The sequence below is a fragment of the Schistocerca americana genome, chromosome 2, assembly GCF_021461395.2.
Source record: "Schistocerca americana isolate TAMUIC-IGC-003095 chromosome 2, iqSchAmer2.1, whole genome shotgun sequence".
Lineage (NCBI taxonomy): Eukaryota > Metazoa > Arthropoda > Insecta > Orthoptera > Acrididae > Schistocerca > Schistocerca americana.
In genome coordinates this window covers 865,243-997,879 of record NC_060120.1, presented here as the reverse complement: position 1 = coordinate 997,879, position 132,637 = coordinate 865,243, and the positions used below count along the sequence as shown (strand labels likewise).

Here is a 132,637-nt window from a genome sequence, read left to right as displayed (position 1 = left end):
GACGCAGTCGTACATTACCCCCAAATAAACTACCATATAGTTATATATATATGCAATTTATTCATTACATTTTTGGTTAACAACAACGCTTTGTAGTCTAAAGGTTTCATAGCACTTCTACCAAACTGTTGCTGATTCATGTAGCTATTTACGTCAAGGACATTTATCTGACATCTTATTTTCGTTTTAATATCTTAAAAGTGAAAAAAAAAATCGGATATTTAAAGGTGACCAGGAAATTAAGACCATCATAAGGAAGGGAAAGAACAGTCTACTAACATACTATTTTTATTTTTAGTGTAGCTTACCGGAGTGAAAGAAGACACATACAACAAGATTTGAAGACCGTGCGTTACTGGGTAAGGTCATATTGGAGGTGGTTATATTTCCACCATCGGAAGACTTGTCCTTTCAATAATTGGGGAAGTTACATTTTAAAGTGGACTTCGGGACGCGACGTATCTTGTCATTATTCACATATGTAAGTCGTAACCGTAAGTGACAGAAGCGATAAGCGACAGGAAAGAAATCCCATGACTTGCTGAGGTTTGAACAGTGAACCACTGGATTTTTTACTATCGTCTGCAAAAGTCGAATAAAAATGCTCCAAACACTAAAGAGTATGCTGTTAAGCATTTTATGGTAGGGGAGGGGGGGCGAGGGGAGAAAGCACCACTTACTTTGCCATAGACACATCATAGTTGGCTTAGTCTTGTCAGTGAAGATCTTACTTATCTCGTCAATCGACCGAAGTGGACGTCGTTCCATGACGAATGCTACACATGACTTTGCATGTTAGCAAACGAGGAATCTGGCTGTGGAGACATCGGCAAGGAGGGTGTCATGGAATAAATGAGGAACTTCCAGCCCAGGAGTAACCCACCTCCGTACAGATGGAGGGTAAATGTCGTATTGAGATGTACAGGGGGTTGACAAAGATATGAGAACACCAAGAACACAAGATGTTACCGTGCCTAATAGGGTGTGGGAAAACCGTTGCCATTCGAAATAGCCTCCAGCGGTCTCGGATTGGATGAAACAGGCCATGAATGTTTTTCTTTCCGAAGTATTCCATAAAATTTCAATGATCTCGTAACTGTAGAGGCCAGAGGATCATCTCTGTGTTCACAAAACTGGTCCTGGACGATGAGAACTGTGCGAACAGGTACCTTGTCGTCTTGTAACAAAGCACACCATTAGACAAAAACCCTGTACCATGGGATGCACCTGATCAGCCAGAACGGTCACGTAATGCTTGACAGTATTGCGACCTTGTTGACGAGCCACGGGGCTAATCGAATACCACGATGCGATTGCCTCAATCATCACCGAACCCCTGCCACGCTTCACTCCTCGGACACAAACTCGACCACAAATTGGGAACTGTGGAATACAGGACTCATCCAACCAAATGACGTTCTTCTATTGTTCCATAGTGCAGGTTTCGTAACTTCAGCACAAAGTTTTCCTGTCATGGGCATTTTCACGACTGATGTGTGGTTTCGCGATTCCAGCGCGTCCTGCAATTCGCAGCTCATGGAGCTCCCTCCGTGTTGTGTTGATGCTGACAGGGCTCGCGAATATGACATTCAGCTATGAAGTGACTTTTGCAACACTAGTTCTCATTACTTATCGCCTCAATCCTCTTCAGTAACCGTCCGTCGTGGTGACGCTACAAACTGCACCAATGCTCTTGATCGTTATCCAAGTTTTATCTTCTTTTCTACTTTCTGGACTGCTTGGTCATCAACTGTGCTGCACAATCTGCTTCATCAATGTGAACCTTGTCCATCCGTTCAAGTTCTCTGATGCAGTTTGCTCCAGAATTAATTCCCATATGCTGTAGCACTTTCACCCTACCAATGTTGCCATCACTAAAAGTAATAACACAGCATTACTGACCCCCCACTTTAGTGTCTTCATTCCAACAAAAAAATTTTTGGTAAGCGAGTCGATATAAGATTATTGAACGACTCACTGGGATTTTGAGTGTGACCATGCAGACACTTCTTCAGTAATTCAGCATTTGCCAGGTCTTTGTAAATAGGTTTTATCATATCCATTAATTCTGCTGGGATGGAATGTTTATGGCTGTACGAACTGTTTGAGTACTGGACAGTGAGGTAATTACAATATGAATCAGGTCCAGGAGGGCAAAGGTGATGTACTGGTTTTTCATCAGTTGACAGTCTGTGGAACAAGGTAGCCCATACTGCCTGCTTCAGTTTGAACAAATCCTCAGTATTATTTCTAATGGCCATCCCATAATACTGCTGTGGTTGATCAATCATTTTGTCTGTTAGCCTGTCTCTTATGGTTTTACAATCAGAAAGTTTCTTGTCTCTCAAACTTTGTTTCAACTTTCTCAACCTGGTGCCCATCCTCTTGTGGACATAACCTTTATAACACAGCAACCCACAGCCTTCTATATACAAAAATTACCGGTTTTATTAGATCTTGAAGTAATGCACGTAAGAATTTTTAACATTTTTAACCGGTGTAGACTATATTTAAAAAAATTAAATAAAATACTTCCCACGTGAGTTTATAAGTGATATATATATCATTTTATTCAGAAAACTTCAAACGTCATAATAAGATAAAAATCCGGAAATATGAAAAAATTTCCGTTCTAAATCCCCTTAAAGGGCTCGTAGTTGGTCACTATTTGACCTGCTAGTCGAGTAGCGCAATGTCTGGATTTGTGGGACATTCGAATGTGGCGGCGACCCGATGTCGGACTGGCTGGGGACGTGAGGGCTAGGCGTGCTCGTCGTCGACAACGCCTCACCACTGCAATGGAGGACCGGCGTACAGTGTGCCAACCACATCGAAACCCTCCATGTCTGCGCCTGTCATCCGAGAACAAGTAGTGGACTCCCTACGACATTCTTTATCAAACTCCACCATTGTTCAGAGACTAGCTGCAGACGAACTACGGAATTTCCGACACGTCCTTAGGCTGCCGGTAACACCACAACGCAATCGGCTGCGTTTGGAGTGCTGCCGAGTGTGTGGGAAACGTGGCTGCTAATAAAGCACGTCCCACTGTACTCAGCGGCGCACCGCGGTTCCGCACTGCCTGCAACACACATCAACGACGAATATGGAGCGCGAGCTGCGAAGAGGTCCATCCCTTTCCTGAAACGTTTCAGAGAGCCACAGCGACGTTACTCCCGGCGTCACGGTGTGAGGGTCCATCGGGCGTGACTCCAGGTCACGGATGGCAGTGGCTGAGGGAACTGTGACGGCGCAGTGGTACGTCACGGATATTCCGCGACCCCACGTGTTACCTCCAATGTGGAAGTATCGTGGTACCACCTTTCAATAGGAGAATTCTCATCGAAAACATGCACGTGTATCGATGTACCGTTGTACGACGTTGAACTACACCTTTCGCTAATAAGATGCCTACATCTGTCCCGGATAGTGTACGTACGGAGCCAGGCCGGACGTCAACTGCCATTCCAGTACCAGTATCCGTGTTATGATGGAACAGTTACAACAGCCGTGGAGCAGCTTGCTACAGGGCAGGATGCGACGGCTTTACGACACCCTCCCCCACCGAATCGGTGTTGCATTAAGGCCAAAGATGGAACAACATTATAACGACAAATGTGCTTATACTGCCAAGTTCTTTGTACACATGACCAGATAATGTAATCACTGAAATAACGCAGCACAGCCTATCCAACCCGTTCTGGGTGCTTTACTATTATTGTCAACCAGTGTATTCTGAATGATGATTGAAAAACTAAATAAGCATTTCAAATGTTCAAATGTGTGTGAAATCTTATGGGACTTGGCTGCTAAGGTCATCAGACCCTAAACTTACACACTACTTAACCTAAATTATCCTAAGGACAGACACACACACTTATGCCCGAGGGAAGACTCGAACCTCCGCCGGAACCAGCCGCACAGTCCATGAGTGCAGCGCCACAGACCGCTCGGCTAATCCCGCGCGCCAATAAGAATTTCAGCACCACCACCAGAATAAGAACACACGACTGAAACAGCTGAACCATTCGTGCTTTTGGGTTGCATAGTTAAAAGGTCCCTATACAAGGCAGCTCATAATGTTTCACTCAAGTTAAGTTTCACGCCTCTAGCTTTCGGGTGCATCTGGTAAATCATAACGGGATAAAGAGTGAGCAACTGAGTATGTCCTTATCAGCCACACTCTCACACATTTATTTTCAGTCATGTCTGTTTCGTATCTATTTTATATGTACAAGCATTAAGAACATGTGTTCCTTTTACTTTCCACACCTTAATGTTGTATTCCTGTGTTTCTTTCCCATTCCTGCCCTCTTTGAATGACAAAGTGAGTTAAGGGAACATTGTATGTCCCATGCCACCAATCTTCAATTACCGAATTTTGTGATCCATTATCTTGGAAAGTTAATAAGACGCCAACTTACAATTTTCCATAATTATTGAATGCACCTTTCTAGATACACTGAACTAGAATTATTACTAAAATTGTGTTGTGGGATATGTTATCTTTTTTTTCTTCAAACACTTAATTTTTTACAGAATTTTGTAAATAAATGAACATAAAAACAAAACAACTCACGATATTTTAATTATTCTAGTTCCATATGTATTGAATCTCACATTTGGCCTACTATGAAAATTTCATGTCTCTACCATCAGTACTTTTTTAGAAAACACTTCATTTATTGGAAAAAATGAAGTTGAGACATATTGAGGTTTAAAACTTTTTAATTACAAACTTTTATACAGACTTACATCTCTGCCTCTTTTATGCACTAGAATTACCCTAGCCCATACTCTGTGTCTTCTTCAGTGTCACAACTGCCCTCTGCTTGCCTCCTCCTTTTCTTTCTTGCTTCTTTTGTCATTTGCTGAGCAGCTAACTCTGCTTCATGTACGCGAAGCTCAACCAGTTCCTGCAGTCCTGTAGCTCCGTTCTGTCCACATCTTACCCCTAACTTCTCCAGAACCTGAAGCCTTTCATAGTTCCCACCATTAAAAGTTATTACAGCATCAGACACTGCTAACTTTAGAGTCATAAGGCCAAAAGATACATTTTTAGGCACACAGCACCACACATTACTGAAGGAGTCATTCACATTCTAGGTCTTCTCATGTAAACACTTCTTTAGTAGCTCAGGATTTGTTAAATCTCTGTAAATAGGTTTGATTGCCTCCATTACTGCCAAAGGTAGAGAATGTTTATGTGTGTAAATTCATGCAGGGTGTCAGAAAATTCAGCTTACCTATATTTACCCCAATTGTTTGGTGGAGGTGGACACAAAGCATGATATGGCTTTTCATTGGTTGATATTCGACGAAAGAAAGCGCCCCACACAGTTCTTTTCATCTTCTCTAAATTGTCACAGTTACACTCCTGGAAATGGAAAAAAGAACACATTGACACCGGTGTGTCAGACCCACCATACTTGCTCCGGACACTGCGAGAGGGCTGTACAAGCAATGATCACACGCACGGCACAGCGGACACACCAGGAACCGCGGTGTTGGCCGTCGAATGGCGCTAGCTGCGCAGCATTTGTGCACCGCCGCCGTCAGTGTCAGCCAGTTTGCCGTGGCATACGGAGCGCCATCGCAGTCTTTAACACTGGTAGCATGCCGCGACAGCGTGGACGTGAACCGTATGTGCAGTTGACGGACTTTGAGCGAGGGCGTATAGTGGGCATGCGGGAGGCCGGGTGGACGTACCGCCGAATTGCTCAACACGTGGGGCGTGAGGTCTCCACAGCACATCGATGTTGTCGCCAATGGTCGGCGGAAGGTGCACGTGCCCGTCGACCTGGGACCGGACCGCAGCGACGCACGGATGCACGCCAAGACCATAGGATCCTACGCAGTGCCGTAGGGGACCGCACCGCCACTTCCCAGCAAATTAGGGACACTGTTGCTCCTGGGGTATCGGCGAGGACCATTCGCAACCGTCTCCATGAAGCTGGGCTACGGTCCCGCACACCGTTAGGCCGTCTTCCGCTCACGCCCCAACATCGTGCAGCTCGCCTCCAGTGGTGTCGCGACAGGCGTGAATGGAGGGACGAATGGAGACGTGTCGTCTTCAGCGATGAGAGTCGCTTCTGCCTTGGTGCCAATGATGGTCGTATGCGTGTTTGGTGCCGTGCAGGTGAGCGCCACAATCAGGACTGCATACGACCGAGGCACACAGGGCCAACACCCGGCATCATGGTGTGGGGAGCGATCTCCTACACTGGCCGTACACCACTGGTGATCGTCGAGGGGACACTGAATAGTGCACGGTACATCCAAACCGTCATCGAACCCATCGTTCTACCATTCCTAGACCGGCAAGGGAACTTGCTGTTCCAACAGGACAATGCACGTCCGCATGTATCCCGTGCCACCCAACGTGCTCTAGAAGGTGTAAGTCAACTACCCTGGCCAGCAAGATCTCCGGATCTGTCCCCCATTGAGCATGTTTGGGACTGGATGAAGCGTCGTCTCACGCGGTCTGCACGTCCAGCACGAACGCTGGTCCAACTGAGGCGCCAGGTGAAAATGGCATGGCAAGCTGTTCCACAGGACTACATCCAGCATCTCTACGATCGTCTCCATGGGAGAATAGCAGCCTGCATTGCTGCGAAAGGTGGATATACACTGTACTAGTGCAGACATTGTGCATGCTCTGTTGCCTGTGTCTATGTGCCTGTGGTTCTGTCAGTGTGATCATGTGATGTATCTGACCCCAGGAATGTGTCAATAAAGTTTCCCCTTCCTGGGACAATGAATTCAGGGTGTTCTTATTTCAATTTCCAGGAGTGTATCTCTAACAGCATTCCCATAATATTCCTGTAATTCATCAATTACTTTGTCTGTTAGTCAAATGTTTCAAATGGCTCTGAGCACTATGGGACTTAACATCTGTGATCATCAGTCCCCTAGAACTTAGAACTAATTAAACCTAACTAACCTAGTGACATCACACACATCAATGCCCGAGGCAGGATTCGAACCTGCGACCGCAGCGGTAACGCGGTTCCAGACTGAAACGCCTAGAACCGCACGGCCACACTGGCCGGCTCTGTTAGTCTTCCAGCACATTTATTGTCTTCTCATGAGACAGTTTTGTATTACCCAGCTTGGTTTTTAGGGTACACAGACGTGTTCCCAGCCTTTTCGTGACATGTCCTGCACGCTCAAGTTTTTCTACGGGAACATCATGTGGCTTACTGTTTCGTACTGCAATGAAAGCCTTGCTTTCTCCATCATCTACGTAATTCACGTATCTGACACCTCTCGCCTTCTGCAAACGCTGGAAAATGTTAACTGCTCCTTTTATCTCCATTTCTCCACTTGTGCCATCACAATTTTTTTATTCACTGCTGCTTATGCAGTAATCTGTTCTTCTGGTTCACTGTACAATCTTGGCAGTACTTACTGAGAACTTCAAAAACCAATAGAAGTCAGCTAACTACAAAAATAGCCGATAATCACACTACTTTCAACGGAAACTAGTATCAGTAACAAATGTCTGATTTGTTTCTTCGTAATGCCAACTTCTGAGACGTAGCAGTAGGCACAAAACAAAGCAATCCACAGCCTTCTAGACTGTGTAGTTTCCAGGATAGGACTGCTCAAATGTCGCAGAATATGCATAGATACGAAATTTGACAGTCACACATCAACATTCAAAATATTATTTGAAGGTATCACAATTGTCTGATGTTAATGTATTATATATCAAAATGTTCAGGAACGTCCAGAGTATATTATGGAGTAGAAAACAAAAAATGTCAAATTTGAACGAATTTCACGTGCAATCTCCCCTCAATGTGCCTCTGTATTACATTTTTATAGTGCTTGGTTGTTAGTGTACTTCCCATCTGCAGTTGAGGCAGTTTATCCGACTCTTCGATAGACTTAGACAAAGACGTTTGGTCTTGTCGTTCGAAGGACTATTGTGCTCAAGTTGGCATGGTACGAACAGGGTTTTCTCTAATCACTTCCGCTACCTGTGTAGACCCCAATTTTGCTAGGGTACTGATCTAGTTCCTGCGATCTTGGTGAGCAAAGTAGCTTGTGGGAACTCGTCTATGGTAGTCTTACTACGGTGATAGAGTTCGCGTAAGATAGAGCCTGACTAAAGCATTAATCCATTGCTTTTACAGCTTTAGGTCTTGGTAATCATGCGGTACAGTTGACGCAACATAGGGACTGCAAGGATTTTTGCAATTTTGCGATTTTTATAAGTAGTTGCTTTATTCAGCCAGAACTTAGGAATGTGAAAGCTTGGCGTACGAGCTATGCTGGGTTTCAGCTAGTGTTGGTGTTCCTCAGAATGAATGTGCGTTTGCTTGCGTTTCTTGCATTCTCAATTCTTCCTTTACATTAGTCTCATTTCATTCTGCAGCTTCTATCCGTTTCGAACGTGTGCTTCTAACTGTCAAACCCACGTGTTCGTATATCCCTTAGATACCCTTCACTTCTCTGAATGTGTTTTATTTTGTGTTTAAGTTTCGGTAATATGCTGATGAGAATAAATCGTTCTCCAGAATAATAAATTCCTAGGATTTTCATGTTTTTTCTTGGTCTTACTTTGTGAAACTTGGACCACGTGTTTGAAAAACGAATGAACCTTCAGCTCCTCATTTCTTCACCTTTCTCCATTATCGGTAGCCTTTAAGTTCAGTTCCATTCTCGAGTGTCTGGCCTATGACCTGTATTTCTGACGGCTCGTAATCATTCGTTATTCTTTCTTGTTATGGGTGCTTTGTGTCATTTTATCACCGATTTGGTTAGCCTATGCTTGAAGTTCTGATTGTTTCTGTAGTGTAGTTTTAGCCTATGTTTACTATTTTCTTGCATATTGTTTTTATTACTTTCGAAATTGCGAAACTTTCGTGGTTTATCCTGCGTGATAACTTGTTCGTCCAGGTGGTTCTTTTCTGATCCATTTGGATAAACCCGTACTACTGGTATTGTTGAGTCACTATTTGTGATCTAAAATGAATTTCTTACCCTAACATTTCATTCAATTCTATGGTATGAATTTTCTGTGTTCATGATATGTGCCTTATATTGGCGGGAACGTACCTTTTTGCCGATTGTAAGTTTTTGTGGTGCGTGTTGTAATTCTTCAGGTGTGCTTTCTTTCTCTATGTGGTGGTAGAGTGAGTATCAAGTGCGGGTGTGAGACCTGCCCATCAAACTATCCGTATTTCACGAATTGTCGATGGTTCATAAGCCCAAGAGGCAAGGTAGGTGGTTAATTTTTGTGTTCAGTTGCTCGCAAACCAGGCTCCAGCAAATTCTGTGTCCCAATGTATATGTTTAGTGTTTTTCTAACTAAATTTCTGCACGCAACATATGTTCAGTCCAATTTTAATTGCATTTCACCTAGCAGTTTATTCCAAGCATTCCAATACCTATTTCTTAGCGTACATCCTACAGCGCTTTCCCTTGCTTAAATATGTGCAGGACTATTGATTTTTCTCATTAAGTGCAGGTTCCTTTTTGAAAATTGGAAGCCTAGAAGCAGGCTTTTGACTCTGCAGCGCAGTGGGCGCTGATATGGAACTTCCTGCCAGATTAAAACCGAGTGCCGGCCCGACATCCGAGCTCACGGCCTGAGCCTTTGGCCGGCAAGTGCTCTGCCGACTGACTGTGAGCCACTCAGGCACGACTCAAGATCCCTCCGCAAAGCTTTACTTCCGCCAGTAAACTGTTTTTCTGGTTTATGATATGTTTAAACTGTTATTCGTCTAGCTTCAGCCTTCCATACCCCTAAAGAAAAGTGTTTAAATATGGATTATTCTCAATGATAGAGGCTCATCCTCTGCGCATTACACATAGACCATTTACTGGCGTACTAAGAGTGCCACGTGCTGCTGGAGATATTTTCAACTGATCCTTAGGATTTAATCAGTAATTACACCACTCGTTCAGTCTGATTTGTTACTTTTAGCTGAATCAAGTGATTAGACAATCATCTTGCAAATCAAAACTGTATACCAACAACTATCTTTCACTGCGAGATAATAACGGATTGCTGTCCTCAGCGAAAGTGAAGAAGCACTACAGTATCTGCTAAATGTAAATGTCGTGTGACTAGGGCCTCCCGTCGGGTAGACCGTTCGCCGGAGGCAAGTCTTTCGATTTGACGCCACTTCGGCGACTTGCGCGTCGATAGGTATGCAATGATGGTGATTGGGACAACGAGCGGAGAAAATCTAAGATCCAGCCGGGAATCGAACTCGGGCCCTGAGAATTGACATTCTGTCGCACTGACCACTCAGCTATCGGGGGCGGACTACATGAACTGCTGAACGGAAAGAACAGTCTAATGAGTAGAGAAATTGACTAAGAGTAAATCGAAGAAAGACGAAAGTAATAAGAAGTAGCAGGAATGAGAACAGCGGGAAACTTAACATCAGGACTAGTGATCACGAAGTAGATGATGTTAAGGGTCTCTTCTACCTAGGCAGCAAACTAACCCGTGACGGACGGAGCAAAGACGACAAAAAGGGCATTCCTGGCCAAGAGAACTCTAGCAATACAAAATCGTAGGCCGTGGTTTGAGGAAGAAATGCCTCAGAATATACGTTTTTGGTGCGCAGCATTCTATGGTTGTGAAATTGTGAAACATTGACTGTTGGGAAACCGGAGCAGAAAACAATCGAAGCTTTTGACATGTGGTGCTACAGAAGAATGTTGAAAATTAGGTAAGAAACGAGGTGGTGCTCAGCAGAATCGGCGACGAAAGAAACTTGTGGATAATATTGACAATAAGAAGAGATAGGATGGTAGGACGTCTATTTAGACATCAATGAATAACTTCCACGATACAGAGGCAACTGTAGAGTGTAAAAGTATAGCGGAAGACAAAGATTGGAATACGAAATATCGTATTCATGATCCATGGAACTAGTATTAATCTAATCTAATCTAATCTAATCTAACATCCAGCAAATAGTTGAGGACGTCGGTAAAGTGCTACTCTGAGGTGAAGGGGCTGGCAGAGGAGAGGAGTTCGTGGTGGGGCTCACGAAACAAATAAGAAGACTGATGCCCACCAAAAAAAACAAATCGGATATAAAAAGAATAATCATAACGACGAAATAAATCTTCAGGAATAAAATTAAATTTTTGAAAATCTTAAACGTGGCTGCGAATCAGCAACTGTGTAAATCTGAAGAGGTTTTGCAACTGGTTGGCTGATTTTTTCTACCTCTTCAAAAATGTTTGATTAGCAGTTACCTCTTTACGTGAACAAAGAAACAATTTACCAAGTTATTTATCTGGAATGATTTAAGCTATGGCGGTGAATAGTAAACTCTTGCGACACAGAAAAGAAACAAATTAAAAGCAGTAGTCATGTGCTACGGAGAAGAACAGGAGGCTTACAACAATCATTTTTCCCACGCACCATTCGCGTTTAGAACAGAAAACGTTGGAATTTAAAGTTCCAAGAAATACCCTTGGCCACACTCCGTAAGATGGCTTGCGATGTGTATACGTAGATGTGAAAGCCAATGAGGCAGTTAAACAAATGAAAAAAGGCGTCGATTAGCATCATATAAAAGGAAACACCTAACTGATTGGGAATCCAATACGGTGCATTCTGTTGAGTGGATTCACGTAAACACATTGACATTAGCCCTGAACGTGACTGATAACGAAGAATCAAAACTTGAGATGTATCACACCGGATTAGTTCACTTGACGATATCAGGATCCGGGTGCTGGCCTCCAGCTTATCAGGTTATCACTAGTCTGAAATAGAGGACGTTTCGCGTCTGACAAATACTTCAGAGAGGTAATACACTACCCTGTAAGATGTTTTTATGATTCCCGAGAACATTACGGTTGTTTCCTGAAGCAATAACTGGACCCGGATTTCTACCTCTATGCGCAACGTACTAGGAATTTCAGCTTTGAGTTCGTAATTCATCGCGTGTAGATTTTTTGCCATCTGTCGTCCCAGAGTGCTATGCTACGAATGCGTTATACTGTAGATTAGTGAAACGAGGTAAATATCATCACCTCCAAACTTTTGTTTATACAATGTCACATTGTACTTTAGAGGTCATGCTCTTTATTCTACAGATTTTTGACGTAACCAGACTCTGATATCACATCATTAGTAAAATGCTGTGGAGACGGGTAACATGGAATACACTTAGAGCTACTTAGCTAGCAAATCTATCTTCGCATGGTATTTGGTGCAGACATCAGCCTTTATCGTACCGTCGTTTTGCTTTTTCTAACTCGTTTGTGGCGGTTCGATATGAGCACTAAAGATGTTTGATATTTCCCTTACGTCTGACGTTGTGGCAGAGAGCGAGCGAACCGAGCACAAAAAAAAGATGCTTCCCTATTCCCATGCAGTTTGATGACGGCCTGAAACCAGATAAACGAGAAGCATACAATCTCTAACGCTAAAACCAGCTCTCCTAAAAGCTTTTTTGTAACGCCACCTGTTATGGTTGTAAAATGGAGCATTGCGTCCAGTACAAAGAAATTAATGGAGATGTGAAATTAAATTGTGCGAGAAAGGAAAGAAGAGACGAATCATGAACTAGTGGAATAATGATTGGGAAGAAAATCAACCGCATTGTTTTCAAAGAACCATCCCGGAATTTGCCTTAATCGAGTTAGGGAAACCACAGAAAACCTACAGCAGGACGGCCGTCGGGGATTTAATCCTCTGTCCTGCAGAAGGGGATTCCAGTGTCTTAACACATCCTCAAAAAAAAAAAAAAAAATAAATAAATAAATAAATAAATAAATAAATAAAAATCTTTGTAGTGAATAATAAAAGTCTATAAACAATCGAGTCCCATAGCTGATGGAAGAAAATATTTTGCTCAAGTTAGCTCCCAAGTACCAACTGGAAGGGTGAAGAATTATGGCCGAGCGGGATTAGCCGAGCGGTCTAAGGCGGTGCAGTCATGGACTGTGCGGCTGGTCCCGGTGGAGGTTCGAGTCCTCCCTCGGGCATGGCCATGTGTGTTTGTCCTTAGGATAATTTAGGTTAAGTAGTGTGTAAGCTTAGGGACTGACACCGAGCGAGGTGGCGCAGTGGTTAGCACACTGGACTCGCATTCGGGAGGACGACGGTTCAATCCCGTCTCCGGCCATCCTGATTTAGGTTTTCCGTGATTTCCCCAAATCGCTTCAGGCAAATGCCGGGATGGTTCCTTAGAAAGGGCACGGCCGATTTCCTTCCCCATCCTTCCCTCACCCGAGCTTGCGCTCCGTCTCTAATGACCTCGTTGTCGACGGGACGTTAAACACTAATCTCCTCCTCCTCCTTAGGGACTGACGACCTTAGCAGTTAAGTTCCATAAGATTTCACACACAGTTTTGAAGAATTATGCGAATGTGTATACGGGAACAGAGTTTAACTCCGCCTTCTTTCATCTTCATCATCATCATACAACACAAACATAATAATATATTACGCACACATCCATTACAATCATCTACACTCTAAAAATACAAATGCGCTTCACTCTCACATATCCGCAAGGAATGGGACCAGTGTGTGTGTGAGGAGGAATAACACCCTTTCCGACAGGCGGCTGTTCTCACCCGATGGGATGCTCCGGCCAACTATGCCGTACGGCATTTGCTTTTTGTTATGGATATAAGATAACATCCATTGTTCCGCTGTGTTGTTTTGCACTGGTACTCACATGTAACTACATCGTGTGACTAGTGAAAATTGTAGCTGTCGGGGGTGTCATGAGATGTCAACTACAGATTGAAAAGTCGACACCGGTGTAGCCAATAAATAAATATTGTTGACGCATTGGCTAATGCAGACTTTAGAGACAGTTTATGATGTTACTGTAGGTAGGGTTGGCGTAATTTCTGTCTTACTAACCGGGGCAAACCGGGACACTTCTCTTGATCTTAAAACAAGTGAATTAATGAAATACGAGGCTTCGAACTTTAATAGTAACAACTATATTTACAGCTCGTACAAAATAGATACGTGATTCAAAGTTTTACTAAACTTCAAAGTAGTCACCGGCATTGTGTATAACCTGTTTCCAGCGATGTGGAAGTCGTAGGATACTCTTAGCAGTGCCAGTTGTGTTGAGAGTTCGAAAAGCGCGGTCTATTGCCCGACGAATTTGTAGCAGTTCTGAAGCGAATGCCGTGAAGTTCATTTTTGGAACACAACCTACGACCAGCTTAAAGACAGAAGTAATGACATTTTCTGCAGTACCTGACCATCATTTTGCAGGACAATGCTCAAGTATGTACAGTGCAAGCTGTTACTGATTTGTTTGACTGATAAGGCTGCTAAGTGCTAAACCATCCCTGACAAGCCCTCTCAAGTTCAACTCGATTTCTAAACTGGAGGAAACAGGTCACGGCATTCGCTTCAGAACTGTTACAAATTTGTCGGGCAATAGACCGCACAACTCGAACTGACAACACAACTGGCAGTGCTAAGAGCATCCTACAACTTCAACATGGCTGGCAACGGGTTATACACAATGCTGGTGACTACTTTGAAGGTCAGTGAAACTTTGAAACACGTATCTATTTTGTACGAGCTGTAAATAAATAGTTGCCACTATTAAAGTTCCAACCCTCGTATTTTCTCGGTTTTGTGATTACTGCTGTCTGTAGCTACACCAAAATAACAGGCCTTAGAAAATCATCACGCATTTGATAGATACCGTCGCGCGCTGACACTGATACGGCAATTGCTATTGATTTTGTTCTGCCCAATGTCTCATTTTTTGCTGCTTCGGAATAATTAGAAAGTTTGGAGCTTAGACTAGATATTCAGTCCACTGATTTCCAAGACATATGAGATTTAACGGTATGATAGCACATTACTAATTCTCCTGCCATTACTGGTTTGCGATGTTGAAATGAATCTGAAACAAAACGGATGTCTTTTTTAACTGCTTGCAGGGTACGTGTTTGGTTTATGCTTCACACTACCTTAGTGAGCCTTACTACCTGATCTTTCTTCATGTGCAATGGAAACATAACACAGATTACATATTCTGCTTATAGACACGTCATCGTTTTATGATCATGCGAATTATCCGCGATGCGACTCAGAAAAACAGAGAACCACTTGCTGCAAAGCCTAAAGTGAACTAAAGGAAAATAATGGAAACTCAGCAACGTTACCAGGCGATACTTCTCCTTAAGACTGAGTCAGGTGCGAGAACAGTAACTTCCGTTATTTACCTGAACAGCTGGAGTTGAAATGTAGGTACACTTAAGAATTAGGAGAAAAAATAGTCAGTACGAGAAAATTTTTCTCAAATCCGAAATACGGGACAAATTGAATTGCAGTCGCTGAGGTATTTTTCGGGATTCCGAATTCTTTAATCTGAAACCAATACTGTCCCTGGAAATCGGAACATCTGGCAACCCCAGTTAATAGGTGTGGCAGACGGCACTGTGCACCACGGCTGTTAATGTTGGTTTTTCAAACCCGAGCGGCCACTGGTTTACATAGCTGCCACGACGTCCTCAGGAGGCTAAGTGCACGACTTTCCACCAGCTCTTTGAGGAAAAATCATGAGTGGAAGCAGGGGTCGTACCCAAGTCATATATCGATAGTAGGTAACGAAAACCTGTAATCCCATTTTGTTAAATTTTGCAGGTGAAGCAAAAACGGTTTCTTAAAAATTAATATAAAGTGATACAGAAAGTAGCTGCATGTCTAACTGTGTAGTAGAAGCCTACTTATTGACATATAAGAGAAATCTATGATGCAGCGACTCTAGTAATCTTGATATTTTTTGAGTAGTTGGTATTGGTTAGTCGTTATCAACATTAGTTTCTTTCTGATCTCAGGGCGTGGTACTTGTTCATTTTCTTTGCGAGCAGACACCACAATTTACTGTCTTTAAAATTTGTCGTCAAAAAGGGTTCGTGTTGGAACGGAATATTTCGTAGTATCTTTGTAGCATCGCATTCTGTCCCCGGAAACGCAAGTATACAGTAATATATAAACATTCCATATGACTATTTTGTTATTATATTTAGTCTTTGACGTGAGTGATATAGACGATTCACCGGCCGGTGTGGCCGTGCGGTTCTAGGTGCTTCAGTCTGGAACCGCGTGACCGCTACGGTCGCAGGTTCGAATCCTGCCTCCGGCATGGATGTGTGTGATGTCCTTAGGTTAGTTAGGTTTAAGTAGTTGTAAGTTCTAGGGGACTGATGACCACAGCTGTTAAGTCCCATAGTGCTCAGGGCCATTTGAACCGTTTTTATAGACGATTCCATCCCTCTCTTAACAGTTAATTGTTCAGCCTTCCACGCTTGCAAGATATCCTGCGTGGACGTGTTTTTTATGGAAATAAATGTTCAATTCTACCAGACACCGCATATTTGCTGACCCCGACGATAACACAACAACACGACCGCGTCGTCTTCGGCGTTCTGCACCGCATCGTAGTGTGGACGTCCCCCATTTCCGTGTCAGCCGCGCCGCGCTCCCTCTCCCACGAAAACGGACAAACCGCCAGTCCACCAGCGCAGAGCCAACTGTAGGCAGCACAGTTGACAGGTTTGCATTGAAACCCCCGCCGTTCTAGCAACATAATCCGGTGTTGTGGGTTGCGCAGCTTGAAATCCATTTCGTGCTTGCACAGACATCGCGGACGAAACGAAGTATAGCTATGTAGGCGCAGCACTAACAGAAGACTTAGCTGCCGAGGTACGAGATATCTTTGCTGCACCACCCAACGCCGAACGGTATGCGTCAACTACGAACACACTTGCGACGCGCCTCTCACGATCAGAAGCGAAGCGACTAGAGAAGCTTTTACGGACTGTGGAGCTCAGCGATCGAACCCCGTCACAACTTTCACACCGTTTGCGCACACTGGCAAGCAACGCAGGAATATTTGGTTGTGCCGACTACCCTCTGACACTCAAAAATTTCTGACAATGTGCGCGGGTGATTTAAATCCTCTAGCGCGAAAAGCGGACAGAGAATACGTCTGCAGTGACACCAGCGTCCCTCCAGTCGGAATTAGAGGAGCTTACCACGCAAGTAGCCGCATCACAAACGACGCACACACGTCATAGACCGCGCCACAGGTCGTCAAGAAGTCGTAACCGCTCGCAATCGGCACAAAATTTGTGTTTGTACCACAAGTAATTCGGCAACGACGGGCGAAAGTGAACACCACCATGCAAGTAGAAACACGAAGCGGAAAACGTAGAAGCAACAACCATTCATACCGGTAATGCATGTCGACGTTTTGTCACAGACGGCAACACGAAAGTACAATACCTAGTGGACAGAGGGACAGAAGAGCCCGTGTTCCCGGTAACTCGTGCACCACGCCTGAGCTGCGACGATTCTTGTCTGTTTGCGACTGACAACTCCGAGGTTAAAACACACGGGCAGGTCACATGGTTGCTTAACCCAGGACTACGCCGCACATTTGAGTGGCGCTTCACAGTAGCGGATATATCGCAGTCTATCGTAGGAGCTGATTTTTTTCCATCCTTTTATGATCTGATACCTGACCTCCGACGCAAGCAGCTGATCGATTCCACTACAGACATGCATACTCCAGGGGACGTGTGTTGCATCACTCCGATGACAGTGCGTACGGTAGCAGGAGATACGCCGTACACACCAAGATGTTTCACAAGTAGATTGGTCAAACAAAGTTTCGTCTGGCCTGGAATGCACGCTGACTGCAAACATTTGTCAAGCAAAGCGTTGCGTGTCAGAGGAACAAGATTACGCAGTATGTCAGAGCGCCGCTAGGCGCAATTCTGCCACCGAATCAACGTTTCGAACATGTGCACGTCGATATCCTAACCCGGCTCACAGTCTCAGAAGGCCATAATTATTGTCTTACAGTTGTGGACCGATTTACCAAACGGTCTGAAGCATTCCCCATGAAGGATATCACAGCCGAAACCGTGGCGCAGACATTTTTTCGCGGTTGGATCACCCGACTGGGCGTACAACTACGGATTACCACAGACCTGGGATGACAGTTCGAAGCATACCTTCCCAGTGCGTTAGCTACATTATTAGGCATGAAGCTTATACGCACCACGGCCTCTCATCCTGCATCAAATGGTATAATTGAACGTCTGCATCGCCAACTGAAAGCAGCTCTGCGATGTCACACGATGCAAAATTGGTTGGAGACATTACCTATTGTACACCTCGGACTACGGGCGTCATTCAATAGACATCTAAAAGCTACGGCAGCAGAGCTAATGTAGGGGCAAACGCTACGTCTGCCAGGAGAGTTCTTGCACAGCATGGCAGACGATACAGTGGATGCACCAGAATTTGCTGCTGGATCACGAGAGGACAAACGCCAGCTTAGACCGACGGTGCCCAGAAGTCAGGCTGGGAGACACTCGTGCGTGTTAGCAGATCTTGAGAACTGCACACACGTTTTCTTACGCAATGATGCAGTACGAAACGTCATTGCAGCCACCGTACAACGGACCACATCCGATAATTAGCAGAGGTGGCCACACATTCCACATCAGAGTAAATGCTATGCCCACCACTGTCGTACTAGACCGACTCGAGCCCGCATTTTTCGACGCCTGGATACAGTAAGGACTGCAGGAGGTGAACGAGAAGATAGAAATGTAGCACCAGAAAACGTCCCCGCACACCACAGCCACTACGAGACGCTACAGATGCCAGGCGCCTCGGAGAAGAAAACGACGCCGAAGACTGGTACCTCACAGCCTGCTGGAACAACTGCCTCCAGTGGTACAGTGCCAGGTTTCAAGAAAGCAGTGGTAACGCATGCAGGGCGATGTGTGAAATTTAACCTCCGATGGGGGGGAGTCATGTAGCATCGCATTCTGTTCCCGCAAACGCGAGTGTACAGTAGTATATAAACATTCCATGTGGCTAGTGTTTGTTATATAGTTACTCTTTGACGTGAGTGATATAGACGATTCCATGCCTCTGTTAACAGTTAATTGTTCAGTCTTCCGCGCTTGCAAGCTATCCTGTATAGACGTGTTTTGTGTGGAAATAAATGTTCAATTTTGCCAGATACCACGTCTTTGTATCTGTAACTTTTATGGATGAATCAATGAATAAAGACGATAATCTTTATGCAAGTCCTGTCCAAATTACTTTTAGACCCTTGCAAGTACGTTAAATTCACGTCAGAAGTTTTTTTGTGAGTTATTATAAAGTCAGTGTTCATTAATGTTGGCAGTCAAAGATCCTATGGCTATGTCAACTTTCGTTCGATTTGATGATAAAATGACGGTCGTTGTGCTGCGTTGTGTAATGTAGCCATCGAAAATAATTAAAGTTCTCACAGTTTAAGCTTTGAATTAATTTCTGTGCACTGATATTCCCTATCTCACTTTCGTGAATTCACTTATAAAAAATAGTCATCTCTTTTTAACAGTAGACTTTTTCTCTCTCACAAAGATAATTACTTTCAGATGAAGTGGAAGGTACTTCTGAAATTAAAAAGCACTCACACGAGCTAACACAATACTGACAAGGTGAGAGAAGATGTACCGAGATCAAATGATAAAATAAATGCGAGACACTATTGTCTCGACTATGTATAGACCTGTTCAAAACAAAAGCTGACGTGACTATAACTTCTTACGCCTAGATTTTCTGTAAACACGAATTATTCTTTTGAAATGTCTTACGGCCATTTAAGAGTGGTTTCAATTCACTTACAAATCGATCTCTGATTATGGAGCTATTGGCAACTGGAATTAAAGAGTTTTCACACACAGATGAAAATACTAGGTTTTTTTGTCATCGATATAATCTTACATTAAGTCTGTCTGATGCAGGGGCGGATAATGAAAGGAGGGCAGTGGAAAGCTGACACTTCATTCTGCCCAGATCTGTCGAAAATCAGAAGGGAGCCACCAGACAAGCTGGTCGGTACTGCGATGCACTTGTCTGCGGTTATCCGGGACGATGACGTGGCGCTCGCTCTTCCCCTGCCTCAGGCCCCCACCACGGAACCGCCTGCGTCGTGGCCGTCTGCGTATCAACGCGAGTCCGCTAGAGGCGCTGGTATCCCGCAGCGTAACGCGCAGTCTGCTGTTCCGAGTGCTGCCAGAGGTGAGTGATGGCCCGTCTGTCAAACGGGGCGTTAGCGAAGTAAGGTGTGCGTAGTGCTACTACAAAGCTACTGGTTATTTACTCGTTCAGTGAACGACTGCTTCAGAAGAATCTCAAAGCTAAGAAAAGTGCTCGTACAAACATGTTAAATACGCGGAATCTCGTAATCTGAAGAATTCACAGTGGCATTTGAAAGTTGCCAGCTGAACGTCTGTCGGTCATTTGATGTCGTGAAACTTTTGCCGTACATAAAAGTTTCCTGTCGTTAAAAATAAAATATGCAAAGAGAGGCCTAAAGCAGTGAACAACAAACTTTCTGCTCAGAGTCATTACTGACATTCTGAGGCGTCATCTCGGGCCGCATATATACCGGTCTTATAATTGATTGGTAACTATGTAAATCGGCATGTTATGACGTCCTAACAAACAAGCTATAGGAAGGGTGCGGTAAGTTGGCCGCCAGTCCGCAAGTACTGATCGTTAGAAGTCCGTAACATTCGGAAGAGTACCTATCAGTTGCTTGTTCTCTGCGTGCAGTCATTCTCGGCGAACCCAAAATTGTGACGCTATAATTATAGCCTGACGAGGTGTTGTGTTGTCGTTTGTATGGGCAGATGATTGATTAATAACAGTAATCGTACTTAGTTTAAATACCTTATGCTATAAGACACAAGATCACGAACGCTTACTTAAAGTTTTGACTTTCAGTTTTGTTCTACTCATTGTGTTGTATTAAGACAGCCTTAATCTAATTTCATGTTTCTTACAACTTATATGTATGTTGTTGTTGCTGTTGTGGTCTTCAGTCCAGAGACTGGTTTGATGCAGCTCTCCATGCTACTCTGTCTTGTGCAAGCTACTTCATCTCCCAGTACCTCGCATTCGGGAGGACGACGGTTCAATCCCGTCTCCGGCCATCCTGATTTAGGTTTTCCGTGATTTCCCTAAATCGCTTCAGGCAAATGCCGGGATGGTTCCTTTGAAAGGGCACGGCCGATTTCCTTCCCCATCCTTCCCTCACCCGAGCTTGCGCTCCGTCTCTAATGACCTCGTTGTCGACGGGACGTTAAACACTAATGCCCTCCTCCTCCTCCCAGTACCTACTGCAACCTACATCCTTGCCGCGCCGGATTAGCCGAGCGGTCCAGGCGCTGCAGTCCTGGATTGCGCGGCAGGACCCGGCGGAGGTACGAGTCCTCCCTCGGGCATGGGTGTGTGTGTTTGTCCTTAGGATAATTTAGGTTAAGTAGTGTGTAAGCTTAGGGACTGATGACCTTAGCAGTTAAGTCCCATAAGATTTCACACACATTCCGAACCTACATCCTTCTGAATCTGTTTAGTGTATTGATCTCTTGGTCTCCCTCTATGATTTTTACTCTCCACGCTGCCCTCCAATACTGATTTGGTGATCTCTTGATGCCTCAGAATATGTCCCTTCTTCTAGTCAAGTTGTGCCACAACTTTCTCTTCTCCCTAATTCTACTCAATACCTGCCCATTAGTTATGTGATCTACTCATCTAATCTTAAGCATTCTTCTGTAGCACCACATTTCGAAAGCTTCTATTCTCTTCTTGTCTAACCTATTTATCGTCCACGTTTCACTTAAATACATGGCTACACTCCCTACAAATACTTTCAGAAACGACTTCCTGACACATAAATCTATAATCGATGTTAACCAATTTCTCTTCTTCAGAAACGCTTTCCTTGGCATTGCCAGTCTACGTTTTATATCCTCGCTTCATGAGTTACTTTGCTCCCTGAATAGCAAAACTCATTTACTACTTTAAGCGTCTCATTTCCTAATCTCATTCCCTCAGCATCACCCGATTTAATTCGACTACTTTCCATTACCCTCGTTTTGTTTTTATTGATGTTCATCTTATATCCTCCTTTCAAGACACTGTCCATTCCGTTCAGCTGCTCTTCCAGGTCCTTTGCTCTCTTTGAGAGAATTACAATGTCATCAGCGAACTTCAAAGTTTTTATTTCTTCTCCATGGATTTTAATTCCTACTCCGAAATTTTCTTTTGTTTCCTTCACTGCTTGCTCAATATACAGATTGAATAACGTCGGGGATAGGCTGCAACCCTGTCTCACTTCCTTCCCAACCACTGCTTCTCTTTCATGCCCCTCGACTCTTATAACTGCCATCTGGTTTCTGTACAAATTGTAAATAGCCTTTTGCTCCCTGTATTTTACCCCTGCGACATTCAGAATTTGAAAGAGAGTATTCCAGTCAACATTGTCAAAACTTTAGTCTACAAATGCTAGAAACGTAGGTTTGCCTTTCCTTAATCTATTTTCTAAGATAAATCGAAGGGTCAGTATTGCCTCTCGTGTTCCAACATCTCTACAGAATCCAAACTGATCTTCTCTGAGGTCGCCTTCTACCATTTTTTCCATTCGTCTGTAAAGAATTCGTGTTAGTATTTTGCAGCCGTGGCTTATTAAACTGATAGTTCGGTAATTTTCACAATTTACTAATGTGTAATGCATTTTAATATGATCGTGTGTATAATGTATACTCATGAATATATGTTATCTCTGTGTAAAAATTTATACCATAGCAGCTGATCAGTAAGTCGCGAGTGACTGTGCGTTATCATTACTGGAAAACAAACAGCAGGACATTGCCCTTCTCACATTATAACGCTACCGCGGAAAGTAAAATGTCAAGTATGATCTTAACATGCAGCAAGGATTACTCTCTGGGAGGAATTTTGAAACGTTTGACCATAAATTAACCTAATGGACAAAGGGAATCGAAAGTGAATTTCGTAAGGGTGGTAATTAATAGAAAGCAGGAAGACTACAATTTAGAAAATAATGAAAGTAGAGAAAATTTACATAAATGAAACAAAAAGCACTCGCCAGCCTAATTAGGCATAATCATGTGCAAACATTATTCTCAATGGATTTACCGTCTCTAATGACCTATTTGTCGACGGGACGTGAAACACCAATATCCTCCTCCTCAATGGATTTATATATACTCTTGCAAAAGAAAACATCCATAAATTCTTTCTTAGTAAAGTGCAATGAACACCTACAACAACCAGACCAACTGCACGGTGGGTAGCAGTAGTTATCAACAGCATGGGTTGTCAATCCCAGAAATGTAGAAGAATCCTTAGCCCTGTTAACTACAATCATCACTTCAACCTTTGACTAATTCAGCACAAAGAATTGTTCCCAAAGACAACACGACACCAAGTAGTACCTGACAAGAGTTCGAGTTTAACTAACATACGTACACACATCACAAATGCAGTAATATGACACTGAAATAACACATTTAATATTCGTACCACTGTGGTAGTGTCTCAGATTTATTTGCAAAACCCAAATTCAACTTGACTTTCCCCTGCTAGTAAAGATTAAAGTGGGTGTCCTTAAACTGTCCCTTTCTTTATAAGTAACTATGTTCACATTTCAGAAACACTTTGCATCACATAAATGCTGAACTACAACTCCACTTAAGATTATTTAGCTGTCAATGGTTTAAAACAATTTACGTTAGCAATATCCTTATTAAGCTTTGGAAACAAATTCAAGTTCAAGTTAGGTTTCAAACAGGATGAAATTTAAGTGCCTCATAACACCACTTGTGAAGTAAGTGATTTCAACTAACCACATTTACGTTCAATAGTACTAAAACTTTGGCACTTTCAAATTAAGGCAGTTCATAGCGTATTAAAATGTTTCATCACTTAAATATTATGTGCCTCTCCTTTTATCTGTGAAACAGATGATTTAACTAGAAACGTTCATTTGCTTTAAAACTGAACTTAGGCACATTTAAATGGAAACAAATTAGCATTTCTTCATAATTAGGATACTCGGTTTTTAGCACTATTAGGATAGGACCCTACTTGGTATCATAAAGAGGGCAGTTCAAAGTTTAAAAACGTATTTTGCAACACTGATTGTTGCTGCAAAAGCACACACAAACACAGTGACATACATACCTGTTTTCTAAAGCTGTCGAAACAGTTGCACAATGGAGGTGGCAAGCACTTGGTGGCTATCAGGTCTCCCTCTGGCGGTTTGAAGCTCTTTTTAATTCTTTTTGGCGGCGTATTCTTCATCTTTAGAGCTTTTCCAAATACGAGAGCACCCTTTTTACAGCCGGAACCACATCCGAGGCCATACCATCATAGACTTGGTTAGAGAACGCCTCCCTCTCCACCTGCGGTGTTGGCTGTACGACTGCTGGCCGCTGACTGCCTAATCTGCCCTTTCTCTTGCCGCCCAGATCGACCGCCACCTCCACCTTTTCTTGCGCGCCAAGCCCCTTCCGTAGTGGAGGGGGTTCCCTACACCTTTTAAGTTACATCATACAATTTCTCTAAGTATGAACCAGTTATTTACATGCAATTTTGTTTTTTCAAACACGCATATTTTATAAAATTCCATTATTTAAGCACACTATTAAGTTAAACAAATTATACATCATAAAGTTCCATTCTTCTACAACAATGCAAAGATCTTACTCATACAGAATAAGCACTTCATTACAACATTCTCTATCCACGCAGCGGCCGCGTCACTCTCCCCTCTCACTTAGCTTATGGCTGAATTCATCAACGTCAATTAATATCAAGCTCATCTTAAAATATTACCGTGCATGTAGTTTTGTTTCTTAGTGAGCAGGAAAACTACCCTCTTAAGAATTTCTTAACGTTAGTTACCGTTTTTGAACTCGGCTTTTAGCTGCTAGAAGCATTTTATTACACGAGGTCCGTCGGAAAAAGTTTGGTGAATTATCTAAGAAAATAAAGGAAACAGGAGTTACGTACAAAATACCTTAACTGGCCTTCAAAGCAATCACCATTAGGTAGATCAAACATCCAACGTCCATTGTAATGCTGTTGGAACTGTCCGAAAACGCTTCTTGTGGGAGTAACCCATTCAATTACACATCCATATCACTGACCTCAATTTGTAGTCGGATTTTGGAGCAGGTAGTGGACTCGAACATTATGAATCACCTTGAAGAAAATGACTTATTGATACATAACCAACACGGGTTTAGAAAATATCGTTCTTGTGCAACACAGATAGCCCATTATTCCCATGAAGTAATGAGTGCTGTCGACAAGGGATCTCATATCGATTCAGTATTCCTAGATTTACAGAAGGCTTTTGATACTGTTCCTCACAAGCGACTATTACTCATCGAGTAGAAGTGATATCAGGCGTTCTGCAAGGTAATGTCATAGGCCCTCTGCTGTTTCTGATTTATATAAATGATGTAGGTAATAATGTGAGCAGGTGATGTAGGTAATAATGTGAGCAGCCCCCTTACAATGTTTGCAGATGACACTGTAAGTTACCATCTAGTAAAATCATCAGACGATCAATTGCAATTACAAAGTGATCTAGAGAGAATTTCTGTATGGCGCTAAAAGTGGCAATTGGCACTAAACAAAGAAAAGTGCGAGGTCATCCACATGGGTACTAAAAGAAATCCGATAAATTTTGGGTATACGATAAATCGCACAAATCTAAGGGCTATCAATTCGACTAAATACCTAGGAACTACAATTTCGAGGATCTTAAATTGGAAAGACCACATAGATAATATTGTGGGGAAAGCGAAACAAAGACTGCGCTTTGTTGGCAGAACACTTAGAAGATGCGACAAACCCACTAAAGAGACAGCTTATATAACACCTGTCCGTCCTCTGCTGGAATATTGCTGCGCGGTATGGGATCCTTACCAGGTAGGATTGACAGAGGACATCGAAAAAGTGCGAAGAAGGGCAGCTCGTTTCGTGTTATCGAGCAATAGGGGCATTGCGGCGAGATCTATTTACGAAATTTCAATTACCAACTTTCTCTTCCGAATGCGTAAATATTTTGTTGACACCCACCTACGTAGGGAGAAATGATCATCTTAATAAGAGAAACCAGAGCTCGAACGGAAAGATTTAGGTGTTCCTTTTTCCTACTCGCCATTCGAGAGTAGGATGGTAGAGAAGTAGTATGAAAATGGTTTGATGAACCTTCTGCCAGGCACTTAAGTGTGAATTGCAGAGTAACCATGTAGATGTAGATGTAGATGTAGATCGCTCGAAGCAGCGTGGTCGAGCGCTGTTGGATACCCGCAACGTGTGCATGTGTAACGCAAGGTGTCTGATCATATGTACATGTTTCTTATTCTATATATTTGGCGCCGGCTGATCTCCTTTAGTTTCCCCGCCTTAAATTATCTCTGCAATACTGACGGTTCACAGACTTTGCGTTTGACCAGGGTGATGCGAGCTATTCGGTAAGAAGAGAAGGATGACAGCTTGGAAGGTTAGAAGCCGTCTAGCTTGCCTTCTTCCATTTGTACTAAACTTGTCTGCCCGTTTTCACGACTGGCACGAGGCAGGACACTGTAGTTGCGTCTACTTAAAGTGTCGTTACGTTGATTTATTTTATAAAATTTCGGTGGTCGCCGCTTTAGGGGCTGTTAGTTCCAGTCTGTGAGTACGTGGGAAATGGACAAGCTGCACACTGTTCTAAACGTGACAGGTGTGCCGTGGGCAGTCCAAGTTTTGAGCTTGCCTGCGCGTGTCGCTGACGCTGACGCTGTAGTGACGGGCCTTATCCTTGCCCCGAGGTTGGTGCAGTTCTGGCTTGTTACAGCCTCGCCCCCCTGTTCCTTGCGGGGTGTGTGAAGGTGTTTCCTGTCTCGTAGGTCTGTCCTGGCGCGGTCCGTCTACTACTCCTGGCTGCTGGCATGCGGGCACGCTAGCGGTGGACTTCGTTGTTTTTGGGTTTTCCTCCCCTCGCGCGTGACTCGTTGAATTGCTGCCTCGAGTTCTGCTGTCGGCTGCCTCTCGCCGTCGCGAACCTCCTTCGTCAGCCGCACGGCTGCGTCTTGCAGGATGTAGTCCCAGTCGCACGGCGTGAAGGCGGGGTTGGCACTCATGACGTTCAGATCCTTCCTTGTGGCGAATTCGAGCATTATTGCCCGGTGTCCAGCACGGAGGTCTAGCGGCGAAGAGGTGTGGGTTTTTGTGCTCGTTGAAGCGCCCATCTCGCAGCACGGTGGCGGTCTTCTTCAGCACTGCCGGGACGTTGCTGCTGTCGGGGAGTGGGATGACATCGGTGCGCAGTTTCCCACCCTCTTCTTCGTGTTTCCCCTGGTGTTGTACTTCCCTGCCGGGAGTTGGGGAAGGTGAAGACGGTGCCACGTCCGTGGGCGTCTCCCCGGTCTCCCCTGTACTGCTGCAGTCGCCGCGTCCGTTCGCGGCGGAACACCTGTCCGGGTCGCCGCGTCCACCCCTGCTGGTCGACCCGCCGCGAAGGTGGCGTCGGGGGCGGCTGTCGGCTGTCTTCTTCGTCGCCATGCCCAGTTCCTCTCGCAGCTGTCGGAGCTGCCGGTGAACGGCGACGACCTGCTTCTGCCTCCACTGCGGCTTTGAGAGCGGCCACTGCGTCGTCGGTGGCGGCGCTCGGCGTGACACCAGCCTCGCCGACTTCTGGTTGGCGACGTCCTTCTCCCCCTGTAAGGGGGGGGGGGGGTCGTGGGGCCGCGCCCTCTTCCTCATGTGTCGCTTTTCTCGTGGCGGCCTGTGTCCTCTTCTCTAAGTACGCGCAGCTGCGCGAGTTTGCAGCGTGCGCGCCACCGCAGTTCAAGCACGTTGGCGTGACGCGTTGCGGTGTGCTGCAGTCACGCCTCGGCGCACTCCAGACACGCGACTGCGCCCTCGCGCGTCCCGGCGACGTGCCCCACCTCCTGGCAGCGGCGGCCCACTGCCTCTCGTGCTGCCGTCTGCTTCGCCTCTCCTTCTCCTTGCCCCGGCCATCTCCCGCCAGCGTGAGCAGGAGCTCGGCCACGGCAGGCAGCTTGCCTCCCTCTCCGCGTCCCGACACGGCGTCGGACTAGTGGCGTCGGCGTGCGCGAGCGACGCTAGCGAAGTGGGCCGCGGCGAGTCGAGCAGCGGAGTCGAGTCGCGACGCGTGCGTGCGCGGCCCGCGCGTGTCCTGCGGCCACCGACTCCCAGCTCGTGCGATCTGCCGGTTCTGTCCACTGAGTCGGGGCTAGCGAACTGCGGCACGAACCGCCTCTTGACATGTCCGAGGACACCGCAGTTTATGTCAGAACTGTGCAAGTTTTGGATTGTTGAGGCAAATTCACGGTGAGGACAGAGACCTCCGAAAATTCAGAAGTGTTAAACAACGCTCTGATTCGGACATCGCCGGCTGAGACGGGAACTTCTGGGACAAATTAGCGAGAAAGATATCCTCTGATGGGCCCCTTACTGACGACATTCCGGGGTCGGGATCCGTAAAGGTGGCATTGGCACGCTATCGCCAGGAAACAGTAACGTATTTCTTGATTGGCGCAAATTGCCGAATCGGGAGCTGGTGGAAGAAAAAGGAACACTCGTGCTTTGATTGTGTATGGAGACGTGTCGCTGATGAGCGAGATTCTGACTCTCCACTACGACCACCGTCTTCCCACTTAGCGCCACAGCAGACTGGTAAGGACTATACAGCAGCGCGGCCCGTTACATGGGGATTAATATTTAGACAGGGAGCATACTGATGCCACAGCTCCACTAAACTCGATTCGTGCCTCAGCATCGTTTGATGTTGTATTCAGTCGACCAGAGGTGTTACTAAATTAATCGTTGGGTTGTATTGGGTTAATGACTTGACGTGCAGCTAGCATAGTGTACCCACCCCTCCGCTTGCCTGTTTCGTAAATTGTCATCATCAACTAACTTTGTTTTTCGTAGAATGTTGATGCCAATGCTTTGTGATTGTTTAACACAATAAGTAATCGGTTCATGTTTCCTTCGCATTTTTATTTGAAGGAGCAAGTAGTTCCCTTCGATTCACTGATATACTGTATTGATTAAACAAGTAGTTATATGGTAGGATTATTTCAATTTCCCACCTTAAAACTCTATGCTATGGCTTGTCAAGATGGCGATTCCGTTGCGCAATTTACACTTAACATTGATTCTTAAGGGGAGTGTGGTGGAGTCTGAGTAGATCCATGATAGGTTTCACAGCGTCACACACCGCTGGATATTGCAAGTTTCCAATTGCTTTACTATCGGCGTAAGAAGTGTATGGTAGGTAATCGTGATTACGTTCAAGGCCAATAAAGGTACTTTTTTTGCAGGTTTTGTCCCCCTATTTTTGGCGATAATTCACCCAACTGTTCCAATGTGCCTTCTAAAATATGGCTGAGCACCGTGGGCCGCACTTGTAACTGATTCGGGACGCGTGCGGCCTGACGACCACTGTTTGACGACCACCGGCCTGAAACGTTGACTGTGCAGAGTTGTCTTGTGAAGTCCATTTAACGTTACTATTGTCTTCGAGTTTTCTTTTGCGCCAAGTAAATGCATTTGTTGAAAACTGACCGAACTGCAATACAAACTCTTAAAACTTCAGATACCAAAGAAATTTAGAATTATTTATCGCAGTACACAACTAACTATGACTTTTAAATAATAATGTTGTTATCACAGTATTATTTTATATAAATACACACATCTGGTTCCCAGAACTCCTGATGGTAGACGTTGACTGTGGCTATTGTATCACAGACACAGTCCCTTTGACTGTTCACAGATGTCACTAAATCCGGCCAGAGATATAAACAACCATGCATGAGCAGCGCCTGTTAGTCGGAGGGGATCCAACAGCCGATCAGTTCCAGTCATTCCACCAGCAAGGAGGTACACGGCTCGTGTTGTCTGTATTTCAACCATGTCTAGACGGTCAGTATCGCGGTTCGATCGCGTTCGCATAGTTACTTTATGCCAGGAAGGGCTCTCGACAGGGGAAGTGTACAGGGGTCTCGTGGTGAACCAAAGTGATGTTGTTCGCACATGGAGGAGACACAGAGGGACAGGAACTGTCGATGACATGCCTCGATCAGGCCGCCCAAGACCTACTACCGCAGTGCATGACCGCTACAGATTATGGCTCGGAGGAACCCTGACAGCAACGCCACCATGTGAATAATGATTTTTGTGCAGCCACAGGACGTCGTGTTACAACCCAAACTGTGCACAATAGGCTGCATGATCCGCAACGTCACTCCCGACGTCCCTAGCGAGGTCCATCTTTGCAACCACACCATATAGCTCGGTACATATTGGCCCAACAACATGCCGAATGGACCGCTCAGATTGGCACCACGTTCTCTTCACCGATCAGTGTCACATATTCCTTCAACCAGACAATCGTCAGAGACGTGTCTGGAGGCAGCCGAGTCAGGCTGTACACCTCAGACACACTGTCCAATGAGTGCAGCAAGGTGGACGTTTCCTGATGTTTTGGGGTGGCACTATGTGGGGCGAACGTACGCCGCTGGTGGTCATGGAAGGCGCCGTAACGCCTGTGCAAACGTGAATGCCATCCTCCGACTGATGGTACAACCATATCAGCAGCATACTGGCGAGGCATTCGTCTTCATGGACGACAATTCGCGCCCCCATCGTGCACATCTTGTGAATGACTTTCTTCAGGATAACGACATCGCTCGACTAGAGTGGCCAGCATCTTCTCCAGACATGAACCCTATCGAACACGCCTGGGATAGACTGAAAAGGGCCCTTTATGGATGACGTGACCCACCAACCACTCTGAGGGACCTACGCCGAATCGCCGTTGAGGAGTAGGACAATCTGGACCAACAGTGCCTTGATGAACTTTTAGATAGTATCCCACGCGAATACAGGCATGCATCAATGCAAGAGGACGTGCTAGTGGGTATTAGAGGTACCGACGTCTACAGCAGTCTGGACCATCACCTTTGAAGGTCTCGCTGTATCGCGGTAGAACAAGGAATGTGTGGTTTTCATGAGTAATAAAAAGGGCAGAAATGCTGTTTATGTTGATCTCTATTCCAATTTTCTGTACAGGTTCCGGAACTCTCGGAACCGGGGTGATGGAAAAACTTTTTTTGATGTGTGTAATTCATTTTGTAACTAAGGAAAGCACTAAATATACAGGGTGAGGCAAATGAAAGTGTCCCAGACCGTCTGTGGCAGCTTTGACAGAGGAGGGAAGGACCTGCAGTTATTTCCAACAGGACTGAGTAACAGCCCATACAGTCGTCCGGACCTTGGAGCACATTTACACAATCTTCACGCCTGACGGAGTTATTAGCAGATGTCAGTCCGGAAGGAGCCCTGGCTGGCCATCCAGGTCACCTGCTCTGTCAATGTGCGTTTACTTTGCGTGGGGAGTCCTCAAGTCTAAGGTGTACGCAACAACCCTCATAGTCTTCAAGAACTGCAGCAGAACATTTCGGATTTCTTCAACAGGGATTATAAAATAAACGTCAACAAAAGTAGAACAAGGGTAAAGGAATGCAATCGAACAAAATCAAATGATTTTGAAGGAACTGGAATCGGAAATGAGACACTGAAAATAGTACGTTAGCTTAGCTACCTGGCAGCAAATAACTGATGATATCCAGAGTAAACAAGATATAAAATGTGTACTGGTCCTCTTTTCAGAAAAGAGGAATTTTTTTAAATCAAATATAATTTAATTTTTAAAATGTCTTTTCTGGATGTTATTGTCTAGAGTGTAGCCTTGTAAGGAAGTAAAACGTTGATGGAAAGCATTCAGAGAAAAAGTCAGTAGAAGCTTACGAAGTGTTGTGCTACAGAAGGATGTCGAAGATTAGATGGGTAGATCAAGTATGTAATTAGGAGGCACTGACCGAATTGGCAATGCCTGTGGGAAGCCACCACTATTGACGTCCACACTGCCGTGCAGTCCTGATGCACCCGACACAATCAGAGATTTTGGCGTGCGCATGCCCTAAGGCTTGAGCAGCGTCAGTCCAGACCTCTACAGCCTGGATGGCAGTGACGGTGAGGGCGGGAAGTAAGCAGGCCCAGGCTCGAACAGGCAGAGTGGTGGCCAGCAGTGGAAGGTAGTCTCCCAACCAGTGGAGCAGGAGAGTGGGTGCGGCCGATGGCAGCAGAGTCCATGGACAGCAGATGTCTGCGTCATCCTGTGCCACGGGTGGTCTACATCTCACAGTGGTTGGCATACCACACGCACCCGGATACTGCTCCGTATAAAGAACCCATGCCAGAGGCGGAGTCTTTATACATGTGCTGGATGGTTAGTATTTCTCGAATGGCAACACTCCCGCCCCAGAGATTCTAGCAGACTGGAGCAGCAGGATGTCGAAAATGGGCGGTGATGCCTTCATTTGCTATGGTTTTCTCATTTGGCCATTTCCTCCAGGGCGTTGCTCGAGTTGCAAGATTTCCCAGCTCTGCCTTTCAGAAGCGCTGATCTGCGCCTTCTGTGTTGTCACCATCCTGAATGAGTACTCCTGAACTCTAAATTCGCCTTCCTCCATAACAGCGTTTGGACTGTCTTTACACTGACGACTTCTTCCTCTTCAATGACGTCATTCTACTGATTGATACAGGACAGGCCATTCCTTCCTTCTTTAAAGAATGTGGTCCCTGCATTGTGTACCGTTTACATTTTACGACAAAAGGATCTCAATACACGTTTCACAGGTTGACATAAGAGATACCACATTCTCCACGTTTCCTTACTCTAATTTAACAGAAGCCACGTGGTCCAATGGCTGCATATTAATATAATGGCTATTTGGAATCATCACACAACAGACTAGTGAAATAAAATTATGAGTTTCTCTGTTCTTAATAAATTTCTTATCAGTCATCCAACAGCAGATGATTCCACACAACTAATTTATCATGCTTGGTATTCTTCATTTTTTATCAGGTAGTTTCTTAACTCGCTGTTTTCGTACAACATCCGGAATTTTGTCTTTGCCACAAAAGCTACCCTTGCGTTTTCCCGTAAGACACATTTTCTGTACACACACACACAGTAACTACCTACTGTACTTCTACATACAAGCTGTTGATGATTAGTGCAACTTATTCGCTTTAGTTTAAAGCTGAATAAAGATTGACCGCTTCTTAAAGTTAACATAGTCAAAAATGGCTCTGAGCACTATGGGACTCAACTGCTGAGGTCATCAGTCGCCTTGAACTTAGAACTAATTAAACCTAACTAACCTAAGGACAGCACACAACACCCAGCCATCACGAGGCAGAGAAAATCCCTGACCCCGCCGGGAATCGAGCCCGGGAACCCGGGCGTGGGAAGCGAGAACGCTACCGCACGACCACGAGATGCGGGCTAACATAGTCCGTGAGGCGATGGTGAATGGAAGCTGAACTGGTCAAGCAGTTTTCCTTCTAAAGTAGATATATATTGCACAAAGTAAGATCGGAACCACAATGGCATCATAAATTGAGACGCTCGTGGTCATGATGTTATCATGCTGCCGTACATGATGGAGCATTTAAACAGCGGTGATACGACCTTTCTGTGTGGCAATATGTTCATCCAGCGTTTGAAGGAGGCCTGTTTTTAGATAGGTCAGGTTCTGGGTTAGCAACACGTGTAGTGGTTTTGCAGGCCAATACAGCGAGGGCTGTGTCACATTCGTTATAGTGGTCGCAGTGATAGTGGCTCAGAGGCAGACGACAGTTCCTCGTATATCACAGGCAGTACCATTAACCAGTAATCCACTACCTTGCAGTTCTAGCCTCGTCATTCCTTTGGGATGATCCTGCTCCTAAGAATTTAAATTACTACTTCTCGTGTGAACACAGAGAGGATCCAATGCCTACCGACACTTTGGAAGTAAGCGTTCAGCGCCAGAACCTTGCTTTGCCGTCCTTCTGCATTGATTTCACCTAAAAACAAGTGTAACTCGCACGATTTCGTGTCAGTCTCCACCATCCCGGTTGGGCGTATAGTAACTCTTGCCCTTTGGTATTGACGGGTTCCCTGTTCTGAACAGGGAAGCCAACGAAACCTCTCACGTTCTCACTTGCACATACACCCCTGAAAATTGAAATAAGAACACCGTGAATTCATTGTCCCAGGAAGGGGAAACTTTATTGACACATTCCTGGGGTCAGATACATCACATGATCACACTGACAGAACCACAGGCACATAGACACAGGCAACAGAGCATGCACAATGTCGGCACTAGTACAGTGTATATCCACCTTTCGCAGCAATGCAGGCTGCTATTCTCCCATGGAGACGATCGTAGAGATGCTGGATGTAGTCCTGTGGAACGGCTTGCCATGCCATTTCCACCTGGCGCCTCAGTTGGACCAGCGTTCGTGCTGGACGTGCAGACCGCGTGAGACGACGCTTCATCCAGTCCCAAACATGCTCAATGGGGGACAGATCTGGAGATCTTGCTGGCCAGGGTAGTTGACTCACACCTTCTAGAGCATGTTGGGTGGCACAGGATACATGCGGACGCGCATTGTCCTGTTGGAACAGCAAGTTCCCTTGCCGGTCTAGGAATGGTAGAACGATGGGTTCGATGACGGTTTGGATGTACCGTGCACTATTCAGTGTCCCCTCGACGATCACCAGTGGTGTACGGCCAGTGTAGGAGATCGCTCCCCACACCATGATGCCGGGTGTTGGCCCTGTGTGCCTCGGTCGTATGCAGTCCTGATTGTGGCGCTCACCTGCACGGCGCCAAACACGCATACGACCATCATTGGCACCAAGGCAGAAGCGACTCTCATCGTTGACGACGACACGTCTCCATTCGTCCCTCCATTCACGCCTGTCGCGACACCACTGGAGGCGAGCTGCACGATGTTGGGGCGTGAGCGGAAGACGGCCTAACGGTGTGCGGGACCGTAGCCCAGCTTCATGGAGACGGTTGCGAATGGTCCTCGCCGATACCCCAGGAGCAACAGTGTCCCTAATTTCCTGGGAAGTGGCGGTGTGGTCCCCTACGGCACTGCGTAGGATCCTACGGTCTTGGCGTGCATCCGTGCGTCGCTGCGGTCCGGTCCCAGGTCGACGGGCACGTGCACCTTCCGCCGACCACTGGCGACAACATCGATGTACTGTGGAGACCTCACGCCCCACGTGTTGAGCAATTCGTCGGTACGTCCACCCGGCCTCCCGCATGCCCACTATACGCTCTCGCTCAAAGTCCGTCAACTGCACATACAGTTCACGTCCATGCTGTCGCGGCATGCTACCAGTGTTAAAGACTGCGATAGAGCTCCGTATGCCACGGCAAACTGGCTGACACTGACGGCGGCGGTGCACAAATGCTGCGCAGCTAGCGCCATTCGACGGCCAACACCGCGGTTCCTGGTGTGTCCGCTGTGCCGTGCGTGTGATCATTGCTTGTACAGCCCTCTCGCAGTGTCCGGAGCAAGTATGGTCGGTCTGACACACCGGTGTCAATGTGTTCATTTTTCCATTTCCAGGAGTGTATTTGCCCAGAGCTTTCTGTCTCACCAGATAGGGGTGGACTGTGAAACACTTGTAATGTGCACCAGTGCTCGCTACCTGGAACTGGACGGGTATCCGGAGTTAGGCTGTGTCGGGGCCGATTTATACCATTGTCATTCGATATCTGCTCTTCAGTTTGACCGTATGCCGTAGTTTAACTGTTAGCTCTTGCTGGACCTTCTATTATCCAGCTAGGGACTATCCTGGTGATATCAGTGTATTACGTAAGTGTCCGTATATGTACGGCCAGTTGATACCTGTGAAGCTGTCAACTTCAATCTTGCATCTCCTATGCTATCCGTTATGGATTGCAGATGTCTCGCTACTGGTACTCTAACATCCAACAAATTCAGTCGGATTTATGTAACGTTTTAACCACGATTCACTGCACCCATGATTGTTTTCAGGTATTCTGTTAGTTCTGTGGTTAATTCTCGTATTGCCCGAGTATTATTTAACACTCCTTGTTGTTCGTCAGTTGCGTGGTTTGACAATCTGTAGCTGGTCTGTTGCTATTCGCTATTTCCTGCACCTGCCCCAACTTGTTTTTTAGATCCTGGATATCTTCGGTATCTGCCTTTCAAATTCTCTTTTCAATCATTTTCCATTTGCGAATAGCCATTCCCTTTCTTGACACCGCAATTTGTAAGATGCTGGATCCGTTACTTGGCGAAATTGTTGTCATAACCATTCATACGACAGGCTTACACCTGGTACTCTTCTCGTATCTCTTCCTGGTATTCTCTTCCTTTTAGCCGTGAGATTAAGTCCAGTGAATGTCTCTTCCAGTATATGTACCTCAATTTTCGCTTCCCACATATTGTTGGTCAATCTCAATGTCGCTACGAAGGCTTTCCCGGAGTAATAATTGATAATGTTCTTCTGAGGTGTGCAGCCGGATCATAACGTCACCTTGACACAATATTTCAACGGTCCACCTGGCCGCCATCTTCAGGTGAGAGTGCTGGTGCACGATCTCGCCGGAACCTGGCCACATCCTGGGGGATGTTTCCAGAATGAGATTTTAACTCTGCAGCGGAGTATGCACTGATATGAATCTTCCTGGCAGATTAAAGCTGTGTGCCGGACCGAGACTCGAAGTCGGGACCTTTGCCTTTCGCGGGCAAGTGCTCTACCATCTGAGCTACCCAAGCACGACAGTTGGTTCCCTGGTACGACTAAATCGTGCGCGGCTTGTTATTTCGCCAGTTACGGCTGCAGTTAGCTTGTTCTAGAAAGACGTTGCATATTTTTGTCCTTTTCATCCATCTGTTGAAAATCGATGCAAGAACATAAATGTAAAAGATGAAGTAAGTTACAAATTTCGACTTCAGAGGCTGACAACTGCCAGATGATGATATAAATTGTCGAAACTAGTCACATCATAGTAGGAGCCCTAACTACGGTTTTTAACAGGGTGAACGTTTGTGACTTCGCTGACATTCCCAGCGTGTTAACCGACGATAGGCTTGTCGGGATGCAGCCGAACCATACATTTATCTAGACGCAATCTTTCAACATTCCCTCTGCCCGCCATCTTCACGTGGGACCGCTGTTTGCTATTCTCGCCGCCGGCCGAAGTGGACGAGTGGTTCTAGGCGCTACAGTCTGGACCCGTGCGACCGCTACGGTCGCAGGTTCGAATCCTGCCTCGGGCATGGATGTGTGTGATGTCCTTAGGTTAGTTAGGTTTAAGTAGTTCTAAGTTCTAGGGGACTGATGACCTCTGAAATGAAGTCCCATAGTGCTCAGAGCCATTTGAACCATTTTTTGCTATTCTTGCCGGAACTGCTTCATACATTAAACGGCGGCTGTTAAATAAACAGTGAAAAACAAACAGCGCGCGTGACTCTGCCAGCGTTTACCACTTCTGACTCAATAGCGACTCCTGGTACACTGATACTACGCACCAGGCCTCCATCCTTATACCACAACACTCCTACCCTCTTCAACGATCAATCTTTTCCTCTTCAACAAGCGAGTCTCTATATCAGGGCAGGTACTCCCACTTTTAGTGTGAAGAAAGTGCTTGTTTTAAATATCAGTCTTTGGGTATCAAGTTTTAAATGTTTTTAATGTGCTCTTATTTGTTTCGTTTTACCTTTTATTATTACTGTTTTAGCTTATAATTCAAGAAGTCATATATCTTGTATATATAAAAACTTCCATTTTATTTTCATCTTTACAAAGTTTTGAATTCATTATAAATACCCAACCTTTCTGTTTCATGTTTCTTTCGTCTCCTTTAGTTTTTGTTGCCAACTGGCTGAAGAGCGGGTTTGTCCGTATCACTGACAGCCGGCCTACCCGCCCATATGATACGCGGCGGGATGAAATAACAGTAAGGAAAAAGATAAGCTATGAAGCAGTTTCGATAAGATAACAAAACAGCTGTCTCACCTGAAGATGACGGGCACATGAGACCTGAAGATGACAGTCATATGGACCACTGAAATACTGTGTCTAGATGAGTGTATGATTGAGCTGCATACCCGACAAGAAAATCTTTGTGAACATTTTATGATGATTACAGAAGTCGAAACTACCTGTACGTATGCAAGAAACAACAATTTCGACTCCATTCTAAGAAAAAGTACTTTTAGTCCTCTTGTTCCTATAGACACTGATCGTAAATAAATCGTAGTACAAAATTTAGAAAAGAGTGAAAAAAATTTACGTTTACCATAAGATGATAAAAATTCGTAAGTCGGACTAAACGTGTCGTCGGAACAGGACAGTAAATAAACAGAAGTTTTAATGTCTTTCGTATAAAACCGGCTAACAAGCCCGTTAAATATACGTGCACAAACACACTAATAGCCTTTAAATACTCCTTCAAACGTAAATATATACATGCATAAACACTGGTTCTCAACATATATAGAGTATGATGCACTGTGTCTCGCACGTCTGGTCCTCAACATCCCCTCCGACCACCTCAATTACATTTTACATGGGTCCCGTCAATCGTTTATTGCTGATTACGGGTCAGTTCCTTTGAATATGACCGATGTCCTTTTAGACTATGTAAGTGCCCCATTTTTGGTGACCACGAAGTGTTTTAGTTGAACGAGAGTCAGCAGCCAAACCAAAATTTCTGAATTACAGCAATCTGCAGCACTGGCTGCCGTTAGTTGTAATAAAATATCCTTTCATATCGGATTGACCACTGCTGCATGGTTTCGGCTGTGTACAGCCATTTTCTACGGGCTCTGAAATAAATACAAGTGTGAGATAGTTGAAATACAAAATAAAACAACCATTGGGTGTTTGATCGGAAGTATAATCAATTAAAAAGAAAAGAGGATTTACGAGACATGACACGTCAAATAGACGTATTTGAGTTACAATCAAGACACTAGTCTAGTCTTAGCTTGCTACCACTTTTTCGACTGGTCTAGCAGTGAAATTGAACGCAAATGCTTCTGCAGACAATGGCTCCAGACTGGTGGAAGCTCTCGGCGTCGGCGGCGCTGGTGGCGGTGACTCTGGTGCTCCTGTGGTGGCGCCGCTACGCCACCAAGTTCTCCAGGGCCGGCGTGCCGTCCCTGCCGCCGCTGCCCGTGGTGGGGAACATGCTGGACGTGGTGCTCAGCAGGAAGGCCATGCCCGAGGTCGTGGTGGACATGTACAGGCACTTCCAGAAACACCCCTACGCTGGATTCTACACGTTCGCAAAGTCTCTGGTCTTGGTGAGGGATCCTGATCTCATCAGGTCCATCACTGTCAAGGACTTTGACCACTTCACTGACCACGTCGACTTTCTGAACACCGACAAGGGCCATCCAGTCCAACAGCGGATGCTGATTTTCATGAAAGGTGAGACTCTTGTTTCCATTGCTTCATACCATTGTACGACGTTTTATTTTCAAGCAGCTCCGTGGCAGACGTTATTAGAAACCTATATTCTAAGCTGCGCCTCTGTTTCAGTGATTTGGTACGTGGCTGTAAAATGAAAACTCGTGTCGGATTGTTTCCCGCGCACTAGAAATTTAATATAAAAATTACGCTTTGAACTACTTTCTAATCAGCGTGGTTTTGGCAAGCACCGCTCGTGCGAGACCAAACTTGCCTTCTTCTCAAATAATGTACTGCGAACTATGAAGAAAGGCAACAGGTAGATTCCACATTTCTAGATTTCCGGAAAGCATTTGACACGGTGCCCCATGTAAGGTTGTTAACGAAGATACGAGCACACGGAATAGTTTCACAGATATGTGACTGGCTCGAACACTTCTTGGGTTTTAGAACCCAGCGTGCTGTCCTCGACGGCGCGTGTTCATCAGAAACAAGGGTATCGTCAGGAGTGCCCCATGGAAGTGTGGCAGGACCGCTGTTGCTCTCTATGTACGTAAATGATTTAGCGGATAGAGTGGGCAGAAATCTGCGGTTGTTTGTTGATAATGCTGTCGTGTACGGCAACGTGTCGAAGTTGAGTGACTCTACGAGGGTACAAGACGACATAGACAAAGTTTGTAGTTGGTGTGGTCAAATGGCATCCGCCTCTAAATCTGGACAAATGTAAGTTACTGCCGATGAGCAGAAAAACAAATCCATGATGTTCGGATACAGCATTAGCCGTGGCCTGCTTGATACACGTACGTCGTTTGAGTATCTGGGCACAAGGCTGCAAAGCGATATGAAATGGAACTGCGGTAGCGACGGCGAATGGTCGACTTCGGTTTATTGGGAGAATTTTATGAAAGTGTGGATCATCTGTGGAAGAGACCTCGTATAGGACGCTAGTCTGACCAGTTCTTGAGTACTGCTCGAGTGTTTGGGATCCGTACCAGGTCTGATTAAAGAAAGACAGCTAAGCAATTCGAAGGCGGACTGCTAAGTTTGTTACCGTAGGTTCGAACAACACGCAAGTGTTTCGAAGATGATTTGAGAACTCAAGTGGGAATCTCTGGAGGGAAGACGACATTCTCTCCGAGAAATGCAATCGCAAAAATTTAGAGAACCAGCGTTTGAAGCTTTCTGCGGAAGGATTCTGCTGCCGCCAGTATACATTGCGCGTAAGGATCACGAAACTAAGATGCGAGAAATTACAGCTCATACGAAGGCGTATAGCCCTTTCTTTACCGAATTTCGAAGTTTTGAGAAAAAAAAATCTGCATTCGTTTTTACACTTATTTAGGTGCATAAATGAAAAATATGATATAATCTTTTTTTTATTCCAAAAATTTTTGAATGTTACTTTTAAGCAACAGTGGTTCTTACAGGTAGTGACATTATAGAAACAAAATTCAATAAACATGGGTTCACTTAAGCAAAATATTGGTTTATACATCACATTTTACAGCTTAGAAGTCTATGCACAGCATTTTTATTATTGACAATGTGGTGATGACTAATTTTCCTTTGAGTAATTAACAAATTCAACTCTGTGTATTAGTAAAAATTTGAAATTTTTGTACTGCAAACATTTCACTGTTTTACTTTCACGTATCTTGTCAGGCATCAGTGTGTGTTGTATCTTCTTCTTATGAAGTTATTATATTCCATGAAAGATGTGGAAACACTTCTTATTTACTGTGAGACACAGATGCACTTTACACATGGTGCAAAAAATTTGTGTAGTAGATTTAATCCAAACTTTACATCGACCTTCCTTCTCTACCATATCTGCAAAGTGTTCGAACCCATCAAAAGGCACATCCATAACTGGAGCTGCACATACAGACCTTTTTGCTGCAGGAGTCCTTGTCAACATTTCAGAACTTGGTCTTCCTCTCTTCTTTTGGGAAGCTGATTTCCCCGCAAGCAGTACACCTGCAGCAATATTAGCTTGGAACTGCAGGAGTGACATCTTTGAGGTTTTGCCACGTTGGACCATATGTCGTCGGTGGAGTAGCCATCCATTGACAACTGCTGCAGACAAACACCAGTACACAATGCGCATATACCACTTCCGTGACCTCAAGTTGATACGGTATAGTTCTATCAACATGTCACCAACGTCCACGCCCCCCATGTGTTTGTTGTACTTTTCCACTATGTAAGGTCTAGGTACATCATTGAATTTCTTTTCAGTTGCAGAATAGCGTCTACATGTTGCCATGGGCTCATCACAAGCATACGTTGACACGAAATTCATGCATTTTCTGTCAAACCAGCGTACTAAAGCTTCATTGTTTATTGTCTCCGCTCTCCAGTCACAGGAGCCACGTCCAGTTTTCTTGAGCTCCATTTTAGTTTTCAAGGGACATTTTCCCATCCTGTCTGTCCTGATAGTGCCACAGAATTCAATGCCCCTTTCTTTCAGGGCAATTGCTAATGGTATAGACGAAAACCAACTATCAGCAAACACTTTGAAATGCTGTTTCTCTGGCAATGTTTCCGTCAATGCCAAAACAATATCCCCAGACAAACCTAATCCTTTACCACTGCAGGTGTTTCTGACAGCATAAATTTCAAAATCATACATCATGCCTGAAGCACCAGCTGTCGTAAAAGATTTGTAGCCCCACTTGTGAGGCTTATTTCTTACGTAGTGTTTCAAACCGCTTCTACCCTTGAATGGTATTATCTGTTCATCAACAGCTTGGTACTCTTCTGCAGGGAGTGTCTTCAATCATGACTGCAATGCAGATAAAAGTGGGCGAATCTTGAAGAGTTTGTCACGATTACTATTAGCTTCAGGCAAGTCTTGATTATTGACAACATGAAAATACCACAGTAGCTGGAAGAAGCGAGTTCTGCTCATCACAACAGCTATTGGTGAATACCTACACTCATTCGACCAGTATAAATGAATGGAAGGCATTTTGATTATGCCCATGTGCAGTAAAATACCAACAAACTGCTCCATTTCGTTTTTGCTCGTCTGCAAAGAAACTGTATCTTTCTGCAAAGCATACATATTGGACTGCTCAACAATGAGTTCAAATACGTCATCATTCATAAATATTTTATAATATTGCAAAGGTGTCATTTCCTCTACTGGTGGTGGTGGAAGTGATCCTTTCCATTCTGTGTCTTGTACCACAAAATCAGTTTTTCTAAATTTATAATCACTACGCTTACATTTATGTTTTACTTGCTGCTGCTGGTGCTGCTCACGTGTAGATGCTGCCCCTTCAGATGTATTGTTGTCGCCTGCACCTGATTTTGGCTGAGAACCAATAACTTTACCACTCCTGACAGCATCAGCCCGAAATTTGAAGATATTGACGTCTAAAATACGTAATTATACTTATGTACTTTCTCAATATTGTTACTTCTGTTAGTGATCCTTACCTTGGGAAATTCATATTCTGTCTCTTGCTCCTCTCTAATTGCCGAAATTTCAGCTCCATTATCCTTTTCCACCATCTGAATGAAATTCATGACAGCTGCTTCGGAAAAAGCTTGAGAATTTTCATCAATTTCGACAGTTTCATCTTTATCTTCGTCCCCATCATCTGATATATCCCCATCAGGGACATCAATGTATGCATTGAGCTCATTATCGGGTAAATTCGTAATACACTCCTGGAAATGGAAAAAAGAACACATTGACACCGGTGTGTCAGACCCACCATACTTGCTCCGGACACTGCGAGAGGGCTGTACAAGCAATGATCATACGCACGGCACAGCGGACACACCAGGAACCGCGGTGTTGGCCGTCGAATGGCGCTAGCTGCGCAGCATTTGTGCACCGCCGCCGTCAGTGTCAGCCAGTTTGCCGTGGCATACGGAGCTCCATCGCAGTCTTTAACACTGGTAGCATGCCGCGACAGCGTGGACGTGAACCGTATGTGCAGTTGACGGACTTTGAGCGAGGGCGTATAGTGGGCATGCGGGAGGCCGGGTGGACGTACCGCCGAATTGCTCAACACGTGGGGCGTGAGGTCTCCACAGTACATCGATGTTGTCGCCAGTGGTCGGCGGAAGGCGCACGTGCCCGTCGACCTGGGACCGGACCGCAGCGACACACGGATGCAAGCCAAGACCGTAGGATCCTACGCAGTGCCGTAGGGGACCGCACCGCCACTTCCCAGCAAATTAGGGACACTGTTGCTCCTGGGGTATCGGCGAGGACCATTCGCAACCGTCTCCATGAAGCTGGGCTACGGTCCCGCACACCGTTAGGGCGTCTTCCGCTCACGCCCCAACATCGTGCAGCCCGCCTCCAGTGGTGTCGCGACAGGCGTGAATGGAGGGACGAATGGAGACGTGTCGTCTTCAGCGATGAGAGTCGCTTCTGCCTTGGTGCCAATGATGGTCGTATGCGTGTTTGGCGCCGTGCAGGTGAGCGCCTCAATCAGGACTGCATACGACCGAGGCACACAGGGCCAACACCCGGCATCATGGTGTGGGGAGCGATCTCCTACACTGGCCGTACACCACTGGTGATCGTCGAGGGGACACTGAATAGTGTACGGTACATCCAAACCGTCATCGAACCCATCGTTCTACCATTCCTAGACCGGCAAGGGAACTTGCTGTTCCAACAGGACAATGCACTTCCGCATGTATCCCGTGCCACCCAACGTGCTCTAGAAGGTGTAAGTCAACTACCCTGGCCAGCAAGATCTCCGGATCTGTCCCCCATTGAGCATGTTTGGGACTGGATGAAGCGTCGTCTCACGCGGTCTGCACGTCCAGCACGAACGCTGGTCCAACTGAGGCGCCAGGTGGAAATGGCATGGCAAGCCGTTCCACAGGACTACATCCAGCATCTCTACGATCGTCTCCATGGGAGAATAGCAGCCTGCATTGCTGCGAAAGGTGGATATACACTGTACTAGTGCCGACATTGTGCATGCTATGTTGCCTGTGTCTATGTGCCTGTGGTTCTGTCAGTGTGATCATGTGATGTATCTGACCCCAGGAATGTGTCAATAGAGTTTCCCCTTCCTGGGACAATGAATTCACGGTGTTCTTATTTCAATTTCCAGGAGTGTATATTCTAGGTCAGCATCAGTCAAAAAGCCAGACATAGTGACGCAATATTTAAAAAGTGTCTACAATGTGATTTTATACCTGCAAAGCAAAATTTCGAACACATATATCAATAGATTTGTAAAGCGAGGCATTATATTACGGAATTTCCACTCAATTCTACTGTTGCTTGAAGCAACATAAAGTTTTTCGCAGTTTATCTTATCTGGAAATCATTATGCAAGTCAAATGTTTGATGTACTTACGCAGGAAGGATTGTCACAACAAATTATAATTATTTCACTATAAACGAAAGTGCAAAACTTACATATTTTACGCGTTTTTTTATCATCAATTCTTCACAATGAAGACTGCAGCAACTAGTCACGCTCAACAATTGTTATTTCTTCCCGCGCGTTAGTTCCTGCCATTTGTTGTCAGGAACAGTCACTACTGGCATGGAACTTCAAAAATGTTCAAAAAATGTTCAAATGTGTGTGAAATCTTACGGGACTGAACTGCTAAGGTCATCAGTGCCTAAGCTTACACACTACTTAACCTAAATTATCCTAAGGACAAACACACACACACGCATGCCCGAGGGAGGACTCGAACCTCTGCCGGGATCAGCCGCACAGTCCATGACTGCAGCGCCTTAGACCGCTTGGCTAATCGCACGCGGCCATGGAGCTTCAAATAAACAGTGGCAAAGAGTAGTTAAAATCGGTTTGATGCAAAATACATCAATAGAAAGACGATGTTTCTTATAAGCTACGCTCGTAAAGAAAGGGATAGACAGTCTCTTTTCCCTTGTTCTATTTGCAAGTGGAACAAGAAAGATAATAACCTGGGTACCCTCCGCCATGCACCATACGGTGGCTGTAAATGAAAATGTAATGTTGCTTGAGGCAGTTAGTTCTTACGTGTAAGTAACTTTTTCCACAAATATGAGTGTACACTTTAATCACAAATATTATAACTGGCTAAGAGGAAACTAATCAGTTAAAGTTGACCGAAGAATACGAGAAAATAATGAAGTCGAAATTATAGCCCAACATAGCATAGACTCGCTTTCTAAAAGCATTCTCGTAGCCATGTTCCATGGAGAATAGCACAACAAGTTTTTTTATATTTCTAGAGACGCAAGATAGAGCGTTGTTGGTGGTAACTGGTTGGTCGAGAAACTCCGAGCTGATCTTTTTTGTTTAGTGTTCCTAAATTTGTGTGACCTACTTAGTCTACGTTCGCATCAATATAAGGATGTCAGAAATACGAATTTTATAGCCATATACCATTCAGAGCCAGCCAATCCCCTTTATTTTGGGGCTAAACACTAAATTCCCGAACATACCAGTTATCTCATGAACAAAATGTCCGTGATCCTGAATTTCTAATTAAAAATCACACTTTTGCTTTCCTTAAGAACATAGTTGTCCGTTACGAGGGAAGTATACTTTTTCACATTCATACTTGTAACACGAACTAACAAATCATACTAAACAAACAAATAGATTGGGCACACAGATTCGTAAAGTAGTGAGGGGTGCTTGACAGGAAGGGCACATTGTTCACATTGTTTTATTCTTGCAGGAAAAGAATGGCACGACATGCGGGCGACACTAAGTCCTGCATTCACGTCGAAGAAAATGAGAAACATGTTCCTGCTGATAGCAGAGATAGGGCAGCAGGTGGTAGATTACATAACAAAGGAATGTGCCAAGGTCGAAGGTGAGTACCTGTCGCAGCATCCACATTTTGTCAAATTTATCTCTATAGTTTCTGTCGCCTTCAACCACCATAAGCCCTGTTCGTGTTTTGGCATCATTTGTCTTTTCTGTTGCTACAGATACTCATTCTGAGAGAAAGAAAGCTAATGACAATAAATGAATGTTATCCTCCCAAAATGGGTAATGGAAATTTAATCAAACTTGCTTTTGTGTGGAGGTTATTTGAATTAGTTCTAAACCACTATTAGGCAACTGAGTTAATGTTTAGCACGTAAGCTGCTACCACGTCAACAGAATCGTCAGTCAGTATTTGGATATGGTCACAGATTTGGTGCTGGAAGCAAAGCTCAAATAGAACTGAACTGGTTATGTGATACGACCGTTATTATTCAATAAATACATAAAGAAGAATTAACGATACTAGTTAAATGTTAAAACTATGATTCTGACGGGACTGTAAGCCATCCTCAAAAATTAAAATTTATTTGTGCATCTGGCCAGTCCAACTAGCTTACAGCCTGAGCAGAATCAAAAATTCACTGCGGCTGTGAAAGTGAAAGTAACTGGTAGTGCTACTGCATCGTGGCCACTCTTAGCGAACACCACAGTTGTCTGCAAGAAGTTAATGAATAATGTAAACCGCCTCAGGTCAACTATTATACATTTACAATAAGGAAGCATCATTAAAGGTTCGTTAAAAGTGCAAAAGTATCTATAGGTGTTCAGTTATTGGTACACTATTAAATAGTGCTCAAGTGACGCCAGTTTACAACAATATCCATAATCAGACGGAAAGATTCGATTGTTTTCACCACAGCACTACCGATGAATCACCGGCAGTTCTGCGGCATCAGATATCACACAGAGAGTCAGTGAAACAATTCCAGTGAACTCTGATTCATCAGTGAAGTTAAATCTCCTACCAAAATCTCGTCTGATCTATAGTTGAGGTATGTTCGTCAGAATGGGAAACTTAACCAGTACTGACTAATGAGAGGCGTGTAGGAGATACAAAGAACAGCTGCACGCGCTACCGCGGATTCGCCTAGACAACTATTCTATTGAAAATATGTGTCATATTTTTGTTTTCTGACATGTTCTAGGTTTTCGAGAATCACTATTGATCTACGGAATGAAATTGTACGTAGTTATCAATATATCTAAGAATATCAGGGGCATACTCAGCTAATTGTAGATGAGACTGGGGGACGCTACAAAAAAGATGTTGTGCGTCGCTGATAGCCCATGATCTGGTGTACATGTTTTCTCGTAGGCAAACAGATATGCACACGGACCTCAGGCAAAAGTAACCGAAGGAAATCCGTGTAGCTATTTTGAAGAAGGGTTCATGTTGTTGTCTCTTTCACTCGTTCTACGTAATCAGTATTTCACTAATTTCATGATAAGTGAAACGAGAAGAGTCGAGAAGTCGTTGTGTTGATAGTACGCGCTAACTCCATTGAGGAAGTCTATGACCGTGGAGAGCCGATGTTCATCGGTGCAGTATCGTTTAGTGGCCAGTGCCTCCTGGACTCGACATCTCTCCATGCACAGAATTCACTGTTGACGTTTGCTCATTAACCTGAAAATTGCTTTGGTGTGGCTACCGTTTCCTATTGCTTGCCAGCTATTTAGTTCAGCGTAACTGGTGCATCTTCTATCGTCGACGATTCGCCATGTATACTCATATCTAGAGCTGCAGCAGTGATTCTTCCCATATTTTCAATTATTGTTTTTCAGCAATGATATGTAATTTGTACCCAGTATCTCTTCGTTTCATAACGTTCTTCATTAGACTTTTTTTCTCGTCGATTCTTCGTAGGACGTCTTCATTCTTACTCGGTCAACCCTTCAATCTACAGGCACCTCTGACATCACATTTCAAAGACCTCAAATCATTCCATTTCTGTCACCTCAACTGCCCTTGTTTTGCAGCCACACAAAGCTGTGCTCCAAATCGTTACAGTTGGCGGAGCGGCAGTGTTGCAGGATCGCCACTTCTAGTCCAAAGCTGGATGCTCAGGAAGCTGTGATATAGGATGACCAGTGGCGTGGCGAACACAGAGTCAAGAATGCTTGCTCAACGACGAAATCCTTTTGTTATTGGGTGCTTCCATACAGAAGGCTGAGAGCTGTGGCCGAAATGCTAAGCTAGCAGCTCAGCCAACATTCAAGTGATGACTGGCGTAAAGAACGTGCCAGTCGAATGCACAGCTATGCTGGAATCGCGCAACCGCTGACCTGAGAGCATACATACTCCCCCCATCTACACGTGTTACGTCAGGTACCAGGTTGCCATCATGTAGTCGGCTGTGGAAACGCTACGTTGTGCTGCAGCAAATAGCAACCCAGCCACTCAGTGATGACAAAACGCCATGTTGAAGGTTACTGTACAAGCACTGTTGTCGTGGACAGCTGGGGTTTACGTCGGTGGATGGCCCACATACTCCTCGGCTGGCTGCGAGGTTCTGCCTGACGTTGCTGCCGTAACAAAACACAGCTTTTCTTTAAATTCTTCTGGTCTCAGGTCTTACATTTTGGGTATGATTGTAGCTTTTTCTTATTAGAGAAAGCTGTTTTGTCTTATGCAATCTTTGCTTTTTCCTTCTTTACTTGTTCTACATCCGAGACAGCAAAAGCCGCACGCCTCTTCCAAAGCATCGTGTCCAAGTTTAACACTTATCCATTCTGGTTGTAGACCTGCTGCCCATACGTCTACAAAATTTTACTTTGTGTTTGTGTGCATTTTACAGCCTTCAGCTAGTAGATTTCCCATATCGTTAAGCCCGAGCGGTTCTAGGCACTACAGTCTCGAACCGCGCGACCGTTACGGTCGCAGGTTTGAATTCTGCCTCGGGCATGGATCTGTGTGATGTCCTTAGGTTAGTTACGTTTAAGTAGTTCTAAGTTCTAGGGGACTGATGACGTCAGAAGTTAAGTCCCATAGTGCTCAGAGCATATCGTTAAGTGGCCAGAATGAGATTTTCACTCTGCAGCGGAGTATGCGCTGATATGAAACTTCCTGACAGATTAAAACTGTGTACCAGGCCGAGACTCGAACTCGGGACCTTTGCCTTTCGCGGGCAAGTGCTCCCCCAGGCTGTGGCTAAGTCATGTCTCCGCAATATCCTTTCTTTCAGGAGTGCTAGTTCTGCAAGGTCCGCAGGAGAGCTTCTGTAAAGTTTGGAAGGTAGGAGACGGGGTACTGGCAGAAGTAGAGCTGTGAGGACGGGGCGTGAGTCGTGCTTGGGTAGCTCAGTTGGTAGAGCACTTGCCCGCGAAAGGCAAAGGTCCCGAGTTCGAGTCTCGGCCTGGCACACAGTTTTAATCTGTCAGGAAGTTTCATATCGTTAAGTGTTCGGCTCAGTTCTTATTAATTTAAGTAACTACTTCTACTTCTCCTGATTTTCTGTACGTGACACACAGCTCTAAAATCGAGACAGTCATTTACTTCCCTCATTCCAATAAAGATAAAAAATCAATCGTCAGCTGCACAAGGAAACATTTGTTTCGTTCACGTTTAAACTGTCATCTTCAGAAGTAAAATAGGCTCAAACCATTAGCGAACCAACGTCAAAATAAGAATTGGACGCCGTGCGGCGTAGCTGCGTGGTCTATGGCGCCTCGGAGGTTCGACTCCTCACTCGGGCCTAGGTGTGTGTGTTGTCTTTAGCGTACGTTAGTTTAAGTAGTGTGTCAGCCTAGGGACCGATGACCTCAGCAGTATCGTCCCACTTAAAAAGAGAGAGAGAGAGAGAGAGAGAGAGAGAGAAGAAGAAGAAGAAGAAGAAGAAGAAGAAGAATTGGACGATAGTGTTCTACAAAGGATTAGCCAAAAATACATATATAAAGCTAGTATATTAAAAGCGAATGTACAAAGATTGAACAGTAGAAGTAAAACAGGTTTGTTAAAACAGCTGTAAAACAGTTAAGCTTAAGAGCCACGTCATGCCTGTGCTACAGGACCAAAAAAACAGAGTGACATCGCTAAAGATATATGTTACGTGCGATTAATGGCAAACAATTAACTACCAAATTCCACATCGTTCATAGTACGTGTGACAGAAATCAACCACCAGACTCATGACATCAACGGCGTCGAAGACACCTACAGGGTGGGAGCGCTATCGTACATGCAAACTGTAATAAATTCTGTAAGTGAACTGCAGTCCCGACATCGACAGCAGGCTGTGGGCGCCGCCGAGTCGAGGCGTGCTGGACGTGTCTGGAAGTTCATAAACCTCGGTAGGCGTTTAAGAAGTTAAGCGCCTGACGGTTCCACACTAAAAATAAGTATTAGTTCCTGGTTATACCAAGAAGACATCGTCAGAACAGAAAAATCTGTGTCACATAAACGCCATTAGTACATATTAGACAGTGAAGATAACATAAAATTACTTTAAACTCTGTAAGCAAGCCGGCTTCCACCGTGTAATCAGGTATAACAAAAGTTGGACATGAAGGAGGTCAGTGTAAGTCATTTAACAGAAAAGCTACACAGTCAAAAACATTCTATTTTTCAGTGAGAGATGATCATGCAGCAAATCCGTAGCGTTAAGGTGGGAATGTTTATAAATTTCAATTTCTTCTGAAAGATTTATTTTTCACCGTTTGTCGCCTATAAGCAAAATTTCCATATTAGGGAAAGAGTGTTTTACAGTTTTAAGATGTTTTCCGAAAGTTAACTTGTAAGAATTCCCACCATTTTTGTTGAGTAAGTGCTCTCGAATACGGATTTTAAAAGCCCTCCATGCTTGCCCTATGTAAAAGCTCGAGCACACACTGCACTGAATTTTGTATATCCCAGATTTGTCGGTCGTAGTTCTCTTGTTATACTTATAAACAAGAACTTAGTGACATTATTAGTGGAAAACGCCCCATTGAGGTCACACTTTCTTAACAACTTGGTAATCCGATACGACATGTCACCTAGGGAAGGAACTGTAAAATATTTCTTTCCAGTAACACCTTCTGTGTTAAGTAAAGAAGAATTGGTGTGCTTACTAGTTTTAACCTTATAAATTATTTGCACAAGACCAGCCGGATACCCGTTGTTGATATCACTGTACTTGAGGTTGTTAAACTCTGTGGCAACAGCAGAGGGAGTAAGAGGAAATTCAAATACGCGGTCAATGACAGGAAGAAGCATGGATGATGCTATCTGTCGTATTAGATTTCCTATGAATGTACAACTTTTTCCGTCTACCAGCCGCAATTTCAAGTCGAGGAAACTAAGTTCATGGAACTGACTTTCTGTTTCGTACGTAAATTTGGTTTCCGGGTGGTAGCTGTTGAGAGAGTCACTAAGAGATATGAAATACGTAATTCACATTACCTTTAAATATGGAGATGCTATCATCCACATATCGTCTGTAAAATGTAATATTACTAGCCAAAGTAGGGTAAGATTTGAAAAGGCTTAGCCCGAAATGATTAATAAAAGCGTCAGCTTTAAAACCTGCGAGGCAGTTCCCCATAGCCAGGCCTCCATCTTGTTGAAATATCTGATCATTCAAGCTGAAATTATTATACTTGAGAATAATATCCAAAAATGTTATCATACTGTTAATTTCGTCAGAAGTCAATGTCTTGTACTTTGTTAAGTTTTCTCTAATAATGAGAATCGTTTCATTTGTCGGAATGCTGGTGTACAGGTTTGTGATATCAAGTGATGTAAAAAGATAGCGTCACTGGGAAAACATATTTTACAATTCCTTTGCTAGAGGACGTGTTGTAACTGATTGCCAAGTTGTGAAGGAAGTGTGACGTGAATGTGCTATTTTCCACTAATAATATGAATAAGTTCCTGTTTATGCGTAACGAGAGACGTACAACTGACAAATATTTCAAATCTGAGATTTACAAAATTTAATGCAGTGCGTGCTCAAGCTTTTACATAGGACAAGTAGGAAGGGCTTTTAAAATTCGTTTTCGCGAGCGCTTACTCAACAAAATGTTGAGATTTCTAACAAGTCAGCTTTCGCAGAACATCTTAAAACTGAAAACACACTTACTCCCGGCTGTCTTTGCTTGATATAGAAATTTTGCATATGGTCGACAAGGGTGCAAAGTGAATCTTTTAGAAGAAATTGAAATTTATAAACATTCCCACCTTAACGCTAAAGATTTGCTGAAAGATCATCTCGCATTGAAAAATAGATTAATGTAAGTTAATTCTTACAGAGAAGAAAACAGCAACCAGCCACTATTAATGCTGCTATTTATTTACGTAAATAGCGCCGTTACCGGTTTCGAACTGGAAAGTTCATCATCAGACGGCTGTTCACATGATTTTCAAGATACACTTTACATTATCGTCCGTTTTCGATTTTTTATTATTCCACTGTGGGGAAGTATTTTTGGTGTGTTGTTGCCATCGAAAATTCCGCGCAATTTTGTTGCGAAGTTGCAGGATTGTATTTTTCGCATATTCCTTAATATATCCAGCATTTATGTAACTTGTACAGGACCATATTGTGCAAAGCACCACACAACACACACACACACACACCAAAAAGAATTTGCCACATGTGAAGTTATCACAGAGATTAGAGATTTACAAACTCAACAGTGTTAGAGACATTCTCTCCCAGAGACATGACAATATACATTGTTTTTTGATTGTATAGCTTCTCTGTTAAATGACTTCCACTGACCTTCATGTGCAACTTGTGTTGTATCCCATTACACAGTTGAAGCTGGCTTGGTCGCAGATTTTAAAGTAATTTTATTTTATCTTTACCATCTAACACAGTATGCACTAACGGTGTTTCTGTAAAATTGAATTTTCCATTCTGACGATGTCTTCTTGGTACAACCACGAACTACTACATATGTTTGATGTGTAACCGTCACGCGCTTACCTTTTTAAAAGCCTACCAAGATTTATTAGCTTCCACACACCCAGTTTTAGCATCTAGGTACTGTAATACGCTGCCAAGGTCTGTGGGGACAGTCAGTATAGCAGAAGACGCGAAATTCCGCGGGACAAACCTGATACCTGTGCTCTCTGTGGGCAGGCTCACCCAGCGAGCTAAGAGGCTGTGTGTATCACAAAAATGTAAGCCGCCACCAGCGACACCTCTCGCTGCTTTCCGACAAACCTACGCCTACTGGAGGCCTTGCGACAACTTGTGGTGGACCGGAACGCGTTTCAGCAGTCCCTGGTGCTGCTCCTACCCGCCAGCCCGCGCAGCAACGCGCCAGCACTCCTCGCCACGGGTCACCTGCCGTACAGTCTCCTCTGGTGTCGCCGGCGGCACGGCGGTCGGACGCAACCGCAGCTGCGGGCCTGCTGCCGCAGAGGCACCGTCGCCTAGCGCCAGTGCCTTCGAAGCAGCAGCCAGCACGCCCTACCCTCCCACTTGCCCCTCAGATGGTCGACATCACGGTCTCACCCTGCGCAGTGGTGGAAGCGGTTACCATCGTCGACGAGGCACGGAGGCAGCTTCTGCCCGCTACCTCTGCCACAGTCGCTGCAGCCTTCATACGTGATATCACGATCCACCCAGAGCCACTACCGCCTGTTAATGGACTGGCCTGGAAAAATCCGTGAACTCAGTGCTGCTACGTTGAATGCAAATGGTGGTTTTCCATTTCTGTCGGAATTAATGCAATTTCTTCACGAGAAAAGCGTAGACATTCCAGGATGCTACTCCAGGCGGGTGTAAAATAAATGTGCTCAACGCAAAATACTGAACGCTAAATGAATATTTGGCCCTGTCTAACTACCCCCCGAAGAAAATCTTACGATCCTTAATGATGATATCTCCTCCTTCTTTCCCCTTACATATAAATTACAACATAAACATTAATGAATGATTAAGGGAACTAGTAACTATAAAATGCTAAATACTGTTTCTGCATGTACATTTATTGTAGATTAATACTCCTTTACATATTACAAATGTTTATATATCAATGTGGGACATAAAGAGGCACAAATGAATTTCCTAAGTAATATCAGTGAGCAGTTGCCCAAATCTGCCCCATTTTGTGGCTACGCGGTTGAATGTAAATAACGCGAGATGACTGACATCATCTACGTACCAAACACTAGAAGACGCTGCTTTCAAAGATGATCTACAGTGGTGTGCAACCTCAGTGGAAATAAAACTTACGAGATCATTGCTGTTTAGCCCTGTAGCCCTAACAAGCCGAAGCAGTTAGCAATATCACCGTATGTACTGCGTCCGGTGCGTCGGAGTGACGGTTCTCGTATACCTCTGTGACGATGGAAGAACTCCAGCCACAAAATAAACTCTTTCGAACACTAGGAAGGCAGAAGGCGGTTCTCTGACTAATATACTCTGATACTGTCTTGTCCTCTCTGTGTTCTACAGACGAGAAACGCGAGCTCCCAGCCACAACGACGGAGTTCAGATAACGTCTCTACGTGAGTGTAGACAGAGGAAGTGCTCTCAATCACCTGCCTACTCAACCAAGACGCCCTGCCCGGAGGCGAAGTCCAGCATCGTATAATTTCGCAACACTACAGTGCCTAACCGTTCTAACTACAAAATCTGCTGACAGCAAAGACAGCAGGTCCGTCTGTACCAACAAGAACTGATACTGAGCCACCGTCAAACACGGGCGCTCAAAACAGAAGACCTCTCCTCTCCACCACTGGCTTCCCAGCAAAACTCGGCTCTCTTCACTCGTAACTGTAGAAACAAAATCATATTCTCGAAACCACGGAATATTCTCCCTCTCTACAGATTCTTCCGAACGCCGACCAACCATATTTTAGTCTTTTGTCGTCCAGTGCGGAAAGTTTGCGAGGAAACACCTATACTCATACACTGGTACGCTTCTCAGAGAAAAAACCCTCTGAAATAACCCAGCCTGCGTGATTTCCGAGGTGACGCTTCCTCGTTCCTCTCTGCTGCATCCAAGACTTTCAGAGCTTCCGAAGTATTACCCGTTCATCCGTCCGGCCGGCAGCCGCTGTGTTGTGTGCGCTTCAGCACTCAGGTGCCCCGACCGTCCGTCTTGGCACTTCCTGTGTGAAGCAGGACCGACACACCTGTGCGGGCTTTTCCACCCAGGGCTTGAGTTACGCCTGCCGTTTCATTTCCACTGGCGTTCTAGCCTCGACTACAATAGGCAATCATTCAGTACGCCGTTTTGCATTCCATCGCCTTTCATTCAATAAGCGTTAACAACTATTTACAGGGTGTACATGACAATGTCAGTCTTCTTTAAATATTCGTATATACGATGTACAACCTATCAAATGATACCTAATTCCGGTTGTAAATGACGGCAAAGTATGTATATGAGTGTTTGTAAGGTGCGAAATTATAGCCACCTTACAATATTTGCATGGTCAATAAAACTGTCCTCAAGCCGTGCATTCACGCAAATGCCCATAACTTCGCTTGTTACTGCACTGACAGTTGGGAACGTATGGTGATATACAGGGTGGGGTGGTTAAAACTATTTGTGGAAATGTCTGGAACACAACAATCTGGCCGAAAAAAAAGGCTGTAATATAAGTTTTTCGTCTCGAAATGGGCGTCGAATGAAGCTGAACTCGCGCCCCTCGGCGCACCCTCGCGTTATTGGAGCGGGTCAACTTTGAAACCTTCTGTAGGAAACCTGCAATTTTTACTACGGATTCTGATTCTCCGGGAAAAATTATGTAACCTTTCTGTGGAACAATTTTGTCGTTGGATGATGTATGGCGCTGGAATCGACAGACATTAAAATGGATTACAAACCGTTGAAAAGTGATAGGGGAATGTTCGATATGTCAAGCATTGTCTGCGATACAGTGTGTACGATTTAGACAACCGTACGTGCTGGACGGACGGCGACTATGCATCGCTGTCGGTGGTCAGACTCTGGCTGTAGTTGCGACACCTGCAGGTGCACGGATGCAGCTCCATTCTGTCGACCGCGGGTGTGAGCGTACCGCGAACAGCGGCGGGAAGCGGCGTGCGATTCACTTTACTCCAGACATTCGTACTGCAAACATCTCTCACTACATGTGCAGCGATGTTGATGTCTGGAGAGAGCGAGTAGATATCATTTGCGTCAGATAGGCATGCTGGAGAAGCTCGTCGATGGTATGCGTACGTGTTCTCTGAGAAGAAAGTATCTTCTGCAACGACATTTCGCAGAAGAATCCAATCTCAGCCTGCAAAACTAAAATGCCGCAGTGGATGTTTTAGGTGTAACTACTGAATATCCCCACATTAGTTCGTGGCAAATCGCACGGGTCGTACGAATTTCGCGAAGTGTCCTGCGCGTACTGCACGATCACAAATGCCTCCCCGTATCACGTGTCGTTGCACCAAGCCGAACATGGCGCGCCTTTTGCAATTGGATACAGCAGCAACTAGCAGCCAATTATGACTTTCATTCACGGACAATTTTCTCTTACCAAATAACGTTCACGAATAGAGGTCACCTGAATCGACATAATAGGCATCATTGGACCGTGCAGAATCCCCACCGGTGAAGACAAGTCAAGCTTCAAGGGCCCTGGAGTGTCAGTGTTTGGTGCGGTGTGTTAGGTAGCCGAATTATTGGCCCATACTTCGTAGACGCTAACGTGAATGGTACATGGAAGATGTCCCACTTTAAACAAGAACGGATATGTGGTTTCACACAATGGCTGACCTGCACAGTATTCATGGATACCTCGTAAAGTACTGAATCTACAGTATCCCGGTGGATGGACTGGACAAGGATGTCGTCTGAGCGGCCTGCGCTTTCACCCGGTTTGACACTTCCCGATTTTTACCTGTGCAGAACGCTAAAACAGAAATGTTACGTGGACGTACCAACAACCCCCACAAATATGAGACAGCGAATTATCACTGAATGTGCAAACATTAGCGAAGAGACAGTTAAAGACGAAGGAATTGTTTTTCAGAAATAGGGTTGCAGTGTGTATTGCAGCAAAAGGGCACCATTTCGAACATTTGCTTCAGTAAAACATGAAAATTTGTGAGATGCAGTGCCAACAGATCGCAACGATGAAATTGTTAAATATAAAAGTTATCTATTTTTTCGGATAATCAGAATCCGCAATAAAAATTGGGGCTTCCTATTGTAGAGTTCAAAGTCGATTACCCTTCCATCCCCTCCAGGTGTACGGTGGGAAGGAAGGGGGAGGGGTAGAGTGTAGTGTCATTGGACATCCCCCCTCTGGATGAACAACAGTTGTTACAACCCTTTTTGTAGTCCGATGAGTGGTTTCCCACATATTTTCCAAAACAGTTTTAACCGCCCCACTCTGTATATCAACACCTCTGCTCACAATTACGAAATCCCCACTCCAGGACTCACAAACACAGAGACTACTGCTATGGCGGTGGAAATTTTCCAAGGAGTTGTCACCTTTAGAGCAATCCATCGGGTACCAAGGGACATAACTGCGTTGAAGGTGCCACGGCGATGCTGCAGTCACAAGGAAATCTGTTTGTAACTGGCGGTGTTAGTGCGAAGAGTCGTACGTGGAACTCGCGCATCGCGAATATCAGAGGCCGACGCCTCCTCAGAGCCATGGAAGGAATTCGGAGAGAAGTCTGTGGACCAGCAGAGCTGATAGTGTATCCGAACTCGAGAGATCTTCCTGACGTCATCAAGACTGGGACAGCTGAAAGATGAAAGTGGTTCGTTGCTCTACACGTCATATATACTCTCCGATCACCGGCTAGTTTCCTTCCGCCTAGTAATTGCGTCAATTTCAACATGAGCGGACTTTAGTATGAGAAATCCAGATTGGCACCTACATCAACAGAGTGCTACACGTCGCCTCGAGGATACCCAGCTATACGCCCAAGTCAGTGTCGATGATGCTGCACCGCTCTTCTGAGAAGCGATCTCTGTGGCGGTGCAGAAAGCAACACCAACTCGACATTGTACTGGGCGCGCTCCACGGCTGCTGCTTTCGGAGATGTCACAAGTCACACGTGAACGTAACAGGCTCAGTCAAAAGAGACACCTAACCACATACCTGGCCGCCAAGAGTCGGTTCAGTCTCCTGCATCGACAAGTGAAAGCCGTCCCAATAAAGCTTCGCAGGGAGCGTTGGGAGGGCAAATAGGGCATGATGAAACCCCATGCCCAGCCTAGGGAGATGGATCGTCGCTTCACCAAGTAACGCCCTGGATTTCCTCCTTTACGTACACCGCAGGGCAAATATGCCGTGTGCCAAAGCCATAGCACTGGCTGATGTTCTCTACAGTCATTTTCAGCCTCTTGAGCGATCAATCGACCTTCCGCACGTGCAGCTTGTTGAAGACAGGTTTCAAATCTTCTTTGTCGATGACTTTTCCGAAGACGCTATTGGGCCAGCCACTGAGAGGGAGGTCATCTGCGACGTCTTCCTACTATCAAACCTCTTGCGCATGATAACATCGCGGATCGAGCTCTGAATTTACATTCAGCGGCGGCGATTACCTACGTCATGAAGTTGTTCTGTGTCATCTTCACCCAGAAGAATTACCCTCAAGCCTGGAAACACGCGGTTACGGTGGCAGCATATCTCCCTTGCAAGACACCCTGCTTATGGAGCAAGGCGGCGTATTACCTGATGAGCAATTTGGCTGCCGCCAGCAGCACTCAACTACTCAGTAGATGTTATCCGTAATAGAGGAGGCTACTCTAGCTTTTAGAAATAAAGTGTTTGTTTTTGGATGAGCCAAAGGCGTCTGACAGCGTCTGGCACCGTGAGCTGCTGTATAAGCTTTCCGTACAGGGCCTCTCACCAGTGTTTGTCGAACACGTCCACAGCTATCTTGAGCACTGCACCCTCATCGTTCTTAAGGGAGAAATGATGTCTACCGAATGGGACATTAACACTGGGGTACTACAGAGCTCCGTTTTTAGGTGCAGTGACGTGAGTAGCTCACACAACAGGCTTCCCAGATTCACTGACAGTCACGAACGCCACGTACACTGACGACATACTCTCACGCACAGCAGGTGGCCGATTGTTGTGCGGCGCCAACTGCAAGATACCTTCCACCATGTTGAACAATGAGCTGGGAACCGGAGGGTCAGTTTCAGTGTCGCCAAAAACCGAGCCATGCTCCTCACCAAGTGTCGTCTGCCAGCGGTCACCAATGTCTTTGGACATCCGAATGAACGGACCAAATTCATTAAGAACCTAGTGATCTTTTTAGAACAGTATTTCACAAGGCAGGAGTAAATCAGTCACGTGGACACGGAAAGGACGCAGCGGGTCTGCGTGCCTAATCCACTGCTCAGTGAGAGGTTTTCACCGTCAGTCAGTTGTGGGCTCTGCGTCTGCAGAAAAAGCATCCGGCCAGTGATGAAGCACGCCAGTGAAGTGTGAGGGAATTCAGCTCCAGGCCACATCAAGCCACTACAAATTATCCGTGCAGGCTTCCTAAAATAAAAACGAAATGAGGTGATGGTGCTCCAACTACGTACCCTGTGACTCAGAGCTGAAATATTAAAAGTTTTGCCTGGTTTCGTTGTCTAGTGGCTGGGATACGCAGTTGCCGCATTATGAGGCAAATACTGCATTTCAAACTAGTTAAGGTGCAAACTTCTTCAGGTGAACACCAAATTAAGACGCGTGGATAGTTCAATTACAGAAGGTAATTACTTAACTCAAGAACAAATCTGCAGCATTATAATTCATCCGGTGCTACCTTAGTGGGTTTAGAGAGCCGTAATCTTGCCATCTTGTTTCATTTAACACGTCAGTCTTTCCCGCACTTCCTGGCTATAAATTACACACATAACTGAATTGGCGTGGTAAGACCTGAAGCAGAAATCAGTTACCACTGACCCACATGTGGATACAAATAATGGGCCCCACCAGGGCAGACTCAATGACAGCTTTGTAACATGAGTAGTAAAACCAAACATATGACCAGTCACGAAATAGTGGAAGTAATAGCGCTCCACAAGCGCAGACTCAGTTACAATTTTGCAAGATGAACAACTAAAACACACAGATGGGCAAGTACTCGATAATAAGGTTGCTCAGCTTCATGTGGAGTTATCTATCAGTACTCGTGTGTCGATGCAGTCAGGGCGCAGTGACAGCATAGTGACGGCTGCACAGACCTCCAACCGTTGCTTTACCCGCCGATCTCTTTCGGGCAACAACGGAATTGTGCAACCGAAACGCTCTTGCATGCAAAAGGGGAGCCCCTTTGCAAATTACAGCTTCGTAAACAACGGTTCCCAACAACAACTGGGCCTCGCCATCACTCCAGGCACGGCCAGGCCGTTTTCTGGCACACGCGTCGGCTGCTCTGAGTACAGGACACCGCTCGCCACCTTCCTGCTGCCGCTGCTGACTCACGACTTTTCGCTGCCCGCCACTCGCCGCCTCGCCGACCACATATGCACCACAAGCCTCTCTGGCAAAGAGGTCCTACACAACCAGCGATTCCACCGGAGAGGTAAAAACCAAACCTTGCAGAAGGTTTCGACGGACAGCACGTATTCCATATTCCCTACGACTTTCCGGCACACTACCTGCTAGAGTTGGCTGGCGAACCCTGTGCCCTTGTTAGATGCCAACACGCGGCGAGAAGAGTCTACACCAAGACCCGATTTCCCCAGAATCCACTTATTCGCCAACACGAGTGGCTTATCGACAACCCTGAGCACTGCATGCTGCCATTGGCGCTACTCCATCGGTAAGCAGCGCCCACCGAGTTCGGTTAACCTCAGATAATACATGCACGCATGACGATACCGTGTATCACATATCAAGACTACTGTTGGCTAAGCCCCAGAGTTTATATTACGATAAGCTCGTTTTGAATTTGCTGTCCCAACTCAAAGAAGCATACCTACTTGCCTGTCTGCGACAACAAACGGCTGTCGTATTCAGTCTACACGCTTACAACATACGCGCCGGTTACCCATTTGTTGCGACCTACGCTGCGGACTTGGACAATGTCTGGTTTTCGCCTTTTGCTGGGTTTCTTACAACGCTACAACGGACTTGGCTCTTTATTCACGGCATTGCAGTATATCACAGTAGTGCATAACCGTTTCCAGACAAAAGCTAAAGTATTGCCACAAACAGAACTTGTAACTTGTGTTTTTATTTAAAAAAAAAAAAAAAGGATCGAGCGAGGTGGTGCAGTGGCTACGACACTGGGCCTGGAATCGGGAAGACGAAGGTTCACATACGCGTCCAGCAATCCAGATTTTGGTTTCCCATGATCGCCGTAAATCGTTCGAAGTAATTGGTGGGCTGGTTCCTTTGAAAAAGCGGCACAGACGATTTCCTCGAGATCCTTTCGTAATCTGAGCTTGTGTTCCATCTCTAATAACCTTGCCTTCGATGGATCGTTGAACTCTTATATTCGTTTCCTTCTTCAAATACGAGGAACGAAAGCACCTTTATAACATTAATCCTCCGTACTTCTATGTCGCTAAGAACGCTCGTTTCCCGCTGACTGAACTACGCACGAATTATATGCTCCAGAAAGACTGTCAAGAAGGAATCCAGACTGAGGTAAAGTCTGTAACATTGCACAACAAATTAATTGTAGTGATAGAGACGTTTATAAGCTCCTGTCTTTTCCCTGGATCACATATTTGTTTTCATGTATCTCCTGGTAAATCTTAACAATAATATCTCCATTCCACAATGGTCAGTCTTCGATTTTCGTATGCTTTTCACATTAAACGTACAAATCTCAACGCTACAATTCCATGGTAATACACATAGGAATCTTAAAACTCTATTTGGTTTTTACTCTTCTGTTTCTTTCTGTTTCTTACCTATCTGTCGTTGTCATCAACTAGTATTATGACTTCGTTTCCTGTGCGATTTTCTTTTCGATGCGTTGTTTACAAATTAATTTACTTAAACTGACTTTCAAACCTCCTTCAAAGCTTACTTTCCTTTTCGCTCTTCCATTCGTTGTCGAAATTTGTCTGCGTTAGATGCAATCAGTACAACACCATTAGCAAAACGATATTGGTTCAAACATATTCCGCAGAGATTATACAGATAAATAAACATTACTTTTGCTGGAATGATGTTTATGTTGTTTTATCTATTTATTTAGTCACTGTTTGTTTAGCCTGACTATATTAAGGCCTTAAGGTCGTCTCTTACATCTGACCAGGGACAACACATCAAGAAATGTTACACAACAGTTACAACAATAATAATTTGCATTATGACTGTCGTGAGTGATAAAATACCAGAGGTCATAGGGTTCAGAAAAGACCCTTTTTTAGGTTAGTGAGGACAGAAAGAAACCAAATTTTAAGAGAGGTTAGGACTGAGACAAACCTTCAGTTTGAGAAAGAAACCAAAAAACATAATTATAGCTTATTACATCAGCATAAACAGATATTGGTTAAGAATTTTCAACAGTCATCAGATATTTTAACTCCACTCAAATTTAACTCAGTCAATGTAAAATGTCAGCCATCTTTATTGCATCAAAATATTCGAGGACTGAGAAAGAAAATGAATGAATTAATTGTCTGCATAGATGAATTAGAGTCTTCAAACCCAGCTTACATAATCTGCCTCTCTGAACATCATGTGACCACTGGTATAGAACTTTTAAGTGTTACAGAGTTTAGGTTAGCATCTAACTTTTGTAGATCAGAAATGGAGAAAGGAGGAGTTGCCACATTCATCAGGAACTGTCATAAATTTAAGAACATAGACATTCATAAATTTTGTCTAGAACAGCATATGGAAGCATGTGCAACAGAAGTAGAATTTCACAAAAAACCCTTCATAATATTAAGTGTATATCGAGCACCTGCAGGTAACTTTAATCTGTTTGTAAACCACCTTGAAGCTGTACTGGCCCATTTAACAACCAAAAACAAAGAAATAGTGGTTGCTGGTGATTTCAATGTAGATTTCCTTAAAGACTCTCCCAATAAGAACTTATTTGAGTTAGTAACACTATCATTCAACTTAATTCCCACTGTAAAGTTCCCCACTATGGTAGCCACCTGCTCACAAACAGTCATTGATAATATCTTTATAGAAAAGTCCAATGAATAAAATTATATTACAAAACCGATAGCCAATGGCCTCTCAGACCATGACATGCAGTTCCTTCTGTTAAATGTTAATACTGAACAGGATATAAAATCTATTGAATCTGAGCTCAAGAGGGTAATCAATAAGCCAAAAATTGATTATTTTAGGACACTCCTGAGATATATTCACTGGAGTCGTTTTTACAGAGCTCATGCCATGATTGAATAATATAACACTTTTGCTAATAAAGTGCTTACCTTATTTGAACACTGTTTTCCCCCAAAACCAGCCAAGGTTAGAGCAAAGTCTACAAAGAAGCCATGGATTACTCAGGAAATAGAGGTATCTTGTAAAACAAAAAGAAAACTGTATCTGTCAATCCGAAACAGTTCTGATGGTGATGCTACAGCACATTACAAGAAATACTGCAAAATATTAAAGACTGTAATACAGACATCAAAACAAATATATTACAAGTAAAAGATAGTCATATCAGATAACAAAATAAAGACACTATGGGATATAGTGAAGTAGGAGACTGGTAGAACCAGACATTAAGAGGAACAAATAGCATTAAGAGTAAATGATACATTGGTGACAGATGTGTACAGTGTTGCAGAACTTTTTAAAAAACATTTTATAACTGTTACTGAAAAGTTGGGGTTGCCAGCTTCTGTAGATGCTGCTATGGAATACCTCAGACCACGCATTTCAAGTAACTTCTATAATATGAATTTGACCTTCACTACCCCAACAGAAGTAATGTCCATTATAAAATCTTTAAAATCAAAAACATCTAGTGGGTATGATGAAATATCAACAAAGCTAATTAAAGAATGTAATTCTGAGTTAAGTAACATATTAAGCTATCTGTGTAACCAGTCATTTATCAGTGGAATATTTCCTGAATGGTTAAAATATGCTGATGTTAAGCCACTGCTTAAGAAGAGAGATAAAAAAATAGCATCAAATTTCTGTCAAATTTCACTGTTGCCAGCATTCTCAAAAATTTTAGAAAAAGTAATGTACAGTCAGCTTCATAACGATCTTATCTCAAATAACATACTTTCAAAGTCACAGTTCGGATTTCTAAAGGGTTCTGATATTGAGAAGGCTGTCTACACTTACAGTGAAAATGTGATTAATTTATTAGATAAAAAATTGCAGGCAACTTGTATATTTTTTGATCTGTTAAAGGCATTTGACTGTGTAAATCACAATATCCTTTTAAGTAAATTAGAATGTTGTAGTGTAATAGAAAATGCTGTAAAATGGTTCAAATCTTATATCTCTGGCAGGAAACAATGGGTGTTATTAGGAAATAGACATATATCAAGCTATCTGGCATCATCCAACCGGGAACTAATTGCATGTGGGGTCCCACAAGGTTCCATTTTAGGACCCTTACTTTTTCTTGTGTATATCAATGACCTTTCATCAGTAACATTACCAGATGCCAAGTTCGTTTTTTTTGCCGATGATACAAACATTTCAATAAGTAGCAAATCAAGTGTAGTCTTAGAAAGATCAGCTAATAAAATATTTATGGACATTAATCACTGGCTCCTAGCCAATTCCTTGTCACTAAACTTTGAAAAAACACATTACATGCAGTTCAGAACTTGTAAGGGGTGTCCCACGAGTATATGCCCAACATATGATGACAAGCAGATAGAAGAAGAGGACAGTTTTAATTTTCTGGGATTACAGCTTGATAATAAATTCAACTGGGAGGAGCACACCACAGAACTGCTGAAGCATCTTAACAATTCTCTATTTGCAATGCGAATTATTTCAGACATAGGGGATATAAAAATGGGAAAGCTAGCATACTATGCTTATTTTCATTCCAATAATGTCATATTGGGACTATTTTTTGGGGTAATTCATCAAGCCAAGCTAAAGTTTTCTGGACACAAAAACGTGCAGTAAGAGTTATATGTGGTGTGAATTCAAGAACATCCTACAGAAACCTGTTTAGGGGACTAGGGACACTAACTACTGCTTCCCAACATATTTATTCTTTGATGAAATGTTTCATTAAAAATATATCACTTTTTAAAACCAACAGCTCAATTCATGGAATCAATACTAGACATAAGAATAATATTTACAAGGATTTAAAGTCACTTAGTCTTGTACAAAATGGTGTGCATTATTCAGGAACACACATTTTCAGTAACTTGCCAGCAGCCATAAAAAGCTTAACAACCAACGAAATTCAGTTTAAGAGAAGCCTAAAGGATTTATTGGTGGCCAACTCCTACTCCATTGATGAATTTCTCAGTAGAACCAACTGATTTGTGTGTGCATATATATAAGTACAATATAACTTCTGCACAATTTCAGTGCAGTAATGTGTTCATTGTAAATAAGTGTGTATGCGTGTGTGTGTGTGTGTGTGTGCGTGTGTGTGTGTGTGTGTGTGTGTGTGTAAGTACAATCTAACTTCTGCACCATTTCAGTGCAGTAATGTGTTCATTGTAAATAAGTATTATACTAGTTGTATTACACGTTTATTACCTTATAAATAAATAAAACTTTTTTTATTTTAAATTCATTGCTTTAGTATTTATAAAATGATTCTTTCATATAGTGTTCATTAAAAATGACGATCATTCCACTTGGGACCTGTGGAATGGTACATTAGCTTATTTGTTTGAGTTGTAAATATTTGTCATGTATTGTTGTTTTTATGACATGTTCTACATCCTGGAGGACCTCCTCACTATGGATCAATTGGAATGAAAGTAAATCTAATCTAATCTAATCTGAAAAAATAATAATAATTAGCAATAGTAATAATAATAGTTATTATTATTATGATAAAATGTAGGCGTTAAGAGTGATGCTGCTCTGTTTAGCACTTTTGAAACCTTGTTTAGTATTAGAAGAAGAGGAAGGGATGATGAAAGAGGGGACGACTGCAATGATAGGACAATGACTATTAGGAAGTAAGAAAATCTCAGTAGACTAGCGGAGAAAAAAGTGGTGGGGATGGGAGCGTTGATTGAGCTGCAAGAAGAGATAGATATTGTGATACATGGTGGGTCATGAGCTGTCTTGAAAGATTTCCATTTCTCTCATATTATGAGGACGATTGTTCGAAATTCGCGTTCCTGGGACAGAAAATGTTTAGAGGACATAGCAGTGTTGTGTAATGTTACATACAGAATATTATTTTGTTGACAACAAGTGTTTCAAATAAGTCGTTCAGACAGTAACGTAAGGGGCAAAGATAAATAGGAAGGAGCCCAGTGATTGAGTGGACGACACAGCAAACGCAGCGTGTGTGAATATCTACGTTTATCGGTAAGTAGTAATAATGATGGTTCACAGGCAGGAGTGATATGGTCGAAATAGTGTAGATCACAAAAATATCGCACACAAGCGTTCATCGCCAATTGCAGCGACATGAGCTCTCATACGAAAGTCCTTGGAGAATAGGATCATCATGATCAAGGATGCCGAGTATTAGAGACTTAACAAGTTTTTGTTTTAAGCCGGAAAGGAAATACTTTGTTATATTTATGAAGGGAATGAAGTGATGCTGACACCTTCTTTCAAACTACAGTTATGTGTTCAGCCCTGTCTAAGTGATGGTTCAGAATTATCCCCAAATTCTTTTCAGAAAAAGAAACGCGTATTTCTGAGCTGTTTCGGATTAAGTGTGGAACAGATTCTTGGAGCCTTTTTGAGTGACTAAGACTGCTTGCGTTTTAGATGGTTACACTCATATTCTGCACCCATTCTTATGAAGCAAGTAAGTAAGCATTTACGTTCTGGACAGCTGTTCTCAGATTTGTTGATTTTGCACTTAGGTATAACTGAGGGTCGTCAGCGAGTAAATGTTATTTGGAATAGGACAAAATAGTCGACAAATTTTTGTCACACTTGGAGGTATAATCTGTTTATTATATAAAGGGGGTTAATCCTTATTGCTACTGTGTTTGGTTCCCTCGACAATAAAAGGGCAGCCATGGTCGGGTGATCTCCTGCACTACGTCTCGACGCCTGTGAAATACCAGGAACATTTGACGGGGAAATTCACACTTACGATTCTTACCCCTTTTCTTCAATTAGCTATAGTAAGTTTTCGTAATATCTTAACCTATAATTTCATTCGACACTGTCAAGTCAGACCTGGGACTCAGTCGCAAGTTACGGCATCCAGCTAACTACATAAATTAGGGAAGAAAGTTAGTGATTCGGTATGTAATTATGTTGCAGTTCCTTCTGGAGGAAATCGGGTATTGACACTGGAAATGAAGGACCTATTCACACGCGTGACCAATGATGTCATTGCGACGACTGCATTTGGAGTAAAGGTGGACTCCTTGGCAGAACCAAACAACACATTCTACACAACGGGCCGTGAGCTGACAACAATCAAATCGGGAACGGTAATTGGATACATGCTAGTGCCAAGGCTTATGCAGGTATGTTATGCACATTAAGTTGTTACTAATTTAATTGTATACGACTACTTGTATTCCTTGTGATTGTGTTTATTTATTTTCTGTATATGCAGCTTGAAGCGTCGAATAAGAATTTGTACCAAGGCCAGTATTCATTCCCGGGGCCCCTGTTGGCTAGACAGATGCGCTAAACCTTTACATCACCCTGGCATCTGTTCTTGGGTTTTGTCCGATGTTGAGGTGCTATTCCTGTACTGTTAGAGAGCCTCTGCCACGATTTTCTAGCTTAGGGGAGAATACCAAATGGGCTGAGACGTGACTGGGAAGTTGGACTGAGGAGGCAGACCTGCTGCAGTTGTCCGTACGATGGTGTGAAGCCACTGTGCCAGGGCGGTGTAGTGGTTGGCGCACCTGCCTAGCCAGCAGGAGATCACATCCCAGCCTTGATACACGTTTTTCATTCTTCGTTTCAGTCTGCATGGAATGTTTGAGACTTGAAAAGATCTCTAGAACGGTATTGTTTCATATGATCTATTTATTTATTTTTGCATGCGACAGTTAATAGGTGCACAGTTCATCAACATGAAAGCAGTGGAGTTCTTCAGGACAATGTTGACCGAGACTATTAAAACGCGAGAGGAGCAGGGGATCGTGCGCCACGACATGATCCACCTCATGATGCAGGCCCGCCGAGGTGAACTGGTGCCAGAAGAAGGGGAGGCTAACGGCACCACCGACGGCAAAAGACGACGTGAGTAGAGCGTTCCAGCGTCCTCGTCACTTCCTTACACACCTGCCCCATCTTGACGAATCGATGTTCCCTATTCGAAAGAAACTTAAGCTTGTTCGAAGCACACAAAACCATTTTGCGCTAGTTAGAAATTAGTACTAAGTGCATAGACATTAGTTTGAACCTGAATGTTGTGACTGACATTCGTTGGCGTTTGTGTAAATGATACATACAGATGTTAATTTCATGTTTCAGGGAACACTTCCATGTTGCCTCACGTAACTATGAAACAAGTCCGTTTAAGCATTATGTTTAATGATTTGTTTGGGTGTTTCTTTACGTTCTGGGCATATAAGGATTACTAAATACCATAATGGCCTAAAGACCGTGCTGAAATACAAAGCAGTCAGAAACAGCCCAATACTTTGCACGTTTGTTGGCTTTAGAAAGGCATACAACCCAGTTGACAGACAAGCACTTTTTTGGTATTCTAGAAGAACAAGGGTTAGATCCAAACACCATTAACCTCGTCAAAGAAACACTGACCGATACTACCTCCAAGGTGAAATTCATGGGTGAAATATCGGAGCCCATCTTGATCGAAACTGCCGTCCGACAAGGTGACGGTGTGTCTCCTCTCTTATTCAGGCTTGCCTTGGACAAGGTCATCCGGGAATGGGAAAAGGAATTGAAGAATAAAAACTGCTGGAAACCTATACAAATGGGGCGAGTCAAGGATGACATCAGAATTTCATTTGGCAACTGGCCAGTTCTACGTGACGATGCTTTGCTGAGAGTATTTGTAAGTTTTGACGATGCCATTATGACTTTATCACATTAGGACATGGTGAAGAACAGATCTGAAGGTGGTCATTACTGACTGAAACCTGTCATCGTCAAAGGACTTTATATTGTGATCAAAGACTGAAATAAAAAACCATTTTTAAGAATATCATGTTTAGCTTTTGCTGACAACTTAGCCTTTCTAGTGGATTATGAGCTAATAGCAATTGAACAGGTTGAAACCCTTCAGGAATGGGCAGAGAAAGTTGCTCTGCAAATATTTTTTCTAACATCTGAGTCCATCAGCTCAAAAACTGACACCCAAAACCTGACTACAAAATATGATCATATCAATACAGTCTCATATTTTAAATGCTTAGGTGAAGTCCTTGAACTTACGGGGCGAGAGAATTTAGCACAAGACATTCGCCTCCAAAAACTAAAGAGAGCCTACGGAAAAATCTTCAAGGTGTACTATAAAAAAATTCTTGTCCAAAAACACTAAAATTAGGCACCATAATACAGTACTAAAACCTGAAGTCCTGTATGCCAGTGAAACATTGAAGGTCCACGTAAAAGGTTACCTAAAAAAAAACAAAGAAACGAAAGAAAAAACACTAAGGTACTAGGGACAAAGCAAACAGAAGAGGCCTATAGATTACAATCTCATCAAACTACTGAGAAATTGTCCAACCTTGCAGCAGACATTAGAAAAAGGCGATTAAAATTTTATGGACACGTCTCCAGGCTTCCGAAAACAAGACTTATGCACAAAATTCTTAAATACATAGAAGGATATAAAATCATACCCTGGCTACAAGAGGTCAAAAAGGACCTACAAAAAGCTCAGATAAATTATTCAGATATTTTGGACAGAAAGGTATTTAAGCAGAAAGCTGTCAGATGGGAAGTTAAGTCAGAGAACGAAGCTCCGAAGAAACCAGAAACATAATGGACAGAGAGCCCATGCAGAAAAAATGAAAGTAGTGTAGAAAAAAAGGAAAAAGAATCAAGAAGCTTTGCGTTATCCAACAGGATCTAATCACACATAATAATAATAATAATAATGGCCTAAAATCGATCACAAAAATGATCGCCCATCGTACCATCAGAGAAAGAATTGTAAGCTGACCTAAGAACTAAATATGTCAATACCCTACCAGTAAAACCTCCGATTCTTTAAAGACATGAACTCCTACGTATAAAACAGCTTCAAAAGTCTAATTGCTTTACAAATCAGTTGATGTGTTCAATAATTGACATTAAGCATGTAAGTGAGGATAGGTTCAGAAAAGATTTGAAATTATGATTAGCGTTTGGTGAAAATCGCTAAGTCTTCCCATCCTCAAATACTGGATAAATACAGTCTGGGTAATTTGCACCTATGAGCTACGTTGCCTAGAGACAGACGTACAGTTTCCAACTGTAATATTTGTATACTGTCTCTAACCTACAACATAATGTTATACTTCTTAATGAGTAGATGACGACAACATTTTAAATTTTTAAATTCGGTCAATAATTGTAGGAAATTTTGTCCTTGGAATCAACATGTATCCAACCTTCAACTGGGGGACTGCGAAACATGAAATAAGCTCCATAAACCGCGAACCATGAACCATGAACCGATTTAATCGGTTAGTAATATACGAGGGCGGGCTGGAAAATAATCCCTCCGCATTTCTTAATGTGGAAACTTTTAAAGGTTTTTTAAATAAAACAGTGGTTATTAACATCGTATATCTTTATTCTTCATATCTACATATTTATTTCTCAACACACTCACCTTGGCCACGAACACATTTCTTCCAGCGGGACCAGTATGTTGATACCGTCACTGTGGGATGTCTGACTTTGTTGACGGAGCCGCAACCTGTCTTCTGATTGTACCACTTGATTACTATCAAAGTGAAGGAAGTTCTCGAAGGCGTTCTTTAAGTTTTGGAAACAGATAAAAATCGGATGCGGCCAAGTCGGGGCTGTAGGAGGGATGGTCGATGACAAGTGAACCCACGTGACCTCAACGCACTGGATTGTAGCAGATGTCGCAGCGCTCATGTGTGGTCCAGCATTGTCATGCTGAAGGAGGCGTGCTACTTGTGTTGACGAGCTCTTCAGATTCAAAACTCGATTACAACACGCTGTTTCCTACTTACTGGCATAGTTACTTTATACACCGCCGTGTTATACATTACAATTTGGAACCATAAATATGTAGACATTAACAATGAAGATGTGGAATGTTAATAGTGTTTGTTTTGTTTGTACTGTTCTCGGGTCTCCAGCTGGGTGCAGTCGTTTTCAAAGCACGATACTTCGACAGCACACCTTGCCGTCATCTTCAGGTGATACCTGCAGACTAAGCATCTCTGCTGAATCTCCTCCCCTTTATACTCTGATCACTCCCCACCCCTTTCTCCGCGTCATGCCGCACGCGGCGCTGCGTAGAGTGGTGGTGGAGAGGGGCGGGCTGCTGGCTGATGGATGCGAACTGTGGACCGTCAGATGTCCTGTGGGCTTCATCGGGCGTGGAAGTCGCTTTGGGTTGAGGTTGTTGCCCTGGGGTGTCCCCTGTCACCAGTGGTAGCAAACTTGTTTATGCAGGACTTCGAAGAGGAAGCACTGGAAACTGCAGCATTGAAGCCTATGTGCTTTTACAGACACGTTGATGACACATTCGTGATATGCCTGCATGGAAGAGAAAAACTTCAAGAGTTTCTCATCGAGGAGGACATCGAAAGGGTGCAAAAACGGGCAGCTCGTTTTGTATTGTCACGTAGTAGGGGAGAGAGTGTGGCAGATATGATACGCGAATTGGGATGGAAGTCATTACAGCAAAGACGTTTTTCGTCGCGGCGAGATCTATTTACGAAATTTCAGTCACCAACTTTCTCTTCCGAATGCGAAAATATTTTGTTGAGCCCAACCTACATAGGTAGGAATGATCATCAAAATAAAATAAGAGAAATCAGAGCTCGAACAGAAAGGTTTAGGTGTTCGTTTTTCCCGCGCGCTGTTCGGGAGTGGAATGGTAGAGAGATAAATGTGAATTGCAGAGTAGTCATGAAGATCTGAATTCTCTGCATCCTAACATCAAATTCACCATGGAGGTGGAAGAGAATGGTGAACTCCATTTTCTGGATGTTCTAGTCAAGCGCAAAGCGGATAGCACTTGGGGACACAGTGTATACAGGAAAGAAACCCACACAGATCTGTATCTCCACGCTACCAGCTGCCATCATCCTTCACAGCCTGAGGGTGTACTGCGAACACTGGTGCACAGGGCCCACGCAATATCGGATGAGGAAAGCCTACAAAGAGAACTTAACCACCTTAAGGACGTTTTCAAGAAGAACCGATATAACGAGAGTCAAATTAGATGTGCTTCCGGGCAGAATGCACTAGCCCAGCAGAGAGAGAACGAAGAGGACGAGAAGACAATGGCGTACCTGCCTTACGCCGGCAAGGTATCCAACAAAATCGGCAGAATTCTGGCTCGGTGAAACATCAAATGTGTCTTCCGCCTACCTAAGAAAACGCGTGCCTTGCTAGGTACAGTAAAAGATGACCTGGGGCTCCGCAAACCGGGTGTTTACCGTATTCCGTGTAAATGTGGTAAGGCATACATCGGGCAAACTGTACCGACAATCGAAGAAAGATGCCAGGAACACAGAAGGCACACTGAACTGAAGCAGCCTACAAAATCTGCGGTTGCAGAGCATTACATGGATACTGGAGATACTATGGAGTACGCGAAGACGGAAGTTTTACGGCAGGCCTCGTCTTTTTTGGGACTGTGTTCTGAAGGAAGCGATTGAAATACGTGTAGGTGATGGGCTGATCAACAGAGACGCCAGGTTCAACCTCAGCAAAGCCTGGTACCCAGCACTCAGCCAACTAAAAGCACAACGCCAACCCAAAGCGACTTCCGCGCCCGACGAAGGCCGCAGGACATCTGATGGTCCACAGTTCGCATCCAGCAGCCAGCAGCTCGCCCCTCCCCACCACCACTCCACGCAGCGCCGCTTGCGGTCTGACGCGGGGGATGGGGTGGGGAGCGATCAGAGTATAAAGGGGAGGAGATTCAGCAGAGACGCTCAGTCTGCAGGTATCACCTGAAGATGACGGCAAGGTACGCTGTCGAAATATCGTGGTTTGAAAACGACTGTACCCGGCTGGAGACCCAAGAACAGTGCAAACAGTTAATTCGCCAGGTAATCCTAAGATCACACAACGTTTGTTTTATTTAAAAACTGTAATGGTTCTCATAGCACGTTCTCGTAGACGCTTCACACACTAGTAATGGGTACTCATAACAGAGCGTACGTAAACCTAGCATCATTGTAGGATATGTTCTGAGTTCAAATATTCTGATGCATCAGGCTTTCATGAAGACAGCCATGGGTTCTGGAGACACTGATCATGCCAGACTCTAGTCGTGCTCTTCGTACATCGTAAGCTCAGTGCTATGACCAAAGGAAACATGACTGAACGATATTTCTTGCCTTCAGAAAATTTCATGGTCCAGTACATTTCAACTTCTAAATAAATAGAGTTCCTGTGGGACATCTGACCAGGTTTGTGATTGGATGGACACAGCATGATATCCTGGTTGAATAGTCACCTTCGACATTGACGTAGTATCCAAATTTTATATTAATGTTGCGCACTGATGGTTCTGCGGGCAGTATCAATTGCAATCAGGCTTTTCACATGTGATGCAGTTATCTATGAGGAAATTGCATGCTGTACCATAACCAGTAATATCCAGGTAGTTCTCTAAGAAAATCTGCCTAGTGCAAAGAGAGACATGGGGAGATTCCGGTCGAGACCGATGAAAACATGGAACTGTTTTTACATAATTTGCATCGAAGTGTATACATTATGCCTGCAAAAGGAATTTTTTGTCGTGAAAGTATTCTACAAGTTACAGGAAGTTGAACGAAACCGCGCACCGAGCAAAATATTGGCAGCTGCAAGTGTTCGATGAATTAGTTCAAGAAAAGATTCGATTAGTACACAAATTTTTGTCCAATGAATATTTCCTTAAAAGATGCACCGGTATCAATACGCCATATGTCAACAAGAGCTTCAGTGCGTGCATTTGGAAACTTGTACCGAAACATTCTACCATGGGGCAGAAGCTGTTGACATAGCAGCATATATAACTGCAGCTATATTCAGCGATGGTTATTCGCCTATGCTTAAGACCACGAACGTTTTAGGAATCTCATAGGGACGTAGTGTAAAAACTTCGCGGAGTTCTCCGAGGAAACGCGCGGCAGTCGCGGAGCAAGGAATGCCTCACTTTGTTAAAATAGCTCGGACTGAAACAAATACAGCACCAAATTCAGCATCAGAGCATGTTTGAGGAAGAAGATGACTCTATGGCCTTGGTATTGCAGATTCACCATGATTTTTGAAACAACTTTTTTTTGTTACTCTCAAATTTAAACGCATTTTTCTCGAAACAACACACTTTGATGCGAAGCATTCTAGAGCCCCAACAGATTAATCGATTCATTTCACTTCTTTAACTAAAGATAATTAAATTTAGGAGTTATGGCGTGAGCATTTTCTATTCGAATTTTAAATATTTTTTATACATTTCAATTAAAAAAAAAAAAACATGCCAAGAAACTTATGTGTTTCTCAAATAGCTACAATCCCAACGTGATGGCCCCGCAGATTCATTCTAATGTAAGAAGTTTCTATTTTATAGGTTTCAAAAATAGCCTCGAGTCTATACAATGCTTCTCGTGAACCAGGCTGTTCAGCCATCATTTCTAATTTGTTATAAGATAAAAAATTATAAAAGGATGCATGTATGATAATTTCGATAAAAATAAAGCTTGTATAAAAAACGAATTCTAAACTTCACCCAACATCTCCTTAACACTGACGTATATAAAGCTGTGCAGTTCTAGAAACGTATCGGATAAATGGAATATTCATGGTTTAAGGAATTAATGGCTCACAGCTAGAGTGAGACAAGTCACACAGACATTTGGGGAAAAAGTTGTTGTACTTAGACTCATTGTTAACATTTTCAAATTCGGATGCATTTGGTGACTATATTTGTAATTAAGATGCAAATAAAATGGTTAATTATTTGTACACTTTATCAGAAAAGTTATTCTTTCATAAAGTACAAGCTACCTAGCATTATTATGTCATCAAACATTGATGCGTATAAGGACACACAACAGAGTTCATACTAATTTATCTGTTTCCAGTTCTGTACTGAAGAGGAACACAAACATCCCGTTTCAGATCGTAATCAGCTTGTAAGTCCAAACATTTAGAATGTTCTGAGTAATTTACTAACTCGTGTTTATGTGTTTGGCTTATCTTTAGTGGTATTCCATTGGTTGTTAAGAACTGCACTTTACAACGGAACTAACATACATCACCCACACCGCGCTAGAGTGTCACTCGGAAGGTAAATATGGCTCGCCGACACATTGCGTTTTATTAACTACCATGAACACAGTCTCTCTTAGTCGGACAATGTGTATAAATTAATAACATGTCAAGCCAGGCAGCAGAGTCATTTTAGGTACTTCGTTTTTTCTTCAGCACACAGTATTCTGCACTCTGCATTTCACCTTATTGCAGACCTCACTGATGATGATATCACGGCGCAGGCGCTCATATTTTTCATCGCCGGCTTCGACACCGTGTCGACACTGCTGACCTTCTGCAGCTACTTGCTGGCCACACACGAGGACGTGCAGCGGCGGCTGCAGAGGGAGGTGGACGAACTGATGCAGAAGAGTGGGGGGCAGCCCAGCTACGAGCAGGTCCTGGGCTGCCAGTACCTCGACATGGTGCTCTCTGGTGAGTCCCACATCAGTGGAGTTAATATAGATTACAGCACAAGGTGGCAACTTACTGCTGTTAATTGTAAAAGACCGAGTAGAAACTTCCGTTACAAGCGATATCAACAATTGTCAGGAACTGGCTGTTTCCTGAGTAGCTATTCCACATAATTCTCTGGCATAAACAGTTTAAGCTCGGGCAAAGAAAGATCCTGAACAACGGTCCTATACAGTGTGTTTCATTGTCATTTGTCAAAGTGATGGAACCATTTTCACCACCGTAGGCTGTCAGTTTCATTCCTTTAATGCACTGTGGATATAAAGTATTTCATTTGCCAGCTTTCCCCATAAGGCCAGTTTCAAAAGTCAGCAAAGTAATACCAAAGACACATTAGTGAACAACATTAAGCATACATATTACAATTGTTATTTATATTATTTAAATGATATGTGTGTGTGTGTGTGTGTGTGTGTGTGTGTGTGTGGTGTGTGTGTGTGTGTGTGTGTGTGTGTGTGTGTGTCTCACATTTAACAATTTTTTTTTCTTGTCATGTGGGGACAGGCATGCACCCATACATACCCTTTATTGTTTTTTAATCCATGTTTCTTGGCGTCAAGTGGGGATGAGTGTTTATTTTATTTATTTCTTGAACATTTGGGGTTAACTTCTCAGGAACTTTGTGTTGGTGCGTAAGACACCTTCAGCTAATGAAGTAGCTCATATTTTCACTGCACTAATGATCGGGGTACTTTATAATGGTGCTATGGGAATGAGCAGTGTCTGACCTCATATTCGTCTAAGAAACATTGAGACACTCAACTGGTCTATTTTATTATGTAATTTCGTCGACCGCTTCCTGATCGCTTCATTTATTGTGTCCATATATAGTTCTTTATTCACATGAAGTGCTGAGTGCTATTGACAAGGGATTTCAGATCGATTCCGTATTTCTGGATTTCCAGAAGGCATTTGACACTGTACAATACAAGAGGCTCGTAGTGAAAATGAGTGCTTATGGAATATCATCTCAGTTATGTGACTGGATCTGTGATTTCTTGTCAGAGAGGTCACAGTTCGTAATAATTGACAGAAAGTCATCGAGTAAAACAGAAGTGATTTCTGGTGTTCCCCAAGTAGTGTTATAGGCCTTTTGCTGTTCCTTATCTGTACAAACGATTTGGGAGACAATCTGAGCAGCCGTCTTTGGTTGTTTGTCATTAACGCTGTCGTTAATGACTAATGAAGTCATCAAAAGATCAAAACAAAATGCAAAATGATTTAGAAGAAATATCGGAAAGGTGCGAAAAGTGGCAGTTGACCTTAAATAACGAAAAGTGTGAGGTCATCCACAAGAGTGCTAAAAGGAACCCGTTAAACTTCGGTTACATGATAAATCAGTCTAATCTGAAAGCCGTAAATTCAACTAAATACCTAGGTATTACAACTGTGAACAACTTAAATTGGAAGGAACACATAGAAAATGTTGTGAGGGAGGCTAACCAAAGAATGTGTTTTATTGGCAGGACACTTAGAAAATGTAGCAGACCTACTAAGGAGACTGCCTACACTATGCTTGTCCATCTTCTTTTAGAATACTGTTGTACAGTGTGGGATCCTTACCAGATAGGACTGATGGAGTACATAGAAAAAGTTCAATGAAATGGAGCACGTTTAGTATTATTGCGAAATATGGGAGAGAATGTCACAGAAATGAGGATTTGGGATGGACATCATTAAAAGAAAGGCATTTTTCGTTGCGACGGAATCTTCTCACGAAACTCCAATCACCAACTTTCTCCTCCAAATGTGAAAATATTTTATTGACACTGACCTACATAGGGAGGAACGATCACCAAGATAAAATAAGGAAAATCAGAGTTCGTAGTGAAAGATATAGGTGTTCATTCTTTCTGTTGTGACTTGGCAAGACAGCCAAGCCACTATGAGATAGCCGAAAGGCACGCGTTTAAGCTCACCCAGGCTGGCGTGAGGTCTGGAACAGTTAAAGGAGTTAAGTCTAGTAAAAAAAGTACGTAGCTTCTGGAATACTTAACTTTAATCCATAATTGGTAAACATTGGTCTGACGGTACATGCATCACAATATCAATAGTAACTGCATATGGTGCCTTGCTAGGTCGTAGCAAATGACGTAGCTGAAGGCTATGCTAACTATCGTCTCGGCAAATGAGAGCGTAATTTGTCAGTGAACCATCGCTAGCAAAGTCGGCTGTACAACTGGGGCGAGTGCTAGGAAGTCTCTCTAGACCTGCCGTGTGGCGGCGCTCGGTCTGCAATCACTGATAGTGGCGACCCACGGGTCCGACGTATACTAACGGACCGCAGCCGATTTAAAGGCTACCACCTAGCAAGTGTGGTGTCTGGCGGTGACACCACACTTTCCACGCGCTGTGATTTCCAGAGTATCCATGTAGATATAGATGTAGATGTAGATGAGCTCGTTATGTAGATCAACTCTTCTGGTATAATGGCTGGCACCAAGTTGTAACCCGCCTGGGAGTACGAATGGGTGGTGTACTTTATACTGGCTTCTCGTTTCGTGACCATGCGTCCTGTCCACACCACGTACCTGATACTCCTGCGGTGGTCGTATTGTCCTGCTCCACACTGCTATTGGCTTGCCTGAAATTATCTATCGAAATATGCAAGCAGGTTTAGGAGAGCCACTCAATGTTAAAATACAACACTGTCCTATGTCTGGTATGAACATCTATATTATGAGACGATATGGAAACCACAGGTTGCACTGTTTACTGATGATTAACAGTCCAAAATACCATTCGGACGAATGTACACGTAACCGACACGGCACGGGTGATTGTTGATGACACGGAAGTCGAATGATTGAACGACAGTTCTTACACTCGTCACACACACAGATATCTGTTAATAGTCCTCCTTGTCACTAATAATGATATAACACTGTTCGTAAAGTTAATTTTTCACTTCTCAGTTCTCACTTGTACGAGCGTGCACACAACCATCATGGCGCGGTTGATTGTTGATAATGTGGAAACGCGATGATCGAGCGCACGTCCTCACGCTCGCTACAAGGCACTCGCACTTGTTTGTACTCTTTTGTGGTAACTAATTTTTGCTGATTCACTTTAGTTCGTTCTGAGAGACCGAACATAGCGCAGGTGATTGATACTGTACGGTACGACATGCAACGGGAGGATACACAAATACGTTATCAGCAGCACTGCTCATTTTAAATTACTTCTTGACGCACATTCCTCTGAATCATTTACTTATTTTATCACTTTACTGTAGTAACACCTGTAGCAACACTTCAACTTCCATACTAACAATGCATCTCACATGCAGAGCTACACACTACACAACATAACAGTTTCGTCTCTCGCTTTCGACTCGACAGATGTGGCTGCCCGCAAAGATACTCCACAACTAAGCCAGCGACATGACAATACGATTACATTCCCGCACAATAAAGCTTTCGAATTGCCGAAGAGAATATCGAAATATAGAAAATTCTCTACTGCAGGTGGTTACAGAGATGGTGTGAGGGGGAGGGGGTGTGTATACTGCCCCATCCAACAGTTATATACCATTATCACATTGTGGACAAGACATGAGTTACACATAATCATGGAAACATAAAGAACAGTTGTCAAATATGCAAAATTTTACATAATAAAAGAACCCTACCTACAGTGCAACCTGTATAGCAAAACACAGTTACAATAGAGTGGATCATAAAGTAGCTAATACAATAAGACACAAAATATTAAGTCCCTGAATTAGAAACTTTTACAAATACAATAGGTTAGATATGACAGATAGGTGACTGAAAGAAAGAGATAAAAAAAGTAGTAGAAAAATACATGCATTCACTGCTACTGTTGGTAGACAATATCGTTGGTGACACTATCAGGCAAACAATGAAGAACCTCCATCAGCACTAGGCTGTCAAAATCCAGGGAAAAGCAAAAATTATTATTTCACTACTCACAACACTGCATCACAAGTGAGCGTTCTTTGCAATGAAAGGGGTCGGGAGTGAATGTAGCATCGATGCTGTGCCAGCCGGCAGATGTGGAGTATAGTCATCAGCTCGCCACTCTCGCCTCATGGTAATCCGTCCATTGTCGTACATGAAACAGTTTAATGGCGCTCTCAGCGTTGCCCCAGCAAGGCCTATTCAACTTAGCCTTAGTCTGTTTCTACTACAGTAGACGTTACGATGTTCTATGATGATGATGATGATGAGTCCCATACAGAGCATAGGGGAGCGACGCGGGAAACCCGCGCTGCCTTACTAGGCAAGGTCCTAGTGGAGGTGGTTTGCCATTTCCTTCCTCCGAACGATGTTTTATATGACATAATAAACACATAGACTATTAAGAAGAAAAAAAATATGGATGTCATGTAAGTTAAATTTAGTTACTAAGGGAATGGTACAAAAAATAGTAGCAATCATTAAGCAGGAGTAGTAAGAAACTTTTAAATGAAAACTTTTGGATAGCACAACCTATGTACACTAGACACTAGTAATCACTCAAACCATCTCACTGTGCGGGCAAGAAGAAATGTAATACATATAATCTAGGTTACACAGACAGAAGGTGAAAAGAAAGAAAAAATTTGCATATGGCTGTAACACATCCTAGTTAAATCTCACTCGATTCGAGTTTCCTCATGAAACCTCATAATAATCAGAAATTAATGTCTGTACTTAAGGACAATAGCAGCTGACATGTGTACAGATTCAGACACATCACAATATATCACTGTCATTAATCTTGCTCATTATAGTTTAATGTTTTCCACTTGGTGTTTCCCCTTGTGGCATGACGTATGCTGTTGATTACACCCTCAAAATATGTTATACAGGCTTTCCACTTGCTATGTTTCCAATTTCGCACCTGGTCATCCGATGCATCGTGCCTTGTATTCTGATATCCGTAGCCACCATGGACGCCTCTGTGACCACCATGGCCACAGAAACCACCGTAATGACTCCTGTCATTACAATTATTCCAATGTCGTCCACTATGTCTATTGTCATGGTTTGAATGGGTATTTGTATTGGTTTCATTGTTCCCTGATACTCTTCTATCATCTTTTCCTCCTCCTGTTCCTTGTGATTCATACAACGGGTTTAATTGTCCTGAGACTAATTTCATTGTCTCTTCATCATCCTTAGGGATAGCTAGCAACTTATCCTGAACTCCAGTTGGTAGCTTACTTATGGTCAGAGACACTATTGCTTCTGTCATCACTGGTTCACCTAAATACAAGTTCCTGTCATAATTATCTTGAAAAAATTTCTTTAATTTCTGGTCACGCCCTCTCTCAAACCTTCTACCCTGGTGAAGACTGTTATGTACTTCATTTTTCTTCTGTCTCGACCAATATTGTTGCAAAAACTCCTTTTCAAATTCAGCAAAGGTTGTACCCTTACGTCCTATTTCATACCCCAGGTAAGAGCTTCACCTTCCATTCTTGCTGCAAAGAAGCGTACCTTTCTTTGCTCGACCCATAATTCAGGTAACACGCCCTTAAATTGATCTAAGAAATCTTTAGGATGCCATCTCCTATGTGGTTCGAAGTTCTTAAAATTCCCTCATCATTTAGTATACCAATTAAGCTACCACCAGCAATGCTTCCATCACATAATAGTGATTTCATTTCACTCTTCACCTGCTGACCGACCTGTTCTTTAGTCTTTCCTACCTCACTGTACACCTCTTCTACTCACCATGCGTAAGCATCCTGGTTTAGCGCAACAGCTGATATCCTGTGTTTACAGTGTTTCACTTCCTCATCTAGTTGTTCAAAATGCTCAACGTAAGCCTAGACCTAATTTTAGTAATATCTCCCTTCACTTCTTTGACATCTGACTCTACCTTTTCAAAACGTTTAGTATTGCCTGAAACATTCTCCTCTACTGGAACAGTAAGTTCATCCATCATCTGATGAATTGACTCATCCAGTTTCCTTAGAGCCTCATTAGTCTCGTCGATCTTTTTACTGAGTCGTTCGTTCATGTGCTCTAACAATCGCTTAATATATTCCCTTAATTGTTTATTTTATTGAAATAAGTATTTCTGGTCGTCTACTGATCACCTAATATCTTATTTTTGGCACATAATATCTTCCCTCTGATGCAAAATATCTTCCCTCTGGTGCTTAATGTCTTCCTCTATTGGTTTGTTACTATTCAATAATATTTTGAGCATGTCAACGATAGACAGGTCAGACCAAAGTATACAATCATCTCGTTTGGGCTTATCCATGATTGGTGACGACACTGCATTAGGACTTCCCATCTTTGCTAATAAACTACTGTCACCTATACCGGAATTCTTCGACATTTCACTACTACTTGCTTCTGTTTTCGTCTCCACCTGATTACTTTTACCTAAAGAGATTGCAGAAGCAGTAAAGGAAACAAAAGAAAAATTCGGAGTAGGTATTAAAATCCATGGAGAAGAAATAAAAACTTTGAGGTTCGCCGATGACATCGTAATTCTGTCAGAGACAGCAAAGGACTTGGAAGAGCAGTTGAATGGAATGGACAGTGTCTTGAAAGGAGGATATAAGATAAACATCAACAAAAGCAAAACAAGGATAGTGGAATGTAGTCTAGTTAAGTCGGGTGATGCTGAGGGAATTAGATTAGGAAATGAGGTACTTAAAGTAGTAAAGGAGTTTTGCTATTTGGGGAGCAAAATAACTGATGATGGTCGAAGTAGAGAGGATATAAAATGTAGGCTGGCAATGGCAAGAAAAGCGTTTCTGAAGAAGAGAAATTTGTTAACATCCAGTATTGATTTAAGTGTCAGGAAGTCATTTCTGAAAGTATTTGTATGGAGTGTAGCCATGTATGGAAGTGAAACATGGACGATAAATAGTTTGGACAAGAAGAGAATAGAAGCTTTCGAAATGTGGTGCTACAGAAGAATGCTGAAGATTAGATGGGTAAATCACATAACTAATGAGGAAGTATTGAATAGGATTGGGGAGAAGAGAAGTTTGTGGCACAACTTGACCAGAAGAAGGGATCGGTTGGTAGGACATGTTCTGAGGCATCAAGGGATCACCAATTTCGTATTGGAGGGCAGCGTGGAGGGTAAAAATCGTAGAGGGAGACCAAGAGATGAATACACTAAGCAGATTCAGAAGGATGTAGGTTGCAGTAGGTACTGGGAGATGAAAAAGCTTGCACAGGATAGAGTAGCATGGAGAGCTGCATCAAACCAGTCTCAGGACTGAAGACCACAACAACAACAACAAAGAGATTGCTTTCACATCCCTCTCTACTGCAGTTGCACCAAGCTCATTACTTGCCATATTGAATCACTGTAAAGTCACCCAAGCAAAAAATAAACAAATCACAGTAACACTCGTAGCATAGACTCGATAGCAATATCCACAACCAAACTACAACGCCGTACACATTCAAGGCTGTAATTCGCGCTCAGAAGCACAAATAGCAAACAAGATCACGTAAAAGAAAAAGAAAGGAATTAAATATAAGCTGACGTAAATGTAGTTCTGCAATTGTATTAACTGTTATTAAAAATTAGACCACTAAGTAAGCAGGGACTGACAGTGACATTTACTTTACTATACGGTCGGCAAGTAAGCAATGTCTCGTAATTCTGGTTATAAAAAAGAATTTAAAACTGTCACTGTTTGTAAATACGTAATTATACAATGCAATCTGCACTGCCAGTTAATTACTCTCGTTGCTTGAGTTGCGTGAGGTAACGTCGTGATGCGCGACTTACTTAGCGTTGTCTACTGGCTCCGTAGTCGCGGCTGTTGCGTAGCGCCGACTCAGTTGACGCCGTCCAGCTGTCAGCACTGCACCCTCTCTGCAAAGCGTGCTAATATTTACTGCCTCCCTCCTAGGCGCCGCTCGCGTCGTATACGGTGATCGCTATCAAAAAGTTTTTACTTTTGCCCATAGGTGCCACTAGCGTCGTCTTCCGTAATGGCTGCCAAATAACTGTTCCCTTTCGCACATAGATGCCGCTAGCGCCGTCAAAAGTGCGCCATCGTGGACTTCGACCATAGATATTGGTAGACTGGTCATGACGTATATTTCGTGGCACCAACATCTCTACTGCTATACCACGTGACTATTGGCAAAACAATGGTGGTATCCTGTTGTGCTTATGGTTGTACCGAGCGTTTTGTGAAGGGAAGTAACATTAAATTTCACGTGTAAGTATTATTAGTATAATTTAGCGGCATTTCTTGAATACTGATAAACTATTGTGTGTATCATATCCTTACCCAGAACGCCACAGTTACGTAAATTGGCGGTTTGAAGTGCTGTGTGTGTTTCCAGGCGCACATTGCAATCGTATGTATTTCTTGAAATGGTAGGCTACAAAGCTGCTTTTTCTCTTTCGTATAGGTTTCCAAAGGATGAAGGGCGCAGGCAGATATGGATACAGGCAGTGAAACGAAAAGATTTCAAGCCTACTGCGCACACACGCATCTGTTCGAAGCACTTTGAAGAATATATATATATATATATATATATATATATATATATATATATATATATATATATATATATATAAAGATGATGTGACTTACCAAACGAAAGCGCTGGCATGTCGATAGACGCACAAACAAACACAAACATACACACAAAATTCAAGCTCTTTCGCAACCAACGGTTGCTTCGTCACGAAAGAGGGAAAGAGAGGAAAAGACGGAAGGATGTGGGTTTTAAGGGAGAGGGTAAGGAGTCATTCCAATTCCGGGAGCGGAGAGACTTACCTTAGGGGGGAAAAAAGGACAGGTATACACTCGCACACACACACACATATATATATATATATATATATATATATATATATATATATTTATTGTGTGTGTGTGTGTGTGTGTGTGTGTGTGTGTGAGAGAGAGAGAGAGAGAGATATTTATTACCAATAACCCTTCCCACTCCAAAAGCAATGGCAATGTGCATTGCTACTACACAAGAAGAAAGGATGATTTTTACATCCTGGATTAAATCTGACTTTGGTACAAAAAGGGGTGATTATGCTGGTATTATTTTAAAGAACAATTTGCAAAAACAAGTTAGGGGTTTGATTTCTCATCAGGGTTTAGTTTTATTTTATACTTCCCAGTTACAAAACATACGAATATCAGAAACAAATACTGAATACCATTTGCAAAAAGGTAGTTGTATGGCCTATGTTAGTTTCCAGATAATAAGCTGTAATGTATGGGATAAATAATATGCTGCTACAAAAATCATTGGTCATTTACCAAAAAGCATTAAAAGCCTGACAGATAGCCAACCAGCATTTAAAATCAAACTAAAAGAATCTATGAATGACAGCTCCTACTCAGTAGACGATTTTTTAGGTATAAATAAGTGATTGGAAGAATTGTCATGTAGTGATAGGTCTACCTTTCATTAAACTGACACATCATTGTGAAGTATCGTACTCATGATCTGTGGAACAAGTATTCATGTAAGTAGGTACTGATTTTGTAGATATCTTATTTGATACATCTACGAAACAAACTGTTTAAACCAAAAAAGAGCTTTCAAATGAAACTGCTTTACGTTTTGTGGGTGAACGACACAATTGAGTTCGTTAAAAAATTTTTTTTAAATGACTCTGAGCACTATGGGACTTAACAGCTGTGGTCATCAGTCCCCTAGAACTTAGAACTACTTAAACCTAACTAACCTAAGGACATCACACACATCCATGCCGGAGGCAGGATTCGAACCTGCGACCGTAGCAGTCGCGCGGCTCCGGACTGCGCGCCTAGAACCGCGAGACCACCGTGGCCGGCTGAGTTTGTTACATTCGATGTGAACACGTGTGTTTACGTTACAGGTTTCGTTGTTTATGCCGATTTATGAAGTCTATAACACTTTCTACAACCAAGGCACTAAAACACACACACGCAATATTTACATTTTATGCAGTGCATAATGCGTATTGTTAGTAGAGAATGCATCTCATAATTGGGAACATCGAAAGTGTTTCAGCAGTTCACAAAGTTCATTGTGAAGTAATGGCTGTAAAACTAAATTTGTACAGTGGTTACGCAATAGTTTATCACTTCTAGCTGTGTTTACATAAGCTACATTTAATGTTGTGAAGTTAGCAGGAAATCCACTGAGAAATACTGGAAGTGAAATCAGGAATCAGAATGCTGCCTTGAACTCCCGCCGACGTTCTGCCAACAGTCACGTGATTCTATGTTGCAGCCACGCCAGATGTATAGCCGCTGCACTGCTTGCCCAGTCTATTAGTATCTATGGTCGAAGATCGTGGAGTATGTTTACTTCGTAGCACTAGTTCTTTGCTCTGTCATGGATCGGACGAGTATATAATTGTGTCACAAGTTCTTTGACGTACACATCCCAGAGCTCGCGTAACGTCACTCAATAATGTAAACTAACAATCAGTGTTTGTACATAAATGGTTGACTTTCCTAATAAATTATGCGGCACTTCTTATCCGAAAATTGCAAGTCATGAACACACGTCGCCATGTAACACGCTCGAGAGTACGAATGGGTGGGGTACTCTATACTGGCTTCTCGTTTCGTGACCGTGCGCCCTGTCCACACCACGTACCTGATAATCCCGCGGTGGTCGTACTGTCCTGCTCCACACTGCTGTTGGCTTGCCTGAAATTATCTATCGAAATATGCAAGCGGGTTTAGGGGAGCCACTCAACGTTAAAACACAGCACTGTCCTATGTCTGGTATGAACGTCTATATTATGAGACGATATGGAAACCACAGGTTGCAATGATTACACTCTAAATCGCAAATGTTTATGCCAATTAACAATCTTGATGATTAACAGTCCAAAATACCATTCGGACGAGCGCAAGCGTAACCGACACGACGCGGTTGATTGTTGATGATGTGCAAACGCGATGATCGAACGCACGTCCTCACGCTCGCTACAAGACACTCGCACTTGTTTGTACTCTTTTGTGGTAACTAATTTTTGCTGATTCACTTCAGTTCATTCTGAGAGGCCGAACATGGCGCAGGTGATTGATACTGTACGGTACGACACGCAACGGGAGGATACACAGATACATTATCAGCAGCACTGCTCATTTTAAATTACTTCTTGATGCACATTCCTCTGAATCATTTACTTATTTTATCACTTTACTGTAGTAACACCTGTAGCAACACTTCAACTTCCATACTAACAATGCATCTCACATGCAGAGCTACACACTGCACAACATAACAGTTCCATGTCCCGCTCTCGACTCGACAGGCGTGGCTGCCCGCAAAGATACTCCACAATTAAGCCAGCGATATGACAATACGATTACAAAGCATCCATCGAGTTGAAGGCGATTGATCTGTGTTTAGCTAGCCATACCCTAAACAGTGCTACCGTACAGAATTTATAAAAAGGCTGTAGCTTATACATTCGTAATTTGACTGTGGTGCTTAGGTCTGAGCTTTTAAAAAAGGAGAAAGTTTCTTATCCATTCCAATGGCTTTGTCTCTAGCCATACCCCAAACACAGCTGCCATACAGCATTTTTGAAAGGACTGTTGCTTTATACAGTCGTAATTTGGCTGTGGTGCTTAGGTCTGAGCTTTTAAAAAAATAGAAGAGTCTTCTATCCATTCTAATGGCATTGTTTCTAAGATATTCTATATGCGTAAGGAGGAAGAATTGTTTGTGTAGTGTAGCCCATAAGTATGTCGCCTTAGTACTCCGTGAAATGTCTTGTCCATTCAGTCTCAGTGCAATAGGCATCTGCGGGTGTTTTTTACTGAAGTAAACGGCAGCCGTCTTGGTCGGGTGTAACTGTACTTTGTTGATCTTGCACCCCGTCGCTGTAGCGTCGAATTGTTGTAAATTTGTGGTAAGGTCTTATGGGACCAAACTGCTGAGGTCGTAGGTCCCTAAGCTTACACACTACTTAGTGTAACTTACGCTAAGAATGACACACACATCCATACCGTGCCGCTGCCCCACGCGGCTCGAGTTACTCTAGCAGTCATCTGATATTGACCCGGATGTGTCTTCTGCTGGTAAAGCAGGCCGTATCGTGAGCAAACTGTGCTATTTGCACTCCAACGGCTGTTGGTATCTCGTTGATGTAATTAATGAATAATAGGAGTCAGAGAACCGATTCTTGGGGTAGGCCCGCTCTTGCCGGGTGGCAGTCAGATGGTTGGCCTCGGATTGTTACGATCATTTTTCTGACTTCCAGCTAATTAGCAATGAGTTTGCTGTAACAAGTTGGTACTGGCGTTTGTTGTTCCAGTTTCCGGTTCAGGTGTTCTCTCCAAACAGTGTCCTATGATTCTCCTATGTCTAGAAAATTGTAGCGGAGGCACTGGTTGTGTTAAGGTTCTTTGTAACATGTTCTGCTAGTCGTAATAATTGCAGCTCCACCGACAGTTTCCCTTGGAAACTGTATTGTTCTGCCCAAACTGTAGCATCAGCCACTAGACATTCAAGGAAATGGGTGTAGATAACGCTTTACAAGGTTTTACTCATCCCGCTGAAGATGCTAGTAGGTCTGTAATTTGTAGTTATTGTTACATCCAGCCCTGGCTTTGGGTTAGGCAGCCGCTGTAAATTCCGTTTAACAGAACTAGAAGTCATCTTAGCAACTTCCTGAAGTGGAGGTTGCTTATTCTGTCAGTGCCTGGTGCCTTACTCGCCTGGAGTTTCTTCTTTACCATTCTTACCTCTTTTGGTGCAGGGAGGCTTGGTTGCGATGTATCGTCTTTTGTCATAGTCCGCTTCACAAGTTGGTTGGTGGTATATTCGTACTCTTTCTGGGCTACGTTTAATGGTTCCCTCAGTAATGTTGTCTGCTGTTCGAAGGGTGTTGCAAATGTTTCCGCTTTGGTCAGTGGGTCTGCGGTTAGTACCTGCGGGGGTTTGGGTAGGTATCACAGGAGTTGAGTCGGTTCGTATAATTGTAACTCGTTTCCATTCATCTTTCGTCTGGAGTAGGAAGGTGAATAAGAGGACAATTTACGCGCCTTCTGTATTTTTCGTGTTATACAGTCCACCGCATAGTCGATCTGGTCCGGTGCCTCGACCTCCAGTGTTGTTTCTGAGGTGTCTTTTAAATTGTGCCCAGTTATTTTCTTGGTGCATTCTTCAGGACTGTGGGTGGTTGTTTCCTCGGAAGTGTTGCCAGAAGTCGGCCGAGGTGGCCGAGCGGTTGTAGACGCTACAGTCGGGGAACCGCGCAACCGCTACGATCGCAGGTTGGAATCCTGCCTCGGGCATGGATGTGTGTGATGACCTTAGGTTAGTTAGGTTTAAGTAGTTCTAAGTTCTAGGGGACTGATGAATGGTTCAAATGGCTCTCAGCACTATGGGACTTAACAGCTGTGGTCATCAGTCCCCTAGAACTCAGAACTACTTAAACCTAACTAACCTAAGGACATCACACACATCCATGCCCGAGGCAGGATTCGAACCTGCGACCGTAGCAGTCGCACGGTTCCGGACTGCGCGCCTAGAACCGCGAGACCACCGCGGCCGGCGGGACTGATGACCTCCGAAGTTAAGTCCCATAGTGCTCAGAGCCATTTGAACCATTTTTTGTTGTTGCCAGAACAGGGTCGTGGTTCCACGATAAATCATTTGTAGTTACCAACTGAGGGTCGGTTCCGAGTTCTTCAGTGATAACAATATCTAATACATCTGGATGATGGTGGGTATGACATGGAGTATGAGTTGGTTCGAGTAGGCCTCAAATCATCAAGTCTAATTCCCGTTCTAGGCGAAGAAGTTCGAGGGCCTCTCGGGTTGTTTACTCTTGAGAGTCAAGTGCTTCGCGTTCCAGTCACCTCCAATGCACGTCATTCCGTGTGGCGCCAAGAAGTTTCTTATGTTCTGATTGATTAATTGGGGTGCTGGTCGGAGGTATATCACAACTAGAGCCGTGTCTCCTAGGTCTGTCCAAATGGTACTGCTCCAGTTTTCGCAGTTGTGGTGGGTCCACTTCTCGATGGGTTATGGTGCGGTTGAGGCAGATAGCTGTGCCGCCACCTCATCGTAGTTGTCCATCTCTACAATATTCTACCATATTTTGAAGCTTAAAAAAATGGTTCAATGGCTCTGAGCACTGTAGGACTTAACTTCTGAGGTCATCAGTCCCCTAGAACTTAGAACTACTTAAACCTAACTAACATAAGGACATCACACACATCCATCCCGAGGCAGGATTCGAACCTGCGACCCTAGCGGTCGCGCGGTTCCAGACTGTAGTGCCTAGAACCGTTCGGCCACTCCGGCCGGCTTGAAGCTTAAAGCTTTCAGTCAGTCGGAGGTGGGTATCGAACAGAAGAACAATACCGGTTTTATATAGTGTAATGAAATCCTCTAATGTAATGAAATCCTGTAATTAATTATTTTTGTGGTGAACACCTGTTGCCTTCCATATACAGATTCGAAGGTCCTGTGTTTGTGTGTCCGTGATGTTATCCTGACTCTTCGATTTGCTCTAGGGTTTCTACCAAGATAGCTATTTTTGACAGCTTCTCTCTTGCTGCCAGCATTCGTTTCCCATGGAGGATCAGTTTGTGTAGAAAATTCTGACTGCTTAGAAGTTTTAAGACCGTAGTAACTTCGTTAAGTGCTGTATCTGAGTCTTTATCTCGAAGCATCCGTGTTGGTTTGTTGTTCTCCTTGAAGTGTTGAAGTAAACGTACGTTCCCCACTTGTTTCTCTCGTTGTTGGAATCGGGTTTCAGTGCATGTTTCGGTGGGTTGGTGGTGGCGGTAGTTGAGCTCCCGACCTTGCCTTGTCGGGTATCACCGGTTTGACGATGTTAGCTGTGGGTTGAAACTCAATGCATATCTCCACATTTAACACACCTTGCAGGTAACCAGCAGTAACTGGCGCTTTCAGTCCAGGGTTGGCAGCGTTTACACTGCGAAGGTTCATTTCGTGATCGATAATCTTTCACTGGCACTTATGTCGAAAGTACATACCGTACTAAGTAAAAGGTATAAGACCTTTCTCCATGCGGTAGTGTCACAGCATGTACGGCTAGTGGGCGGAGTTTACCCGGCTTCTTGCGTTTGAACTGGTGCACATCATTAATAGTGAAACCATGCTATTGTGGAACTTCTTTTTCTGTGACTGACGGTGGTAGACCCTTAACTACCAGCTTTAGGCCCCTGATCTTGATATCTTGATACTTATGGAACGGTAATTTTTGTTCCCGGAAAAGAGAAGACACCTTCTGATAGTTTTCATATGTATCGACGTAAAATTTCATTCCATCTCCTGTATAAGCTGCTCTTAAGCTTCCACTAATTCGTGCTTTTAGTTCTCTGCATACTTTAACGATATTTTAGCAATTAAAAATTACAATGGGCGGGACTTTTAGCAGCTTCGCAGCCATCAGTAGGCGCGGTGCTTCGGCAGTTGCGGACTCCTGCGTTGGATCTTCAGTCAAAGTATCATATCTACTGGCAATTTCCAATTTTTGCTGGGTGGTTTTCTTCGAGGTTTGCACTGCCTTCCGTCGGGTAGCCTTCTACTTTGGTACAGGTTGGAAACCCTCATCATCTTGGGATTCTGTAAGGTGATCTGTTGTCTTCCTCGTGCCTTTGCCACTTGTGACTACAATGGCGGCAGATGTATCTGATGAGGTTGAAACTTCAGAAATGAATCGGGGTCTTCAAATATTTGTCGTTGAATAGACTGTATTTCCTCCAGTACTTCTTGACATTGACGTCTCTGTTCTGCATCTTTCTCCTCCTGGTGTTTCATTTTGGTGTCTGGAGTGGACCTCGCCTTTAAGCTTTGTTTGTATATTGTCACTCAGTGTTGCGTTCATCTCTGCGTCCGGGGCGCGGGCCATGTCGTTATCAGATCGGGAACCTATAAACCTGCAGTCGCTCTGACACATGCCCGCAGCTCGTTGTCTACTGGTTAGCGTTGCTGCCTCTGGATCACGGTGTCCCGGGTTCAATTCCTGGACGGGCTGTGGATTTTCTCTGCCAGGGGACTGGGTGTTTGTGTTGTCCGTATCACTTCATCGTCATCATTCGTGACAGTGGCTAGATTGGATTGTGTAAAAATTGAGCTGTGTAAAAATTGGGACTTGGTACGAGTGCCGATGGCCGCGCAGTTGAGCGCCACACAAACCAGACATGATCGCCCTCACACGTCCGCGAATGTGTTCGTGAGAAACAGGACCACTGCGTAGGTACTTCCGCGAACACGTCCGCGAGCGCACGAAAACACGATAACTGACTTACGACGTGCGCTTGGGTAAGAACACTTCGATAAACAATCGAAAACTGTGACGATGCATACAATAGTCAGAATGTTGCAAATATAGTGTTGCCCATACGAATGGGCTTACAAGTACAACTTCAACAGCACGTTGTGTAGGCAAAAACCTTACTAACGGCTGCCTTAATAGTTCTTGCACATTTGATTAATAACGTACTGCATTCTATTCTGCACTCATACACACACGTAACTGTTAGAAATGGGAAACATGCATAAACTAAAGAGTACGCTATGACGCATCATGTTAGAGAGACGAAGTTATCACCAAAGGAGGCTGCTGTCATGTGATCACAGCGTTGTGCGTACGTCGTTAATTCTGATTAAACTTATTATGCTCTCATGTTCAGAAAAAAAACAGAACACCCTGAACGACTAGAGATGGAACGTTCTTGTTCACAGGACATGTACATTAGTATGTTCTGCAGAAATGATTATCATGTCAGCCATCTTGGTTCACCAAGTGTCGTGTTGCCTAGTAGACACAGCGCCCGTCATTGGCCCTGGTAACTTGTTCCACGCGTGATGGCACGGACACGTATAAGACGCGAAGTTGTCCTGTGGTTTAGCCATTCTTGGTGCATTCGCCTAGTTCCAAAGTTCATCTGTGGTGATTGGGATTAGGCCGCAGCACTGCAGCCATCGTCTCTCCATACCCCACACATTTTCGATTTGAGACTGGTCTGGTCGTCTGGCAGATCAGGGCAAAAGGCTGACAACCTGTGACACCAAGAAGGCACTTGTTCGTGCAGCAACGTCTGGTAGTGCATTGTCTTGCTGAAAAATGGCGTCTGGGGCGTTGTGCAGAGAGGGTGTGGCTACGTGTCGCAGGATGTCCTTCACGTAGGCCACACTGGTCACAGTGCAGTGCCCTGGACCCGCACCAGCGGTGACTTGCGGCTGTACTCAATAGCACCCGTCACCATGGGGCTTGGTGTGCTGCTGTATGTCTTGCGCAAATGCTCCCCCTGTCTGCGGCGAACCAAAATGCGGCCATCACTGTCATACAAACAGAATGTGGAACCGTCCGGAAACGCTACCCGATGCCATTCCTTTTGCCAGTGACGTCGTTCCATGCACCATTGCCATCTAGCATTCGTCAAAGGGAGGCGGAGAGGTTTTGCGACGGATTGTCAGTCCTCATAGTGTAAGACGTGTTACACTGTTCCACAGTTGCGTCACAGCCGAGGACGACGCCGATCTGTCCTGCAGTGCTATTCGGATGAGGTGTCGATCCACTCGGGGGTTGGTCTGGATGGTGTGATCTGACCCATCTAGTAGGGTTCTACGGTCTTCTGGTCACCACAGGGTTATAGTCATGCGTCATACCTATCTGTGGAGTTTTAAAACTATTTACAGTACTTTTAAAATTGTTTACAATTGCGTTAAATACTAAAGTGATTTACGTTCGTTACTACTGTAGAAAAATAAGTGACATTCTGGTAATATTTTTTTCTGCAGTGGTCTCACGCGTTCGTTTTTCTAAAATGTTATATTAAAATTAATAATTTTCGTCACTAGTAAAATTTCAAAAACCGCTTCTATGCACTATTTTTCGAAAGCGAACTAGTGATATCACTTTAGAGAAAAATATTGCCAGAATGACACTGCTTTTCATACAGTAACAACGAATGTAAATAATTTGTGAAAGTCCATTACGCAAAAAGTTTAATAAGAATTGACTTGCACGTAACGCTGTGATCACATGGCAGCAGCTCCCTCTGGCGATAGCTTTATCTCTGCAAAATGACAACTCTTACCATACTCTTTGGTTGAGGCGTACTTCCCACAATATGTGACAGTTAAGCGTATGTATGAGTGCGGAAAAGTACACGGTGTGGTGTTACATGAATGTACGAGAACTGGTAAATTACCTGTTAGGATTTTTGCCTGCACGATGTATTTTAAAAGTTGTACTTGTAAGCAGATTCATATGTGGAAGACTACGTATGTTGCTCACTAACGTGTCTTACATGTTTATTGTACTTGTATTACCTATTTGTTGTAGATCTGGTGTCGTACTGCAGACATCTGGAAGTGGCTTAACCCCGAAACTGACCAGTAATATAATTTATGTGCTTGATATGTTAAGGGAATAAAACTGACAGCCTACGATGGTTTAGACGATAAACTGAACAAGAAGAAATTTTGTCATTATTTGTTCAAATTCACCTATCTTTCGGTGGAATTTATGCCATCCCCCAACTAGTTTTTTTAATTTTGCTATAATTATAATATTCTTTTCTATCACTTGAAACAATGACTACGAACATTTTTAAATGGATTTGTACATCTTTATAACGGCATTTGAGAGCTCTTAAGCGACCGAGTGCTTCAACACAACGCTTATTAATGTTGGCATTGAAACTATTCGCAAAAAAAGAAAATTGCATTGAGAGCAAGGCGTCTAGAATGTCGTATTTTAGTGTGAACACCACCAAACGGGCTGTCATGCATTGGTTCTTCATTACGTACCCTTTTTTTTTTTTTTTTTTTTTTTTTTTTTCCATACGTCTGCTTTCATTCGGCCCGCCACGATTTCCTTTCCTGTGCCAACCTCTTCATATACAGAGTAGCACTTGGAACCTACGTCCTCAGTTATTTGCTGGATGTATTCCAATCTCTGTCTTCCTCAACAGTTTTTGCTTAACAGCTCCCTCGGTACCATGGAAGTCATTACATGATGTCTTAATTGATGTCCTATCACCCTGTCCCTTCTCCTTATCAGTGTTTCCCACATATTCCTTTCCTCTCCGAGTCTGCACCGAACGTCCTGATTCCTTACCTTATAAGTCCACCTAATTTTCAACATTCGTCTGTAGCACCCAAACTCAGATACTTCGATACTGTTCTGCTGTGGTTTTCCCATAGTCCATGTTTCTCTACCATACAATGCTGTCCTCCAAACGTAGATTCCCAGAAATTTCTTCCTCAAATTAAGGCCTATTTTTGATACCAGTAGACTTCTCTTTACCAGGAATGCACTTTCTGCCAGTGCTAGTCTGCTTTTGATATCCTCCTTGCTCCGTCCGTCATTGGTTATTTTGCTGCATAGGTAGTAGAATTCCGTAACTTCATCAACTTCGAGACCATCTACCCTCATGTTAAGCTTCTAGCTATTCTTATTTCTGCTACTTCTCATTACTTTTGTCTTTCTTCGATTTACTCCTAATCAGTATTCTGTAGGGCTATTTGCTAGAGTGATTGGAGCAATTCTCTAGTGCTGCTGTAATAGCGAAAGGCCGGCCAGTGTGGTCGAGCGGTTCTAGGCGCTCCAGTCTGGAACCGCGTGACCGCTACGGTCGCAGGTTCGAATCCTGCCTCGGGCATGGATGTGGGTGACGTCCTTAGGTTAGTTAGGTTTAAGTAGTTCTAGGGGACTGATGACCTCAGATGTTAAGTCCCATAGAGCTCAGTGCTTTTTTTTTTTTTTTGTAATAGCGAAAATATCCTCCCTACATCCGGCGGTTTTTGACGGAAGAGGGTAAAGCTACTGTCTTGTGGTTGATCAGTGGCAACTACCTCTCCCGTGCTTCACAGCCAGAGGAAAGAGTCTGGGTTTTGCCACTATTTTTTGAACTTTGCACCAGCAGGAAGAGGCAGACAGAGTGCACTCCTGTTCTGTGCACCCGTATCTTGGATTGTGATGTCATAATTAGGCTGCATCAGTATTCCAAAGATGATATGCAAATTGAACTTATATAAATAATTAATGTATTATTATAATGTCCTCTACAATAAAATGTAATTAGCATTTTAATTTACAGCCAAAATTCAATGAACCGCGATAATCTGAATTTCCCGCCATTTTTGCTGTGTGGGAGGAGGGGAGGTCATTTCCCAGAGGAGTGATGGTGGGGAAGGTAACTTGTGCCGGCTGGGGAAAATCCATAACGTCATGAGAGGACTAACTGATCAAGTAGTTAATTTACATATTTTCAATGAGATAAAAAGTGGCACAGAAACACCTTTACCCTAGTACTGGAATACAGTAAAGTGAATAAAATCTTCTCGGCTTCCGAGTCGAGCAAGATTCTCGAGCTTTCGATGGTCATCCCCGCCGCCAACGCCAGGAGTAAAACCATTGGCTGCAGGGGTTGGGCCACTATCTTTGATACCCACATTCCGGGGTCGCATAGTTTTCTGTTTATGTAGCCACGATTGCAGCCTCTGTAACCAGTCAGAGAAGGCCGAAACGAGGCGCGCACGACGCAGAATGCTTGACGCTTGTAGGGAGGTGGGCGCTGCAGTCTCAGACGTGGCGCCAGGCTCCCGCTCCACGGCTCCACCTGGCGTCACCCTGCCCCGTGGCGTGCCGGAGCTGGGGTGAGCGACCTGCCCGACCAGCTTCCAGGCAGGCGTCTTTCCAGCTCTCTCTCACTAGTGCCAGAGGACGCTGTCGTGGCTGTAGAAGTGGAGGAACAGTGCCAGCCTCGGCAGTCAGCGGTCTTACTCCTGAAGACGGTGGCAGAAATTTCCATCAAAAACTCGAGCACTTTATTCAAACTGATGCGGCTTCAAAGTCGACAAAATTTCATTGAGTCATGCCGGTACGAAACACTCTGAGGACAATAAAGTACTACAGACTCCTACATATAGTTCTCAAGGGATCTCGGGTACAAGATTAAACTAATTACGACATGCACTGGAGCAGTGACCCTTTTATTGTCCTTGTGCTCCATTTCCGAATGTGTTGTTGTGGTGGTCTTCAGTCCTGAGACTGGTTTGATGCAGCTCTCCATGCTACCCTATCCTGTGCAAGTTTCTTCATCTCCCAGTACCTACTGCAACCTACATCCTTCTGCATCTGCTTAGTGTATTCATCTCTTGGTCTCCCTCTGCGATTTTTACCCTCCACGCTGCCCTCCAATGCTAAATTTGTGATCCCTTGATGCCTCAGAACATGTCCTACCAACCGGTCCCTTCTTCTAGTCAAGTTGTGCCACAAACTCCTCTTCTCCCCAATTCTATTCAATACCTCCTCATTAGTTAATGTAACTGGAAGAAAACCCAGTGTATGGTACCATGGAAAGTATCCCGTGCCATACGCCTCACAGTGGTTTATAAAAAATTGATGTAGAGTAGATGCATTCGATTCGCCGTGGCGCCAGAACCACCCTCCATCCAACCCACCAGCTGTCTTCAGTTCGGCTGCTCACGGGCGCGTACTTTCACTGGTGCCGCTTCTGCCTGTGTTCACAGAGACGCTCCGCATGTACACGCCGCTGGCCTCCCTGGACCGCACGTGCGTGCGCTCCTACAGGCTGCCGGCCACAGAGAGCTGCCCGGGCCTCGAGCTGCGACCCGGGGACGGCGTCTGGATGCCGGTGCTCGGCATCCACTACGACCCCGACTACTTCCCAGACCCGGAACGTTTCGACCCGGAGCGCTTCAGTCCGGAGAGGAAGCACCTCATCAAGCCGTTCACCTACTTCCCCTTCGGGTCTGGACCTCGCATTTGCATTGGTAAGCATCGTCGTAACGTCTCACATCTTTTAAAACTTCGAAAGTATAGCTACCCAAACTGAAGAACGTATTTCTAATACTATATTGTTTCGTGTTAATACGATGTATTTAAGAAATTCTTTCACAGATATACTAAACGTACTGTTTGTGAAAACGCAACATCAGCAGAATACATGTGACTGAAATGAACGGTTCACCACACATTAGTCAGAGGAAAATTCAGACATGATTAGAATTCTCGAAGTGTATTTGTTCTCTCAAAGATCAGTATGGTGTAAGGCCTCTGCTTATTACAGTCAGAACCTCTAAGAGCTGTGGCGAGGAATCCATAGGACTCCCATGCGCAGCGGCCATTGGATACACAAATGGAAGAATGCAGTGGTCAGTCGTGAATAACCTGAATTTATTGCCGATCGATCTCGACTGTAGAATAGCCATCTTCAGTGCTAGAGGAACAACAAGAAGTAAGATACAAGCATACACAGGGCAGCGTAACGCAGTAAAAATACCAGCGACGAAAATATGTCCGTACGTCACTAAACGTGGTCACGTCAAACTTGTGCTTCAACACAACAACTCACATATTTAACACATAGTCACACACATAAGCATACTGACAAAAAGAAGCAGAGTATCTTACAGAATACCAGCATGAATTGAAGTTATTGTTTACAGGCTATTGAAAAACCACAGATTTGGTCACCTCGATGAAGAGGCCTCTCTATGAGGGCACATAGTCGAGCTAAAGTTTATTTTTGTAAAGGTATCAAGACAGGTACATCTCATTAGTTCCAAATTGGTACACATAGATGTAGCACATATTGCTAATATTAGAAGCTACCAAATACTTTATGAAAAGTAAATTAACAGTGTTAACACGAATTCCCCCCCCCCCCCCCCCCAATTCCCCCATGACCTTGCCGTTGGTGGGGAGGCTTGCGTGCCTCACCGATACAGATAGCCGTACCGTAGGTGCAACCACAACGGTGGGGTATCTGTTGAGAGGCCAGACAAACGTGTGGTTCCTGAAGAGGGGCAGCAGCCTTTTCAGTAGTTGCAGGGGCAACAGTCTGGACGATTACCTCATCTGGCCCTGTAACACTAGCCGAAACGGCCTTGCTGTGCTGGTACTGCGAACGGCTGAAAGCAAGGGGAAATAACAGCCCTAATTTTTCCCGAGGGCATGCAGCTTTACTGTATGCCTAAATGATAATGGCGTTCTCTTGGGTAAAATATTCCGGAGGTAAAATAGTCCCCCATTCGGATCTCCGGGCGGGGACTACTGAAGATGGCACAAATACACTCCTGGAAATTGAAATAAGAACACCGTGAATTCATTGTCCCAGGAAGGGGAAACTTTATTGACACATTCCTGGGGTCAGATACATCACATGATCACACTGACAGAACCACAGGCACATAGACACAGGCAACAGAGCATGCACAATGTCGGCACTAGTACAGAGTATATCCATCTTTCGCAGCAATGCAGGCTGCTATTCTCCCATGGAGACGATCGTAGAGATGCTGGATGTAGTCCTGTGGAACGGCTTGCCATGCCATTTCCACCTGGCGCCTCAGTTGGACCAGCGTTCGTGCTGGACGTGCAGACCGCGTGAGACGACGCTTCATCCAGTCCCAAACATGCTCAATGGGGGACAGATCCGGAGATCTTGCTAGCCAGGGCGCCAAACACGCATACGACCATCATTGGCACCAAGGCAGAAGCGACTCTCATCGCTGAAGACGACACGTCTCCATTCGTCCCTCCATTCACGCCTGTCGCGACACCACTGGAGGCGGGCTGCACGATGTTGGGGCGTGAGCGGAAGACGGCCTAACGGTGTGCGGGACCGTAGCCCAGCTTCATGGAGACGGTTGCGAATGGTCCTCGCCGATACCCCAGGAGCAACAGTGTCCCTAATTTGCTGGGAAGTGGCGGTGCGGTCCCCTACGGCACTGCGTAGGATCCTACGGTCTTGGCGTGCATCCGTGCGTCGCTGCGGTCCGGTACCAGGTCGACGGGCACGTGCACCTTCCGCCGACCACTGGCGACAACATCGATGTACTGTGGAGACCTCACGCCCCACGTGTTGAGCAATTCGGCGGTACGTCCACCCGACCTCCCGCATGCCCACTATACGCCCTCGCTCAAAGTCCGTCAACTGCACATACGGTTCACGTCCACGCTGTCGCGGCATGCTACCAGTGTTAAAGACTGCGATGGAGCTCCGTATGCCACGGCAAACTGGCTGACACTGACGGCGGCGGTGCACAAATACTGCGCAGCTAGCGCCATTCGACGGCCAACACCGCGGTTCCTGGTGTGTCCGCTGTGCCGTGAGTGTGATCATTGCTTGTACAGCCCTCTCGCAGTGTCCGAAGCAAGTATGGTGGGTCTGACACACCGGTGTCAATGTGTTCTTTTTTCCATTTCCAGGAGTGTAGTTCAAATGTCTCTGAGCACTTTGGCACTTAATATTTGAGGTCATCAGTCCCCTAGAACTTAGAACTACTTAAACCTAACTAACCTAAGGACATCTCACACATCCATGCCCGAGGCAGGATTCGAACCTGCAACCGTAGCGGTCGCGCGGTTCCAGACTGAAGCGCCTAGAACCGCTCGGCCACAGAGGTCGGTGTTCAATAAGTCACGGCTGCAAAATACTAACGCGAATTCTTTACAGACGAATGGAAAAACTAGTAGAAGCCGACCTCGCGGAAGATCAGTTAGGATTCCGTAGAAATATCGGAGCACGTGAAGCAATACTGACTCTACGACTTATCTTAGAAGCTAGATTAAGGAAAGGCAAACCTACGTTTCTAGCATTTGTAGACTTATAGAAAGCTTTTGACAATGTTGACTGGAATACTCTCTTTCAAATTCTGAACGTGGCAGAGGTGAAATACAGTGAGCGAAAGGCTATTTACAATTTGTACAGAAACCAGATGGCAGTTATAAGAATCGAGGGACATGAAAGGGAAGCAGTGGTTGGGAAGGGAGTGAGACAGGGTTGTAGCCTCTCCCCGATGTTATTCAATCTCTATATCGAGCAAGCAGTGTAGGAACAAAAGAAAAATTCGGAGTAGGTATTAAAGTCCATGGAGAAGAAATAAAAACGTTGAGGTTCGCCGCTGACATTGTAATTCAGTCAGAGACAGCAAAGGACTTGGAAGACCAGTTGAACGGAATGAATAGTGTCTTGAAAGGAGGATATATGATGAACATCAACAAAAGCAAAACGAGGATAATGGAATGTAGTCGTGTTGACTCGGGTGATGCTGAGGGAATTAGATTAGGAAATGAGGCACTTAAAGTAGTAAAGGAGTTTTTCTATTTCGGGAGCAAAATAACTGATGTGTTCGAAGTAGAGAGGATATAAAATGTAGACTGGCAATGGCAAGGAAAGCGTTTCTGAAGAAGAGAAATTTGTTAACATCGAGTACAGATTTAAGTGTCAGGAAGTCGTTTCTGAAAGTATTTGTATGGAATGTAGCCATGTACGGAAGTGAAACATGGATGATAAATAGTTTGGACAAGAAGAGAATAAAAGCTTTCGAAATGTGGTGCTACAAAAGAATGCTGAAGATTAGATGGGTAGATCACATAACTAATGAGGAAGTATTGAATAGGATTGGGGAGAAGAGAAGTTTGTGGCTCAACTTGACTAGAAGAAGGGATCGGTCGGTAGGACATGTTCTGAGGCATAAAGGGATCACCAATTTAGTATTGGTGGGCAGCGGGGGGCGGGGGGGGGGGGGGGTAAAAATCATAGGGGGAGACCAAGAGATGAATACACTAAGCAGATGTAGAGGGATGAAGATTGCAGTAGGTACTGGGAGATGAAGAAGCTTGCACAGGATAGAGTAGCATGGAGAGCAGCATCAAACCAGTCTCAGGACTGAAGACCACAACAACACGAATTCAGTACATCGAAAAACCGGTTATAAACATGTAGATAGTGCCATCTATGAATGGCGAGAGGATACAATGCATACAACGGCATAATTTTTTTAAAATGATAGGTCATAAGAAAATTATTGGGATAACAACTTTATTTAAAACATAAAACCGTGACACAGAAAAGGAAATGGATGCGAGAAACACGACCATCTATAGAGGAGTTAAGAAGACGACTATATGTGATATATCTGGCATTAACCTCGTGGTAGTTAAAAATGTCCTCTTGTCTAAAAACCGTCTGTTAGATAGGGTCAGGTGTCACAGCCTATAATGTGTGCGATATTTGAGCAGATTTGCACCTACTTTATAATACAGGTCTTTACATGTTAGTTTGAATGCATTTCTTATAGGCTCTAGATTATCATGTATTCCTTTTTAAATTTATGTCAAGATGGGGTAGGAAACATTTACGCTTTTAAGTGCTTATTGGAAAGTCTTACATTTAGCTTTGTAAAAATGTTATTTGAGAGTTTGTCATTTTTGATGCTGCTTGTTTGCCAGTGTCATCTCTTAGTTTTTGTAAGTTCAGGCTAACTTATAAACGTTTTCTTGAGTCCTCTGTAAATGACCACGTTTTATGTTTTACACAAAACTGTCGTTTTATTAAATTTCATTGTATTTCATTGTATTTGTACAACATTGCGTCCATGGTTTTCTAAATTTTATGTTTTTGTATGCAAATGTATGCTCTCGCCATCCACAGATGACACTTCCTACACTTTTTTAACTGGTTTTAGAATGTGTTGACATAGTTATGTTTATATTTGTATTTAGATTGTTCATTTAATTTTTATAAATTATTTGGTAGCTTCTGTTATTAACACTTATGTTATGTCTATATGTATGCCACTCACCTATCTTGATGTTTTTACAAAAATATTATTTAGCTTGACTATTTACCCACGTAGATGGTGCTCTTGGTCAATTTGGCAATACCATTGGTGCTACAATAGTCTGTGAACAACAACTTCAATTATAAATTCATATTCTGTAAAATGTGCTGCTTCTTTTTCTCAGTATGCTTATACACGTGACTAAGCATTCGAATCTGAAAGATATACGTGCTTGAGCACAAGTTTGATGTGACCATACTGAGTGATGAGTGGCACACACTTTTCCCCTTAGTATTTTTACTGCATTACACTATCTTGTAAAATCTTGTATCTTATTTGTTTCTGTTACCTCTAGCACCGATTATGGCTTTTCTATAGTCGTAATCGATCTGCAATAAATTCAGATCATTCGCCACTGATTGCTGTATTCTTCCATCTGGATATCCTTCTCCACATGGCTGTTAAGTACGTCAGTGAAGAATCAGCAGTGTTGACTGGAGGACCACGGAGAGCAAGTGGCCCTACAATCTTGATTTACCCTACAGTCTTGATCCAAATATGTTCAAAAGGCGGCGTGTCAGTCGAATGTGGAGGGCACTGAGGAAGTGGTACAACTCGTTCTTCGAAAGAAGTCTTGCTGGTCGTTCTCGTCAAGTGGCTGTCGTACTGCTGATAGCAGCTGTGTAGAGTTGCACGAGGGAGGAGATAGTTTGCAGTCACATATGGTGTGCACGTAAGAAGGCGGGTGGTGGGTCGATGTGCAGTAGGAATATATCGTATGATTCTCCAGCCAGTAGCGGCATTTAAATGTGTCTGTCAGTCGTGTGTGCTTTGGGGTGAGCATGCTACATTTGGCATAGGTTTTCGTATTAGTTTTCTTATGATGAGTGTTCTTTATGGATGGCATAAAACAAACATGCTAAATATTGCATTTTTATTTCTTTGATGTGGAAAAAGATGTCAAAAATGTGTAAGATTATTTCGGTTTATCAGAAATAAGAGGATCCACAAACGAATCTTGTTTTACACCATTCTTTCAAATTCTGAGTGAGTATTGCTACGTGATTGACACGGAGCCGAAACACTTTGCATTATGTCATTTTGATAAGATAAAAACCATGAATCTGCTGTGCCTAATATCCTATAAACCGAATATCTTAACTTTTACCTAAGCGTATCATGGATCACACTAACAAAAGCCTTAGTCAAGTCATAAAATACTCCCAACGGTAATCATTCCCGATTTACTGATTATAGTGTATCAGTGATCAGGAAATCCCAGGATCATGTAAATGACATGGAAGGACTAGACACCGTTAACTATCATCATTAATCCTTTTGGCAACAGACATTAACACTGTTGTCCAAAATAAAAGCAACGAACGAACATTTTGCAACGTTGCTTTTATTTGCCACAAAGCAGTACAAACAGATGATAGTCAAGTAGAAAAAATTTAAAGAATACAAAACGTGAACAACTGCAACGTACATAACGGTAGACTAAAATGTTCTTCATGTTTCCAACTTTGCGCACACATTCTGACAACTGGCTAATGGGCTCACTTTTTGCAGCAATACAGGCCTGACAACGATGGGACATGTGAACAATATCACCAGTCCCATGTTGAGGCAATAACTCCCATTCTTCCTGCAGCGCTGCTCGCAAATCTTGGACGGTGGTTGGTGAATGCTAACGTGATGCAACCCGTCTCCCTAGTGCATCCCAGGCAGGTTCAGATTGAAATTGGTATCAGCAGTTAAACCTTCTCGATTCACCCAGGCAATTTCATGAAGAGGTATTTGAGTAGTCGAGTGGTCCCTGCCCACACCATTAGGGATACTCCTCGATATCAGACTCTTTCCAGAGTGTTTGGGTTCGGAAATCCTGTTCAACTTTCCCTCCAGATGTGAATCCGTCGAGAATCACTCTCCAGACCAAATCGGGACTCATCTGTGAAAAGAACATTGGCTCACTGTTTGACCGTGCAAGTAGCATGTCGACGACTCCACTCTGTAGGTTCCCTTCTCTGAAGAAGCGTCAGAGGTACATATACGGCAGGTCTCCGACAACACAGGCCACTCTCTAGAAGCCTTCTGCACACCATCTGTCTCGACACAACACGTCCTGTGGATGCCTCGAGGTCAGATGCCAGGTGCTGTGTAGTGCTGAGGCGGTACCGTCCTGCCCTTACGACCAAATAATGGTCCTCTCTTTCGTATGTCACATATGGTCCGCCCCACCCTGGTCTTCGGGATACAGTTCAGCCTCTATAAACTGTCGCCAATAGGAGAAGCAACAAAACGACTCACATTAAACCATCGGGCCACACCAGTCTTCGACTGTACTGCTCCCATTCTTCCTACGGCCCTCCACCGCAGGGAGTGTTGTAGGCGTCACCTCTGTGCCGTACTGCACCGTCTATGACTGTGCACACAGCGACAGTGGATGTGGGACTAGCTGGCAAACTGTGTCCCCTCTGACAGATGCCCTGTCGTCATCGATGGCGTGGTTGTTCGGTGACCGGAATGCCGTCTGCCGTGCAGAACACCGTCGTACGGACTTCTGTTGACGACAGGACGGGCAAAAATCGGTTTGTTAATTTAAGTTTGGATACTAGTGTATTTTTCAAATTAACAACAGGTCCTCTTTAAAAAAAACAGGTAAGGAAATCAAAAGTTAATTTGCCTTGTTAAATTTACACACTTGAAAGCGTTAAAAATGGTGAATAATACAATTGCCCTTTTGATGTCTTTTAACAAAATGCAGGTAGAATAAGACTAACAACATTGACCTATGAAACGTTTAAATTAAAAGAAAATTAAATAAACCAGCAAACAATTAAAACCGAGCTCTAGATAAATTTTTGCAAGCGATCTCAAAACGAAGACGTTAGGCAGTCCTCCAAAAGACAGATATTAACTAGTTAACAAGACGTAACAGATCGCCTTTACGCCTTATCCAAAGCGTTTACAGCAAATAATTTAAAACAAAATTTAAAATAAGGCTACAATATGTGTTAAACACAACAATTAACTTAAAGTGAAAATTCCCTCTGCGAAGCCAGTTACTCAGAGAATGGACTTTTGGCAGAAAGCAAAATTTCATTTACGGTGCAAGTCAGATAAACATAAGGTACTCAACTTCAGCGCACACAGTCACGGGACGCGACCGCGAACAAGTAGCAAGCCAGGCTGGGAAGTGCTCGAGAGCCGTCCACGCGGCTGCAGGCATCCCAGGTCCAAGCACCAAGAAGCCGCACACATGGAATGCTCTCCTCAGAACTTAGTTAGTACTGTCAACAAACAAAGAACACAAATGTCTCACAGAATCATACTACACTACTGGCCAATATATTGCTACACCAAGAAGAAATGCAGATGATAAACGGGTATTCATTGGACAAATATATTACAGTAGAACTGACATGTGATTACATTTTCACGCAATTTGGGTGCATAGACCCTCAAAAATTATTACCCAGAACAACCACCTCTGCCCATAATAACGGCCTTGATACGCCTGAGCATTGAGTCAAACAGAGCTTGGAAGGCGTGTACAGGTACAGCTGCCCATGCAGCTTCAACTCGATAGCACAGTTCATCAAGAATAGTGACTGGCGCATTGTGACGAGCCAGTTGCTCGGCCACCACTGATCAGACGTTTTCAATTGGTGAGAGATCTGGAGAATGTGCTGGCCAGGTCAGCAGTCGAACATTTTCTGTATCCAGAAAGGCCCGCACAGGACCTGCAACATGCGGTCGTGAATTATCCTGCTGAAATCTAGAGTTTCGCAGGGATAGAATGAAGGGTAGAGCCACGGGTCGTAACACATCTGAAATGTAGCGCCCACTGTTCAAAATGCCGTCATTGCGAACAAGAGCTGACCTAGACGTGTAATCAATGGCACCCCATACCATCACCCCGGGTGATACGCCAGTGTGGCGATGACGAATACACGCTTCCAATGTCTGTTCACTTCGATGTCGTCAAACACGGATGCGACCATCACGATGCTGTAAGCAGAACCTGGACTCATCCGAAAAAATAACGTTTTCCCATTCGTGCTCCCAGGTTCGTCGTTGAGTACACCATCGTAGGCGATCCTGTCTGTGATGCAGCGTCAAGGGTGACCGCAGCAATGGTCTCCGAGCTGATAGTCCATGCACCTGCAAACGCCGTCGAACTGTTCGTGCAGGTAGTTGTTGTTGTTGTTGTTGTTGTGGTCTTCAGTCCCGAGACTGGTTTGATTCAGCTCTCCATGCTACTCTATCCTGTGCAATCTTCTTCATCTCCCAGTGCCTGCTGCAACCTACATCCCTCTGAATCTGCTTGGTGTATTCATCTCTTGGTCTCCCTCTACGATTTTTACCCTCCACGCTGCCCTCAAATACTAAATTGGTGATCCCTTTATGCCTCAGAACATGTCCTACCAACCGATCCCTTCTTCTAGTCAATTTGTGCCACAAACTTCTCTTCTCCCCAATCCTATTCAACACCTCCTCATTAGTTATGTGATCTACCCATCTAATCTTCAGCATTCTTCTGTAGCACCACATTCCGAAAGCTTCTATTCTCTTCTTGTCTTAACTATTTAGCGTCCATGTTTCACTTCCATACATGGCTACACTCCACACAAATACTTTCAGAAACGACTTCCTAGCACTTAAACCAATACTCGATGTTAACAAATTTCTCTTCTTCAGAAACGCTTTCCTTCCCATTGCCAATCTACATTTTATATCCTCTCTACTTCGACCATCATCAGTTATTTTGCTCCCCAAATAGCAAAATTCCTTTACTACTTTAAGTGTATTATTTCCTAATCTAATTCCCTCAGCATCACCCGACTTAATTCGACTACATTCCATGATCCTCGTTTTGCTTTTGTTGATGTTCATCTTATATCCTCCTTTCAAGACACTGTCCATTCTGTTCAACTGCTCTTCCAAGTCCTTTGCTGTCTCTGACAGAATTACAATGTCATCGGCGAACCTCAAAGTTTTTATTTCTTCTCCATGGATTTTAATACCTACTCCGAATTTTACTTTTGTTTCCTTTATTGCTTGCTCAATATACAGATTGAATAACATCGGGGAGAGGCTACAACCCTGCCTCACTCCCTTCCCAACCACTGTTTCCCTTTCAAGCTCCTCTACTCTTATAACTGCCATTTGGTTTCTATACAAATTGTAAATAGCCTTTCGCTCCCTATATTTTACCCCTGCCACCTTCAGAATTTGAAAGAGTATTCTAGTCAACATTGTCAAAAGCTTTCTCTAAGTCTACAAATGCTAGAAACGCAGGTTTGCCTTTCCTTAATCTAGCTTCTAAGATAAGCCGTAGGGTCAGTATTGCCTCACGTATTCCAATATTTCTTTTTGTGTTGCAAACGTCCCTGTCTGTTGACTCAGGGATCGAGACGTGGCTGCACGATTCGTTACAGCCATGGGGATAAGATGCCTGTCATCTCGACTGCTAGTGATACGAGGCCGTTGGGATCCAGCACGGCGTTCCGTATTACCCTCCTGAACCCACCGTTTCCATATTGTGCTAACAGTCACTGGATCTCGACCAACGCGAGCAGCAATGTCGCGATACGGTAAACCGCAATCGCGATAGACTACAATATGACCTTTATCAATGTCGGAAACGTGATGGTACGCATTTCTCCTCCTTACACGAGGCATCACAACAACGTTTCAACGGGCAACGCCGGTCAACTGCTGTTTGTGTATGAGAAATCGGTTGGAAACTTTCCTCATGTCAGCACGTTGTAGGTGTCGCCAACGGCGCCAACCTTGTGTGAATGCTCTGAAAAACTAATCATTTGCATATCACAGCATCTTCTTCCTGCCGGTTAATTTTCGCGTCTGTAGCACGTCATCTGCGTGGTGTAGCAGTTGTAATGGCCAGTAGTGTACAAATGAAAATTACTGTTCAACCACGATTCCACTTATAGAACCTTTCCAATAAGGTCATACGCCCTAGTAAATAAGCATCGCTAAACGTATAAGATGTAAAAGAGAACTACTCAAATGGAGCCGTAAATTCTTCCAGGAAGGAGTATAAAAAAGAACTCTCTAAGGTCTTACCATTCGCTTGGTGTCATAACACACAAAACTTAAAGGGCTGGACAGTAGTAATACCAGGGAGCACACCAGCTCCTAAAACACAGTGAAAACAAATATTAAAATACAGAAACAATTTGTTCTCTCAGATAAAACAATTTCAAAACAAACGCGAAATTTTAAAAACTACATAATTCATAGGTCCCTGACATAATTATGCGTGGTAGCTGGGCACATTAAAAATCGCCATAACAACATTAACAATTTTAGAGAGAACGCTGCCCAACATACTAACACAAGTCACCTCAAAGACACACAGAGTAGGCAGAATCTGTTCAGTTTGTCCTAGAATCACACAGTGTCAAATAACAAAGGCATGCGTGACCACTCAATGAGTATAAACACGAACACCTGCGCCAACAGCTTGCAGAGCTGTAAATCGGTGCCCAGAGCCCAACAACCAGACACGCACGACATGGGAGAAACAAATCTTTTGCCTTCGACCCAGTCCTGGCAAAAAAGAGTGAGCGACGATCAGGAAAAGACGTCTTGCCGATCCGCACCGCGTGTCCCAGCTCCACACTGCGCGAAGTCTACACGTAGACTGCCTACACTGCGCTGTCGCAAGGACTTTCTCAACGCCCCTCTAGCGGCCGCTTTCGGAGCCTATCTGGGGCAGAGATAACCGCACAATAGTAATACGCGCCACTTGGTGAGAGGCTAGCTAGAAGTTATCGATAACCGCCACGGTTCATTCATCTGTCAGTGTAAATATAGCGTGTTCACTTGTCAGTACTGTTCGGTATTGAGCATGTTTTCTTGTACTAAGTTTATGTACTATTATGTTTATTGTACGTTATATTCTCGAAAGTTTTTGAAAATAGTGGTAGTAATGAGATGAGTCGGTAATTCTGTACTATTTGTCTCGTTTTCTGTGAAATACATTGAAAACAGCATTTTTAAACGTCTCTAGGAAATATGGTTGTGGAAAGATTGATTACGCAAGTAACTGCTGAAGCACAGCTTAACTCCATTTCATTGTTTTGCTACTGATGTCTTTATTTCCGATTGAACATTTATTTTTAAGGCAGCTGATAACACTGAAATCTTCTTTTAGAGAAGCTGAATTTTTTCAAGTTTGTTTTGGAAGGTCTTTCTTAGGAACTATGGGCTGTCTCCTAAAGAAGGGTTCAAAACTAAATTATCTGCTAGTGACAGAAAAAAGTTATTGAATGTTTCTATAACCCTAGGGTTATTTATGATCGATTCGTTACGTACCTTTAAAGAAATGTATTCATTTTGTTGATTTGTGTCTCCTGTCTCATCTTTTACTTTGTTGTGGCAGTAGTAGTTTATTTTTGTCTTGAAAGTGCGAGGAGCACATACATTTTGATCATTTGATGACTTTGCTTAGAATTTTAAAGTACGCTTTGTAACGAGATTTTATCTTGATGTCATATGTGTTCCTTGATCCCAAGTAGAGTCTTCTTTCCTTTAGGCATAATATTCACACCCCTTTTGTAATCGAGGCTTTAGTCGCGTTTAATCGTGTTTCACCAGTTAATTTCTAAGGAAAACAGTTTTCATAGTGCCCTATAACTATGCTACAGAACACACTACATTTTTCATTCCCATCAGGTGTGTTGTGTACATGTTCCCCTGAAATTTCGCAGATCCTTTCTGAATTGCTCAAATCCTTTCTATTTTGTTACGTTATCGAGTGACGGCTTCTTAATATATAATTTTTTGTAGAGTGGTCACAAACAGAAACGGTGGACTTCGTGTTGCTTACCCCCGTGTATGACCAGTTCTCAGGGTACGCACCAGCTGGAGTATGAGGTGTGGGTCAGGAAGGGCAGAGGTGACTCGGCTCAGCACTGACCGTTCCTCTCTGCAGATAATGCCTTCTTACTTGCAAACAACTGTAGTGAGCGTGCAGTATGAACAGGACCGTCACTGCAGTTCCAAAGGGGAGGCTGGATCGTGCGATCTACCAATTTCGACGACCTTTGGCTTACTGGCAATGGTCGGGGACTCCTCGAAAGGACCGCCTATGGAAGGTTTACGTCACTACGATGTTCGTTCCCGAACTGACCGATATCAAATGCTACGATGAAGAATGCATTTCAGACAAGATGGTATCAAAATGGTTCAAATGGCTCTGAGCACTATGGGACTTAACTACTCAGGTCATCAGTCCCCTAGAACTTAGAACTACTTAAACCTAACTAACCTAAGGACATTACACACATCCATGCCCGAGGCAGGATTCGAACCTGCGACCGTAGCGGTCGTGCGGTTCCAAACTGAAGCACTTAGAACCGCACGGTCACACCGGCCGGCTCAAGATAATATCGTTCGATAGCTCGAAACTAAGGAAGTTTTATCTGTATTGGTCATGAACGTGGTGAAATTAATATCCAAGAGAAACGCCTTTATAAAACGATAACAGAGCATGCCCCCGTAGCGTACTCGGCTGGAAGCAAGCGTACGCAATGTGCATTTGCAAAGGATTTCTCTGCTTCTCCTAATTACACGATACTTATCTTACCACGATGAGGTGAAAATAAGTGAGCCTTCAAGAAACAGAAAGACTAGTTGTTTGGTTGATTTCGGGGAGGGGACCAAACAGCCAAGTTTTCGGTCCCATCGGATTAGGGAAGGATGGGGAAAGAAGTCTGCCGTTCAGTTTCAAAAGTACCATCCTGGCACCTCCCTGCAGCGATTTAGAGAAATCAGGGAAAACCTAATCTGGATGAAGCGACGCATGTTTGAACCGTCGTCCTACCGAATGAGAGTCCAGTGTGCTAACCACGGCACCACCTCGTTCGGTCAACAGAAAGGGAGAGAAAAAGATTCCAGCACTAAGTGCGTAATACTGTGGGACATTTTTTCATTTTCACATTCTCTGAAAGAGAACATTGTACGTCGTGAGAAAAAATAAGTACAAAAAATAAAGCCTGCCCCGTCGATTAAACACTTGTCATCGCAGATGGTAGGCACATAAACTGATCATATTTTTTTTCCTCTTTCACGATAAATTTATTTTATTTGTGAGAACAGTATATACGAGGCGAGTTTTTTAAGTAAGTACCGTTTTAAAATAAAAAAAGACGTGCTAAGATCATCATCATCATCATTTAAGACTGATTATGCCTTTCAGCGTTCAGTCTGGAGCATAGCCCCCCTTATACAGTTCCTCCATGATCCCCTATTCAGTGCTAACATTGGTACCTCTTCTGATGTTAAACCTATTACTTCAAAATCATTCTTAACCGAATCCAGGTACCTTCTCCTCGGTCTGCCCCGACTCCTCCTACCCTCTACTCCTGAATCCATGAGTCTCTTGGGTAACCTTGCTTCTCCCATGCGTGTAACATGACCCCACCATCAAAGCCTGTTAGCCCTGACTGCTACATCTATAGAGTTCATTCCCAGTTTTTCTTTGATTTCCTCATTGTGGACACCCTCCTGCCATTGTTCCCATCTACTAGTACCTGCAGCCATCCTAGATACTTTCGTATCCGTAACCTCAACCTTGTTGATAAGGTAACCTGAATCCACCCAGCTTTCGCTCCCATACAACAATGTTGGTCGAAAGATTGAACGGTGCACAGATAACTTAGTCTTGGTACTGACTTCCTTCTTGCAGAAGAGAGTAGATCGTAGCTGAGCGCTCACTGCATTAGCTTTGCTACACCTCGCTTCCAGTTCTTTCACTATGTTGCCATCCTGTGAGAATATGCATCCTAAGCACTTGAAACCGTCCACCTGTTCTAACTTTGTTCTTCCTATTTGGCACTCAATCTGTTTATATTTCTTTCCCACTGACATTACTTTCGTTTTGGAGATGCTAATCTTCATACCATAGTCCTTACATTTCTGATCTAGCTCTGAAATATTACTTTGCAAACTTTCATTCGAATCTGCCATCACAACTAAGTCATCCGCATATGCAAGACTGCTTATTTTGTGTTCACATATCTTAATCTCACCCAGCCAGTCTATTGTTTTCAACATATGATCCATAAATAATATGAACAACAGTGGAGACAGATTGCAGCCTTGTCTTACCCCTGAAACTACTCTGAACCATGAACTCAATTTACCGTCAACTCTAACTGCTGCCTGACTATCCATGTAAAGACCTTTAATTGCTTGCAAAAGTTTCCCTCCTATTCCATAATCTTGTAGAACAGACAATAACTTCCTCCTAGGAACCCGGTCATATGCCTTTTCTAGATCTATAAAGCATATATACAATTCCCTGTTCCACTCATAACACTTCTCCATTATTTGGCGTAACCTAAAGATCTGGTCTTGACAACCTCTAAGGGGCCTAAACCCACACTGATTTTCATCCAATTGGTCCTCAACTAATACTCGCACTTTCGTTTCAACAATACCTGAGAAGATTTTACCCACAACGCTGATTAAAGAGATACCTCTGTAGTTGTTACAATCTTTTCTGTTTCCGTGTTTAAAGATTGGTGTGATTACTGCTTTTGTCCAGTCTGATGGAACCTGTCCCAACTCCCAGGCCATTTCAATTATCCTGTGTAGCCATTTAAGACCTGACATTCCACTGTATTTGATGAGTTCCGACTTAATTTCATCCACCCCAGCCGGAAGATATCACAATAATTTTATTTTTACATGAAGGCCTGTACCTTAATCTACTTTTCTACATTATGTCCGTCAATATTGAGGCACTTGTCATAACGTTGTACCTGTTTCTGAATATCCTCCTCATAGAAGTCTGCCGCCTGACTTGTTAACCACTGCATCACCACTGTTTTGACTTCGTCATCGCCTTGAAGGCGCAGACCGCCCAGGTGTTTCTTCAAGTGCAGGTACAGATGGCAGTCACTGGGCGCAAGATCGGGGCTGTACGGAGGATGATCTAGAGTTTCCCATCGAAAAGATGTGATGAGATCTTCGGTCTGATTCGCCACATGCGGACGGGTATTGTCTTGCAGCAAAACGATGCCCTTGCTTAAGTTGCTTTGATTCTGGTGTGACGTAGGCCACCAATGTTTCATCGCCCGAAGCAATTTGGCTTAAGAAATCATCACCGTGGTTGTGGTACCGCTCACGAAAATTCAGTGAACTGTCTAAACGTTTGGTTTTGAGCACATCCGTCAACATTTTCGATACCCAACGTGCGCACAATTTTCCGTAATTCAAGTGGTCGGTCACAGTGCCATACAAAACACTACGAGAAACATTAGGAAAGTCATCCCGCAAGGAGGAAATCGTAAAGGGTCTGTTTTCTCTCACCTTATTGTCCACTTTCTGCACCAAACATTCATTAACGACCGAAGGACGCCCACTCCGTTGTTCATCATGCACATTTGTGCAGCCATCTTTAAATGCTCTCACCCACCTTCTTACCATTCCATCACTCTTAATGTTTTCTCCGCAAACTGCAAAGCTCTCACGATGAATATCGATCGCTTTTAGGCCTTTAGCACTAAGGAATCTTATAACAGCCAGTACTTCACAGTCGGCGGGACTCACGATTATCGGAGGCATCTTAAACACTCAATACACAACGTAAACAAGAAAGAATGAGACTGTAATGGCGTCAGTGCGTAGATTAAGGTACAGGCTTTCATGTAAAAATAAAATTATTGAGATATCTTAGCACGTCTTTTTTAATTTCAAAACGGTACTTACTTAAAAAAACACGCCTCATAACTTTTGCGACAGCCTCCATTCCTTTGGAAAAAGAGGAAATATGTTGCCAGAAGTGCGACTCGAAACCCTTGACTCTGATCTGAATGCAGGCCTTTTATTACTTTTCATTTTTTTTAATTTCACGTAGCCACTGCTCGTGTTAGTAGGGGTTTTCTTCCTCGAGCATCTCTGCAACAGATCTAATCACTAATTCCACGATTTGTCACGAATAACTTGGTTGCAAGGCTGAAACGTATAAATAAAATTTCCATATTTTCGTGTGTTCTAACGGTTCCACCTGGTTAAGATCGGATTCTGCGTCATGGTCTCTGAGTTCTATTGTTTCATAAGCGGGAGCGTAGTGACCTAGACGGTTTCACAGTTACTTTATTCGAGTGACATCTGACTAGCATTTAAAAGCTCATCGAAGTCGGTGAATCACAGGCTGAGGTCCCTCCTCGACTGCTTGGAGGAGTCCCGAATACACTGCATTTTCCCACTCCACGAGCCAACGACAATGTCCAGGTGGTTTCTGACAACCACAGTGCAACACAATGGCAACAGTCCAGCAGACGGGGCCGCGCGGAGTAGCCGCGTTGTTTGAGGCGCCATGTCACGGACTGCGGGGCCCCTCCCGCTGGAGGTTCGAGTCCTCCGTCGGGCATGGGTGTTTGTGTTGTCCTTAGTGTAAGTTAGTTTTAGTAGTGTGCAAGTCTAGGGACCGATGACCTAAGCAGTTTGGTCCATTAGGAATTTAAACACATTTGAACATTTTTTTCCCAGCAGACGTCGTCGATCTGTCGACATTGCCCCAGCACCGCTGGACTCGAGTAGCGAACCAGGACTGTGAAAGACGTTGTACTATCTTTCGCGGCCTTGCTGTTGTCACATTGCGTTACTTCCTTCATGGTGTTACTGTTTCACCTTTTCCATCGAAACTGGTTTCCTACCACTGCCCTCTTTTTGCTCACCTATAGAGTCTCCGTGTAGTTCACTGCTGACTTACGCCTTTGCAGCCCAGAGGTTCGCGCTGATGGAGTCCAAGGTGGTGCTCGTCCACCTGCTGTCCAGGTTCAGCCTCCAGGTGGTCGACAAGACGCCGGTGCCGCTCAGACTCCAGCCGGACAGCGCCACGCTCACCGTCAGAGGCGGCGCCTGGCTCGGGATTCGAAGCAGGGTCTGAGGGTCTGAGCCAGCGCACCAGCCGCTCCTCACCACACGACGTTACACGCACTTGTAAAACGCACTGTGCCTGTGAAATCATACATGTCAGAGCAAAACGGTTACTACGTCACAAAGAGCTATGCTACTGTTTTAAGTGCAAGTGTGTCATTTTAACTGTGCTTTTGTCTGTAGCCTCCATAATGTTATTCTGTTACTTTTGTTCACTTGCTCTGTTTATCTTGTATACCATACTACCAATTTAAGTAGATTATATGTATGACGTGATTCAAGATCTCAGCTAGACTTTATAGAATTTAACGAGGCTATTTAGTGTTTTTCTTAACGGATAGAATTTGATGTACGAGTGATTAAGCATGCTTCTAGTGTAATGAGTGACACTTTGACGTCCCTCCAGAAAGTGAACCTATACGCTTTTTTTTATATTACTTCAGGGCGTAAACAACCGTATGTAATAACAGAGGAGTGGCCGAGCGGTTCTCGGCGCTACAGTCTGGAACCGAGCGACCGCTACGGTCGCAGGTTCGAATCCTGCCTCGGGCATGGGTGTGTGTGATGTCCTTAGGTTAGTTAGGTTTAAGTAGTTCTAAGTTCTAGGGGACTGATGACCTCAGCAGTTAAGTCCCATAGTGCTCAGAGCCATTCGAATCTATTTTTTTTTTTTTTTTTTTTTGTTGCAATAACGGAATTATGTTTCCAAAGAAAAAGTACTATGGGACTTATCATCTGAGCTCATCAGTTCCCTAGAACTTAGAACTACTTAAACCTAACTAATCTAAGCACATCACACACATTACATGCCCGAGGCAGGATTCGAACCTGCGACCGTAGCTGTCGCGCGGTTCCGGACTGAAGCGCATAGAACCGCTCGGCCACCGCGGCCGGCTACACTAGTTTTGGGATAAATGTCAGTGGGATAAGAAGGAGCGACTATTATCACCAAGTCTCTGTATGTCCATGGGTGCAGGACTCGGCTGTGCAGCACAGAATGTCAAATGCAACACCTAATTCCCAAACTGTTATTTTATTTGGCTATCAGTTTCGAGGATTTACTACGCCAGCTTCTGCCCCCTTTATCGACGTGTGGGAAGATTACAGCATCGGTTCCTGTCAAAATAGGGCCACATTGATACCTGTAGATTCTGCTTGATACAGCGATCACTCTAACCATCATCCAACGTGATGATGGTTGACGTGAACACTGTGTCAAGCAGAAATCTACAGATACTAGTCTGGCCCCTATTTTGACCGGAACCGAGGTTGGAATCTTCCTACACGTCTATCAAGGGGTCAGAAGCTGGCGTCGTAAATCGTCGAAACTGATAGCCAAATGAAATAACAGTTTGGGAAATAGAGGGCTGAAAGGTGTTTGATCTGCCATTCTGTTATCACCAACCCCAGACATGAATAGTTATCTGTTGTCTGTCAGAGGAAGGATGCTAATATTCATCCGCCCACATGCATTGTCGTGCAGAATGTCGTAGTAACTATTGTTGAAGACGGTTAGTTGTCGATGAACATACAACGGAGACAATGCGACGATGGAAGTCAACGGTAATTATAGAATATTTCGAACGCGATTTGGTAAATTCGATATGACGTCGGTAGATATGTTAGTATCATACAACACAGCTTTGATAAACGATTACTGATTATTAGTTCTTGTCTTCAGCCTGTTATAATACACTACATGCACGATGCTTTGTTTGTGGATATGGTTTCTCCATAAAAACTTCAGTCATATTAAATTGTCGTAGGATTTTTGTAAATGGTATTCATCACTGAAGTCGTTTCACGCAATAAATATGATACACATCACACATGAGTTAACGTGCCTATATTTTTTTCTTTACAACTATATTACTTCTAGTACTATATTGTAATAAGTAGCAACAAGCCCCCTTCAGTTGTTATCGCATAAAATGCATTTCCAAAATTATTTTTCACATATAAACTTATAGATGCTTACGAGTAGTTGTTCAAGTTTGTTCAAGTGTTCAAGCTATATTATCTCATTAATAAATTATCGCTTGTTTGTATAGAAATATGTGTGTGTCTATTAATTTTCCATCTCCGTTATCACATGTTTTGTCTCTAATGGTTAATACTGCATACGAAAAACTTTTTACAAACGAAGATTACAAACACAGAAATCTAAAAGAAAATTCTTAAGCTACATTTGCGACCTTTTCTCCAAGATTTTAGAGCGGACGACGAAACGGAAAACTTAGTTCATCATCCACAATAATTTTAAACAAAGATCGCAGTTAGCAAAGAATGGAAAATCTCATCCGTCAAATTCTAGAAGTGTCCTTTTAGTTTGTGTCAAAACCTGTGCATATAGTAGCCACACAAATTATATTTTTCTGACAAAACAAGAGAACGAAGACTGATACGATTTATAAATGCACCAGAGTAAATAAACAGTATCAAGAAAAAATTTAAAGAAAAAATGAACACTTAAAGTCTCAGCCTTTGAAAATTACTAGACTGGTTGAGCTCGGAAATTCCTGCCTTCTCTGGGAGGAAGAAGGGCTTTCAGTGAACACCTTTGGACTGCAGTACTGGTGCTGTGTAGTTCGTAGCTCTCTGCGGTTACAGAGAGTGGTTCTGACCGTGGGAAGATTACGTGTTGCACGAAATACTTCTGTTTTTCTCACTGTGCCCCTTAATCTGTTTAGGGAGTTAGCTCCGCTTTTCATTAGCTGGTAGAGTTTCTCTAGGAAAAACCAACTGAGCCAGGTTGCTCAGCCTAGCTCGCCATATCTCGAGTCTAGATGAAGTACGCTGTCTACAGAAGTTGTACTGTTGAGGAAGTTTCTCCCGGACTTCAGAATCTGTGAGTGGTTAATAGCTGCTCATAGGCTTTCGTTTATTGTGTTCCATATATTTTTGTTCTGCATTTGCAAACAGTTCGCATCTCAAGTGGTGCGGTTGAAGTTCGGATACTTAGTTTGTCAATGGCTTTCGGCTTAAGACATCCAGTAATAGCCCACATATTTCAATCACATGTAGATCAAAGAAGTGTGAAGTGGGATTAGTAGTGATGTTTGTAATCGTGAGGAACAGGCGTCAGATCCTCGTTGCCCTGGTTTAGATTTTCTGTGGATGATTCCTTCAACAAGGCCACAGCCTATTCTTTCTCGGAGCTATGTGGACCGAAAACGTTGAAACCTGCGTATTCGTTTCCCAAAATCGGTGCTAATTGTTGGCACTTCGAATGAAAAAAGAATATGACACCTTCGGTAAAATACTAATTGTCTCTGAATACACACCATGAATTTCATGCAACCGTATTTCATTGCACGTATTTATGCAAGCTACCACGTCACAAACTAATCAAATGATGTGTCGCAACTGATTTTATTTTGGTGGCAGAGTGTCTTTAATCTTGAATTACATCTTTGTTACTTTTTCGTTTGACTTCGTTCCATTCTATGTATTTCCTATGAAAGACAATACTGTTGCTTAGTACATGAAGAGGAGAGATTCCAGTTTGCTATATTTAACACCACTACTCTTCATTACTATTTACCTGTATTAATAGAACTCACGTAATAAATCGATATATAAATCGTAGGAAACTTCTGTGCAACGTGTCGGCTAAAGCTTTCCACGTTTTTAATGTTTCATAAGCTACTACGTGCTCCGACGGTTGTGCCAAATGGCGATCGACTCAGGGACTTTGACCGTGCTGACGCTTCTTCCTTTCCAATGCTCTTTTTCTTATATTTGCCCTAGCCTTTAACTTCTTCTCGTCTGTGGATATTTGCGTTATAATAGGGAATTCTACCATATGTGCAATCACATTGTGCGGTTCTTGGCCAAACATCAATTCGCAAGGCGCAAAACCAGTTGCATCATGCCTTAAGTTGTTAATTACATTCTCAAAATACTTCATGCGCTCTGCCCAACTGGAGTGTTTCCGAGCACAATAAGTCCTCCAAAGCCTATTCAATTCTCTCATAATACGTTCACTCATATTTCCTTGGGGGAAATACGCAGATATTTTCAGATGTTTCACTCCGGCCTTAGCCAGACATTCTTTACATCTATCAGAAGTAAATTGAGGCCCATTGTCTGACAGCAAATTCTTCGGAACGCCAACGTTCACGAAGAAATCTTTTTCCAACTTTTCAACCAATGTTTTTGCATTTGCTCTTTTAATTGGGTATAGTTTAACATATTTACTAAATCCATCCACAACAACAAAAACATGGGTGCACCCACCTCTTGAAGCAGGAAGAGGGCCAAACAAATCACAAGCCAGTAATTCTAGGGTTTCAGTTGGCTCTACTGAATGCATATCCCCTTGTATTCTGGTGTTAGCAGCACGGACTTTCTGGCACACTACACAATATGCTAGACGCTTGGCAACACGGCGGTACATGTTGTCAAACACAACCTTCTTCTTTAATTTTGCAATGCACTTCTTTGCACCGTAGTGCCCATACCTCAGGTGTACATAGTCGATTAGTAAATCTACATGTTGTGAGGGAAAGCACAGCTTCCACTCAGAAACACCTACCTTTTTCCTCCTAAACAGAATACCTTTATGCAGACAATAGTATTGCGAAACCTTAGGATAGTTCGTATTTCCTAAATAGCTCTTCACTAATTTCAGTTGGTCATCTGCATTCTGCTCACGTCTCAAGTTCTTAATCACTCTCTTTAACGCACTTTCTTCCTTTACTTCGTGCAATGCAAACATTCGTACTTCACTTAGGTCTGTTGCTGTGATTCCCGCGTCATCACAGAGCTCCGCACTTCTAGATAACCCATCAGCTACCAGATTGTCTTTCCCTTGAATATATCTAACCTCACGGTCAAACTGCTGGAGATACAATGACCATCTTACCAAACGAGCATTCCTCAACTTACAGGTCTTTAAAAAGGTCAACGCCTTATGGTGACTGTAAACAATTATCTTGTGACCTAATAGATACTGGTCAAACTTCTGTACCCCAAATACAATTGCCAATGCTTCCAGTTCTGAGATGCCACAATTTCTCTCTGCTGCCTGTAAAGATCGACTTGTGAAAGCTATAGTCTTGTGCACTTCTTGTTCGTTCTCTATTTCTACTTGGAATATCTTCACAGCTATACCATAGCCACTAGCATCAACAGACATACAGAATGGTTTTTCAAAATCAGGATGATGTAAAATAGGGCTATTAATAAAAGATTGTTTAAGCACCTCAAACGCCTGTTGACATTCTGCTGTCCAAACCCAAGGGGTATTCTTTTTCATCAGGAGGTGAAGACAGGGCGCATTAAGACCCTGATCACTAACAAAACGCCTATAGAAGCTGAAAAGACCGAACATCGATCTCAACTACTTCTTGTTTCTGGGAGCCTCAAATTTTTCAATGACTGCTAGCTTGCCTGGGTCAGGCAGAATACCTTTTCCACTTATCCTATATCCCAAGAAACTTATTTCCTCTTTAACGCACTCTGTCTTTTCAATCTTTAGTTTCATACCACCTCTCTCAATAGCCTCTAACACTTCCTCTAATAAAGCTATGTGTTCTTCCCAGGTAGGAGTTGCTATTAACGGATCATCTACGTAGACTGTTATTTTATTACTTAAGGCTGGTCCTAAAACATGGCACATCACACGTACGAAGGTACAAACAGAGATATTAAGTCCGAAAGGTACCACACGATATTGGTAACAAACTCCTTCGTACGAGAAAGCTGTGTACTTCCTTGAACTTTCCGCCAGTGGCAAATTCCAGTATCCACAACTGATGTCCATAGAAGTTAAGAATTTTACTCCCCGGAACTTTTGCAATAACTCGTCCATGTTCTGCGGTCTATCACTTTCCCTAACCACTATTTCATTCAACCAACGAGCGTCCAAGACCAATCTGACACTCCCGTCTCTTTTTGGTACAACAACAAGAGGATTATTGTACTCACTGACCGCTTTTTCAATCACACCCCACTCTAGCATTCTCTGTATCTCCTTTCGAACTGCCTCCTTCCTAGCTACATGTATTTGGTATGGCTTCCTGAAAAACACTTGACCAGGTTTCACCTTTAATTGACATTCATAACCTTTGACCACGCCAGGTCGATTTGAAAATACCTTATGATGCCTTTTTAAAACCTGTCTCAGTTCTTTCTTCTGATTAGCTGAAATTTTTAACTGGCTTCTTTCAAAGTCAACAACATTCTGATATTTCGACAAGAAATCTATGCCAATTAAACCTTCAATACTGAGATTATTTACAATTAAGCATGGATGATCAATTAAATTACCATTAATGTTAACAGGCAGCAAAGCTTCTTGCTTTACCGTTTTTGATACCTTGCCAGTAGCACCAATTATTCTTAGTCCTGATACCCTCATTACTGTAAGCTTGTCTTTACCAGGTAATGCATCAAAGAAGGACTGAGATCTCGCACTCACCTCACTTCCACTGTCTAAGAGACAACGTACATTGATACCCAACATATTCACTATTATTATAGGGTGGCTTATTCTAGGTTGTACAGGTGGTTCCTCAAATTCATCCAATAGTTCCTTTTGGATTTGTCTCCAACTAAAGTGATCGACATCTGTCTTCATTACATTTAGGTCCAAGTGTGTAGGGGTTTCCTGAATTACATTTTCAGCTGCCTTTTCCAGTCGGTCTATTAATTTCAAATCGAAACACCACACGACTTCATTACATTTAGTTTGCTGAACATGACCCAAATTACTGTAGTCTGAGCGATTCTGCGCCTCCAGACCGGGCATAACGCTAGTTACATCTAAACCACTTTCACCATTATCGTCGGGTTCCTTCTCAAGTGACAACTGGTCACAGCTACTGGGTTCATCGACCCCAACAGGCTACCCTCTACATTCTCACTTACCTCCTGTCCTAAATCTATTAGTACAGTATCAACATCCTGCACAGGCACTTTCGATAAGAGCACGTCATCCTCATCGTAAATATAAGCATGAATTTCTTCTGCTTCTTCACCTGACAATTCAGTATTTTGTAGCTCTTCCCTATCGATACACTGCTGCGCCTTCTCTTTCTCTTCCCAGTTAGAAAGCGTCTCTAACACGGTATCTATCAAATACTGTGAATGATCTAATATTTCTGCTGTGTTATTAGATGCTACCTACTCTTCATCCACATATTCAGTCTGAGTATTCTGATCTGTCTTACCAATTATTGTAATTACTGGCATAGGAAAAGTAACCGCCTGGTGAGCGCCAGTGTCCTCATAGACGGGAACTAGTTTTCCTGCCTCGGCCTACTACTGTTTCCTTTATTTCCAGTATAGTTAACTGGCACAGCATTGCTTTCCGCACTGTTGTGTACCTGCATAATTTTGTTTGGAACAAAATTACTATCATTTGGATGCCATTGTTGGTTCTGATAATTATTTCTCCAATTCCTACCTCTCTTAGGATGGCGAACACCTACTGTTCTGATGTTTACATTGCCATTCTGCTCGTTCTTAAAATTAATACTAGTCTTATTAGCTTTTCTGTTGTCACGTGCTTGCTCCTCATTGGCAGCAACACGTTCTACACGTTCCAAATATTCAATGAAACGATCCAGATTGTCTCTCGGGGCAGATATAATTCTAGTTTGCCAATACCATGGTAGTTTGGCTTCAAGACCTAGTATTATCATTTCAGGTTTTAGCTTTTCGGCCAAATGTGACAAACGTGAGATCCATGACCTAGCAAACTCTTTAATAGATCCCTTGCCTATATTGAAGCGTTTTCCACTCCAAAATTCTCTCAACACGCTTATTACTAGACCAATATTCATTAATGAAAGCTGTTTTAAATTCCGCTAATGTTTTACACTTCAATATGACATCAGCTGACCAACGCATGGCGTCACCTGCTAAATAGCTTCTAATAAATGAGATTTTCTCTCGTTCAGACCAAGTTGGTGGAATCACATCTTCAAAGTCGTTCCAGAAATCTAGCGGGTGGATATTTTTATGTGGATCGAAACGCAAGAACTGCCGACACCCGATAAAAGTGGCGTTTGCAGCTACAACTTGTTGCATACTACCATTACCAGAAGTTACTGAAGCTACTTTACTCTCAATGTTAGCAATGTTAGTACTAATATTTTCTACTCTCATTTCAACATTATCTACTCTTTGCACAATATGAGTAGTATCAGTTTTGATTGCGTCTACTTCTGCTTGACATATGTTTACTTTTATATTAACATCTTTAAACCAATCTGAGCACAATTCAGACTCCACCTCGATCTTTGGAAGTCTTTGCGAACCTCAGTAACTTCGGATTTTACTGTTTTATACATTTCAGAAAATTGTTGAGCAACCTTTTTCTTAATATCCTCATGATTGTAATCAATTTTATAATTCAAACTGTCCAGATCCTCTTTCAACTTATTGCAACCAGTCTTGAAGGTATCGTCCATTACTTCCAATCGTTTATTAAAATTTGTTTGGCTGGCCACAATCTCAGACTTTAATTCAGCATTACTGCTTTTGACCTGTTCACTTAGCCTATTTCAGACTTTAATTCAGCTGTCATTCTAGCATTGCTGGCTGACATTTTTGCATTACTGGCAGCTATTGCTTGTAATATAACATTTAAATCAATAGCCCCAGCATCTTTGGGTTGCTCACTAGCTGGCTTTTTATCACACTCAGGTGACAAAAAACTAGCTCTAATACCAGAATCATCAAAACTAAATGAAACTTCTGATTGATCAGTCATATCTAACTTATCCTTTTTAATTTCTGCTTTCTGCTTTACTACAGGGGTCTCTATTATTGAATCATTGCCCCTTCCCACACTACTGTCAGGAGACAATACTGCATATTTCACTTTAACATTACTACTTTCATGCATATTTACACTTGAACCGTTGTCTGGATTTACAGTTCCCTCAACAGACATTGGTTCTGATTTAAGTTTAACCTCGGTTTCTTCTGGCAGTTCCATTTCTGACAGTCTTTTAGTGCAGGTTAGTAAAATTTTTAACAGCTTTTCACTTAACTTAGTTTCTTCTGGACGACGTATGGCGTTGCCTGCGTGGCGTACCAGGATTACTGATGCGACGCAGCGCGTTGAACTGCAGATGGCACTCCGACGGCTGTTGTGTGTTTGCGTGGCCCGCAACTGCAGGCGCGGCTCCGGCTGCTCCGGCAGACGACTGCGACTGCGGTGAGGCGAAACTGGCTTCTCTCGATGCCGGCAGCGCCGCTAGACTCAGTGCCAGCTCCGTCAATCCAGAGGCGTTGTTAATCCAGTTGCGTCGTCCACATACGCACGTAACACATTCACTGTTCTATTACTCAGTTGCGTGTCGCATTTCACTCGCGAATCCGAATATTTAAAAATCACTTTCACTTTTACTCAGTTTGGAGATACGCTATCGCTATAGTTTTATAGTCATTCAGTTGAAATTTCTCACATCTTTATGATTATAGCGAATCTCCCTTCTACTTAAATTTAAACATCCTAGCCTAATTTATTAGCCTACTTAGTCTATCTTGCTTCCTTAATTTTTAAGACAAAAACCAGAAAATCACGAATTTCAACAAAAAATTTTAATTTGTGAGATCCAGAAGACTGTTTCTATTAAATTATTATGAAAAGGGAATCTAAATATAAATTTTTAAGTCTCTAGCTCTTTTCTGTTGCGCCAATGATTTTTACAGAAAAACATCCAAATTTCGAAAATGGTTAAAGTTATTGAACTCACATTCAACACATATTGATTTAGTACTACTCCTGACATGCTAGAACAGTTTCAGGTTATTTACTTGATTTTTAAAGTACTGCGCAACATTTATGACGTCAGAGCTAGTTACAGCGGACTAGGGTGGCACACAATGGAAAGACTGATGTGAATTTATTACAGCGTGAGTAGGGTGCTTCCGTACATCACCCTCTACTTACATTTTTTTTGAATGTTAATGAATGAAAGAAAAAAAAATTAATTACAGAAAGGGAAGCAAGAGTACAGCTTAACTCCCTATGAAAAATTAAAATTGAAATGTAAACATATAGGAATATTAAAAGAAAACTGATTACCTACTTCAATTATTTAAATTACTGGCATGTTCACTGCCTCTTAAGCAATATTATCCCTCAAAATTTAAGCAAAATCAGTGAAACACTTTGGCATACATATTGCCTTAGACAAACAAACACATAATAATATGTAAAATTATGAAAATCTTAAATCCATTAAATACATTTTTATATACACAAATTCAAAGAAAATAACACGGTTATTCATGATACACAAACAGATGATTATATCTTAGCAGTCTTTTCTAAACCTGAAAGAAAATTTCACAAATGATGACAATTTCAATTTTACACACGAGGTTGTAGCCGCTTTGGCTGGCGTTCTACACTTCCATTCACAAGGGTAGAGGAGGGGAAGTTGCTATGATGTGCGTCCTTCACGTTCACTCTAAATTACATGGGGAAAGGCGAGGGGTCACTGTGAGTTGTGTCCAAGTCACTCCACGCTTTCACGCAGCTACCAGGCTGCCATTATCTGGTTTGTCCTGTAGAACAAACAAAAAGAGTGCCTCAGACTCTGTTCACTTAATATCTAAGGGTGGGTCACAATGAAATGGGGATATATACATTTTATCTTTCAATATGTTGCTGGAACAAAGTTAACAGAACTTTTTCAATTTTACTCTCGCGGTTACTTAACTGTCATAAAATCGGTAAACAAATGGCTTATAACGCCGTTAGTGACGTACTAGAGAAAATTTATGCTCAAGGCATACAATCATAAATCCTATTTAATTTCAATTTATTATTTCTGGGCCGGAACACTGAACCAATGCTCGATACATTCCTGATATATTTGTATTTTATTTACTTAGCTGACTCATCTTTGATTACCTTTTTCTTAGAGATAGTATGAGTGTATCTGATTAGTAGTTGTATTCTCAGCTTCTTTGTACATGTGAGTAACTTGTGGTAATAGTACAGTTCTGAGTGTTCAAAACACACTACGTTTAGTTGACTGCTAACTCCACTTATTGGTCCTCTGCTGTTGTGTCAGTTCCACATCTGCAGTTATGTACTTACTTCATCGAAGTGTATTTATGCTGAGCTATAGATAATGTTTCACGTCTGCCATTATGTTACTCAATTATGTTGCTAGTGTGTGTACTTATTTAACACTCACTCTATTAACATTTAAAGCATAGGATAGCACATTTATTTCATATCTATAGTGTATTGTAGCTGATCAGTTTGCTCACGTGGCAATCCATTTCCACTAGATCGGACGCTGAAACCACAAGTAGTCTCTCTCGACCTACCGCTAAAATGCATTAAGTAATTATGGACGAGCGTAATGCTAAATTCCTTAAACCTATAGGACACCATGAGGTGCTCTGTCTCATTTAACATAAGGGTACCTATGGTCGCATTCATGCCTCCAACTCATAACCTCAATACGTGTAGGTGTGTCCTGTCACACACTACACCAACATAATGGCCAGCTCCAACCTTATAAATACTTCAGGGACGTGTCTTTCACGTCTCAACCACAAACACTGTCCAATTCTATTACACTGCCATTCCTTGCTACACAAGGTGAGTTTATTCTTACAACGTGTCTACATATTTTTCATAACACTGAGCAATCTCTTTAACTATTAATTAGTTAGCTCTGCAGCACACAATAGGTTTCATTGCCACTTCAGATCCTGCTTGTACACGAACTTGTATACCTTTTTTAAATATTGTTGGTCGACCATTTCCAATAACACTTTGTGCTTACAATATTACCAGGGTTCTATACATACTTGTTACTCAAATACATTTGTATCTTAATTACATCATACTTCTCTGTTGTTCATGTCACTGTTAGGTTTGTCACATTAGGTTTTTTTTTTCTTCACTAATCGGTGGATAGAATGGTTACAGAACTCATGGCTTGATAGCCATGACGAAACATTTTTGTATTACAAAGATGGAGTCGAAATTTTGGTGGATAGGAAAGATGAAGAATGAGTGAGACCTGAAATGGAAAGAAGATCTCACACAGCTGGGACTGCACAGCTGCCACACTGTGTAGAGGTTACAGAACAATCTCCTCGCTATAGAATTCATTGGTCTCAGAAAATTTTCGTATTGGAAAGAAGGAGTCAAAATTTTTGTAGATAGGAAAGATGAAGAATGAGTAAGACCTGAAATGGAAAGAAGATCTCACACAGCTGGGACTGCACAGCTGCCATGCTGTGTAGAGGTTACAGAACAACCTCCTCCCTACAGAAATCATTCACTACCTATGAACTTCTTTAGGCCTATCACGTTCTTGAGACCAATAGCTTTTTACTCTTAGGGTACTCTAGCCTATATGCATTGGCATGTGGTTTTCCTATTATCCTGAAAGGTCCTTGGTATACGAACATGAATTTCTTTGTTTCTGCATTTATTTTCTTTGATTTTTCCTTGGTTTTGACAAGGACTAACTGACCTATTTCAAAACTAGTGGATACAGCTTTTGCTGTACCCACTAGTTTTGCTAATCACTTTCTGGTTGCCAATGTTGTAGTTAGAGAGCCAGTGTTGAGAACGGCAAAACAACAGCATAAATAACAGGAACATTTATATAACAATCAATTCCCACCAGCCGCCCCACACATGGATCTGCCTAGCCAGACGTTTCCAAGCTGTGCCTGTTCAGCACCGCAGTCTTCCAGTACTGTAACCAGCAGCCATCATTGAGTGCGACATCGAAAAGTAGCGTGTTTCGGAGAATTGTAAACCTTAACAATCTGAATCTCAAGCAATCAGCGTCTAGGGCACTTGCTCAGCTCAGTCATACACCGTCTGTCCAAAGAACTGAGAGACTGATTTTATTCCTGGCCTACAAACGACGTCAGCGCAGAAACAGCAGAGGCAGCTTGATGTAGTAACTGTAAACAACATACGTGCATTCGACCAGTTAGTCCTGTGTTAAGTAGTAGACGTGCGCTTGTAATGTGAACGTTGTCGTCAGAAATAGTAATGAAGCAACAAGCCATTTTTGGCAATGTTTTAAAGACGAAAAAAGTATGCACAAAGTTCGTCCCATACACCTACGACATGTGGACAGTTGCCACTACTTGACTGAAATGCAAAACAAGGATAGTTATTTTCTGGAAAAAGTTATCACAGCTGACGAGATTTGGTGTTATCAGTACGAAACAACCACAAGACGATAGTGCAGAAATCCAATGAAGGCTCAACGCGTAGACAACATAAACAACATTCAAGCAAATGTTTCGCGCGAAATAAACAACAGTTTTATACGTTTGCATGAATGTTCTGTACGTTCCACTATGTAGAACACCTGAGGCTTTAAAACTGCTACTTAACTTTTCTCTCTCTTTTCTTTTTCTTTTTTTTATTTGTTAAACGAGTCACGAAACTTTTTGGACTAACAGGATACAGGAATGTGGAGTACAGCTGGGGTGTTAAAACCGCTATCTTAACTTTTCTCTTTTTCTATTAATCCAGTCACAAAACGTTTTGGACTGGCAGGATAAGGATATATCGAGTTCAGTAAATAGTGGACCATTTTCCACCTAGGTACTCAAGAGATGAAAATGAAGCCTGAAATCTCTACAGAAAACCTAGTTGGTTTAGAGTGTTGATTACGTCTATTGCAGTTTCGCACTGGGAGAAAATGAATCCTAGGATCTCTAAAACACACTCACAGAAATTTTTCTGGCTCGGCAGATTGGAATCACATCCCATTAAACAAGAGAACTCCTCCGTCCATTTCTCCTGAAGACATGCTAGCTGAAATGACACCGAGAATTGGTACCAGAACAGGAAGTGCCAGAATGTGTTCTCGAGTCTGAAGATAGAAGTTTTGGAAGTTTTTCGCTCTTATGTGTTCAATAAACTTTATAGTGAATTGCTGGAAGACTGAAACTTCCTACGTTAGCAATCGCACTCTACAAGCAGTGTCATCTATATAGCGTCAGACGGCAGTGTTGTCAAATAACAGACGCCTTGGAGTTTATGAATTTTAATTAGAAAGATATCAGCGTTACGAAAATATGTGACATTAAGGCAGAGTCAGAAGTAAAGATACCAGTCATAGCAAAAGTGTTTTACTGGTTACCAACAGTAGATTGCAACTGGTGGCAGCATTTACTCCGATATTTAGCACGTATTAGTTTCCACAATTTACTAAAACCGAGTTACTATGTGTGTGGTTACGGTCTTACATTCCAGATACTTCAATATCTTTAAAAGCACTTCGGAAACATCGCTTCGGCATGTAACGCTCTGACAACACGCAGAAATTCTAAGAAAGTGGCTTATGTACACGAAATGTCCAGTTCATCTAGTGTTATTTGCTTACCAAGTTATGTGAAATTAAACTAACATTGTGCAGAATAGCTGGAGGAAAGGAAAAATCCATTCCTCCACCAAGTAGCACAACGGCCTGCTGGCTACTACGCCATTCGTTGCTGAGCTGAAGGAGCCACAAAAGGAAGTTGAGAGACCCACCCGCAAGCGTCATTAAAGTACACGTAAGTGTACCTACACATCATTGTAGTGACAAAGATTGTTGTCTCCTCCTTCAGACTGACAATCAATCGAACAGGTATCAATGGTGATAGGTGCTACGTCTTCTCCGACCACGCAATCAGTTGCAAATCTCCTAGTTTATCTCAGTGTATGAGGAGCTCATCGTCAACATGGAACGCTACGCTGCCAGAAGCTGGCCTGCAGAAAGAGAGGCTCTTGTCAGAGCTCTGACAGATCGCGGCTGCCAGCTGACAGGGCGATGGACACAGGTGAGCTGGTGCCTGGGGACTCAGTGCGGTGTTTTTAGTGACGTGGAAGCGTGCATGTTTGACTAAAGGATGGAGACGACTCAGTGGCCGCTAAGATGGATGAAATGAAAGGTAAATATTATATTTTAAAAAACTACGTTACAGAACCTACAGATATGATACACGAACAGCAGGTACACCAGCAAAATCGCGACAATGGGACGAGTTCGTGGCATCTTCAAGCATGACTCTACGACAAATATTAAGAAAATTACAACTGTTTTAACTATGATGGATTATTCAACTCGACCACTGGAGCGATCTGATTAAATGAAGTATCAAATCAAAACTGACAATGTCAATCAACGCTCCAACGAACTGCTTTTGAAATCATGCATATGTGTAAATAATTAAAAATGGGTTTATTAAAAGTATACAAGCAAATGAGTCATTACTATAAATCCTACACAGTTACACTTAGTATGAAGGCGGCACAGTGTTCCTCGCGAGTTTTCAGGATACTTACGTAATCTTTCTAGTGGATGCGAAGGCACAGTTTACTGTTTCACGGGCTTTCATCGTTTAGATATGTAGCTAACAATTAACAAAACAATATAGAACCGCTTTGGAGGCATGAACTGTTATGAAAATAAAAGAGATTCCAACTAAAGAGTAGGACACTTGTTCTTCAAAGAAGTCCTATAATTTACAGTCATTTTCTAAAATCCCATGCAGGCATGCTTCATGGGTTTTGTTGATAACCTGTCTGATGCTGTAGTCTTTCTTTTACAAGAGGTCGCAAACTGACCACAATGATTTTAACTGTATTGTAGTATTTTATGTGTATGTGTAATTAGCTTTAGATATGAATGGTGTAATGTGACAACCTATTGTAAAAGGAAGACGCATTTTATTCAATCACAAACACGCTACTGCGCACGCACAGGCAGTGGCTGAGATAGGGTCATATTCGTGTTGACAGCTGACATCAGCTTGAGAGGAGGATCACGTGGGGGGGGGGGGCATCTTCACACCGTGCTCCACAGATGGTGTTGTCTCAGGACTTCCACAGGCCGCTAAGGCGACCACGTGACCGGGGAAACCCGTCCGTTAGGCGGCAAAATGGCTGCTCCTTTCTCATGGCCGCTTTTTGCGTCCAGTGCAAAATTAAAGCTCACCCCAAAATTAACAGAATATTGAAACAGCCGGCCGCGGTGGTCTCGCGGTTCTAGGCGCGCAGTCCGGAACCGCGCGACTGCTGCGGTCGCAGGTTCGAATCCTGCCTCGGGCATGGATGTGTGTGATGTCCTTAGGTTAGTTAGGTTTAAGTAGTTCTAAGTTCTAGGGGACTGATGACCACAGCAGTTGAGTCCCATAGTGCTCAGAGCCATTTTTGAATATTGAAACATACGTGTCACTGAAGAGCCAGTAGGTTCATTTGAAGCGGAAAAGATGAATGATTACGACCGTACCGTGGAGACAGGCGTTCGATATCCACATTAGTTTATAAGTTATTGTAAGTTAAATGCTATAAATAATTCCTGAACTGGAAAAGTGAATATCTCGGCAACGAATAACGAGATTGCTAGGAATCTCTACATCTCGTAGAACTTTGTCGGACTCTGCTAATATAGTTACTGAAATTATTCACATATTTAAATGAGAAGTCGAAAAGGAGATTTCGCGCATTAAAACCAGCTTTTCTTACTAAATAAATAGATAAATATTAAAACTAGTGGCAGTACTGTAAACTTTAGGTGTACGGGAAATTATTTAATGTGTAATTTAAATCGTTTGTTCACATTAACAATTATAAATCCGAAAGTGGAGGAAAACCATAGAAACTATTATTTGTAAATAAACTATGGAAGATAAAAGAAAACTGGTAACAGCATAGTATTTCGCGGAAAATTACCCTATGATTTGATGTATCATATGTGTATAAAAGGTTAAAATTAAGAATTTCAGCAATTTTCATGTTCAGTAGTTAACTGACTTCAGTCGTGCTTGACCGAGGTTCCCTGGTAAACAGCGGCATTTTATAAGGGAGCTTGTGTTCGGAAGCCGTTGGAAGTGATAAATCTGTGTTAGTGTGTGTTTCGAGAAAGTTTATTCCGATAAGCGGCGAAAGAGCCGCTAGTTTGCGTTTGTGAATTATTCAGAGTTCCTACTTTCAGACATAGAAATATTTTGGCATCTGATGGACTTGTTACTTCTCGGGTCGCATGTGATGCAAGCTACACATAGAAGGTTTCTGTTCTACACAATGTGGAATTTATGGTCTGGGATACTGTGGAACTTTATCGATTTTCTAAAGATAACTCACGCACTTAATCATGGTTTATTCAGCCGCCTCCAAGGTCTTAAGAAACTCACCAGGGCTGCGAGACTAATTTATTTTGAACTACGACTTTCGATTTTTCTGTGTTCTTATTGGAAATAAAACTAATTTATGAAACTTTAAAAAATACCTGAGTGTGTAGGTGATTGTTTGCATAGCAATCGTGCCTTCATTTAATTAAATACTTTTGTGGAACATTAGGTACATTTCGGCGAATGTGAGCTTGCGTTCTATAGACGAAACGTAGCAAAACGGCATTTATACCACCCACTGAACTGTTTGTACTGTGCAATGTGTAGGTAAATCTTTCCGTGCAGTCCGAGCTGATGTAGAACTTCTGAACA

The 132,637-nt window shown here is 43.3% G+C and overlaps 1 protein-coding gene and 1 non-coding gene across 2 annotated transcripts; both read left to right on the top strand.

The window, feature by feature from the left end:
• Window positions 1-20,010: 20,010 nt before the first annotated feature.
• On the top strand, window positions 20,011-115,778 carry LOC124594881 (cytochrome P450 9e2-like). The gene is made up of 8 exons (XM_047133353.1): window positions 20,011-20,065; window positions 38,819-39,206; window positions 45,849-45,986; window positions 67,185-67,393; window positions 67,931-68,123; window positions 75,504-75,725; window positions 97,205-97,468; window positions 115,030-115,778. The coding sequence occupies exons 2-8, from the start codon at window positions 38,822-38,824 to the stop codon at window positions 115,194-115,196; spliced, it is 1,578 nt and encodes a 525-aa protein (XP_046989309.1). The 5' UTR covers window positions 20,011-20,065; window positions 38,819-38,821; the 3' UTR covers window positions 115,197-115,778.
• Window positions 49,229-49,303, top strand: Trnas-cga. Its single transcript has one exon. It is a non-coding gene; the product is annotated as a tRNA-Ser (tRNA).
• Window positions 115,779-132,637: the final 16,859 nt, after the last annotated feature.

Excerpts from the sequence above, each read along its gene's own strand:
- LOC124594881 (XM_047133353.1), top strand. The coding sequence starts at position 38,822 with ATGGCTCCAGACTGGTGGAAGCTCTCGGCGTCGGCGGCGCTGGTGGCG. Across the intron at positions 39,207-45,848 it reads GATGCTGATTTTCATGAAAG|GAAAAGAATGGCACGACATG; the intron begins GTGAGACTCTTG and ends TTATTCTTGCAG. Across the intron at positions 67,394-67,930 it reads TAGTGCCAAGGCTTATGCAG|TTAATAGGTGCACAGTTCAT; the intron begins GTATGTTATGCA and ends TGCATGCGACAG.